This window comes from Amblyomma americanum, chromosome 1 (genome assembly GCF_052857255.1).
Source record: "Amblyomma americanum isolate KBUSLIRL-KWMA chromosome 1, ASM5285725v1, whole genome shotgun sequence".
Taxonomy (NCBI): Eukaryota; Metazoa; Arthropoda; class Arachnida; order Ixodida; family Ixodidae; genus Amblyomma; species Amblyomma americanum.
In genome coordinates, this window is record NC_135497.1 from 512,016,069 (window position 1) to 512,158,469 (window position 142,401).

The 142,401-nt window shown below is 47.1% G+C and overlaps 6 protein-coding genes and 1 long non-coding RNA gene across 12 annotated transcripts in view; 6 read left to right on the forward strand and 1 right to left on the reverse strand.

Annotated features, from left to right (window-relative positions):
• Positions 1 to 24,658: 24,658 nt before the first annotated feature.
• Positions 24,659 to 35,332, reverse strand: LOC144116168 (uncharacterized). The gene is made up of 3 exons (XR_013311766.1): positions 35,155 to 35,332; positions 32,256 to 32,363; positions 24,659 to 24,839 (listed from the first exon to the last, which is right to left on the reverse strand). It is a non-coding gene; the product is annotated as an uncharacterized LOC144116168 (long non-coding RNA).
• A 149-nt stretch (positions 35,333 to 35,481) lies between these two features.
• On the forward strand, positions 35,482 to 40,693 carry LOC144116169 (uncharacterized). Its single transcript, XM_077650874.1, has 5 exons — positions 35,482 to 35,626; positions 38,837 to 38,929; positions 39,407 to 39,492; positions 40,063 to 40,149; positions 40,587 to 40,693. Coding segments are annotated over exons 1-4 (315 nt in total). The 5' UTR covers positions 35,482 to 35,491; the 3' UTR covers positions 40,064 to 40,149; positions 40,587 to 40,693.
• Positions 40,694 to 43,137: 2,444 nt separating this feature from the next.
• LOC144116170 (uncharacterized) lies at positions 43,138 to 69,939 on the forward strand. 2 transcript variants are annotated; one of them, XR_013311767.1, is made up of 7 exons: positions 43,138 to 43,281; positions 50,759 to 50,948; positions 51,590 to 51,751; positions 53,597 to 53,735; positions 56,555 to 56,820; positions 67,421 to 67,549; positions 69,841 to 69,939. XR_013311767.1 is itself a non-coding variant. In XM_077650875.1 (6 exons), exons 1-5 carry the CDS (start codon positions 43,140 to 43,142, stop codon positions 56,783 to 56,785), a joined length of 864 nt encoding a protein of 287 aa, XP_077507001.1. In that variant the 5' UTR covers positions 43,138 to 43,139; the 3' UTR covers positions 56,786 to 56,820; positions 66,655 to 67,406. The 2 variants fall into 2 exon arrangements, 1 of the variants encoding a protein (XP_077507001.1); XM_077650875.1 differs by lacking the exons at positions 67,421 to 67,549; positions 69,841 to 69,939 and adding an exon at positions 66,655 to 67,406.
• Positions 69,940 to 71,595: 1,656 nt separating this feature from the next.
• On the forward strand, positions 71,596 to 94,379 carry LOC144116172 (HEAT repeat-containing protein 1-like). Of its 5 annotated transcripts, none has more exons than XM_077650876.1 (6): positions 71,596 to 71,735; positions 75,551 to 75,747; positions 78,777 to 78,905; positions 79,507 to 79,744; positions 89,758 to 89,803; positions 94,152 to 94,379. In XM_077650876.1, exons 1-6 carry the CDS (start codon positions 71,720 to 71,722, stop codon positions 94,192 to 94,194), a joined length of 669 nt encoding a protein of 222 aa, XP_077507002.1. In that variant the 5' UTR covers positions 71,596 to 71,719; the 3' UTR covers positions 94,195 to 94,379. The 5 variants fall into 5 exon arrangements, with proteins under 5 accessions (XP_077507002.1, XP_077507007.1, XP_077507006.1 ...); XM_077650881.1 differs by having other exon boundaries at positions 79,507 to 79,728; XM_077650880.1 differs by lacking the exon at positions 71,596 to 71,735 and adding an exon at positions 74,846 to 74,926.
• A 31,623-nt stretch (positions 94,380 to 126,002) lies between these two features.
• Positions 126,003 to 132,985, forward strand: LOC144106791 (uncharacterized). The gene is made up of 4 exons (XM_077639737.1): positions 126,003 to 126,210; positions 128,255 to 128,486; positions 130,517 to 130,748; positions 132,791 to 132,985. The coding sequence occupies exons 2-4, from the start codon at positions 128,363 to 128,365 to the stop codon at positions 132,936 to 132,938; spliced, it is 504 nt and encodes a 167-aa protein (XP_077495863.1). The 5' UTR covers positions 126,003 to 126,210; positions 128,255 to 128,362; the 3' UTR covers positions 132,939 to 132,985.
• A 2,156-nt stretch (positions 132,986 to 135,141) lies between these two features.
• LOC144106800 (uncharacterized) lies at positions 135,142 to 139,813 on the forward strand. The gene is made up of 3 exons (XM_077639747.1): positions 135,142 to 135,298; positions 137,343 to 137,574; positions 139,619 to 139,813. Exons 1-3 carry the CDS (start codon positions 135,175 to 135,177, stop codon positions 139,764 to 139,766), a joined length of 504 nt encoding a protein of 167 aa, XP_077495873.1. The 5' UTR covers positions 135,142 to 135,174; the 3' UTR covers positions 139,767 to 139,813.
• Positions 139,814 to 141,971: 2,158 nt separating this feature from the next.
• Positions 141,972 to 142,401, forward strand: part of LOC144106809 (uncharacterized) — a 9,216-nt gene continuing 8,786 nt past the window's right edge. The window contains exon 1 of the mRNA XM_077639755.1: positions 141,972 to 142,126. The gene's annotated coding sequence lies outside the window, so the exon portion shown is untranslated. The remainder of the gene's footprint in view (positions 142,127 to 142,401) is intronic.

The following is a 142,401-nucleotide window of genomic DNA, read 5'->3' on the forward strand; positions in this document are numbered from 1 at the left end:
CGATGGCAGTGAGATGATTTTAATGGCCACTCGCCTTTAACGCGACCTTTCCGTTCCTGTTCCCCCTGACAGCTTCGTCATCTTCGTGACAATATTGCCGCTTTCACATAGTTTTTCCGCAGTGCCACGAGGTACGCTTTAATGGGGTTTTGCTGTACCTGTGAGTACTAAGGTTGCTGAATTTGATGTGTCTAAATGTGAAATCTGAACCGATTCATACACCTCCTGCATTCATACGCCCATGAGGCAACTATAAAATTGAAGTTCTGATCTATTGAAGTTCTGATCGCTAATCTTAGTGATGCGTTCAGAACACGCGCTGCCCTTGGTGGTCTCACAGAAAACTTTGACCACAATGGCAACACAGGCATCAATGGTTGCCTGCAAACTATAGCTCTCCACCATTCATGGCACGTTTTCTGCTGTTCTACTGTCTTTTTCCTCAGTGGCCCACTCATAACTCACCTCAGTTCTGACTGCGGGGCCAATCCAGCAAACAAGCCTTACGCAGTGCTTTTCGGATGGACCTTATGGCCATGCCACTGCTCTAATTACACCCCACCACTTCCGCTCGGCCCCATCACGACGTTCCTAACAGAGTTGGGGGAAGGAGGAAGTTGGAACACCAAGAAAGCCAAATGTACAAGGACATAGTGCAGTGGCCGCCTCGCTCAATGCTCTTGCCCTGAGCTCAAACAGCACAGGTACTTCTGGTTGAGCTTACAACTTTGTCATGCCCGAGCTGACAGCTCACCAGCCACACACACCGAAACAAATTTTTAATTACACATGCCAACAATGCGACATCTATCAAGATACAGAAGATGGTGTTAAGCCATCTATGCTCTAACCAACCCAAAATTCTTACCACTGTCAAGTAGGTGACCTCGGTTCTCTTCGGCAATACATCGAGCTCATTACCGTTCACGGCTATGGTAAATTGTCATTTTGACCTCTCAGATTTTCTCATCAAGAGGCACAAGGGCAATTGATTAACTGTCTGGTTGTTGGGACCAAGTGACAATAAGCAATCACTAAAAGCTCTGGTCAAACACCCCCTGAAGGGGCCACCGAAAATCTTTCACCAAAGTTGCAAATTATACTGTTTGAATTGGGACTACTTTTTTATCTATTTTCAGCTCGAAGGCCCACAAAGGAGTATTACCTGAGGGGTGGGCTGACATGTATTAAAACCTCCTGCCGCAGATTTTTTCAGAAAAGGCAAACTCTAGAGCTAAAAACATAACAGAGTGGAAAATGGGGACTTCAAGGGTAGAAAACACAGGACAAGCGCTTGTCCTGCGTTTTCTACCCTTGAATTCCTGGTTTTCGGCGCTGTTAATTTTTTAAATATGTATCACCAACTCGCCCGCCTTGCTATCGTGTTAAAGAGCTAAACTATTCATCCACATCCTTGAGGCTTTTTTGCTCCCATAATTCCTACTGCACTAGAAGCCGTGTGTTGGTGCTTTAATCTGAATGCCACACACCCATATGCATGCAGCACACATCCTTTACCAGCATAGCACCACGTAAGATCATGTCAATGCCCCATTTTGGGGCAAGGGGTACAGGCACACAGAACAGTACGAACAGAACGCAAACACTTATGTTGTTTGAGTCACTCCTGTGCTCTGTCTTTTGGGCTGCATGTCTCAAGACGGAACAACCCCCTCCCCATTTTTCTCAAAAAGTGAAAATACAACATCTACTCCTAACTTGTGAAAATAAAACGACAAACATAGAAGGAAGACAATAAACATGCCTAGTCCTTGTCTTTCCATGTATTCTTCAATTATGGGAACTACTTCCTTGTTCAGCTACCTGTCCTACCTACATTCGCCTGTGACTTCTCGCCTCTCACCACTGCGTGTCTCTAGGGGCACAAACGTTGCAAGTTTCACAGCAGGAGGCCCACTTTCAAAATTATAATTTGCTAGATCCGAGATAGCCTAGCTGCTTTGTTCACTATACAGGCAGGCTTTGTTCATTTGGGGCCTGCAGGTGAAAGCTGTCGTCTTAATAGTGAATGTTCCCACGTTTCGTTTTTTTCTTCTTTCTATGTAATGGCTAAGACAAAAAACTCGCCCACCCAATGCAAAGGAAGTAGCCACATATTCATAAGGTCTCTTCCATTTGGCTGCACTTTCTGCACTAGTTCAAGAAGTGCAGCACGAGTTCTAGGCTGGCTTGCACTCGCCGAAATGGAAGCGCAACTGCGGTGCAGAAATATGGCGGTGCCCATGTGTAGGTCAAAGAAGCGGGGAAGGTATGGCACTAGTTATTTAAAGAAATGATGACAGTTCTTTGTTGAAAGGTTTATGGCTTATGGGGGTTTAACGTCCCAAAGTGACTCAGGTTATGAGGGATGCCATAGTGAAGGGCTCTGGAAATTTCGACCACCTGGGGTTCCTTGTCATGCACTGACATCACAGTACATGGGCCTCTAGAATTTTGATGGAGGCAAAATTCTAGGGGCCCATATACTGTGCGATGTCAGTGCACGTTAAGGGAGCATAGAGACTTAATTTTGGTGGCATATTTTCTTCTTTATAATAAAGCGGAAGACACTACAATGCATAAATCACCATGTAGCATTCGCCTACGGCCGCTAAATAATTTATAATCGAATTTTTCTGTCAAGCTGTTTCGGTTTAAACCGCCGAATGAGAACTGTGATGACTGAGAGGTTTTAGGTCATTAGAGGCATAGAAAAGCTGTGATATAATTGCTGCTTTATCGTTTTAATTTACTGCTCAGCTGAAGCCAGCCTTCCTCAAGAGGAGGAATGACAACAAATGTAGAAGCACCAAATATATTGCAGTTTTTCACGCTTCACATGACCTACAACCTCTCTTTAAGGTCGCAGTCATCGTTCGGCTGTTGAAACTGAACCTGAAACTGCACGATAAAGAAATTCAGTTATAAATTATTTAGCAGCCGTAGGAGCATACCACGTGGTAATCTGTGTATAATAATGCCTTGCACCTCATTAAAAAAAGACTGGTTTGGTTTATCGGGGTTTAACGTCCCAAAGCGACTCAGGCTATGAGGAACACTGTTGTAAAGTGCTCAGAAAATTTCGACCACCTGGTGTTCTTTAACGTGCACTGACATACATCGCACAGTACACGGGCCTCTAGAATTTCGCCTCCATCAAAATTCGACCCCCGCCGCCAGGATCGAACCCATGTCCTTCGGGTCAGCAGCTCCCTTAAAGAACAACAGGTGGTCAAAATTTCCGGAGCCCTTCAATACGGCGTCCCTCATAGCCTGAGCCGCTTTAGGACGTTAAACCCCCGTAAACCATAACCTTCCAGCAAATAACTGTCATCATTTCATTAAATAACACGTGCCACACCTTCTCTGCCTCTTCGACCTACACATGGAGGAGTTGAGAGACTGTTTGAGGCGTCATAATGAAAACCTAAGCGGTCAAGTCGGGTCGCATGGGCAGCATTTCAGCGATAATACGTAAGTCTCGTGTGTGTAGACATGCCACGATATTTTTTTTTCTCTGAAACAACGATTTCCTAGAGCAGGTTCACGGTAAGACTTCTTTGCGATTCTTCCAAGTGTTTCAGGATTTTGGCGGTCGTTGGTGTCGGCGGCGTGCAGTTGGCTGCAATTTCGTGACGGCAGCAAGGCCCTCAGACAATCGGGCCTGCACTCAACCATTCGTTTTGGAAGCGGCCAGCGCCAAGCTGCATTTGAACTCTCTGAGCTGACGCTGCACGCTGCCGGCACCACCGTGGAGCTTCGCAGAACTAGTGCAGAGAGTGCAGACAAATCAAAGAAAGCTATCATGGCCACAATCTTAACAAAGTGGTAGTTTGGGCTTGTTGGTATAGCATATTAGAAGACATCGCGCAGCCCAACGGGACAAAGAAAAGGAGCACACAGGACGAGCGCTTATCCTGTGTGCTCCTTTTCTTTGTCCCGTTGTGCTGTACTATGTCTTCTAATATCACCACAATGACCTGTCACACGCTGCAACAGTGCCTTGTGAGCTTTATGCACCTCACAAGCTTCAAAACAGTCAAAGGGCATCAAGCACATTGTCCGCAGTGTTCATCTCTTCAAGGCCTCTTTACAGCATCAGCTGTAAAAAGGTCTTAAGATTAGAGGTTTTAAAAGAACGCTTGCTTTTTCAGTTGCCTCATGCGCTCCATGCTACTTGGCCACCTAAGTCCAAACACCTTCCCCATGTAAAACCGATGTTCGGTGCAGGTGGCACAGCACTCATTTTAAAATTATCAAAATAGGTGGAGGGTTCACCTTGTGGTGTCTTAAAGCCTTTGCTGCCTCAGGATTTTAACGTCCTATTTGTTCAGCCTCTGCGCCAGCAAGTGAACGCCGGACTCGAAGCAGAATACCAGAAAACGGCCTGCCAGTTTTTCAAGTGCTGTTTTTGAAATAAATAGGAATTTAAAAGAACATGTTTCGCTCTGCATACACCAAAGCGTAATCGCTTAACTCGCCGCAATTTTTGCACCTGTTTTAGAAAGCGAATTGTAACATTAGCACACAATTGTGAAGTGCAATTAAGCCAACGCTCAACAGACTTTCCCAGCCGCGGGCCACAAAAAATCGGACCGCGTACAAAACCTATCGCACAAACGGTTAGTTCAACTCACGACCGGCTTTATTAGTAATAAAGCCGGTCGTGGTTCAACTGGACTGTTGTCAAAAGTTTCCCACCTTTTTTCGGGAGCACGCAAAAGCTGGTAATTATGCGTGTTTTACATGACCATGAGTTACGTTGGGCTTGGTTGACAAAAGATATAAAAACACGCTCAGCGCTTGCTCTTTTCCGTAGACCTGCACAGAGCTTTTGGGCAGAACTTACGATAAAACAGATGAGTCTTTCCCTCCGGGCCTTTGGGTCCACTGGCGGGCAAGCGGGCTCCGTGCTTGTCCTGGGTTATCTTCTAACACAAAATATTCGGGCGCAAGGAAGTTGACAACGGAATGCCGAGTGTCAGATACGAGGCAATCGCTCAGTATGTGCATATTAAAAGATAGAAAGAACGAATTACTCACTTGCAACACGATTTCACGCCCTACCCGCCGACCGGCCATAGTGGTACTGAAAGCAATGCTCAGCTCGACTCAAACATGGCTAAAACAGCAACAAAATTGCCGGACGGGACGTCTTTTCTTCAAACCGGATGCGACGTCATGAGCTGAAATAACGCTTGCGTTATTATTCTTCCCAACCACAGCGTTTCACGCGATTTGAAAACCGTTTCAGCTTCCCTTTAAGAAAGACAAAGATTGCAAACCTCCCCGCAAATGTGCTTCTAACCTTCCACCCCCCCCCCCCCACCCCCATCCCTCACCTCTTAGGATATCGCCTATACGTGACGTTTAACTCGTCCTCACACTGTTATTATCTTTTCCGTGTGTTCGCAAAGCGATTTATTTGTTCTGTGACCGCCTGTAATTGTGGGCATGTATTCTAGTGTCCAGGTCGAATACAGCGAATGTCTAGCGTTATGCAGATAGCCTCGCCGCGCCCGGTATTAAGACGCGCTTTAGGTGATAACCTACTGTTTCTCTCATCTTTATAAACACATGAGGACCTCATTCCATGACTTCAGTATTTTGCTTTCTAGTCTCTGCTAACTTAGGCAAGCCGGTGTTTTTCAGTTGGCTCATTTTTAAAAATAACACAGTAGTCTAGTGTTCATGGCCACTAAATACTTTAACGAAGTCATCTATGTATAACGTCTATATCTTGTTCATAGAAGCACGCTCCTCAACTGCACGTCAGACGTCAGTGCGCTACTCCTTGTTTCGTTTGAACTATAGTTTTAAATTCGGTAAGCCAAAAATAAAAAGGCAGAGAAAGAAGACCTCCGCTCTCTGATTTGAAAGCAGCAGAGAAACTTTCTTTAATTTCACGCTGCCGGTCCCAGGTTTCATCTGGCACCGGCTGTCCTTGCTCGGTATGGTGTCTTGCACTTGCTGCCATCTTGAGAACAGCTATTCGCCGCCAGGCTTCCTTTAAATCTTCTTCGAGCGCTTCACATTTTGCAGTGAGGTTCATTCGCTTGATTCTCTCGTCTGACATCTTCTCCATAATCGCTGCGAGAGGCATCCCCCACTCCCCACAGTCTTTTCTCACCTGTTGAGCCCTAATTTTTAGGTCTATGTACCACTTTGTTCGGCTATCAGTGGAATCAGCAGACTGTGGCTGAGTTCCATCACGGGTGCCGTCTGTGGCAGAAGCCTCATTCAGAGGCGGCACGGGCAAGTCTATGCTCGAAGTGATTTGTATGTGCTTGGAGCCCTCAAGATGCCGGTCGATTTGAACTTCTCTGTCGAAGAGCAGTGAGCCTGTCCTAATGCGGCCTCCAGCCTCGTCGACACCCATGTTAAGCAGCTCAGGGCCCTCGAACTCACGGGCAGAGCTCAGCCACGTTGGCGTTTGAGGGGAGGTGTCATTGAGATCCCTCTCGTTGACTTCTGTGTGCTGTTTGTCGCCCTCCTCTCGTGGGTCCCGACTCGCGTCCCCACGCTCACTCATTCTCGGCGAAAATGCTGAGCGCGGCTTGATGTCGTGTTCTCAAGAACGCGGGGCTGAGGTCAAGGAGGTCTGAGAGGGCACCGTGTCGACGGCGAAGAAAGGTTGACTTGTCGCCGTAGGTAGACGAAACACCAGCTTGTCTCTCGAAGCGGGCAACAATAGCAACATTAATGGTCACATGACGGATACTTGCTGTTATCGCTTCCCTTGAAAAGGCACACACCTACCGGGGAGCGGTAGCATATTATTTCACTTTTTCGTCGTTTGCATTCAATGCATCTGTTCAAAGTTATCAACTCCAACTATTTCATCACTAATGATCTCTTCATTCCAGCAACTTAAAAAACTTATCAAGGAAAAATATTGTTACTTCCTAATTCCATTTACTTAATTTTGACCCTTTCTGAATGTCTAAGAACAATAAAACTCGGGAAAAATACGCAGGCGCAGAGAGTAGTCAAGGGCAAAACTGACTGCCGTATTGTGGCAGCAGTGAGTTTAGGCTGTTTTGGCTCTGGAATTACATTTTGCATGTGTTTATCTATCTTTCAGCAATGTTTTGAATTTGTGAGGCAGGTAATTCTGATTGTCCCTCAGGGCAGCATCTTACGACCTCTTCTTTTTATCATATATAATAATGTTACTGGAGCGAAAAAAATATATTTACAAGCATTTACAGCAACAAAGATGACGGCACCCGAGATAGCTGCGAGCGGCGCCGAGCGCACCGGGAGACCTTCGTCGTCGTTGACGGAGCGAGTGGACGATTGCGAGGACACATGGAGAGCGATATCATAGCTGACGTTAGACTCTCTAGGCAGGTCACGGTTCGCCACAGAAGTCGGAAAGAAGACAGGCGGGAAACGGCGCAAAATAAACGAGGACGGGAAGAAGGTGACACAGAATCGCGCTGACTAACGGCTGATAATTGTTATTGGAGCACTTGGAAACAAATATCAGGATGGAAAGAAAGATGGCGCGAAAAATACATGACCGACACTAAGATCACATCACATAATGACGAGTTCTTGCCTGCATAACAGAGAGGCTGATTGTGACGAGTGAAATGAATAAAAACAAGACAAAGGACAGCATAAAGCACTCCTAGCCTCCAAGGTATTTCACTTTTTCTTTTCGGAGCGAAATAGTAGGTGCGCTGACGCAGGTTAGGTTAGGTTAGGTTAGGTTCTGGTGGGATTTTGATTTTAATGCGAAAGCTTTACTACACCAGCCAGCGAGCCATTTCGGCTCGTCGCGCCCTGTGCGGTGGCGGACGAACGACCTTGAGCCACCATCGCCTAGCAACGCTGCAGCCGCGCTCCAACAGATGGCGCCGCCGTCGACGATGCTGCCGTCGCCGCTCGCTCCACCAGGTGTGCTCCGCTGGGGTAGAGGGAGATGAGGTGTCGCCTCGCGGGGATTTTATATATATATATATATATATATATATATATATATATATATATATATATATATATATATATATATATATATATATATATATATATATATATATATATATATATATGCGCGCTTTCAGTGTATTGTAGCCGTTATGGAGAGCGCGAAAAAGACGCACCAACGACAGAATGAAGCGAGGAAGAGAGAACGCGCTCAAGAGATGCCAGAAGAACGCGCCGCGCGACTGAGAAGCGTCGTAACGAAGATGCGGCTAGAAGAAGTCGTGTCACGTCCCGGAGTGACTCTTCAATTGCGGGAGACCGGTTTGAGTTCTAGCATCGGAATGAGACGCTGTGTGGACGACGTGCAGAGGAAACGAAACTTCCGCAATTCAGCTAGGGTTAACCAGAGCTAAAGCACAGTCAAATTTTTGTTCCTTATGTCTGTTGGGAAACGTCTGTTTGTTCCTTATGTCTGTGAGCTGCACTCGAGGTTCGAAGCCTAACTTTTCTAGTATTTTTAGCCCCGAATGGCTACGCAGGAGTCCTTGTTTTTGTGCTACTCTGGTAGTCTAATGAGCTCGTCTAGTGTGTTTGAAATCCCCTTGTTAAGAATTTTCTGGGTGGATGTGTACGGTGCGAGGCCCAGGGCAGTTTTGATGCCTTTCGTTGGGCTCCGGACAAACTTCGACCACCTGGAGATCTTTAACGTGCACTGACAACGCATAGCCCCCGGCCGCGGCGGCCGCGTTTCGATGGAGTCGAAACGCAATGGAAACAAAATTGAAAATTGTTTTTTTTAGGAAAGAAAATGGCACAGTAACTGTCACCACTCCGCGGACGCCTTAACCGCTACGTAAGGAACGGGATAATGGAGGGACTGAAAGAAGAAAGGAAGCAAAAGGTGCCGTAGTGGAGGGCTCCGGAATAATTTCGACCACCCGAGGATCTTTAACGTGCACTGGCAACTCACAGCACCCGGCCGCGTTTGGATGGAGGCGAAACGCAAAGGGGAAAAAAATGAAAATTGGTTTTTGGGGAAAGGAAATGGCGCAGTATCTCTCACATCTCGGCGGACACCTGAACCGCACCTCAAGGGAACGGTTAAAGGAGAGGCTGAGAGAAGAAAGAGATGCCGTAGTGGAGGGCTCCGGAATAATTTCGACCATCTGGGGACCTTTAACGTGCACTGACTTCGCAGGACACACGGGCGCCTCTTGCGTTTCGCCTCCATAGAAACGCGGCCGCTACGGTCGGCGGGCAGTGGACGCCGCAATCGCACTTTGAGGTAGTACATTTATAGATTACTCAAAGGCTTTTTATTCCATTATTCTTCAGACAATGCTTGCTAAACTTAATTTCTATGGCTTCCGTGGCGTTTTTCTGTATATATTGAAGTCGTACCTATCATTTCGTAAACAACAAATCATAATGAACAATAAACTATCCGACATAAAATCCGCTCCAGCTGGAGTTCCACAGGGAAGTGTACTGGGACCATTACGTTTTATCGTCTACATGAATGAAATCGTTCTCATTGGCCTGCTACCAACTTTCTTAATACATGCTGATGACTCCAGCCTATATTCTCCTCTACCAGCAAAAACGCTTGACCGAAGAAGCCAACAGGTTCTTCAACCTTTTAAATACCTGTCCCATGCTAAACTCATCAACTGCCGACATAAACAAAACAAAAGAAATAAATTAGTGTGCGATACTGAGCTTTTACTTAAAATTGGGCCAGCGACTTTGGAAGTTGTCCCTGTTGTGAAAAGACTTGGAGTCTTTTTTGAAAAGCATTTATCGTGATTATCACATGTGGATAGGACTGCTGACAAGTTATCAAAAATATCTGGTATCTTAAGCAAAGTACGCTCTCTTCTGCAAAAGGTAAAACTAATTTTTTTTTTAAATTCAATGTTTGCTTCTGTCCTAAAATATTATTCTGCTATCTGGGGAAATACTTTACACCCTAAACTAAGCAGGCTGCATATAATACAAAAAAGAGCAAGATGAAGTATTGCTAACATTACACGAGAAGTCACAACTAGACCTTCTTTTAATCCCTTAGAAAAACTCCAATACCTCAACAATACAGTACCAGTCTAGTAAAGCGGTAAAAAAGCATTATCTACCAACATTTCCTTATGAATATGGTTCAGCCAGAACTTTGAGAACACACTCATATGCCATACGAATTCCCGAAGAATGGCTCATATGCCCTGGTATGTTTTTCCATCATTACTAAACTCATTTTCTTAATCTCATCAATTTTTATGTCTGAATATTGCTGTGCATTTTTCCTTTTCTTTTTCTGTAAACAGTGTCTAACTGATTATCTCCTCTAGTGAAATTAATTTTTTTATGTTGCCAATGTATATGCTAAGGCTAAGTACCAATACTTGAAACCTTGTACTGGGGGCAGGCGCACAATCAAGCTGCAGTTTGAGCTTTATGTCTACGCCCCTAACATCTGAATGATGTAAACAAAGATTTTAATTTGTTATGCATGATGAAAAAATGAAAGCAAAATGTGCCGGCACTGAAGATCGGAGAGAGCAATCGAATATCTAGTTTTTCGGGGAGCATAGTTTCTCATGACCGCTTTTGCTGTCTGCTTGGGCATGGCGAGTTTGACAGTTTAGATGCAGAGACTGACAGAGCACTCCGTTCACAAACTGAACCTTAGGGAGACAATAGCGAGCTACGTGACCGAAACGAATCAACATGTGATCATTGCAACGTTTGTTTGCTACAGTACGAACGATGACATTGAAATTCGGTTCTCTGCTGCTCGTGTAGGTCTGTTCACACTACGAGTGGCGTAAGCCAGTTCACTCAAAGCACCACGCATTCCTACTTACTTCACCCCCGCCAGTACTCACTGGTTTATTAATGCCAGAAAATGTGTAATTACACGAACTGATAGGTTGGTACGCTAATGAAATGCTATTACCACTTACTGGCAGGCAGGCCGAATTGCTGCATCTGCATTGAGAATTCCAACCTCAGTCGGAGAGGGGCACTCCTTAAGTCCTAGCGTTTGTTCTATCTCTGGCACAGTTATGCATCACTTAAATAAGTTGACTTTTTTACAGTGCATTGGAAGTGATTTCAGTGGTGCGATTTTCTACAATGCATGCCAAAGTTTACAGTCCCGTGCATGAGGTGCGTTCTTTCTTCTTACAGTGCTCTGGCTGCATCTTTGCTCGCTTTGCAGTTGGGTAAAAGTCTGTCTTGCCGCTTTAATTCGTGCCGTGCAAATAAGATTCGTATTTTTGTACTAACGGCATGTTTTTTTTCAGGTTGTGATGCCTACACGCTCCCAATATTGCTGAACCTGTGGGGTGGCGAAACAAAGTTGTGGCCAAATTTGTGAAGTCCTACACCGTGTGTTCCCCAATTAAAACAAATTTGCCAAAACAATTCAACAGCTTAATCTCTTAAAATTATTTGGAGAGTATAGTTTGTAAACCAGGTGCCGTGCTTCATTCCACATTGCAATTAAGCATAGGTAGTAGGCTTCTTTCTGTCTGCATTTCATTTACAAAGTGCGTTGACGCATAAGATTGTTGTTGGCGCAAGTATTTTCTGTTCACCAAATAAGCAAACTGCTAATGCAACTCGGAGCCGGCAATGAGGTGTAGAAATAGACATCGCAGACGCACTGAGACCTTCGCAGAACATGGTGTGCGTACATACCTGTGGCGTTTTTTTCTACTTTCGTCGACTACTGCCGCAACCGGCAATACAACATTGATGTCTAGAGGACGCTGGCATTGCGTACAATATTGCAGCTTGTGTTATGCAAACACAAACACGGACTTCAGCGGTGGCTAAGCAGCCGGACATTGTTCCACGCGCCGGGTTAACAGTCCAGGGGAGGGTGCCAACAGTGGAGTGTCGTGCAGTGCACGTGTGTGAGAGTATTTCACCCTCTCCTGCGTGCTCTTCGTAGAATGGTGTGTACGTCAGGTTGCATTTCATTGCGCACGTTCTTGCGGCGAGGCGGGTACACACGGGCGGCGACGAACCACCTTAATTCGTGTCGTTTGACGTGGCTTTTGTCCCATGTCTGTGACGTCTTTGCTCAAAACATAGGGTGTCTATGACGGAGCTCGTTGATAGCCTACAACGCGCTCAACAAGACATTGCCCCGCTAGCTGCAGATATGAAGAATGACTGCTCGTTAGCAGGAGTCAACCTCAGCTCACGGGCACAGGGAAGGAACATGCGAGCAGTGCTTTGTACAAGAGATGCTCTCCATGCGTCCATTGTACATGATGACAGTATATGTGAGGGAAAGTGCCTAACAGATGGGCCTTGAAGGTTGCGTTTCTTCGAAACTGAGTTTACTTGAGGTTGAAGCAACCTGCACCCATGGGAAAGCAAGAGCGTTCGCTAAGCTCGAGGGAGGAAAAAGAATCCTCTGAAATCTTGATGGTGAAGAGTGCACATACTTGTACAGTGCTTGTCGATATTACTTATCTTCTTTTCTCAATCATTGATTGGCTGTGTTTTCCTTTCCCCAATCGTTCACTGGTTATGTTTTCCTTTCCCCAATAATTTATTGGGTGGGCGTTTGTGAATTTACCTAAGTGGTTATTGTCCCCACCGAGGGTGGAGACACAAGGTTCAAAACCAGGTGTCTCGGTGGGAATACAGGGCAGGTTTCTTCAGGTAACACTACGAGTCAGTCGAATGAAACAACTTTTCTCCTTGCTTGCTTCTTTCTTTGTTTATTAATAAAATGTTAACCTTTCCAGAAGTGTGCTTGAGCAACGTGATTGAGCAATATCGAATCTGCAAGATGACAAGCCTCCTTTAACCATAATCATAAACTCTCTTTCCCTCTATACGATCGAGAGGGAAAACCAACTGCCACGGTCAAGACAGGATTTGCTACGTCTTTCTGCTCGAGACATCCGACGGAGAGCGGAAAGATTTCTTTGTACATCGGTTGTGGCGGTTCCTTTTGTTGTTTTTGTGTTTTGTCACGCCTATAAAGCTGCATTTCAGTGAATAAAAGTTCAGTTGATAGTCTGCGCTTGTGTTGTGTCTCCTCGTTCGCTGTTGTCCTCGGTTTTTTGCGCAGCCAAGTATGAATCCACACCAACTAGCCCAACTTTCTGTTCTTATTGACGCAGGAAAGCTTCGGAGAATGCTGGCCGAGATCAACCGGACGCAGGAGGCTCAAGTCAGCGAGCAGCTGAAGAAGACAGGTGACCTGTGAGTCGTGGAGGTGCTAAGTCAGTGAGCTACGGAAGGAACTAGGTGTCCAAGTTGAGGAGGTTAAAGACGAGAACCAAGCAACCAGCAAGTCAAAAGAGGCAGAAGTTAGCAAGCTGCTGAAGGAACCAGCCTGTTGCATCGAGAAAGTTCAAGTTAAAGAACTGCTGGAAGAACAAGGCGGCATCATCGGGGAGGTTCAAATGAGAGAGCTGCTGGGAGCCAGGGCTTAATTCACCCACATCGAGGAGCCTGTCGTTGTCACTCAGGACGGCGAGATCGCCATGGCGGAGGAGAGCAACCAGTGAGGTACGAGACCTGTCTGCTTTCTAAAATTCACCATGTCAGGGTAACAGTTACATGCTAGAAACAATAGCATGGAAAACGGAGATGACTGCCGCACGATGATCAGGAGGAAAGATTCGACGTGTAAAGATACAGCAGAAGGAGGCAGAAAAGCTGCTTGAAATCGAGAATTTGAATTTCCTAATTCAGCTGGAAAAGATAAAGCTTACACACATGCAACTGAAATTAAACCAGGGAACAAAAGCTGATGGCAAGATCCTGTTTGCGGCCGTTCAATGTTCTGACTGCATGAGATTTGGTCATTTGATGATTCAATGTCCGAACACAAAGCAAGCACGAGATGTTCCCATGATTGTCATTTTAAACATGGCAGGGCCAACAAGCTTGGCCATTCTTTGGCCAAAGACCACTAAGCATGCACCTTGCTACTGCTGCAGCCAAGTCCAGTTTATTCTAAGGGCACACGTTTGCCAAAGTAAACAATTTGTTCTTTAATGCATCTGCATGCCCCTTGACTTAATGCCATCTATGCTGTATGAAAATATCACTTGACAGAGTCGCCTTTGCCTTGTCTCTGAACTGCTTGATGTCGAAATGAAGACGGTGCATTAAGTTTTCATACTTTCCTAGCCTGCTATCGAGTAGCAACCACTTATGTAAGTGATCGCAAATATTGGGCTGTTTCCCCAGATTGTGCCAGCTACCCAGAGATGTTGCACAAATGCGGGTTTGATCCTGTGCCAGACTTCCTTCTGCCTGACAAGAAAGTGAGGTCCAAGACTAGACCTGATTGTTCCAGACTGGTCCAAGAAACAACTAGAAAGAAACCCCTTCACACAGAGCAAGCTTGCCTCTTGGTTGCATCTCTTTCTCATCCTTTGAAAACAAAGAAACTAACATTTACCAGGCATGGCTGGTGTGGCATAGACACCGCACCGCCAGACAGTGGCCACCGAGAAGTGGTAGTGGTGGTGCTTGCGGCTCCGGTAAATAACCATCGATCAGCCCTTGTGAGTGTGGCGTACTGCATCACAAGGATGACCACATGTAGGAGCTAGTGGCATTAGATAATGAGCCCCTTTACAACAGCCATTATTTTCGGGCTTTTACTGGAACTTTACTCTTGACAATGACTACAGAGCACACAGCCAGTACTACAGTGGCTTCTTAACGTTCCAAAGAAGCACATGAGAGGAAATCGCTAATGGTGATTGCTCAATAATAATAATAATAATAATAATAATAATAATAATAATAATAATAATAATAATAATAATAATAATAATAATAATAATAATAGGTTTTGGGGAAAGGAAATGGCGCAGTATCTGTCTTATACATGGTTGGACACCCGAACCGCGCCGTAAGGGAAGGGATAAAGGAGGGAGTGAAAGAAGAAATGAAGAAGAGGTGCCGTAGTAGAGGCCTCTGGAATAATTTCGACCACCTGGGGATCTTTAACGTGCACTGACATCGCACAGCACACGGGCGCCTTAGCGTTTTTCCTCCATAAAAACGCAGCCGCTGCGGTCGGGTTCGAACCCGGGAACTCCGGATGAGTAGTCGAGCGCCCTAACCACTATTGCTCAAGGCTTCAGGAGGCAGATTCAGTACAAACCACAGCCGAGGCGCCGCGGAAATGAAACTACTGTTGCACAGACACCATGCATAGTGCTTCATGCTGGTGGTTGTTGCGGTAAGGGTAAAACATTCTAGTGGCAGCCATTCTCACCTCCACTCTTTTCTTCACCAGAAGAAGGCACACTGCAGCAGCTGACACTTCTCAATTTAGTGAGCTCATTGCTGAAAAACTGCGAAGCCAGCACATAATCATTTCAATAATGATTGCAAGGCGCCTGACTGGCTTTTTTGTAAAAGACCTCACCATTTGCAAAAGAGTTAATTCAAAACTTCCAAGGTTAATAGTGCCGCACAATTTGTCTTTGACTGCTATTTACAAAGTACCATCCAACTCTAAGCATTCCTTAGGTTGGCAAACATTAAAAACGAAGAATGCACACAAGGTTAGAACTTCTCATGAAATCTACCTTAATTTTTCCAGTATTAACAAACTGTACCCTCTCTGCTAAAATTAACCAGGAAGCTGTGGCCATGGAAGCAGCTGGCTACCAGCGGATACTCCCTGCAACGGTCGTCAGCCCTTGGCATCTGCGAGGATAACCTGCGTGACGTGAACTTGTGCTGCCACTATTCTGCTCTCAATAAAACTAGCCTCCTGATAAAATGAGAGGTGGTAAAGACAGCTTGCTTACTTTGGGCAAAGAAGGTACATCCTAAAACTTCGCTTTGCCTCTGAGAAGAGTGGTTGTGCATTGAAGAATAATGCAAATCCGGGCAAGTTCCTTCTGCTTAGAGAACATAGCACAGAAGAAAAAGGGTAACACAAATTAAGGTAGAATGGGCGCTAACTTTTAGCAGAACGTTTACCCATAAGAGAAAGAAATATATTTAAACCTCGATTTATCAAAGTGGGTAAAACTGGCAGTTTACATCGTAGTACTGAAATTTCGCTACATCAAAATTAGTCACTTAGCATGCTAAGAATCTGCCAAAAACGCGCTGAGGATAGCTCGCGGGAAAACAACTATTTGTGATTAAAATGGTCCTTTATTTCTGCCATTTCTTCACCAGGAACAACAGCGTTATGCGCGTCTTGCTTATGTTGCGAGTTCCCAAGCCGTCTCAGCACGTCTATCTCGCCTACCATCGTAGCATGGACAAAGAGGGCGACGCACCCGTCTTGAGTTTTGGTTCTAAGCCAATAGCCTTTAGTGGCGCATACTGCGGTGACCGTCCGTCCATTACATCGCCACCTAGGCCACGTGACTTATTTGCTGTTACCGTTCGTTCGTTACATCGCCGCCTAGGTCACGTGAGAGAGCGCCAGCTGCTCATCTCCTCTGTCGTGAAATGAATTCAAGCACGGCAAATTCAAACCAGCGCGATGAGTCGCAAACAGCTTTCGCCTTCCCGCACTTAAGCTATATCTAAGTGCCTCCAACGAATTTTGCTCTTATCACCATCTTGTAAGTGCTCCGACCACACCACGGACACAGCGACGTCTTCAGTCGCTGCCGGTGACGGGAGCGTTGCGGCAGGCCAAGTCGTCTACCCCCACCGCTCCTTACTCTCCTTTTTATCTCCATGTCGCCAAGAGCGAGCAGAGTGTCCTTGAATCACCAACAATTGAAATAAAATCAGGCTGATCCTGCTCCTTATGTTTTCCTCCGTAACCGCGTGTGTGTGTCTTCTTGCACATACGCACATCGTGTGAGTGAGCAGCGAGGTTCGCAGGTGTGAAGCACACAACTGGCTTTACAGCTGACGGGTGTGCCAAGCACTAACCGTTCCAGTCCTTTTTCCCAAGCTTTGGGCATCTGTAAACGCGATAAACGCAGTGTGCTCCCATTGAGCACCGGCAGCGTTTTGTTGCATTCGGTGCCAGTTTTGGGCTGGAACATCGTAACTAGCGTTAAAAAATACAAAGGCAACGAAAAGATACTGATGGGGCACACGCTAGACATCAACGTGATGATAGAGTTGACGTCCAGCATGTCTCATTTTTATTTTTTTCTTGTCCCTTGCATTTTCTAGCGCTATTTACCATATTTCAGCCAGTGAATCAATAGCGCCAATTAGCCAGTCTTTCTTCTTTATTCAATTTTGGGTGAGACAGTGACGGCCACAGGCTGATCTGTCAGACTGCCGAGGTTGCGGAGATGCTCTGCCAGCCTTGCTCCGGCTACCCCAGATGCCGTGGCCAGCAGTGCGTCTGCCTATGCACTCTGTATGGGAAATCCGGGCAGGTCTCATATATTGCGTACACGCTCTGATGATGCGCGCTTCACCACAGGCTCCGCTCAACCACGAGCGCCTGCGATAATTTTTCGGCAGGTTCGTTTTCAGCCAGCAATGAAATTTCGTCACATTGAAAGTGCAGTACAATCTACATCGTTATACTGAATCTGAATATACATGACGTTCTATGAATGCGAAGTTAAGAAAACGAGAATATTTCGTTATATCGAGATTTAACAGTATATACAGGCTACAATGATGATGTCATATGTGGCTATATATGCTCATAAAATGCTCACCTAGGGCACAATCCCATGCTTCTGCAGCGCAATGGATAGCTCACTAATGCACGCGGTGTAAGCCTCATAAATATGAAAGGCTTCCACTAGTTCCCTTAAAGCGCTTACTGTGCCGGGAACACAAATGTAAACAGATCATCGTCATCCTTATTTATTATACCCTTAACTCGGGTGTGGTATTAGATAAAGAGGGGGAGGTTACGAATGAAAAGAACACAAAAATTGATGACCAAAATAGAAGCACAAAACTCAAAAGGCTCAAGTACAAAATCACACTTCGAATGATACAGGCGCTGCAATCAAAACGAAGAGGAAGCAACAATTTATGACTTCAGATGACACATCAGGCATTGTTTAAATCTAACAGGAACACGTTCGATTACAACATGTTCAGGAAACTCTTTCCATGTCCCAAATTCTCCTGGTAAAAAAAATATTTGTTAAATGCGTGTGTAGATCCATGTATGCGCCGGATGCTGATAAAGTTGAACAGACGAGATGATGTACGTGTGCACTGGTGGCACTAGTAAAGAATCACAGAGATTGGGGCAGTTGTGGTAAAGTTTATGAAACAGACAGAGGCAGGAAATTTGCATCTAAGGGCTAGTGGGCTGATACCGAGAGATGACTTAAATTAATACTGTTGATGCTGTAGCGAATGTCATAGTTTGAAGATTTAAAACAGACAGCGCGATTGTGGATGGATTCAATTTCGTTAATGAGGTGCGCCTGATTAGGAGACCACATTGCCAATGCGTATTGGAGCTTCGGGCGAATGAAAGTTTCGTACGCAAGTTTACCAATGGATGGCGGTGATTGTGAAAGTGACCTTCTTAGGAAGCCCGGCGTTCAAGTGTCAGCAGCTAGTTTTGTGACATGCTCATTCCATGTTAGTTTATTGACGATCAGGTCGCCTAGACTCAAGTTGTGATATGATAGCTGAGTTTAGTGAATATGCATAGGAAACGTTGGAACCTTTGCCTGAGACGTGCGTAAATTTTAATTTATAGTTACGTTCAGTTCCGTGATCCAATCTGAACACCAATTTTTAATTTTACGTAAGTTGTTCTCCAGGGTAGGCTGGTCATCGTGAAAAGAAATGCGACGGTACAACATGCAGTTAACGGCGAACAGACCAATGGATGATGCTATGCCCGAGGAGAGGTCATTTACGAAGATTAGAAAAAGCAACAGCCCGACGTTACTTCGTCAGTGGCGGAATGATACTCTCCGAAGACTGTGCATTGGAAGCGGTTTGTGGGGAAACAGTTAATCCAGGATAAGATTAGTGGATTAATACACAGGCATTTAAAGAATACGCAGGCAATTTAAACATTAGCCTTTAGTGGGAGACATCATCGAGTGTTTTCGAAAACTACAGAAAAATTACTTCGGTTTGGAAAGACGAGTCAAGGTTAAAGTTAAGGTCAGAAGTGAATTAACAAAGTTGGGTCTCGCATGAAAGGCCAGAGCGGAAACCATGCTGACTTGCAAAAAAAGAGTTATTTTCAAGGTGGTTTGCATCATTGGAGTAAACGACGTGTTCCATGATCTTACAGGCAGTTAATGAAATAGGGCGATGATTGGATGGATTCCCGATTTGAACACAGAAGCTACTCTGCTTAGTTTCCAGTAGTCCGGAATCGAATTGCTAACTAAGGACTGGATGAATATGATCTTTAAGATATTGCTGGAAATAATTTTAGTAGAGTGAAGTACCTTTGCAGGGATATTGTCGGGGCCGGGGCTACTTGAGAGTTAAGGCTGTCAATACGTTTTACGACTCCTTCGAAAGTGATATGAATGAAGGGCATCTGGACGAAGTTTAAAGGAGGCAGGGTAGGTCTGCTGAGTGCAGGTTCAGATGTGAAAATAGAAGAGAACTATGAATTCATAGCATCAGAAAGCTGATCGTCTGGTACAGGGAAGCTGTCATGATTAAATAAGGAAATGTTGTGGCTTTTCGTGAGGAGTAAGTATATTCCAAATCTTTAGGGGGTTGGTACGGAGGACGCAGAGTAGGTCCTGCTGATGAAACTTTTCCTTTGAGCGTCTTAAAAGTTTTGTGTACTGCCTCACGCAAGTATTTTTCCCATTTGGGCTTAGAATGTGATGTCCTGGCTGCAAGAAAAAAAGCGTTTTTTTCTTTCGGGATAGCTTTCTCAAAGCGTTCGAATACCAGGCTTTTCCTGTATTGCTATCAATAGAAGCGAGAGGGACGTACTTGTGAATCAGAGATAAAAGTTTGTGCTTGTATAACAAGCAGTTTTTGTTCACAAATTTTAGTGGCAGGTTCGCGAAAAGAATGAGAAATACTTCTAACTGTTAGTTGATACCAGAAATGTCTGCCCATTTGTAGTCGCGCATGTATTGTCGGACAGATGGTTGTCGGACAGGGTTGGGGAAGGATAAGTCAAATAACAGCATTTTGTGATCGCTCACACCACTGACACATTGCACTGACTGTACCAAATCTGGAGTGGTGGACAAGACTAGATCCAATGTGTTATTATTGCGAGTTAGCGTGCTGACTTTTCAGGAAATGTTAAATGTAAAAGCGGGGTAAAAAAATTCTTTGGACCGGCAGGGGGATGCAGATAAGCTGATCAATTTAATGTCAGGAAAGCTAAAATCGCCACAAAATATATAATTGTCGTGAGGAAAGCGAAAATTAAATTCAAGAAAGACCTAGTGCAGATCGTTGGTGAAAGAGGCATCAAAATTCGGTGGGCGGTAAGAGGCAATCAGTATATTTGTGCTTCCAGGAGGCGAAATATTTACACAGAGGACTTCACTGCGGTAGCCAATATCAACAAGTGAAGGAAGGTGAACCCGATTTTACCAGCACGAGAAACCCGCCGCCCCTACGACCAGCCCCATCGAGCCTATGAATGGCGAAAGATGACATGTCTTCAAGCAGTTCGTCATTACTGCTGTCCGGAGTCAGCCATGTTTCGGTGGATACCGCAATATCACTCTGTTTTTTAAAAGAGCTTCCACAGTTTCCTTCTTTGGGATGAAACCGCGAACGTCAGCGAGCACTACAGGCATTGTTCAAAAGATACGCGGACGCACTGATGGGAGCTTGGACTTGTGTATACAACGCCAGGACCGGGCGCCGGTTCGTTCGCGGTGACTGCTATGCTTTTAATTCTTGCACGAACTCGGAGACACCGTCATAAATGTACACCTTGTTGCCAATAACGAGCTTGTCAAAATGCATCTTGAAGTTGGGACACCTCTGCTGGTTGGCAGCTCTCAACGAGCGCTAAAAACGCGACGAACGCTTCGCGTCATCTGCCACTTCGCTTCGATGCGCGGCCGTGTCGGGCGCAGTGGCCCTCCAGAGAGCGCAACCATGCGCTCGCGTTACAAGAGAAGGTTGCTAGTGACACGTCGACAGGACCAGATGGTATTCCGATTATATTAATAAAAAAGCTTGGACCAAAACCCAAGCAAACATTAATAGAGGTAGTGAACAAAATGGTAGTGGATGGCAAAGCCCCCAATGAATGGCGATCAAGTAGAATGAACATGATATACAAGGGAAAAGGGGACAAAGCGGACGTATGCAAATACCGTTCTTCAGAAACGCACTGCGATGAGTCTCGGTTAGCCTGAGCAGCTGTCTGTGGAAGGAATTTAGCAATGAAAGGGGAGCATGCCTCTAGCGTGCGAAGATGCGGTAGCGCGCGCGCTTCTTCGCTGCTATCGCGGTGGCCTCATTAATCCCATAGAATCATCGCTATATTTGAATCTAGCAATTGTGTATTTTAAGGTGCAGGCGACAAGAATAAAGCGGATGGCAGAAACAAAATTGTTGGAGCGAACCCACGCAAGCGCATTTCGTACAGCGCTGTTTGTGCCGTCTGCCCCGGCATGGTTTCGTTTTTGTGCTATCGTTCGTGCAAGCGTCGATTTAACTCTGCCAACACACGCACAAAAAATCACGTGGTTTGTAAGTGTGTTGGCGTTGGCCTGGGTGCTTCCAGAAGTCGCCGAACGCAGCGGCGAACAAGTGCCTATATAGAGTACGTGTATAGTCTCGCTTTTTCTGGTCGGCGTCGCCATTACGCGCGCATTGAACGAATTCCAGGACGGTGTAAACTACCATCGTGAGATGACTTTCACGACGTACGACAAGGGAATTATGCAACAATTGCATTATGCAACATATATAGGCGATAGAGTTTCAGTTGTAGGGCTGGACTATCTGGCTCATATGAAAAAAAAAAAACGTACCGGGAAAACGGAGCAACCGCGAACGTAACAGCGGGTTCTACTGAATGTTTGTTCTGCAAAGGGAAAATTAATCCTGCCTCTTTTCATTGCGAGGGCTAGAAGCGCCAGATGCGGAATTCCATCTCATATCGATATCACTGTTTCGCTGTGCCGCATGCAAGCACTATGATCAGTGCATTTGGTGACAAATCCTTTTATGCGCGATCCTTCCTCGAACACACGCTCACACAGTGAATTCTCGTTGCTTCGTACTCGCTTTTATAGCTCAAACTTTCGGTCAGTCTATTAGAACTGCATTAAGAGCGCGAAGAGTGAGCGCGTGTGTACGGCGGTGGTTTTGTAGCCGTGCTCCCTTTGAGCAGTCTTATATATAAATTTGTCGTTATAATAAACTTTTGAGATTCGCGACAAGTATTTTGAAGATGAAGACAATATATCCAACGGTTATTACGTTTAGGGACAAATTGTGCGCGCGCAAAGGGTGGGAAATATATACACTATTGTGCGTTTTTATCGCTGACACTTTCAAAAATTTCCCCGCCTCAACCGGTGGCTCGTTTGCGGTGAAACTGCACACAGATCTTGCGTATTATGGTAACTTTTGTATCGTAGCAAGCTTGACAATGGTACTTACTTAATTGAGCCGTGCATGATGCGAAAACGTAATCGTCTACGTAGAGATCGGCAACCAAAACCCGCAAACGACGCTTTTTCGCTGAAGGGCGGCAGTGGCGCCATCTGTTTTGGGCACTGGAAGCCGTCACGACTAGGCCGCCGAGGCGAGCATTGCAAACAATATTCTTTAAAAGGTAAAGCCTCGTTAAATCATCTGTTCTGATATTTTTCTGCTTAATTAGTCGAAAATGTTGTAAGCGCTTCAGTAGAAGCAGACGAAACGACAGGAACGGCATATTCAAACGGCCCGCGCTCCTTGCAACGCTCTCCTCGACGGCCTTGTCGTGACGCTCTGCGCTACCGCAAACAGATGGCGCCACTGCCGCCCTTCAGCGAAAAAGCGTCGTCTGCGGGTTTTGGCTCGTCGATCTCTCGTAGACGCTTACGTTTTCGCATCATGTGCGCCTGAACTAAGTAATTACCATTGTCAAACTTGCTACGATACAAAAGTTACCATAATACGCAAGCTCTGTGTGCAGTTTCACCGCAAACGAGTCAGCGGTTGAGGCGGGGAAATTTTTGAAAGTGTCAGCGATAAAAACGCACAATACTGTATATGGCCACGTACCAATGCTCAGGTATGGGTTTGGTTTATGGGGGTTTAACGTCCCAAAGCGACTCAGGCTACGAGAGACGCCGTAGTGAAGGGCTCCGGGAATTTCGACCTGGGGTTATTTAATGTGCACTGACATCGCACAGTACACGGGCCTCTAGAATTTCGCCTCCATCGAAATTCAACCGCCGCGGCCGGGATGGCACCCGCGTCTTTCGGGCCAGCAGCCGAGCGCCATAACCACTCAGCCACCGCGGCGGCTCTGGTCAGGCATTCGACGTCTCGATACTTCAAACTATTAAGTGACCGAAAATTTGTTCAAACTATGCTGATTAGAAACAAAAGGTAAAGGGGCAGCTTTGTCGCACTGAAATACGCGATTTTGACGGAAGCGAGGTGCCAGTTTGTAAATACCGCAGATTGGAATTAAGAGATTTCCCTGTCTGTGTACAGTACACACCTTACATACCCCTCTGGCAATAATGGCCCTCAGCAGCTGAGATGTTAGAAGAAAAAAAATTAATCTGACATTAACAGGTGATGCAACTTCACTCAACCACATAGCTCAAGCCACTGTTCTGCTTGAGGAAAGATAGGACACAACAGTAAGAGAAGACTATAAATCTATAATAAGAGAAGACTATAATATAAAAAAAGACTATAAAAGCTTGATATTACCCAGTTTGTGCACCCGAAGCATAAATCATGAAAATCAGGTTAAGTCCAGTTCCTGCTCAAAAAGTGCCTTCAAGAGGATGTAATTTTCCAGTCCAACAGTCTGAAGCTACCGTATAGAAACTGGCAGACGTCTTGAACCTGAAGGCAATAGATTAACTGGCCGTGTGATGGTTTCCATGTCATGTTGCATGGCATGAATTACTGCGGAAGACATCGTTTTCTTTATGCTCTTTTACAGTGCAGTTTTGGGTAATGCCAATTTCACAAACTGCCAGCAAAGCCCAGCGCTACAGAATCCGCCTCGTTTGCAGAGAGTTGCAATCCCAGTACCACTGCTAGGGCTGTTATCTTTGTAAAATACCTACAATGAACATTCAATTCAAAGGGCCTAGATTATAATGTTCAGCAAGAGCTTCCCTAGCACTGTCATCGCTCAAGTGCTGAATGAGGTGGTGGTAGGGGTACAAGCATCCCACTCAGTGATGATGCAATTAGAAAAGTCACTACCCTCCTGTAATAAGGTTGAAACTGGCCCCTCCTATGCAATAAAAGTAGGCACATGCAGTGCCCACAATCATCCTGTTTATTCCCTGATTTACATTTTCAGTGGGCTTCAGCACCCGTTTAAGTTGTCTCAAAGCAGTATGTTAGTGAAATTTCTTTGTTTTCATTAGCTTTGTGGAGCATTTTCTGCTGCAATGGCATAAACAGGAAGGCACTATGCGGTTCTGCAGGAACACTTCAGACTGTGATGCGACACACGGCAAGCACTTACCTCAAATATGAGTAGGTTACTCAGAGGAAACAATGTGGTGGTTGGGTATAGTCTTCAAGAAAAAAAACTGCTTTGTAACACGGTTTTTCCATACGGCCAACGAAGTTGTTACTCATTTATTCATACACTTCATTAATTACTAACAAGGCGTGTCAGTAGGAGTACTTTATTTGGCAAGGAAGTCCTGGCCGACGTGGGCCTAATGCGACTGCCTGTACGCCAAGGTGCAGACTTGTGGGCACATTCTTGAGCCAGTAGCCTGGAACGGGGAATAGGAGCCTTGGACCAGAGAATGCCGCGCCATGCAAGGTCAGCTGCTGCAGTCCCTCCACTAGTATCAGTCATACACAGGGTTGGATGCCATGAAAAGAGAAAAAGTATGCAAGCTCAGAACAATAAAATGCAACTAATAAACCACTAAGAGAAACCCACAAACAAATACACAAATATTGGAATGCATATAAAGGAAAAAAGATAGACATCTCCCAACAGGCTACAGCAGCAGCCCACGCACTCCTGTAGTGGCTTTGCGTATGGACACTAGAAAGATCCCCCAAAAAAAGGATAAAAGGAACATTGTTCAAGATGTGCCAGAGAAATCACACACAAAAAGAAGTGTGTACAACGCAGAGACCAAGAATGAATAAAAATAATCAAGACAAACAATGAAAGAGTTTCTGAAAGGCTTCTGAAGCTGACACACAGGAGGTCACAAGCTCCATATGTTAAACCCAAAACCTTAAAGGGGCAGAGACATCAAATTTTTGGTTGGAGTGTTCTTAGTTTCAAACATTGCATACTCTTACCCGGCACGTGATACGTGCTCTGCAATTCAAATATGCACATTAAATATTATCGCATCATTTATACTGAGCGATTTCGGTTTCTGAGTGTCGGGGTGCATTATGACGTCACTCCCAAGGAAGAGCAGCAACCCTGGTCATGTGGGCTCCAAAAGTAGTGACACAGGAACCGCTGCATCGTCTGGTCTCGTACACATGCTGTGCATATCAGGGCCTTTCGAAATGCCGGCCAGTACTGCGATATGCTTTATTTTCGACTAGTTCAAATTATAAAACAGATATTTGAAATTACAACACAAACATGTTTCCACAAAATGCAGTGATGAAAAGAAACATGTCATTCCTCTTCATAATTTATCGCATCCTAAAGCTAATTGAGCATCTCAATGAATGAGGGATAATCATGTAGAATGGTACAATTAGTCTGAGCCATAACTGTGTTCAGGAAAAAACATGACAGCTTGACTTTTTAAGCTGCCGAACGACAATCTTTCGGCTTTTCATTTCTCGGCCTTTTGGCGAAGATCATAGCACCGAAGCGCGGCCTTGTGGTAGAGCATCCGCCTCACATTCGGGAGGTGCTGTGTTTGATTCCCAGTGCCGCCGGGTACCCACCGGTTGCAAGATTTCGCCGCCATGGTGCTCAGCTCATCTAGGGTGAGATGCTTGGGAGAAGGGTCTTCGACCAAACCGTTGCCTTGACGGATCAGAGATAAGTTCCGGCGTCAAACAACCCTAAATCCATCCGGTGAGGTAGAAGTCCCATCTTTTTTTTTTAAACCAGTCATGCACACCTGCCGATGCGTGTGAGCCAGCCACAACGGTAGCAAGAAAATACCGCTGCACTTTGCTCGAAGGAGGTTTGTGAGCGGAGAGAGCTATGGCACATCTCTCTTGAGGCTAGAGAAGTGAATGTTAAGTTTTGTAACTGGCACAAGGTGAGAGTTTTGGACTGTGGGTTTTAACCACGTGGTGACATTTTTGTGTCCGCATTTGACGGGAATTTTGAGGCGCAGGCTATCCTTCCCACGCAGTGCACCCCTGCAGAGCCGAGCACTAGGCCGGGGGACCGCCTGTTCCCATTGGATTAATTGGCTGGTGGACCGGAGGCCGCGGGAATCGTACCCACGACCTCCCGTAGTCGAGGCGAGCACTCAAGCACGAGCCCACGGCTGCGGTGGAGATGCTCTTGTCACAGTTCAGACACTGAAAAGGCGTATGACGTGATGTGGCATTGTTGAGAAACATTAATGACACAAAAAATCGATGAACAGCAGCTTAAAGGGACACTGAGCAGAAATTGAAGTTGGCTTGTATCGATAGAATACCAGCTCCTGTTCCCAAGAACGCCACTCTTACTGAAAACAAAGCTCTTGTAAGGTATAAAATAGCAAGAACCAAAATACAGGTATCGCTGCCACAGGCTGATCTCGCAAGTACAAGCGTGCTCATTGTACTGCTCATTGTACTGCAAAAGAATACTTCAGGCTTTCAAGAAGGGACCCTTGAACAAGAGGGCTGAAAGGTTGGTTTGCTCATCACTGAGAAGCACTGCCTTTTACTGCCTTTCCAATGAAGGCACACTCTGGCATCCCTTTCGATAGCAGCAATGCCACAGGACAAGCATCAAGCGATTTCCACAAAAAGTAACAGCTTTTTACGACCTCGTCATCACAGCTCGAACCGCAGAGAAACTAGCCTCTATTTGTTTCTGCAACAGCCTACAAGATTGACGGGCCCTGAGAGCAAGATTTACAGATCGATTTTGATGCCACACTGGAGTGGCGTGGCACCTCGCATCAGTATACTGAAAGTGCATGAATTCTGCACATTACTATGACTACGGCTTATTCCAGAGAAAATACTTTTGAATGTAGCTGTGTCTATTCATATACACCAGACCAAATTTAATGAGCAGTGTGGCAACCTGTACACAGCCAACCAGTATACACGATGCTCACTTAATTGAAGACAAGAAAAAGACAGCTAGAACAGACAGGCTGCCATGCCTAATACTCATTAGAAGCAAAAATATGTCATGCCAATAAGAACGGACCGTGTGCTGGACACTCGCAGTATCGTTAAAACTCGCAGCAGACCTCTGCGTTAATTTCAGCCTGTCCTTTTCCGAGACTTGACCACTTTCTTGATGGTATCCCTCACAACTCGCCGATTTTTCCAGGTAAACGAAATTCCTCTTGACAATTCTAGGTTGCCAGACACCCTTTAAAACCGTCACAGCCCTTCAAAGAAATACAGTAGAACCTTGCTGTTCTGTTCTTGGTTCGTGTAATCTGCAGTATCACAAAACGAAAAATTATGCGTGTTGTGCTATTTTTATTCACAATACAAATTCTGGATAACTTTTTGAAGCGATTCCCTGGTATACATGTCCATAATTTTGCCAAATTGTGAACATAGGATGCATTCAGAGACCAAGAGAAAATACCAGCCAAGCTAGTCATCATTTTTGGATGCTTTGCCCACACGCACCTGAGCACTGCGGAAGACGCCGCTGCTGCCCTGCACAAAGGCAAGGACACAAAGCATCTTAAGAGCAGCTGCGGCTCTTCCACAATGCTCAAGTGTAAGGGGACAAAGTATCTGAGAACGGTAAGAAATAGTTGACGGACTGGACATGCCACGAAACTTCACCCCCATGGAAAACAAAAATATGGAAACAACTTGCAAACGCTAGAAAAGGAACTTTTCAAAATTTGTTCCAGCACATTCACAAAAGTTTTCATGAAGTGAAAGTGCCAATAAATGCCAGGGACTAGGAAATGGTGCAAAAACCTGAACATAGAGCCAGTCACGTGCAGACCAGCAAAAAAATTTTTCATAGGGGCTAATTCAAGCTTGTTGCTAAAACATTGCATTCATAACATCTAAAAAAAAATGAAGGGGGACAGGGGGGGGGGAACAAAAAAATAGAAGGGAAGGTGGCACAAACCTTTGCCTTAAAAATGCAAAAGGTCTTGTTGCGTACCATTTGCACAAGCTATCATGTCAGGATTTCGCATTCATTGAAAAGCAGTGTGTAATCACCTTGAAATCAGTGTGAGGCAGACTAGCCAGTAATTAAATTACTGTACTATAATTACAGTAATTAAATTACTTTTCTCACTAATTTCTAATGTAATTCATTACTTTTGTGGCCTGGTAATTTATTAATGTAATGAACTACTTTCAAGCAGTAATTTCACGAAAAGTAATTAATTACTAGCGATATTACTTTTGCTGCATACTGAGTCCATGCTTCTCCTCGTGTCTGCCATCCTTTGGCCTCGCGTTTGTGGAGATGAGCATATACAAAGCACAGACGCAGTTTATGGGGGCTTAACGTCCCAAAGCAATCGACTAAGGCTATGAGGGACGGCATAGTGAAGGGCTCCGGGAATTTTGACCACCTGGGCTACTTTAACGTGCACTGACATCGCACAGTACACGGGCCTATAGCATTTTGCCTCCACTGAAATGAGACGCCACAGACGGGATCAAACCAGAGTCTTTTGGGCCAGCAGCCGAGCACCATATAACCAATGAGCCACCGCGGCGACTCCCAAAGCAAGAATAAATTACGGGGGCACTTGAGACTACTTCGATGCTTTGAAGGCAAAAAACATTCATTTTTTAATTTATATTGTTTCCTTCCTTTCTAATGACACACCTACTCATTAGCATACAGTCATTAGGTAACACATACATTAAATGAATCATTATTTGCCAAGAAGCAACGCAGTTTTGTGGCCCATGGGTTGCGCGATCGCCTCGCAATCTGAAGGCCCTCAATTGGTTCAATTCTCTACACCTTAGGAAGAAATTTTTCCCTCTGCTCACGACATCATTGGGGGTTGTGGACCACGTTTCCTGGAAATCGACGACGACGCCAGGTATCAATGTCAATGTGTCATATAAGGCGTTCCCCTTAAAAGTGCACAACCAGTAATGGCCAGCACTCCAGGGAAGCGGAGCACGTGGACGAGAGGTGACGTGCGCATAGGCGTCAGCACTGCCTTGGTGAAGAGTCTGCATATCAGTCACAGGACTGGCACGCATCTTCCTGCACTGCACACGATCTCATACACAAACACACTGCGAGCGCTTGAGCAAGTACTTTGACGTCGCCGCACTGACAAGAAGTCTCAACTGACACGTCTAAGAAAGTTGTTCGTGAGTTTTCGGGTTTTTGTGGCCTCATTTGAGGCCCTATTTCTAACTGAAGGGCAACATAGGCAACAGCGTCTCAGCAACATGCAATGTATTTCCACCAACTTGCCTCCAGAACAAATCAATTGAACAGCAGAATTGGCAGCTTCTCGCGCCCCTGCGCACTTCTGGGATGATGCGTGGATAAGCAGTCAATGCACTCCCGCTGTTTACGCGGATGACAAATTCTTCAAAATCAGGATGGTGGGACCATATTACACATTGAACGACGTACTTCTGATTGAAGACTGATATGACAAAGAACTCATCTACATCAGCAAAGCGGCTGCTCAAATTGACTAAAGAGGGGCAAAATTTCTGACGCCCATTTTCAAGCTCAGTGGCGGTGCAAAAAAAAAAAACTAGAAATTTTGCATAAACTATGACCAATGCGCAACATTTTAGCACCGAAACTAAGTAATTTTCATTACTTAAGGCAGGTAATTGTAATGTAATATCATTACTTTTTGAGACCAGCAATTTGTAATATAATTTAATTACTTCTGTGATTTCTAGGAAAGTAATTAGTAATGGAATTTAATCACTTTTCAAAAGTAATTTTGCCATGTATGGTGTGGTGTCGGCGGCTGCCTAGGGAACTTCTCAGCGTCCTTAAGTTCTTACGCAAAAAATGACACACCACCCAGTTCCCTACATGTGACAATGTCCATGAGAAAAAGGAATATTGTGACAAAGACCACGAAGCTGGCTGTGGTGCGTTACAGAGCACTCGCGCTAGGCCAACGACCATTAAATTATATCTCTGCCGTCGTTCACCGCGCCTCGCTCTTTGGACGGCAACCACACAACAATATTATACACCACACAGCATTTGCATTGGAGGGAATGGCCAAGAGCATTTTCCATTTGGCTTTCTGCGTGCTAAAGGAATATAGACACGTAATTTTGGTGGCATGTTTTCTTCTCTACAACGATGCAGAAAATACTACTACCCATGAATCACCATGTGATATTTGCCCATCCCCGCTAAATAATTTATAATTGAATTTTTTCTGTCACACTGTTTCAGTTTCAAGAGCCGAACAATTGCTGTGACATCAAAGAGTGCTTTTGTGTCATGTGAGGCATGGAAAAACGCCCATATAATCTCTGCTTCATCGTTATGATTTACTGCAGTGCTGAAGCCAGCCTTCCTCAAGAGCCGGAATGACAACTAATGTGGAAGCAGCGATTATATTGCAGTTTTTCACGTCTCATGACCTACAACCTCTCTTTAAGGTCAGTCATCGTTAAGCTAGTGAAACTGAAACAGCACAAGAAAGAAATTCAGTTATATATTTTTTGGCAGCCATAGGAGCATACCACGCGGTAATCCGTGTATAATAATGCCTTACACCTCATTACAAAAAAAGATCGGTTTGGTTTAGGGGGGGTTAACGTCCCAAAGTGAATCAGGCTACGAGGGACACTAGTGAAGGGCTCTGGAAATTTCGACCACCTGGGGTTCTTTAACGTGCACTGACATCACACAGTACATGGGCCTCTAGAATTTCGCCTCCATCAAAATTCGACCCCTGCAGCCGGCATCAAACACACGTCTTTCGGGTCAGCAGCCAAGCCCCATAACCACTGAGCCACCACAGTGGCGTCATTACATTAAAAAGAAGAAACCACACACCCAAAAGTTAGGTGTGTATGCTCCCTTAAAGAACACCAGGTGCTCAGAATTTCCGGAGCCCTTCATTACGGCGCCCCTCATAGCCTGATTCGATTTAGGACAAACCCCCGTAAGCCATAACCTTTCAGCAAATAACTGTCACCATTTCATTAAATAACTCGTGCCATACCTTCTCTGCTTCTTCGACCTACACATAGAGGAGGTGAGTGATTGAGGCGTCATAATGAAAACCTAAGCAGTCAAGTCGAGTCGCATGGGCAGCATTTCAGCACTAATTCGTAAGTCGCCTGTGTGTATACATGCCACGATTTTTTTTCTTTCCGTGAAACGACCATTTCCTAGAGCAGGTTCATAGTAAAACCTCATTGCGATTTGATGCTTGAAAATTCTTCCAAGTGTTTCAGGATTTTGGTGGTTGTTGGTGTCGGCGGCACGCAGGTGGATGCAATTTCGTGACGACAGCAAGGCTATTGGACAATCGGACCTGCACTCGACCATTCGTTTTGGAAGCGGCCAGTGCCAAGCTGCATTTGAACTGCCTGAGCTGACGTTGCACGGTGCCGGCACCACCGCGGAACTTCACAGAACTAGTGCAGAGTGTGCAGCCAAATCAAAGAAACCTATCATGACCAATCTTAAAGCTGTAGTTTGGGCTTGTTCGTATAGCATATTAGAAGACATAGCGCAGCAAAACGGGACAGAGAAAAGGAGCGCACAGGACGAGCGCTTATCCTGTGTGCTCCTTTTCTCTGTCCCATTGTGCTGCACTACGTCTTTTTCTAATATAACCACAATGACCTGTCACACACTGCAACAGTGCCTTGTGAGCTTTATGCACCTCACAAGCTTCCAAACAGTCAAAGGACACCAAGCACATTGCCCACAATGTTCATCTCTTTAAGGGCTCTTTACACCATCAGCTGTAAAAAGGTCTTAAGCTTAGAGGCCTTAAAATTAAGCTTGCCTCTCCAGTTGCCTCATGCGCTCCATTCTAGTTGGCTGCCTGGGTTCAAGCACCTTTCCCACGTAAAACCGATGCTCGGCGAAAGTGGCACAGCACTCATTTTAAAATTCTCACAGAAGGTCGAGGGCTCACTTTGTGGCGCCTTAGAGCCTTTGCTGCCTCAGCATTTTAACGTCCCATTTGTTCAGCCTCTGCGCCAGCAAGCCAACGCCGGACTCGAAGCAGGAATCGGGAAGGTCCCTGCATACCACAAAACTGCCAGTCAGTTTTTAAAGTCGTTTTCTGAAATAAATATGAATTTAAAAGAACATGTTTCGCGGTGCAGACGCCAAAGCGTAATTGCTTATCTCACCGCAATTTTTGCACCTGTTTCAGAAAGCGGATTGTAACAGCACCCCACAATTGTAAAGTGCAGCATTAAGTCAACACTCTACAGGCTTTCCCAGTCGCGGAGCCACAAAAAATCGGACCGCGTACAAAACTCATCGCACAAACGGTAAGTTCAACTGGACTGTTGTCAAAAGTTTCCCGCCTTTTTTCGGGAGCACGCAAAAGCTGGTAATTATGCGTGTTTTACATGACCATGAGCTATGTTGGGTTGGGTTGACAAAAGATATAAAACACGCTCAGCGCAAGCTCTTTTCTGTTGAACTGCACAGAGCTTTTGAGCAGAACTTACGAAAAAACAGATGAGTCTTTCCCTCCGGGCCCTTGGGTCCACTGCCGGGAAAGCGGGCTCAGCGCTTTATCTGCTAACACAAAATATTCGCGCGCAAGGAAGTTGACAACGAATGCCGAGTGTCAGATAACGGGCAGCACTCAGTAATAGAGATGGGTCGCTCAGGAGTGAGCCGGATCTTCTGAGCCGCTCTTTTAAAAGAGCGGGTGAGCCGTGGCTCAGTAAAAGTGAGCGGCGGTTCTTTTGGAGATCCGGCTCACTGATCCATAGGACCGTAGTCCAGCGTAGTGATCCGTGCCGAACGGCGAACTGTCTGTTCCGTCAGAGCTGTGTCGCTGGGTTTTCTGCCGGGTGCGATTTTCGCGCCATCTGTTAGCAGTGCGAGAAAGCTGGTTTGTCGTTCAGTTAGCCGTGTCGAACCGTCCGTCAGAGCTGCTGGGTGCGATTTGCGCGCCATCTATTAGCAGTGCGAGAAAGCTGGTTGAGTGAACGGGTCGCCCGCTCTCTGAACGAGGGATCCGGATCTTTTGAAGAGCCGGTTCTTCGGCTCAGTGAGCCGAATGGCTCCTTTGGAGATCCGGATCTTTTGAAGAGCCGGGTCTTTGGCTCAGTGAGCCATTTGGCTCCTTTGGAGATCCGGATCTTTTGAAGAGCCGGGTCTTTGGCTCAGTGAGTCGTTTGGCTCTTTTGGAGAGCCGCTTTTCTGGTGAACCGATTCTCTCGTTCAGTGAGCCATTTGGCTCTTTTGGAGAGTTGCTCTTTTGGTGAACTGCTTCTCTCGTGCAGTGAGCCGTGCGGCTCTTTTGGAGATCCGCTTCTCTCTCGTTCAGTGAGCCGTGCGGCTGTTTTGAAGGGGCGCTTCTCTCTCGTTCAGTGAGCCGTTCCAAGAACCGTTCAATCAGAGCCGGGTCTTCTGGCAAAGTGCATATTTCTGGGCGAGTTGGTTGAGATACATTCCGAGCAAAAGAGCGCTCGCAGAGCTTGTCTTCGCTTTGTGTTGTCCTGCGGTGTTGTGTCTTCCTTGTCGTCCGTTGTCTGCGAGCGCTGTTTCGCTCAGAACGTGTCTTCTGGCAAATCATTGGCAAAGGATGGCGCTGTTCGTTGACAGCTGTTGTTCGAGCGATGTCTCACGACTCCCACCGATCTTGCATCGTGAGCTGGTGCAACATTTCGAAGGTATTAGTAAAAATACCTATAACACGGTTATTCTACTAATGCACATATCGTTTTTTTTTAAAGCCAAATAACTAAACTCTATAGCAGAGGTTACAGTGTAACCTGCTAGTTATTTGGCTTTCATGAAAACAAAACAATATATGCATCCGTAAAATAGCCGTGTAGTAAATTCAGGCATGGTCTCTTCCTTTTCTTTAGAGAGGAACAGGGCCTCTCCAGGCAGTGTTTGAAGATGGGGACGATTGTCAAATGCAGATGATGAAGAGAGGAAATATATCTACATAAATGTACAAAGGCAAACTGAGTTACAGAAGCAGATCTCATACAGACGGCCGAACTAACTCTAACTAAAAAAAAGGTAATTCTCACACAGAGAACATACACTACAAGACCTTACTTATCGACCCACGTGTTAAAGCCTAGGTATATTTGCAGAATTACAAGCCACTGCACGGAGCCTCTAGCTAAACTAGGCAATACCGACTTGTGATTTGTAATGCATTTGCTTGCGTTTTTGTAAGTTTTATAAACAAAGAAGTTAGGGCGGCCGTATTTCGAGGCCCGTCCTAAGTTTCGATAACCAATGAAGGTAGCCACCTACAGCCCTGAAGTTTGACACAACCTCGAGCCCAGGGCTTGGATAAAAGAAAAACACAACGAAAATTTCCGAAAAACCTATTATTACGGGAGCCCTTACCCTTATTCCGTGCTCTTTCCCTTCCCCGCCCCATCTGCGCGTCGCCTGCGTCGCCTCTCGAAGGATGACAAGTTTTCTTTCTTTTTTTTCTCAGCTAACTGGCGGTGCCACTAACCCACTGGCTCGTCCCAGAAATATCAGATAGCGGAGGCCCGCGACGCCTCGGCGCCATCAAGAATAGAGACGCGCTTGAAGGAGCCGGTAACATGCGGAAGGAAAAAAAAAAGTGATGGTCCCTGCGCCGCACTTGTGGAGAGAGGGAGTGGAAAGGAAAGAACCACGGCTCACTCGTTCTTTAAAGGAGTTGCTAAAAAGACCCGGCTCTTTCCTGAGCGACCCAAGTGAGCGGGTGAGCCGTTCAAATGATCCGGCTCACTTCAGTGAGCGGAGCCGTTCTGAGCCGCTCACTGAAGTGAGCCGTTTTGCCCATCTCTACTCAGTATGTGCATACCAACAGATAGCAAGAACAAATTACTCACGTGCAACACGATCGCACACTCCTCCCGCCGACCGGCCGTAGTGCTACTGAAAGCAATGCTCGGCTCGGCTCAAACATGAACAGGAAAAAAAAAAAGCCGATGTGAAGTTTTTTGATCAAACCAGATTCGACGTCATGGGTTGAAATAATGCTTGCGTTATTTCGACCTAGTTGTAAGCGAGGCAGGATTGGCTGTGAGCGCCCGTACGTCATGTTCGGCGATGTGTCGCGTTTGTAAGAAAACTTAGTGAATGTTGCAGATTATTGTTACAAGTAATGTTTTCTACGAGAAAAAAATAATTCCGAAGCACAGACATTGAAGTACAGCACTTGTTGTCATGACAACGGTGGGACGCCAGCACAGGCGCCTGCTTGCAAATGGTGCCTCTTTGCCAAGGTTCAATGCGCGCCGCTCAGTTGACTTGCACCTTGTGCACGGTCTTTTTACTTCGCTAGCTCGGCAGACACAAACGGTAAGTGCAGTTCCATTCATAAGGTCTGTGGCGCGCTCCTTTTCTTTCGCGAGGAGGGAACGGTGCATTGGAAAGGTGTTTAGTGAAAGTTGCACGACTCAGGATGCCGTTTCGCAGGTTGCTCGTTCACCACGAGAGGCCACAAGAGAATAGGTTCGAGAGCCCAATTATCCCTGCCCGCAGGAAGCACGGTCGCTCATCGCGCCGAGAGTAGTTCTCATCTAAGAACAAAAGGCCTGATCCGAGGATTATGTAAAGCACGCGCAATACAGCAGCATAGCACTAAGGTGGGTTAATTTCTGTACATTTTGTTCCATGCCTATGTATGCATAGTAAGCTGATTCTTGGATGCACGCTGGCTTCGGCAGTGTGGTCACTAGGGTGCACGGCCAAGATTTAAAGTTGTCTCTTTGAGGCATAACCCTCTTGATTGCGCTATGCGAAATGCATCGAAATATAGCGAAATGTAGTAGCAGGTCTGAGCATAGCTAGAAAAAGGTGGGGGGGGGTGGATATGGCAGAAATGTATGACAATAAACCTGTATGTATATTGTGTGGCATCTGTCGCCGTCCATTCTGTGATGTGCGACGTTATAGGAAGTTTACGCTTAGTCAGGCATGTTATTGTCTTTTCGTCAACTTCCTTGACAACTATTTTGAAAATAAAAACTCAACTTCGGCTTCGCGTGTGCCTTCTTCACGCGACACCACTGCTCTATGGTGAAGCCACCCTACCAAGTTATAAAGCCATCATGTTGCAGCGTCAAGAAAATGTTTCTGAAATTTTGAAAGAGGTCAAAAGTGCCCGTTTTTGTAGCGTCCGTATGTGGGATATAGGTGCGCCGGACCGTGGACCACCACTGTCCACACCGGTTCGTAAACATAGGCCCTGAAGTTTAATTTCATAACAAAAATGAGTATGGCTGCAAAAACAAAAATCTGCTTGGATTTGGAAAGTTGCATGCACACCTTTGCAGAAGAACTGAGGATTGGGCGAGTTGGTGGTTATCCATCGCATTAAAAACCAGCGTTAAAACACACACAAGAGGACGAGACGAGAGACACAGAAGGCGCTGAACTTACAACTGAATTTTATTCGACAGTAAGAAGTCAATTTATACAATACACACACACACACATGTAAGATTGTCCCGTCAAACACAGATGTACTGTAATCACCCAAATGTGATAAACCACCGGCCCTCAAAAAAAACATTAAACAAATTTCCAAGGCAGATGCACTATCATCAACCCTGCTACCCACAATGAAGACACCAAAAAAAACATTAAACAAATTTCTGAGACACGTGCGCTATCATCAATCCCGCTACCCACAATGAAGACACTTCATTCTGGGTAGCGGGGTATATATGTAGCCTTCAGCATCTGTTATAATGTGTTTCGGTATATATATGACGAAGCGTGCCTGGAATTGTTAGGATGCTCAAATACCCGAGGTGCAGTGTGTGCAGTGCAATAGTCTCTGCTTTAATGCCTGTAATGACTTGACCCGAGTTTATTTGGTTCTGTATGAGTCCGACAATTTCTTGCATTTATTCTTTGCTGTGAAATTCTTTGTTCAGAGTCTAACCATGCGGAATACCCTTCAAACCGGTCTTGGTTGCTTCGGTTGTGTCTTTGCATTGTTGTTTTATCATTTCTCAGGGCAAAGTTCTCAACAGGCTTCTTGAGTGAGGCACTGCGCTCCAGTTGCTCCACACCCAAGGCATCTTACATTCTTAATGACTTCATCATTAAATGCTGTAATGCTTCTGTGTCGCCAATGAACAGAATGGTTGCTAGCCATAGCAGGCGAGTTGTGATCATTTAGAGCAAGTTCTTTTCTCCTAGACTGCTCATTAACTAGGTCAGGTGCACTGTGGTCATTTTCTTCAGTAAAGGAAAGACTCCTCATATCTCCTGCTTTTCCAGAGCAGTAGCTTTTTTATGACTTTTGATAGAGCTTCATTGCTATGTATTGAAGCTTCATACTGATCCCAGGAGCTATAGTCATGAGCATAGTTCCATCAAACCTGCTGATTTCTGGTCTAAAAAGTTTGCCTATTGGCCTCGCTTCTCTCTGATGCGTCCTGAGAGCTTAAATAGCGAACTGATGCACGTGGATTTTAGTTGGTAGCATGTTGCAGTTCCGTATTCCTTCGCATCACATTAATCTATAACAGATGGAGGCGCAGCTTCCAGCTGCTTTTGGAGCTTGGCTCCTAGCTTCCAGTCATCAGGCGCTTTTTGGTTTCTTTTTCAGCATTGGGTGGGGATGCCTCTATCAAAAGAATGGTCAGATTAACATGCAGCTCAACTACGGGTTTGGATGGGGAGGATGGCGGGTTGCCAAGATTTCAATTACTGTTGCAATGCCAGCTGAGTGCCGTGCACGACAAAGCTTTTCAAGTTGAAGAGAAAAGTGCACAGGTAATGCTGGTACGAAATACCGTCGGTGCTCGGTGTTTCTGTCGCTCTAGTGCAGAAACTGGTTGTCTTCTTCTTCAAGGACGTCGGGTCCTGGCTGCTGGCAGTGTAAAGTTCTACACTTTCAGTGTTCTCGGTAGCAGCTTCTGTAGTAGTCTTCAGCTCTCCATTCATGCCTGCAGAGTTCTGGATTTTTGGTGCCATCCTTCTGGGAAGTGACCATAGTTCAAGACCCACAAGGGACACCAAGGCAGAGCTATTAACTGGAACCTTAAATGGCTACTGAAGAAAGATGATAGGGTACGTTGGAAGTGCTAGCTGCAACGAGAGCTTCACCTCTTCTGTGATGTTCAGTTCATCGGTACCAATTTCCAACTAAGCTCTCTGCAGTGAGTGCCTTTGCAACTGGGGCCATATGATGTACCATTTTCTGCCTTGTCGGCGCCGTGCCCACCTCTCTTCCTCTCTCGGTGCTTCTCTGTTCTCTCCAACAATTGTTTCTTTTGTAAATTAAATTAGTCTGCACAGATCCTTCGATTTGTCAGCAAAGTTTTCCCCTCTTGGCTGGACCAAGCTTACCTGCCAGCTGGTACATCTGGTCATATTTGGCATAACCATGGATCCAGATTGTTCAGGGTTATGAACCAACCCCATTACAAGTCTTGGGGGAATGTATAGTATGTGGATAAAAATGTCCACTATTTGTTTGAGCTAGCATGATGGGTGCATTTCGAGCACATTTGATTATTGTGGTTGGCTCAGAATTATGCCTTTACTGTGCAGGACGTGGATGAAAAATTTGCTCGGGATTCTCTCCAAATTCGGCTAGCTGGCGCCGAACCAGAGCTGGTGCAAGCAGTGCTTGCACTTGGCAAGGTGAGTGCACTGTGTCAGCTATGTTACATGCATTGCATTAAATAGTTGTCACTGATTTCACTTTGAATTGTTGCCACTGTTTGCCTACTCACCTTTGCTTTGCTGTGGCTGCATAAAAGCATTACAGAAAACATGCTAACAGCAGTTTATTATGAATGACATACGCACTGGGAGTAGTGTGAGGGATAAGTGTGACAGCAGTGGGCAAAACAGTAAAAAAAGAAATGTTTCTCTAATTCAAGTCCGGCTTTATTTTTATTTGTTTGTGCCTTTTCCCCTACTTCATACTGTGTTGTAGCCCCTCGGTTCAGGTTCTTTGATTTTGGCTGCATGGTGGTAGAACTAGCCAGGAAAGAGAATTACAACCCATCTGTAAATTTTCATCCTTTGGGTAATGTTTCAGTCGTGACTGCATGCCAGTTGACCTCTGGGATCCTTTTGGAGTTTCTTTCAATCTGCAGTGGTTCCTTGTTTCAGGATCTGTGCAAGTTTCTGGAGCAAGGAGTTGTCCTTGGCACCTTGAGGCACCTCCTGTTTTATCCCACAGAGCAGAGCAAGAAATGGTGTGTGCAGAATGTCCCCTCTCTGCTCCTAGCATGCGTGTATTCTTATAATTGTCCTGCATTTGATCGACGCATGGCCTTTGCTGGTTTGCATATTTTTCTTTTTCTCTGGTTTCTTTCACATTTTTTTTCTTTTCCATGATTCCATGAGGAGTTGTCAGAATGGCATCATACACATTCATTCGATTGTGGTTGGTTGTGATTGAGCCTTAGCGTAAGGCATAACTTATGTCAGCTTAAGAAGTTTTTTCACAGGCTTTGTCTTGTGATGTGTTTGATGCCTGAGGTCTGCACGTAGGTGGAGTTTCAACTATGATACATTCACCCCACTTCTTCATGACTGGGGGAGAAGGAGATTGAAAGAAAGCAAGGAGAAAGTTAATCGAAGTGGCTCACATAACTGACGAGTCAGAGCCCATTTTTTGAAGTAGCCATTCTTTTTTTCAACAACTGCCATCGTACTTGTTGTAGGTTTGACCTGCGCACTGGTGTTTGTGTGTGATGACCTGTGCTCGTCACTGGGCGAGGGGCAAGTTCTCACAATGGTGCGTCCATTCTTGATGCCGACAGACGCCTCGGAGGTGTCTCTTGCTCGACTGGCGTACGCAAGCACGGCCTTGCAGCGGTTGCCAGAGCTCAGCAACGTCACTGCTGACAGTGAGTGCAAGTGCTTTACTTTGCCACGGTTACGAACCTGCGAGGTCTTGATTATCACCTGCAGTAGTTGTTGATGTGCTTAACGAAGGGCTCCAAGAACTGGGGTAAAACTTTTGAGGTTTCTTGGTTCTTGGCAGTGCTTCCATCTTCCCATGACGCGGACACTGTGTGATGCCTTGCTGCATTTGCCGAGCTGTTATGCTTCTGCTTGTGCATTTTGTTGAGTGCAACATGTTTGGCTCATTTTTGGCACCTAGCACAGTCTACTAATGTGCCAAACTGAACGACTTCGAACATAGTACTTAACAGGAGGCAACAGAAGGAAGGAAATGCCCTCTGTTTTGCAGTGCAAGCTCATGAACATTGTTCCTTCATTCAGAGAAGGATCTGTTCCAAGGAAGCTGCACCTGCCATTTCATTTCTGACTCTTGTTGCAGAAAAGATAACGGCCGCTTTGGAGACTGAGGATGTGGACACCATTGCGGAGTTGCTTCTTGCTTATCTTGGGGAGGCTGCTGGAAAGATTGACCAACCTCTTACTGTGGTGAGCTAACAATTTTTTTTCCCAAGTACAGTAAAAGCTCATTGCTTTGGCCTCCGTTAATTCGGAAATCCGGATGATTCAAACTGACGGCTCTGTCCCAGCGAGTGTCGGATGCTCGCTAATTCAGACGCAATGGATCGCACACCGGTTATATCAAATGGACTTCCGAATGGAGGCTGTGTTCAGGTATGAATGGTGCGGCAGGAGATCGTCGAAATAGCTTTACTCAAACCTGAATTTCATTCTGCATAGTCGCTTGCTTACTTCTGACTGCGTGCAATGGCAGGCAGGACGACGAACGGGTGGCCTCATATCGGAGAACACTTTGACAGCATAAGTTCTCTTGGATTTGGCTGCACTAGTTTCATGGAGTTCTGCAATGTTGCCGCCAGCATGCAGCATCAGCTCCAAGTGTAGCTTGCCACTGGCTGCTTCCAGAACGAGTGATAGAGTGCAGGCCTGGTTGTCTGGTAGCCTCGGTGTTGCCTTCAAATTACAGCCAGCTGCAAGCTGGCAACATCAACGGTCACCGTAATCTCATACCACATGACGAATTTTCAAGCGGCAAAACACAGTGCAGTGTTGCATGTAACCAGGCCCAGGAAATCTTCGTTTTAAAAAAGTTGTTGAATGTACAGTCGAGCCCACATATAACGGCCCCACTTAACGAACTTTCGGTTGTAACGAACTAGACCTGCGCAACCGTCAAAATATACATTATTTCAATGGCACAAAATCACACGTATAACAAACGTCATTAAGTCCTGCTGATCGGTTACAGCGAACGGACGGTGTAAACCCGGCGCTGCAATGCGAGATAACCTGCCTCCAACCCTTTTGTGCGCTTGGCGTGCGGTATGCTTTCCCAAGCCTCATCACGAGCGAACTGCCCGCCCTGTTTCGTGCCGCACTTGAGCGAGCTACCCTTTCGTTGCCGACGCGACTTCCAAGATCGCCCTCCCGCCCCTCCTCGCAACTACACTCCTTTATCCTCACCCTCTTCCAAATCCACCCGTGGCCTCTGCAAACAACGCCGCCGCCGCCAGTATCGATCGCGGAGGCCGCGCACTGTGAAGCAGGCTTTCCGTGGGAGCCAAGAGGTGGCTGCACTGACACTCACGGACGCCCCTTATTGGTCTCTCCGATGGCGCTGTGCGTGTGTATCCTTAGCTTGATTGGCTTGATTGCCACCTGTGCATGCTGCACGCCCACCCCATCACGCGCTTTTGTCACTCTTGTTGCGGTGCGGACGTTTCGTTGGCTTAGTTCAAATCTTGGGCCCAGGTTGTAATTCGGGATGGCGGACGGGAACACCGAGCCCACTTCCATTGTGTTCAGCTGTAGAGATTATGAAAGCGGCCTGTGCTGTGGTGACGGCCACTGGCTAGCAAAACTGCTTCCGCAAGGGCGGCTTCGTCGACACAGTGTCTGATGCCGAGCCTGATTCTTCGGAAGATGACCAGCCCAGCGCCAATTTGTGGTGGCGTGTCACCAACTCCGACATGGGGGTCATGACATTGGTTGGAATGATTTTATTTCTGTTGATGACGCCGACACCACGGAACAGTGCACAAACGAGGGCATCGTTTCTGAAGTGCGGAACGAGAGTGACGCAGAGGAATCAGATGAGGATGAAGCTTCGGAGCCAGCACCCATAAGCGTGCCTGTAGCAATGAGCTACATAGATAGCCTCAGACAACTCGTCTATGCCAAGGGCCTCGGCGATAGCACGCTTCTGCTTAAAATAATCTGGAAACCTCAATCATCGGATCTGCGCTGCAAAAAGAGACGATCTTCGCGGACTTTTCCGCAAAGAAAAATTTTTTTGTTTGACAAGCAGCTGTCTTTAAAGCTCTGGTCCACTTACTACGAACTTCGGGATATAACTAGCGGACGCCGTGTGACGCTCATGTTTGTTATAAGTGGTCTCGACTGCATAGCACAGATGATTTACAAGATGCGCTGAAATGCTACCCATGGGACTTGACTTGACCGCCTAGGTTTACAGTTCTGATGCCACTAACAGCTACTTGCCTCCTGCTTTCTAGACAGAACTGTCATTAATTCACTAATGACATAAGCCGTCCTTTGTTGTCATTAAAGTTGCCACAGTGGCTCAGTGGTTGTGGTGCTCAGCTGCTGACCCAAAAGGTGTGGGTTCGATCCCAGCTGCCGCTGTTGAATTTCGATGGAGGCAGAATGCTTGAGGGCTGTGTACCGTGGGATGCCAGTGCACATTAAAGAACCGCAGATGGTCAAAATTATCTGAAGCCCTCTGTTACGGTGTCCTTTATTGTCCGAGTCACTTTGGCAAGTGATCGAAAACAAGCATACTGCTTCACAGCTGCTGCCTCTGCTTTGATGTGCAAGTGTTTGTTTGTTACTGTTAAGTTTTGTGTATCACTTGTGCTGCACCATTTTTATTTGAAACCTTGCAGAAAGCCCCATGTGGATTCTAAGGCAACAAAACGATGCCATCTGCGCTACTTTGGACCTTCTTGCCAACATATTTGGTACAGTTGTGGAGCACTCGGTCAGCAAGGGCAGCAGCCGATCAATTTCGGCAGCTGATGCAGAAGTTGTTCAAGGTGCATTCCTAGCCTTCTTCCTTGCATGTGTGCAAGCGTGCATGCTTGTGTGTATGTGTCCTCATTTTACATAAAAATACACTCATGAGATGAAATGCCAGTGTTCAATTACTTAGGGTTTCAGTGGCTGCTTTAGCCAGTTTTGGGAACTGTGGGTACATAAAGCCTAATACAGGGTCATGTGTGGCACTTCGCACAAATGAAAGAATGGAGGCGTTGCAGAATAAAAAAAGCGCACAATGTGCAGTTAGTGACCTGTGTGTCATCCCATAGGAAACATGTTAGTCTGGTCATCTAAACCGTTGTTAACGAGTTTGATTTAAACAAATTCTTTAAGTTTTGTAGTTCAAATAGGATTCAGAATTCGCCTTCATGATTGCTGGGGCGACGTGCAGGTGAGCATGAAGGCATTCCGAAAAGTCAAGCAGCAAGTTGTGGCGCATGTGAAATTTCAGTCACAATTTACTGCAATGTCTCACAGAGGTACAGAGAAGTCAGAAAAATCAAATGCATTCCAATCTTAAGGTCTGAAGAATTGGTTAACAGTTGTATTGCAGAATAAGCTTTCAAGTTAGTTTCGTTTTGCGAATGCTTCTTTGAAGCAGAACCCGCATTTCAGAACTCGTTCATTTGTGGGAAAATTTGTTGCATTATATTGTACAGTATCCTGAGAGGGTGTTGGAAGTATTGTATATATATGTGGGTAAGGACCACATTTTTTTCCACCATTTTGGCAGATTTCGGCCTTTACCTGAAAGCAGAATTTTACTGTTTCGTCATCTGACTATAGTCTGGGGTCCTATAAGAAGTTTGTTTTAGCAGATGTGCCACTATAAAAGGCATATGTGAGAATGCTAAGTGTATCCAAATATATGTTATATGAAAGATTGAATAAAGTGGCCATGCAATGAGAGGACAATTGCAAATGGAACATTTATTGTGGTTCCCCAGGGCTGCCGGGTACCCACCGGAGATAAAATGAGTACAAGTTTTCTGCTGGTCTGGTGCTCAGCTTATTTAGGGTGAAATGCTTGGGAAATGGGTCTTTGACCCCACCGTGAGTAAAAGAAAAATAAAACCTTGTTCCATGGCACTCGGCCACAGCTGCCCTTGCGCCATAAAAATTCATTCATGTGTGAAGAAGAAGGGCATCCTATATTTACTGAGGAAAAGAAGAGGTAGCCGCACTGCCATCGCTCAGACCGACTGCCTGCTGACCTGAATAGACCAGAGACTCGGTCACCGCCGTGGTTTCGCCGCCGCCTCAGCATTAACCTAAGCCCCCGTTACATTCGGTGGAGGTTCGGTTTAGCATCCTCGTACCACCCTGGACCTGTGCAACCGCACGCTACCGACCCCCGCTATGCCCGCTATGCCTGAAGCCGCCCACCACCAAGCCGTGCAGGTTGGCTCACTAGGCCTCTGTTCCGGCTCCCTCCGGCAGCGGGACCCGGCACTCTTCAGCGGTACTCACAATCATGACGCTGAAGACTGGCTCACATCATACGAGCGGGTGAGCACATATAACAATTGGGACGATACCACCAAGTTGAACAATGCCTTCTTTTATTTGACTGGCGTTGCCAACCTGTGGTTTCGAAACCACGAAGCAGACTTCTCCACGTGGACTGCTTTTAAGGCGAACCTCACCGAAGTGTTCGGAGGTCCTGCTGTGCGCAAGCTACGCGCCGAACACCGCTTGCGCGAGCGCTCTCAGCAGTCGGGTGAGACGTTCGCCAGCTACATTGAAGACGTGGTCAACCTATGCTCGCGTGTCAACCCCCAGATGTCCGAGGCGGACAAGATCAAGCATATTCTGAAAATCATCGAGGATGATGACTTTCAGATGCTGCTGTCGCGAGATCTCCGCACCGTTGCCGAAGTCGTCAGTCTCTGCCAGAGCTACGACGAGCTGCGCAAGCAGAGGCTCATCACTCGCCAGCACGCAGCAGCGGCTGTCCAGTCGCTTGCCGGCCTGTCGGCTGCACCTGACCGCTCGCAACTGTTGGCGCACATCAAAAATTTTGTGCGTGAGGAAGTTGCAGGTCAGCTGTTGCTTCTGCCATCCCCCTCCGTGCAATCTCCATTCCTGGCGCCCGACCTTCCCACTGCCATCAGCGAACAAGTGCCTGAGGCCCTTCCACCGGCCCCTCCGCCCGCACCAGCACAGCCGCCCGCACCTGTCGCTGCACCCCTGACCTACGCTGCCGCCGTCGCACGGCCGCCTAACTACCGCCCAACCTACGCTCCACCTCAAGCGTCTGTGCCTCAAGTTCCTCACGCTCCGACGCCTTTTTTGCGACCGCTTCGGCAATTTGGCTATCTCTGGCGTACTATTGACAATCGGCCTATTTGTTACTCTTGCGGACTGCCTGGTCATGTGGCCCGGCTTTGCCGTCGTCGTGCGCTGATCTCCCCAGTTGCCGGTTACTGGCCTCCTCCCAGTGACTACTCACCGCCAGCCGAGACGCCACAGAGTCGCCCGCTTTCCCGTGATCGCACCACCTTCTCCACCCGGCGGTCACCTTCTCCTCGTCGCCGCTCCCTTTCTCCCATGTGTCGGCACCCGAATCTTTCGCAAGAGGAAAACTAGACGCCGCAGTTCTTGAGGCGAGAACTGCGCCACCAGCGAAATGTCCAAGGCCTCAGTTATGTCCCGCCAATCTGATCGCCGTTTCCGTAGAGGGTGTTTCTGTTCTGGCGCTTGTGGACACCGGCTGCCATGGCCGCCTCCTTTTGCCGCTCCTTGGGAAAAGTGACGACCCCACTTTCTGGATTCTCGCTGCGCACCGCAAGCGCGCAGGCTATTGCGCCGTTAGTGGCGTGTACGCCTCGCGTCGTCATTCAGGAAATTCTCTACGTGTTTGAATTCGTCATTTTACCAACCTGCTCTCTTGAGATCATCTTGGGTTGAGACTTCCTGTCCCGCCATAACGCAGTCATTGATTGTGCTCGTGCTGAACTTGAGTTCTTTGCGCTCAGCGGTTCCACGCCGCTCGATGCCCCTTCTGCTACTCCTGCCAAAGCCGTCGTTGCTGAAGACACTGAACTGCCTGCCTGTTCTTCTGTTCTTGTGCCCCTCACTTCTGACCTTGTTCGCGACGGCAACATACTTTTTACACCATCGCCCCTCTTTCTGTGCCGCAAGTACCGCTCCATACCTTATGCCGACCTCACTCTGTCAGCTCGCCTTAGCGCGTTGTTCGTGACCAATCCGTTTACATATGCTTCCGCTGTGCATCGCGGTGAGTGCCTGGGTACCATGCAAATCATTCACTTCATTCTCTACCGCGATGAAAATGACAATTCCCCATCCCTTGACGTCAATGCCGTCAGCCCGCCGGTTCCTGCACCCGACACTTCGTCTCCAGACGTTTTCCTTCCCTCCATCGACGCCTCTCTTCCTGCACCTCAACGAACTCAACTTCTCGCTCTGCTTCATCAATTTCGTTCCTCCTTCGATTCACACCAACCCGCTTTGACCCGCATGTCGACTGTCGCCCACCATATCGACACCGGTGACCACGCCCCTCTGCGTCAGTGCCCATATCGTGTCTCAGCCACTGAGCGCCAAGTTATTAAAGACCAAGTTGACACCATGCTTCAGAGTGGCGTGATCCAGGCCTCACACAGTCCCTGGGCTTCTCCCGTGGTCCTCGTGAAAAAGAAAGATGGCTCTATTCGTTTTTGCGTTGATTACAGCCGCCTGAATAAGGTCACATGAAACTCTTTCGCGCATTGATGATGCTCTGGACTGCCTTCAAGGAGCGGAACTCTTCTCTTCTCTCGACTTATGCTCTGGGTACTGGCAGTCCCCATGGCAGCTGACGACCGCCCTAAAACCGCATTCGTCACCCCTGATGGCCTGTATGAAATTACCGTCATGCCTTTTGGCCTCTGTAATGCTCCGGCTACTTTTGAGCGCATGATGGACAGTATTCTGCGTGGCCTGAAATGGAAGTCGTGCCTGTGTTATCTCGATGACATCATGATATTTTCGCCCGACTTTGCCACTCATCTATCCCGGCTGAAGCACGTCTTAACATTCCTTACGGACGCTGGCCTTCAACTGAACTTAAGAAAGTGTTGATTTGCTGCTCCTGAGCTGATAATTTTAGGCCACGTTGTGTCAAAAGAGGGCGGCCGCCCCGACACCGCCAAACTTCGTGCTGTGACTGCGTTTCCAAAACCTACTTGCATTAAGGAACTGCGCAGCTTCCTAGGCCTCTGTTCCTATTTTCAACGTTTTATTCGCAACTTTGCGGCCATTGCTGCCCCTTTAACTGAGCTTCTCAGCAGCAATGTGGATTGTTCGAGTTGGTCGCCTGCCTGCGACGATGCCTAAAACACCTTGCGCAGTCTCCTCACAGCACCACCTATCTTGCGTCACTTCGACCTGCAAGCCCCAAGTGAAGTACACACGGATGCCAGTGGCATTGGCCTCGGGGCTGTGCTCGCCCAACGCAAGTCTGGATTTGAGGAATATGTGGTTGCTTATGCCAGCCGCACCCTCACGAAATCTGAATCCATCTACTCCGTGACGGAAAAAAAGAGCTTGGCCATTGTCTGGGCCCTTGGAAAGTTTTGACCTTATCTCTATAGCCTTACGCTGTAAGCAACTGCCTCATCACTCTGCTGGACAGTTGCAGCCACTGCAGTGTCCTCCTCTGCCATACACCGCTGCTGGCAACCGCTGGGTCATTGTTGCCATTGACCACCTGACCCGGTATGCAGTAACTGCCGCGCTCCCAGCTGCTACAGCTTGTGAAGTGGCGTGCTTCATTTTGCAGCGCTTTATACTTCGCCACGGTGCTCCTCGTGAACTCTTCAGTGACAGAGGATGCGTATTCTTGTCTGATATCGTTAAACATCTACTCGCCGAGTGCAATATCATTCATCGGACGTGTACAGCCTACCATCCGCAAACAAACGGTCTAACTGAACGATTTAATCGCACTCTGAGCGATATGCTAGCGATGTACGTTGCTGCCAACCACACGAACTGGGACCTCGTTCTACCCTATATTACGTACGCCTAGAACACTGCTACTCAGTCCACTACCGGTTTCTCCCCATTTTTTCTGCTCTACGGCCGACATCCATCCGCTCGCGTCGACACAGTTCTTCCATACCGCCCTGCCTCATCTGAGTGTACAACTATTTCTGAAGCTGCCCAGATTGCCCAGATTGCACGGCCAGATTGCACGGTCGCTTACGGCAGACACTCAGGGGCGCCAGAAACACCGCCATGACGACGGTCAGCTTGATCCGGATTTCCCACCTGGTTCACTTGTCTGGCTGTGGATTCCTTCCACTGCTCCCGGCCTATCAAAGAAACTTCTTTCACAATACCATGGCCCCTACCACGTCCTGGAGCGCACATCCTCCGTGAACTACCTTATTGAGCCCCTCACACCGTCTTCCGATCTTCGCCGACGTGGTTGCGAGACTGGGCATGTCCAACGACTGAAGCCATACTATGACCCGGTTGTGTTGTCACCACCCTGAGTCGCCAGGATGGCACCTTTTCTTCCCGGGGCCATTGTGAAGAAGAAGGGCATCATCCTATATTTACTTAGGAAAAGAAGCAGATTCTTGGCCGATCCCCCAGTGGGGGTATGTGCCATCTTTTGATAGGCTAACAACAACAACAGCAACAACAAGAGGTAGCCGCACTGCCATCGCTCAGACCGAGCGCCTGCTGACCTGAACAGATGAGAGACTCGGTCGCCGCCGCCTCAGCATTAACCTAAGCCCCCGTTACACATGCAACATTTATTGTGGGATCAAGTGAGCAGATGAGTGAGGGCATGAAATAAGCTCTGATAATTGTGCTTGAAAACGGCACCAGTCTAGTTTTATTTTTGCGGCATCTCTTCCTCTCTCTTCCGCAGCGACTGATATTTTGTCCTTTTTTGTTTTTGCTTTCCCCCTAGCTCTGAGCAATCAAAAGCACAACTGCATGACTAGGCATGCACATGTGTCTCACATCTCAATCCTTCCCTAGTTGTACAGCTAATTTTATGAGCAGCTGCACCACATGCCTTTCCGTCTTGCTCAGGCAATGCCCCGGTGATGCGGATAGTATTTGGCCGCCTCAGCACCTTGATAGTGTGTGTTGTGGCATCGTATCAGTTGAAAAATTCACCTCTCAACTGTTTCAGCCCTGAATCAATGAGCAGCTCCACTTCGTACCTACACGCCTTTTAGTCAGCAGGAGGGCAGCTTGCGTCATGTGGCTTGTGCGATGCCGAGCTCTGGCCGTATCAGATCCCTGCGCCGTGCTCAGCCAGGAGTGAAGGTACTACACAGAAGCTACTTTGTAGAGTTGCGCTTTATGGCATGGAAACATTTTTTTTTTTCGCTCCTAGGAGGTTTTGCGCGGGCATTCTGTAAGTACTGTTGTGCAGAATCGCTGTGTGTCCGCCGCGGTGGCTGAGTGGGTATGGCGCTCGGCTGCTGGCCCGAGAGACGCGGGTTCAATCCCGGCCTCGGCGTCGAATTTCGATGGAGGCGAAATTCTAGAGGCCCGTGTGCTGTGCGATGTCAGTGCGCGTTAAAGAACCCCAGGTGGTCGAAATTTCCGCAGTCCTTCACTACGGTGTCTCTCATAGCCTGAGTCACTTTGGGACGTTAAACCCCCATAAACCAAACCAGAATCGCTGTGGTTCACAGTTGCTGTGAAACTATTTTTTATTTAACTGAAGGATATGCACAATAGTTCGTCTTATGCGGATTTCTTTTGCATTGGATCCTATGGGAAACCAACCAAATGATATCACACATTGTTCACCTCATCTGAGAATTCATCTCAACTGAGTTTGTTTCAAGAGGAGTTAACTGTAGTTCATTGAACCGAGAATTTTGCTGTTTCAGTGTTGGCAATGCTCCTTGTAATATGATGCAATTAGGTCATTCTGATGCCTTTGCTTTTCTCCCTCTGTTTTTTTGCAAATTGGGGGTAGGGCATTTTGTGCCGTAAGCACAACTGGGTTCACCACTCATGGTGTGTAGGTTCTGCATACAATTGCAGTGCCCCTATTTTTTGCACTTAGAAAGTTTTCTCCAAGAAAAGAAAAAGGAAAAACACCATCCTTCCACACAGGTTTGCACTGACAGGTTTACACCAACAGACTTCTGATAAGGGAAGTGGAGTACTTATGATGTATTCCATTTTCCTCTGTAATGCCCTACGTCCCTGAGGGTAAATAAATAAACAGATAAAAAATACATATGTAAATGTTTACTTTAAATGAATAATCGAACAAAGAAACAGGTGTGTTGCTTAAAGGCCACGCTGGCATTCGTGATTGTTCTGAGTTGAAAGCAGATATACTATATCTCTAAATGCTGAACTGAGTAATTTAGTTTGCCATTATTATTTGACTTCCGTTTGCTTGAACTGAGAACATATTAGCACTCCTCTGCCATTTCTGGCTAAGCCCGTTGTTCTGTTTCAATTTCCTGCTTTCCCCAGGTGCACTTCCTGGGTGGCCTGTGGCTGTTGCACCTGGATGCCAGCTGTTGTGCCGTCGCCAGCAGCGGTCACCAGGGGGCGTCACTCTCCCTTCCAAAGGAGAAGCTTCAGTCTCTGGCTGTCGTTGTTTCGGCCCAGCTGCTGCAGACAGTCGAGGACATCAAGTGGATCTTGGTCGAACAGAATCTTGGTGGGTATGGTGGCCTGTACAGCAAAGAAAAATAAAGGAAGCATGTTTGAATCGTGAAAAGGGATGGGAATCATGGGAGTGTTTAAGGGATACACTCGGTGGTTGGAGGAGCTTCTTGTAATCTAGGTGGTTTGTTTGTGACTGAAAAAAAGAATGTTGTGCACAGTAAAATGTTTACAGAGAAAGGAAAAAGTGGTGGCTGGTTGCAGTGCACACCTTTTAACTCCCGTGATGCGCAGGGCCAAACAGCGAAAGTCATTGATCGGTATTTTTGCAAGAAGTTACATAGTGAGGGTGTCAGAAGCAGTGCATTGTATGGTGCACAAGAAGTCTGGCAAAAATATTCTGCAAAAAAGGAAGACATTGGTAGTCAACTCTGCTGAAATAAAATATAATCAAGAATTGTGGATAAGTATGGAGAACACAGAATGCAGAGGCTTATTCTCTGCGTGTGTAGGTCACTATTGCTGCTTCTTCATTTATTTACTATTTTTTTCGATTTTTGAAGCTAAAAATGTTTGATGCCATCCTGTGTTCCCACACCATGTGACCTTATCTAGCACAGAATGGCAGCCGAATATAGTAGACTACGAGCACCATTAGCGAGAGTTACAACTCTGTTTTTTTGTCCGCATGTGCAGTGCCATCGTGCTGTCACTACTGTCGCCAGTACAAGGGATCCAAGAGCTGGCTGTCAGCCTGGCACAGGCGGCATTGAACTCGTCTCACAAGGGGTGCAGCAGGCCCCATCTTCTTTTCAAGGAGATCGACCAGCATGCTGCAGAAGTGGCCGCTGACACGGAGTACGTGCTTGCTAACCCGAATGCTGGTGTTTCAGGTTCAGTGATGACAACAAGGGGAGGTCAGGGGTGGTGCTCGCCACCCCAAACAAGTAATTGGTTGCTTGCTCCATTACCCGACAAGAATTTGGTAGAATTTTTTACATTAAATTGCAGCTAGTAAAGGGACATTGCCCTCACAACGTGTTCTTTTCATTTTATTGTTATGAGGAGCAATGCTACGTAAGCATCATGCCTACCCCAAGTTGAGTTAAATTGATGAAGTTGGGGAAATGTTCTTATTGGCAGGGACGGTTTAACCAGCACATTTTTGTGAAGTAGCATTTGTTGTTTTTTTTTTCCTAATTTGGCACTTGCCTTTGATGTGAATTTTTTTTCTGGTCTGTGGACGATTGTTCCTATGCAGAGTGACAAATTTCTTAGAATGATGATCCACAAATATATACCTTATAATCTCATGTAAGGGCTGCACCCATGTATGGACCACACCCTCGGTTTTGAGCTATATAATTGAGAAAAAAAATGTGGCTGTACTTTTTTTTTAATTCCTGTATGAGCCGCATCTACAAAATTCACTCCCAAATTTAAATAAAAAGTGCGGCCCTTACACAAGTTTCTTATACGGTAGCTTGTTACAATGCTTGTCTTTAGGGTCCCTGCAGGTGCATTGTGCTGAAGTATGATCAAACTGAAATTCAAAGAAGGTGCCAGAATGAAAAGAAACTGAAAAGGTAAAGAGTACCGTGGGCATTCGTGTAAGGACTGCTCTTTATCTTTGCGATTTTGACGGTGTGCAGCCATTACATGGAACCCGTGCCCTGTTTATGGGGTGGCACGTTTTTTTATGACGTATTAGCACTTCTGTGGTGAATCTTTTAAGTACATAATGCATTAATTAAAGGTATGGACGGTACAGTGCACAGTGACATGCTGTATTGCTTGATAGCCAGCACGAGCCACCTAAAATAAGAAGCTGGTAGGCCACTTTTTTGGCCAAAGTTCCCTTCCCTTCCTTGGCAGAGGTATGTGCATACAACTGTTGGGCCATAGTACCTTACTGAGAGTAATGATGGTTTGGCCAAAGGTTCGATACAATGCTTAGCTTGTGCGATCTGGAGCCATTGGTGCGAGCTGGCCTTACCTGGGTTGCTTTTCTGATCGCTTTACTGGCAAAGGCATGAAAAACGTCAGTGGTACCTTCATTTTAATGTCAGAGTATTGTGTTGTGCTTAACTGGTAGCATGGTTATGCCTTTTATGATAAACGGCGACTAGTTTCAAAGCATCTTTGCTGCGACTTCTATGCGAAGCATGCCCAACCGCCAGCGTCTGAGCCAGGCGGGCAGCATGTCATTGCAGGGAAGTACGGCACTAGCATGGGTGCACCCTGTTCCGACTTTTGTGCAGCTGGAGATAATACCAATAACGTTCTGCCTTTTTTGGTGTAACACCCTGCTCACAAGTAGAAAGTGACGCAGTCTGACGAAACAACACGTCATCAGCATGATCGCACTGGTTGTACAGAGTGTCGTAGGCAGGTTTCACCATCTGTTGGCTCCGGGTGGAATGCACCATGTGTTTAAACGACACATACGTGAAGTGGAATTCTTTTGGCTGACTTTATTTCTTTCTAAATTATTGGCTGCCAAGCCGTGGTTGCGGCCCTTGCACTAACACAGTCCTTACACAAGTATATATGTCAAATGAGCAAGGCATTGATTAGTGCCAGGACAGCACAGTGTTCCGCAGTCCCCGACTGGAGCTGCTTGAAAAATTGGTCATCATTTATGAACAGTAGTGGTTGATGAAGTGTCTGAAAAGCCTTGCTCTGTGTCGTGCCTGCATGCAGGGAGCTGCTGGAGCTGATAGTCACATGGAGTCATGGCCTGAAGAAGCAGAACACACTCCTGGTGCTTTTGAACCACCCTCAGGTTCCTGTGGCGATGCAGAATGGCATACTCCAACTGGTGACGCACGTTGACTCCAAGGTGTGTGGACTATTGATGATGACGACGGGGGGCTTTGATTTCGGTGGCAGAAAGCCACTGCGACAAAGATGCACAGTGGCTGTCATGTTTTTGGTCTGCACGATGTGGGAGTCAAAGACTAGGTTTTTTTTCCCTAAGATTTCACCCCAGAGAAAGCTGAGCACCAGGCCAAGGAGAAACTTGTATCTGCTAGAAAACTGATGGGTAGTGACACTGGGTATCGAACCCTGCACCTCCTCCGTACTAAGCAGATGGTCAAGGCCATCACTGCAGTGTTTTTTTTTTACCTATTTTGCTTCGAGGGCTTTTGGTTGTGCCACGTGTGTTAAGGCTGATGTAATGTCTTTTGTGTGGCAAAGTGTTTCAGAATGGAAAGTAAGAGAGCTTTGCTTTGACAGCTTTCTTTTGAGATTGGTTGAGTTGCTCATTGCGTTACTTCCTTGTCTCAAAAGTAGTTTTCATTGGTTGCGTTGAGATAAGGGTTCAGATAGTAGTTTACAAGACATAGGTGTGAGTTGCCTTCCATTCATATCGCCAGTAAAAGCAAATGGCATGCCTCCTTTTGCAGTTTAACTGTACAAATCAATTGTATGCAGCAAGGTGCAGTAAATGCCACTTGGAAGTGTCGCAGTGTTTGAACATTTAGAATGTGCAGGCAAAGTCATTTCGATATCAGATTTTTTTGTCAATTTTTATCTGTGTGCCTGAGCTGCCTGTTTTGCGTATTTCTGGCCTGGTGAGAGTAGGTAATGTCCTGAAGCTCCACCCGAGCACTGAGAAGCACTGCAGTGTAGAACTCCGGATAAATTTTGACTACCTGGAGATTCCTTAGCTGGTGCTGACATTACACAGTATACTTCAGCAGAAGTGAGGCACTCGGGTATCTGTGCTTGTGGTGAATAGATACCTTCACATTTAAGGGTATAATTTAGCATTTTTATTTTATTTCTCAGCTTTAGGTTGTTGCAAAACACTGGGAAGCTGCTTTGTATTGACATTTTTTCTGCTACAAAGCTCGCTGTAAAAGCTTTCGCCATTCTCACCACCACTGACAGTGGCATTGGTTGCAGCTTACAAGATGTGGGTGCAGGTTGCCTTTGGTTCATTTTGGTGGTCAGAACAAATGACTTGCCTCCTTGTGTTGGTTAATTTAGTGAATTAAAGCTGTATAGACAGCTAATTTTTGGATGTGTGTTTTCTTCTTTCTAATGATGCGCAAGGTATTGGTATACGTGGAGTACCACATGGCATTCACCTACAACTGCTGAATAATTTAAAGTCTCATTTCTCTCTCATGCTGTTTTAGTTTCACTTTCAGTGGCCAAACGCTGACAACTTGCAGTTTCAGTTCACACAAGGCATCACAAAAAATGCGATGTAATCACTGCTTCATCATTTTAATTCAATATGTTAAAGCCAGTCTACCTCAAGGGCTGGAATGACAACGCATGAAGCAGCAGCAGTTATCTTGCATTTTTTTTATGCCTTACGCATGCGAAACTGACATCACAGAGCGGCCGAAACTCAAACCAAAAGAGCATGGGAGGAAAATTATATTATAAATTATTTAGCTGTGGTAAGGAAATACCATGTGGTGATCCACCTATAGTAATGTCCTACACATCACTGCGAAGAAGACAACATGCCACCAAAATGCGTTGTCTATACTCTTTTAATGGACGTGACAGCTGCGAGATGCTTTAAATGCCGCAGCATTTGGCTACAAGGTGGGACGAACAGGGATATTTTTAATTTTGAAATGTATTGAAGCTTCGAATACTTAGAAATGTTGAAGGGCTGTGTGAATTGAGTTAAATGGCAAATGCAGTTCAGGAACTATTCAGAAAGCAGCATTGTCTACCTTTACTTGGCAGTTTATTAACCTAGTGGAAAAAGAGTTCATTGTTCTCTGTAAGAAAATCATTAGTGGATACTTTGGTCTGTTTTGAGCATGCTTGAAGTGGGTGTAGCATATGTATGGTACTGACACAGTGAGGTTGTCATTGAGCAACTCTGTGTGTTTGTGTACATCTGTATTGCTTGTTGTCAAGATGGCTACTAGTCTTCTTTTCCCGCTAAATGGACTTTTTTTGACGTGATGCAACTTCTGAAGAGGGGACTTATTGACGGGGGAGAATGGACTAGCGCACAAAGCAGTTAAGGCAGTGTAGGCAGGAACCACCGACGTATGCCAGCAGCCTAAGCTTGAGTCTCGTGCGGAGGCGACCAGCGATGGTGATGAAATGTGGCTTGGCTGCATGGTCTTCATCATCTTCCTTGCATTCCCATGACATTGGAGAGTAAACTTTCAACAAGCTATGCTTATGGAGCATATGAACAAACATTGTATTTTTTTCTTTATGAGTGCTTACTGCCTGAAGACACAAAAAGGAGAGTGATTATATAAATGGGAACAGGCTTGCTGATCTAACAAGTAAGTTTTACAATTATTTGTTATTGGTGCCCAGGTATGCTATTTTGTGGACTTATTGTGTGGGCCCAAACTAGCAACTGGCTAAGGGTCCAGATGCTTTTGTTGCCCACTTTTGTAAATGTGTATGTTTCAAGGTAAATAAAATTGAATTGAAGGTACTGATCACGGAGCCCCTGTGTTCAAGTAGAGTATGGCACTGCTACATCACAAGTGACAGTGACCCTGCTTTGGGGTAGGGTGCATCACATTCTTCTTGCCAGAAGCACCTGCCTCCTTTCACTGTTTGCTTCATAGGTGCATGACTGACTGCCACCTTGCCACCCTCAGTGGGCGTGGGAGCAGCTACGTGATGCGGCTCTTCAATTTCGTCCGTTTCTTTGCCCAGGTTACTTCATGTCTCCAGCTTGGCGCCTTGTATACTTCGGAAGCACGGGAATGCAACGACTCGCCAACAAGTTTCGTCAGCTTTCACGGTGAAGACTTTGACCACGACTGGCAACCCTGCTGGACCGCTTCCTCGTGGATCAAGGCATCCGGATCAACTATGTCATCAACACTCGTCGTCGATAAGAACTGCTGGCGTGTCCCGGAACTGTTCAGTGGTGCGGCTACGTGATGCGGCTCTTAAATTTCGTCTGTTTCTTTGCCCAGGTCAGTCATGGCTCTTGTCTTTACGCAAGTAAATCGGACAATGCCTGCTTCTTGCTGCTCCCACGCCCGGGAATACTTTTGTCTTTGTTATGTGAGTGCGTTGTTTTTAAAGAGCTGCTTCTGCTGTCCGGTGATGTGGAAGAAAGCCCAGGACCGCGATGCAATACCGGTTCCCATGATGCAGGAGATGACGACGATGCACAGCAGAGGCAGCTAAGTGATATGTTTGGGTTGCTACAAGATATGAATATTTGAACCAACAAAATGGAGAAAGACCAAGTCTACTTAAGGGGGGACACCCCTCTTAGAACTTTTGTTCCTTATTTATAAGTGGATCTGGTTGAAGCTTGCACCTTGTGTGTAGTTTTGCATGCTGATTTCAAATATCTGATTAGTTTTCTTGTAGATGAAATAGTTTTCAAAATTCCACCTAATTCATGTTGCTCATTTAGAGGTGGGCTAATTAGTAAACACTCTATGGCATGATGAGAATAGACCTGCCAGAGTGATCTAGAAGGATCATAGAGTGCAACAAGACAAGAATTAATATGCTAGAAAAATTTCAGCCAAAGTTACACCTAGTCAAACCTTAGTGACAAAAAGCCCAGGTTGGCACCCAAGATTGATAATTAATTTTGTAAATGTCGCCTTGTAATAACTGAACATATTTTAGTCTTAATGCACTGTCCAAGAGTTTTTCTTTCTAACAGAACAAGCAGTTTTGAAAAGCAGTTTGAAAATTGCAGTTTTGAGAAAACGAGAAAAAACATCTCACAGTATCTACATGTAAATTATGCCAATGCTTGATATGTCAACATGATCAGAACTAGTGGAAAGTGAACTAAAGCAAAAATTAATGGCTTATGCCAATTTCAGCCTAAGTTATGCAATAGGAAACTTTTGAAAGGAAAGGTCCATTTGGGTACCCTAGACAGATAACCTTCTCAATAAATTTGTTCTTGTGGTCATTGCATTTACCTTGGTGTCATGTGACTCACGAGGTTTCCTTTCTAGCAAATAAAAAAATTATAGCAATAGCAAGAACAGGACCGGAGATACCGTAAAAACCGGAATATAGGTCGAACTTTTTTTCAAAAAACCAAGGTGAAAAGTCGACCCCCGTCTTATATACCGGTCATTGGCGGAAAAAATACGGAAGTCTTGCAACAATGGGTGGCTGAAGTCAACAGCCTCCATCACCATCGCCATCAGCAGCAGTGCCGCCATTTTGCGTTTCAGTAGATGCAAAGCGGAAGCTAGCGGCAATTTACCGTCGCCTTCAAGAAAAACACGATTGAGTACGAGGAAGCTCATGGGAACCTGGCGGCACAGCGCGAATTTGGAGTATCCGAAAAGAGCATTCAGTACTGGCGGAGGCAGAAGCTGCGTATTACAACTTGCAGCAACCAGAAGAAAACATCATTTCGTGGGCAGACCGTAGTGTATCGAGAATAGGAAGGAAACGTTGCGCTGCGAACAAGATCGCTGCCTGTGACTGCCGAATGCATCCGCGTGAAAGCGGCAGAGATCGCGCGTGCCTTTAGACTCACGAGGGCGCAATTCAAAGGCTCGCCATCCTGGTTGCGGCGATTCATGAAGAGGAGGGCTTTGCTCTACGGCGCCGTACTTGCCTGTGCCAGAAACAAACATGCGGGCTGATTGGTGCGCGATATTGTCAAAAAATTTGCCGGGTGTACATACAAGCAGCATTTAAATGAAATTAAATACTGTCACCATTGTGCAACACCTCGAGTCGCATTTGTTTCAAAGTAAGGATGTCTTTCGGTACTTTTCCCATTGAAAAATCTTTTTCATTTTTAGAATTGGTTAGTTAGGGGGTCGACCTATATTCCGGTCCGACCTATAGTTCGGTTTTTACGGTATTAATCTTTCAAAAATGCAACACCACCAAAATTGTGGGATTGTGAGAAGCACTCAAGCCTCACAGCGTATTTAATCAGGAAAGGAAACCCCAAGGACCTTTGCATGCTTTCAAAATGCACAAGGAGTATAGTCAGGGTGCATGCTGTCGCGGTGCTTCTTTTTTTCCGCTTTAGCAAAGCCAAGCGAAGCCGCCCGCTTCTTCGCAGAACGCGCCGCGTTACGGCGCAAGTCCTTTCCTTTAGCTCTCCTGGAGACAGTTGCTGGCACGTTCGTGTTGCATTCTTGCAGAATTGCTGTTGCTGTATGCTTGCAGCCGGCATTGAAGCGCAGCACAGCTTCTGCTATGGCTGCTTCCACAGCAAACAGTGACGAATGCCGCTCTTTGTGGATCAAGGTCCAGATGATCGAGTGGAAGCTCTCGTTTGAATTCTGGGTCTTCCCCCGAATGCACCTCTGCAGCAGGCTCTTGTCTGATAAGCGACTGTACACGGGCGAAAGAGCTTCAGCCACATCGCTTGGCAGACTGTACTTATGCTTCTATTCGGGCTCCTCTTTTGCTTTTGCAGCGTTGTGGCGGCACCAAGACTGCTCACCAGTGGGACACAAAGTGTGATTGGGGCAGTCATCAGTAGACGTGATGTGGTAATATGTTGCCATCACGGCGCTCATGGCATCCACATTACCTACATTTGACCTTAGCGCTTGGCCATAATATATAGCTAGCTTGTCAACTAGATCAACTGTGAGCCTTCCTCTGCCACCAAGACTTTGTTTTCCTGCACCCTTGTGCCTCTGCAAGAGGTTGCGCAAAGCTGCTCCCATACGCTTGTGCACATGGTTTATGCAATCCTCCTTGACTACTTCAATGTAGCCATAGATTTTAGCATCTTGAAGGGCATTAAACGTGCGACTGTCCCCATCGCATAACATCATTGTGTAGCGCATGTTGTTGCGCTGTAGAGACCTCTCAAATAGAATTTTGCCTGCCTCTACCTCCATTTGGCCAGCCTTGCAGTTGGTGTTCTTTTGGCACTCGTGGCGCGATCTCCAGAGTTCATAGCCGTCAGTGTTCGGATTTGGGCCAGTTTCGCTGCCCAAACAAAAGTTTGACAGCAGCACATAATCGAGCACATAACCAGTAAAGAGTTCCACTACGGCACCGACGCCTATATGTGACGAGTGCCTGCGCATCATCCATGTGCCGTCGTAACACATGGCAATGTTCCCCCTGTGTCTAAAACACAAGTCGTCATATACCTTCGCCACTGCCTGTGCCATAGCTGCTGCGGCTGCTTGAGTAGCAGCAGGTTGCAGTGTGTTTTTCAAGTGCCGTTGAAACGTCTTGTTGTGCATGCCACGCCGCGACAATCCCATCGCCGAAAAGATATCGTTCATTGCTGTCTGGGCGTTACCGGTGGACAGCATTGCTTGACTAGCAAGAATATTGAGCTCGAAAGGATTGCACTTTTTCTCATCGTCAACCCTCCGCAAGTTCCACTCGGCCGCAATCTCACCACAGTTGTCACATAGCACGATCAGTTTCATGGCGAGGCCATAGCTCTGATCGCTGGTAATCAACCGCACACATCCGCGACACGTTTTGCACCGCACGGCATCCAAGAGGACGTTCGCAACGCTGAGGTCAATTATTGCATAGGAGGCTATTCCGTCTGCGTCTGATCCTGCGGACGCACCACTTGCATCAGCGAACAGCGCGGTCTTTCGTGCCGTTGCCGGCGTTGATTCCAGTCGATCAAGTGTAGACTGCTCACGGGCACTCGCTTGAGTTATGTCACTGTTAGTTACAGGCTCGGTATCAATTCGTACGCGACTACAATCGGCACCAAGAACACCGCCGTTATCCAGCAGAGACGGAGAAGCGTCGCCGTCCACAACGTGGCCGTCACGCAATCCCGTACCACTGGCGCTTGCTTGTTGCACAGTATGCAACAATGTCGCGTCATTAACACGTTTTTTTTCCTTTTGCACGCTTTTGCCCGAACTTGTGCACAGAGCGGTACTTCTTCGCGCCTCCTGGCATGGTTCTCGCGTTGCACTAGTGTGGTCGGCAGAAAGACAAAATGGCGTCGCCGGGCGTCTGCTTTTCATGGCTAGCTTGCCGGAACCAACCAGACGACGTCATTTTGATTACGTGCCTAAACCGGCCAATAGCAGCGCGCGCCGCTATTTATTTTTTATTTCGTTTTTTTGGCGAAGGCGGCATGTACAGGGTTGCTGCTCGAAAGAAAAACTAAGCCGAAAGCCCGCGCTTTCGAACGAGACCAAAATGGCCGCGGTAGAGCACGTAGTTTCGATGCGCCGGGCGATCGAAATTGGGTGTCGTTTGTCCACAATTTAAAGGGCAGTGGGTGTGGTACTGCATTTTTAAATTGCTGTAACTTCTTAATTACGTGAGGTATAATGATGAAAATTTGCATACAGATGCGTAACGGTGCGAGGAACACGAAAATTAAAAGATTGAAAATCTGATTTTTGGGCCGATTTTCGGTGCCAAAGAGCCGTGTCCCCCCTTAATCAGTACTGCCAATGAAATCAAGAGAAGTCAGGAGGCAATTCAGAATCGTTTATCTGATATTTATAGTAGGCTAACTGTGGTCGAAGGCAAACCTGCTACCAGTGGATCTTTGCAGAAGGAGTGCCAACGATTACGATGTATTGCTGATAGCCTAGCTAGTGAAAATTCGAAACTGAGGGCTAATCAGGCGGAACTTGAAGATAGGCAGTGCCGTGATAATCTTCAGTTTTATGGCCTTTCTGATGCCAATTTTGAGTCCTGGGATGAGACTGAAAAAAAAAAACTAGTGAATGTACTTTCATCAGCCTTGAATTTGCCACCGTCGGAACTATCGATTGAACGGGCTAATAGACTTGGAGCTTTTTCTGAAGATAAAAGCAGGCCAGTTATTGCGAAGTTCTCATCTTTTAAAACAAGGCAAAAAATTTTCTTCTCAAGTTCTAAACTGAAAGATAATGACATTAGTGTAGGTGAAGATTATTCTCTCATGACTCGGCATGCGTCGAAAAAACTTTGAATTTGGTATCGCTCAAAAGTCTAAATTCAAACTGCGCTATAATAAGCTTTACATGAACGGTAGGTGTTACTGTTACGATCAGCTTAACGACAGCGTTTCTGAAGTTCACGGTGTTGGATGCCTTTCATCCAAATCGCCCGCAGATTAACGATGCGTGAGGCGTAGTGGGCACCCGTCACTGTCCAATCGCTCATTGTCATTTCTGTATAGTACTATTATTAGTAGTGTTCTGCCTAAACGTGATGAGCTTTGTGCGACTATCGACGCATGTGATGCCGACATCGTTTGCCTTACTGAAATGTGGCTTTCAGCTAAAGTTGATAGCTCGGAAATATTCCATTGCCGCAAGTATTTTACCACTTATCGGTATGACAGGGGCGACAGAAACGGTGGTGGTGTTTTGTTAGCTGTTGCTGACACACTTTTTTCTTCTCCTGTTCATGTTGTTACCAGATTAGAACTTCTTTGGGTTGAACTGCGCACGCGCGTGAAAAAATTGATTTTGGGCGTTTGCTATCGCCCTCCCTCGTACAGTGCCACTTTCATTGAAGAACTTCATGACACTGTTTGCACGATTACCGTTCGCTTTCCAAATGTTCCTATTCTTTTGGTTGGAGACTTCAAATTTCCAACTATTATTTGGTCCAATGTACGTTGTTATGCCGACCCTTTTTCCACGGAGTGCGATGGTGTTTTGCGCTTATGTGCTGACTTTAATCTCTCCCAACTTGTTACTAAGCCTACCCGCATTACATCTTCATCGTCCAACTTGTTAGACCTTGTTCTTACCACGTTGCCTGATATTGTTGCTCTAATATCTTGTTTGCCGGGCTTAAGTGATCATTGTATGCTTCATTTTTCATTGAACGTCGTGTCACCACGCCAAAATAACGATTCTAAATACATCCGTGACTACAAAAATGCCAACTTTAAGGCCCCAAATCGTGAACTCGCTGGTTTTATCGATGTGTACTTACCGTCTTTTCACGAGCGTCCAAACGAAATTAAATGGAACCTGTTTAATTAACTAACAAATGTTTGCCCTGGTTTAGTTCTTCACTGAAAACGCTGTCAAACAAAAAGAAACGTCTGTTTTGTTCCGCCAAACTGTCCAATTCTGTGCTCTGGTTGGATGCTTATCACTCCGCTGCATCTGAATATAAGTCAGGACTAAAACTAGCTAAATAGTCATTTTTAGTCATACTCTCCCGTCGATGCTATTAAATAATCCCAAACAATTTTGGAACGTGGTTAAGAAAACTGATCCATTTACAATTAATCTTAAAACTTTAGACGATCAAGTAATTCCCAGTGAAATGTGTGCTGATGTTCTTAATGATGTGTTTACAGCTTCTTTTCCTAACGATTTAATTACCACAATTCCTCTTTACCCACTCCACGAATTCTTGTCTATGAACCCCATTATAATGGATGCTGTTGGCATCGAAAAAATAATTGATCAGCTGAAGACGTCATCATCATGCGGAGTGGATAGCATAAACTCGAAAATTTTGAAAAATACCAAAGTGTACAGTGCTATTATTCTTGCTGAACTCTTTCAACAATCTCTTGTGTCTGGCTGTATTCCTAGCGACTGGAAGGTGGGCAAGGTGGTTCCCGTGCACAAGGCTGGTGTCAAACATTCTCTTAATAATTATCGGCCCATTTCACTTCTTAGCATCCCTTGTAAGATCATGGAACATGTCATTTGCGCTCACCTTGCCAATTTTCTTGAGTCAAATTCTTTTTTTCAGTCATTGCCAACACGGGTTTCGTAAATTATTCTCATGCGAGACGCATGACGACGCGAGACGCATGCGAGACGCGAGACGCAACTGTGCAAGACGCACAGGATCTTCATTTCATTCTTGACCGGGGTTTCATAGCTGACGGGTAATTCGGACTCCAATAATTCGGACTTGTAGGATATTTCGGACTTCGATGAGGCACCGTCAGTTGCCCCATAGAAGCGCATACATATTTGCAACGGATATTTCGGACTTCAAAAGTTCGAAGGTTTGATTTTTCGGACTAATTTCAGTTGCCTGCGGGCCAAAATCGGCCATCTTATCGGCTTTTTCGCCGGCGCAAAAGGTGCCATCTTGGGTTGAGGCGGATTTATGCTGAGGTTGGCTTGGCTTGACACACATTCGCAACCTCATTGTTGCCAATAGAGGTCCCTGCGATCTCTGACACTTCGAGGTGGCAGCCGGATTGTCATCGCCGCCAACTTGCTTTTGTCGCCGACGTCGTCGCGGGCAGTTATCGCTTGTCCCATATGTTGAAAATTGGTTGTTGAGGGGAAGGAAATTGTGCCGGAGCTATCTCACATCTTAGCGGGAAGGGATAAAGGAGGGACTGAGAGAAGAAAGGAAGAAAGAGGTGCCGTAATGGAGGGCTCCGGAATAATTTCGACCACCTGGGGATCTTTAATGTGCACTGACATTGCACAGCAGACGGGCGCCTTTGCGTTTCGCCTCCATCGAAACACGGCCACTGCGGTCGGGTTCCAACCCGGGTACTCCAGATCAGTAGCCGAACGCCTTAACCACTGAGCCACCGCGGCGGGACTCATGCGTTCGCCATTTGCCGTTTCGTCAATTGGGTTTCTCTGACCGCGTTGACCGAGTGGCGCTCAGTCTTCACGAAGTTACATCTGTTCGCCGTTTTGTGATTGCGTCCGGCGGTTCCGCAGCTTTGAAAGAAAAGTGCCTTATCTTTGCGTGTGTTTAAAGGGACACTGAGGAGAAATTGAAGTTGGCTTGTATCGATAGAATAGCAGCTCCTGATCACAAAAACGCCACTCTTACTGAAAACAAAGCTCTTGTAATGTAGAAAATAGCAAGAACCAAAATACAGGTGTTGCCGCCACAGGCCAATCTCGCAAGTACAAGCGTGATGACTTCCTAGGACGAGGCGCCACCTTGGAGGAATTTTCCTTACTTCATGGAAGCCACGAATCTCTGAGGCTGGCAAAGGAAGGTTGCGCACTGCACCGCTAGCCGTCAGAAATCACGGAGTCTGTGTGTACGTCACGTATTACGTCACTCCGTTCTGTGATGTCATAAGAGTTCTCCGTGTCGTCATAAGAGTTCTCGAGTTTGAATCAGAGCGGCGGGAAAAACTTTCTCAACTTAGAATCCAAATTTCTTTGAAATAAATGCATCTTTCGCGCCCGGACAAGCGGCAACAAAGCCATGAAATGCCGAAGTATCAGATTTTGCTAACAAAAAAAAATGATAGAGTTCTCCTCAGTGTCCCTTTAACGAGCGGTGTGGTGCACACTCGGGTTGTGGACAACATGGTCCCGCCGGGTCAGTCAAAGAAGCGTGGGAAGTATTCCAACTAAATGCGGTGACCTTGCTGCCTAGCATGTACAGTGAAAGCACAACCTTGGCGCAAATTGTTGCCAGCAAGAGAAATTTTCCGCAAGGTAAAATCAGTGACATTTTTAAGGTGATTTCATCTCAATAAAGTGATTTTTTGTACTTCACGGATTTTTCGGACTGTTCGATTATTCGGAACATTTTTCGGGTCCCTTTGAGTCCAAAAAATCGGTCGGCGACTGTATTCTTCGATTTCTCCAAAGCCTTTGACAAAGTCTCTCACCAATTACTACTTTTCAAATTAAATAATCTCAATCTCGACCCTAACATCGTCTCGTGGCTTCAGTCATTCCTTACTAATCGTTCTCAATACGCGACTGCTAATAAATCCAACTCTCGTACTCTCCAGTGGGCTCATGCGTTCCCCAGGGTTCTGTCCTAGGGCCCCTATTTTTTCTCATTTATATTAATGACTTGCCTAACAACATTGCTTCTTCCGTATATCTTTTTGCCGACGATTGCGTTATTTACCGTGAAATTAACACTGACTCTGACACTTCTGTCCTTCAACCAAGTTTCAGAATGGTGCAAATTATGGCACATGGAACTTAACAATAATAAGTGTAAACATTTGCGTCTTTCTCGACGTAACACTGGAATAGCCACTTACGACCTTAATAATATCCCTCTTGAAACTGTGTCGTCGTATAAGTACCTTGGTGTGCACATAACTTTTAATCTTTCTTGGAATCTGCACGTGGAATTTATTGCTAACAATGCTAACCGCATGTTGGGGTACCTGCGCAGAAATTTCTCCCTTTCTTCTACTTCAATAATATTTCTCCTATATAAAACACTTGTTCGGCCTAAATTGGAATATGCAGCATCTATCTGGGACCCTGACCTGTCATCATTAGCTACTGAAATCGAATCTGTACAAAACCGTGCGTCACGTTTCATACTTTCCAATTATCACCATATCTCCAGTGTTACTGCTATGAAAACTACTTTATCATTGCCACCTCTTTCACTCCGCAGAAAAATTTCGCGCTCATGCCTATTTCATAAGATCTATTACTACAAAACCCTTCCTTAAGAGCTGGCTACTAACTACCCCTACATATGTCTCAGGCCGCATTGATCATCTTCGCAAAGTAGGTGTTCCGTCATGCCATACTAAACAAGCTTTTTCTTCTTTTGTCCCTGAAACTTCTGACAGTTGGAACCACCTTCCCAGGCACATTGTCGATATTTCTAATCCAAGTTCTTTTAAGACTGCCCTATGTAATCTTTATTTGTAGATTTTAGTCAGTATTGTTTTGCGTTCGTTTTCGTTGTCTTTTTGCTGTCTGCCGGAAATGTTCTCTTTTTTTGGGAATTGCTGTTTTTCCCCCTTTGCCTTCTCTTGCCTTATTTTGTGTTATGTTTTGTTCATTTTTTGTTGCATTTTCGTTTCTTCTATTGTGCTTTTCTGCTGCACTGTATCGGACCCAATGTATGTCCTTCCCACTCCCCTCTTTAATGCCTTCGGGACCTGAGGGTATTTGAGTATATAAATAAATTAATTCCAGGCTGCCTTGTAAGCAGCTGTGAAGTTGTTCTCGACAACCCTTGGTCCAGAAGACCGTGACGTCGCACTTGCGACACCGCTGCCCCCCAGTCAGGCGCTACTGCTGAGGGCTTGCTGTGCCAAGTACAACACTCCCGGGTAACCCGGCTGGCCGATGCGGAGGGAGCAGTGGAGGTGCTGGAAAAGGCGCTGCATCGGTAGCCACCGTGGTGCTTCAAGCATTGAATCTTGCCTATTGCTAAACACCTGCTCATCTTTGAGCAGGTTTTTTTTTTGCGCTTGTGGGTTCTTTATTTTAGTCAGAAGACACGAGCCTGCAGCATGGCTCCTTAGAATGGTTCCTGCAGAACCTTTTGGTTCCTTGGAGTGCTTTTTTAGGTTCCGTGAGCACCTGAATCTATGCATGTTTCAGCCCCTTTCTTTTACATATTTCGTTTTGAGGACTGATTATACTCTTAAGTGCTCCACACCAGGAGCACCTATAAATTCATGCGTGCCTACAAGTACTCACAGCAGGTTCTAGCATTCGGCAGCTAGCCAGTATGTTCGTTTTGACGGGTCATGCATCTACATGCCCTTTTTTGCATGCATCTTAGGCACGAAGAGATCTAAGCCAAGAAACAAGGGTTTATTAGCATCTTTTGGAATCTGGAGTTCTGAGAGGTTAAAATGATTAGGTATCCCTGAATGCTACTCTTATATAAAAAACGACTAGTTTGTTAAGTGCTTCTGCACGCAGTGAGACTTCTGCATTCCACAATGTGCAGGTCCGCAAGGATTTGGTGAAGAAGCTGCCCGAAGAAAACCAGGCCATGCTTCTGGACACCTTGGTCGACTTGGCCCTTGACACCCCACCTTCTGTTCAGCACTCAGCTGTCAGCGGAGCACTGTGAAAGGTATGCAAGATCTGCTGAGCTGCACTAAATTTCCTTGCTTTCGTGGTTCTCTTTGCTGTGTAACCATGCCACACAGGCACAGAAGTATACATTGAAACCTCGATAAATCAGTGTCGGCTGATTCGAGATCCCGGATAATTAAAAACGTTTCTAAGGTTCATTAGATTGTAATGTAAGTTCTACCAAATAATTTGAGCCTGCATCTTGCTCTGGCTCAGTTAATTCAATGGCTGGTGCTATGTGGGAACCACCAAGTTTGCCGTCACCCAGACCTGGTAACACCTGAGTTCTGCTAGTAACACAATGTCATACCGCTTATTTTAGAGCGCAAGGCTACATTAAGTAGCGCGATGTCTAATATTGTACTTTTCACTGCTTCCCACACCATTGTGCAGGTAGTGGCAGCACTGGTGCGCAGCACGGTGACATTGTGCTGGTCATGGCGACCCTTTGTGGTTCACCGGTGCCTGATCAGCATTTGGTGGCATTAGGTGCCGGCACCAATAAAGAATATAGTTTTCATCTCTTGCACCTCGTGTGGTGCACCGAGTTCATCGAAACAAAATACGCTGTGCTGTGCAGTGCCTGGATAGTCGAGATAGACTGCATACACACTCTTCTTGTTGCTTCTCTTTAACCAACAGTTGCTGTTTTGCGCATACACCTTAGTTAAAGCTGCTCTGCACCATTAACCTGACGTATCTGACCTTGGCCGCTGCCCTCAAGTGCGCTGGTAACATCGAAAATATCCCTCAGATATCGAAACCAGCCTGACCAAATTTTGGGCAACCGGCAGTGATGTGGCAACCATAATGAGTCCAAATGAGCTGCCGGTGTAGGAAGAGTTGTTCGTTTAACTTCAGCCGCAGCTTTACTGTGTGCAGTCATAGCGACTCTTAACAGTGCCACAAGCGGTTAGACAACATTTTGTACTTGCCTCCTTTGTTTACCTTCAGGTTTCGACGATTCTTAAACCCACCTAATTAGAATATGTTGCATTCTGACGGGCTTCATGTTAACAAGGTTCTACAGCAGCATTATAGTGGACTCTGGGTAATTCAAACTCGTGTACTCGAGAAAGTAAAAAAACTATTTTTCGAATATTCGGCTCTTATGATAACTGTCCTCCTAAAAAAGATTTTCACGAACTACATATAATATTAAGAAACTTTTGGTCCTCTTAGAGGGTTCAGATTATCAGCAGTTGACTCTAGCCCTCTCATGCCCTTAGCTGTAAAGCCCTTCGTTGTCAGGTTGCGTGAGCAAGCTCAATGACATTTGGCATGAGGTATCTACAGTTTGATAAATTTATCTCGGCTCTTTCGCTTATGGAATGAGTACTGTTCTGCAGTTGCAGTCTCTTACATGCAGTAGCATATTATTTAATTTCCAGCAGCATCTTATCAAGCAGCTAAAATTTTATTCATAACTGTCAAATGAGGCATCTCCACAGCACACTTGATGATATAGACACCGTTTCTGCTTGCATGTCCGACTGGTACTGTTTTGCTAGTGCACTGGCTTAAAACTAGTTTTCCAGGTTAAAAAGAATTTTATTCTGTGCAAGGCGATTTTAGTATTGCAGTAGTGATGTGAATGGATTCAAGCTTATGAGTAGCTTTCATTCTGATAAATGGTATTAATTTGGGATGTGTAATGCAGGCTTGGAAAATAAACATCATTTCTTGCACATGTTAGTCACAGGTATCCAATGTATGACATTAGCTGTATGGACGCCTCATAGAAGTTCCTAATTTGACTGGGGCTAGAGTCAAATGCTTCATGAAAATCTGCTTGCTCATTCGGCACCTCTGCTTAAGTTTTTGTGAAATACATTTTTTTTTACTTCACTTCTCTTTAGCTCCTGATCTGGAGTGAAATTTAGTGGATAGCTGCTTTCCTGTAGAGTGCTGAAATCAGCTTTGGTTCAATCTGCGTTGATTTGGCGTATCCGTAAGCTGATGTTTGGTGGTTGATAAATGTATCATTAGCTCCATTACAGGTAAAGAATATTCTTGCTGAAATTGGCCTTTGGGCTTCCTGGTGTTTTGCTTATTGAATCTAGACAGCATTGCTGCTGCGGGATAGTTGGGAGGTACAGTAGGGGGTAGTTGCTCATAGAGGAGAAGCACAGAAAACAATGCAGATGAAGGGGAGAATGAGATGACACCTACATCTTGTGTCAGTCACGATGCTGCAGTCGAGCGGCAACATTTGTTTTACAGCACAGAGAGTTCGTCTTTGCCTCGTAGCACTCATGACATTCAAGCGTTTCCTGTGTGTTCTTGCAGGTGTGTTTCTTCAGAAGTCTTCTCGTGGAACCTCCGCAGCGTACTGGTGTGTCACAGCAGAGTCCAGCCCGGACGGTTCGGGAGGCCAAGAAAATGAGGTGACTAGGCTGGTTTCTTGGTTGGCTTTGAGGTTCATTGCTTCGGTACCAGCGCTTCTGTTTGTGAATTGAATTGGCGATTTTGAATTAAACTGATGCTTGTGTTAATGTAAATGAGCTTGCCGTACTGGTGAAACGTAGTTGCATGCAAGTTCCTGCCCACTAGCCACTTAGTAATGAAGATAATACAGACTGCCAAGCAAGCTTTTTGGACGCCAGAAATTTGAGGTTGCAGAAGTTTCACACTTTTACATGCAAACAGTTGCTTTTTCTTAGAGCCGACATGTGTTCAAGGCAAACCTTGTGAACAAAAAGGAGGTTCCAAGGTTCAGTTTCTTGTTTTCTAGCTGGCATACTTTACTTAGAACAGGTAGTGACTGCTGATCAGGACCATTAGAGGGAAATAATTAGAAGAATAAGAATGAGGTGGAGCGTATGTGGCTAGTTCTCTCAGATCATATATGGCAGTTCACCAATATCCCTCAAGAGAAAAGTATGCAATAGCTGTGTCTTATCGGTATTCACCTATATGGGGCAGAAACGTGGAGGTTAACAAAAAGTATTCAGGTCAAGTTAAGGACATTGCAGTGAGCTATGGAAAGAAAAATGATAGGTGTAACGTTGAGAGACTGGAAGCGAGCAGAGTGGGTGAAGGAACAAATGCGGGTTAATGACATCTTAGTCGAAATCATGAGGAAGAAGTGGGCCTGGGCAGGGCATGTACTGCGAAGGCAAGATAACCTCTGGTCCTTGAGGGTAACGGAGTGGATTCCAAGAGGAGGCAAGGGTAGCAGGGGGCGGCAGAAAGTTAGATGGGCGGATGAGATTAAGAAGATTGCGGGGATACGGTGGCTGTGGATGGCAAAGGACAGGGTTAATTGGGGAGACATGGGAGAGGCCTTTGCCTTGCAGTGGGCGTATTCAAGTTGGTTGTGATGATGATGATGGTGGTGGTGATATTTTAGGCATTCCTTGCAGGGCACGGCAGTAGCTATGTTGGCTTTTCTGCTGGCCAGCTATTAGCCTTAGAAGGCTTTCACTCTGCTAGGGGTTGTGGCCTCACTTCCTTTTACAGCGGTGGCTGTAAAATAGCTACCAAGAAATGGGAAAAAAAAAATTGGAAAGGAGGCTCTGGAAAGGGAGATCGCAAGGAGAGGTATGTGGCAGGGATAGGTGCCGGAGCAGAGAACGACAATTCTGTATATGAAGGGGCCGCAACAGAAGCGACTGAGCGGCACATGTAGAGGGCGCCGCTGTGCATAAGTAAATCCTATGCCCCGACATGGCAGAGAGGCCCAGAGTGTTGACGTTGTACTTGAGTCATGATAGCAGGAGTGCCATAGATAAAGAGGAACCACACCGTGTGGAAGTTTGGGCTTGTGGTGCATTGTGTAAGCTTCCTTGTTTTGCCCTAACAGTATTGTAGCCATGGTTGTTTGTTTGGTTCAGCAAAGACTCAGTGTAATTAGAGAAGCATATTTTGACACTAGCATCACTCTCACTAGTAATAAGCGAATGTTCATTATAACTGCGGCCATTGTATGTGGGCTCGACTGTCTTGCTTATCTTGAAACTTCCATCTAGCAACTTCGTAGTGTTTGAATCCCATCTGCTTTCGCAAAAATCTGTGTTCCTGCTTTCGCCTGCTGGCAGGCTCATGGATGCTTCAGAAGAACAGGACCCAGCAGAGTCTCCACAGTGGAAGCGCGTCATCATCCTGCTGGAGATGATCCAGAGCCGAAAGTCGATCGAAGAGGTCATGCTGCTGGTTGGGCCACTTTATGCGCTGCTCAAGAGGTAGAGTCATTGCATATCCTTGTTCACTTGCTGCATTACATTGGCATTGACAACACTTTTAAGTGACACGGATCTTGTCTCACGTTTGTGATGTTAGAAAGTGTGCATTTTTAATACATTTTTTCATCTGCCTCCTCTTATCATCATCACCCCCCATCGTGACCCTTTTTTTTCTCTTCTTCCCGTTCCCCAGTGCAGAGTAGCAGGCCAGATATCTTTCAGGCCAACCTCTCTGCCTTTCAAGTCAATAAACCCTCACTCTCTTGGCATTGATAGAGAACTGCTTTGTTAACACCCTTTGTGTCCTGAAACCATGTAGCTTGGAGGAGTTCTTGTGCAATGGACACATTGGGAAACTTTTTAAGAGGTCTCTGCTTCTGTGCTTAGTGATTTGACGATGATGGATTTTTTATGGCGCCAGGGCATCTGTGGCCAAAGAGCGCCATGGCACAAGGTATTTTCCTTCTACTCAAGGTGGGATCAAAGGCCCATTTCCCAAGCATTTCACCCTAAAGAACCTGAGCACCAGGCCTGGGGAAAGCTTGTATCCATTGCATCACCGGTGTTACGTTTCGCCTACGACGCGCGGTATAGCCGGCGCGGATGCAACGGACGCCGGGGCTTCGTTCAAAGTGGAGGTCATTTTGACCCGTTCATCGCTGCCGCAACGCCTCCCGCCAAGCGCGTCCAGTCAGGATTTAATGCCACGTGTCTTCGTGTGTGCGTGTGCATGTTGGTGCCCAAGCTTGTCAAAGCGCGGCAGCCGGGGAGAGGAGCTCCCCAACTGGGAGGCGAGGAGGTCTGACCGGCGCCGGCCCGGCGGACGCGCACGTCACGTCGGAACATGTCCGAGCGTCGCCGTATCGGGCGCCTCATCCTGAGCCGTTCCTTCTTGCCCTCGACTCCGAGGGTATAAAGGCAGCTGCCCCGGACGCCAAAGAGAGACTTCGATTTCTTTCGTCGAGTAACGTGGTCGCCCTGACCGGCTGCTCTTTTGCGATGCCAGAATAAACAAGTTGTTCTGTTGGCAGTCGACTCGTCCTTTGCCAGGACCTTCGGATGTTTCCAGCTGTGCCCCAGGCCGCCAGGCCAACGCTACCCTTGGGGCTTGCAACCCATTTGCAACACCGGTGGGCACCCTGCGGCGCTGGGGATCTGTCAATGTTTTGAGAAAGAAATAACTGGCATACAGTTGCGCTATGCTATATAACGCGAGAACCCAACAATACCCGTCATGCTGTGCTATATCCCGTATTTACTCGAATGTAACACGTCCACGATTGTAACGTGAGGGTCAACTTTTAGGGTGTGAAAAGGGGAAAAAGAAAACTATGATTGTAGCGCGAGGGTAGACTTCGGGCGTGCGACAGAAAAACCGAAAGAGCCTGAATGTGACGCGAGGAACCGACATCGCACAGTTCTGAGGGTCAAAGACAACATTATTGAAATACAAGCCAAACAGGCATTCTATACACCGTCATCCTCACGGCAGTTGTCGCCGTCACTGTCATCATCACAGCTTGACTCTACTTTGTCACTAGCTGCCTCCCACAGCAGGTCGTCCTTGCTTCCGTGTAGAGCATTTGAAATTGAGCATTTCTTAAATGCGCGGTAGCCCAAATCATGAGGCAGCCCTTACCAGGCTGCTGAAACCCAGCGGGCAACGGTACATGCGCTTGGGCATTTAAGCCTGCCTGCAGGTGTTGTTGTTGATCCGCTTTCAATCCACTCCCAGTATAACTGTCGCAAGCGATCCTTCAAGGGCTTGTTCTTGCAAACATCCAGAGGCTGGAGAATGGAGGTCATGCCACCCAGTATAACAACGAGATGCGTTTGGTCACGCTGTAGCTTTTGTTTGACGCCGGGTGTCAGGTGACCTCGGAAAGAGTCCAGAACCAATATTGCTTCCGGATGCAGCAATGCGCCTGGCCTTCGGTCCCACACCCTTTGAATCCAATCTATGACAAGATTCGAGTCCATCCAACCTTTTTCGTGACAGCGCACAATAACGTCTTTCGGGAAAGTTTCCTTCAGGATCGTCTTCCGGCGAAAAATGATGAATGGAGGGAGCTTGCGGCCGTCAGGCAAACATGCCAGCATAACGGTAATCCGATCTTTTTTTGTTGCCTGTGCTTCTAAGGCGAACTTCATGCTCGCCAGACTTGTGCACTGTTCTGGACATAGGCATGTCCAGATACATGGGGTCTGGTCGGCATTGCCGATATGTCCAAGTGGCATGTTGGTAGAGCGACGAAGATCGAGGACGTAGCGCTGGAACTCTCGGAAGTTTTGATTCGAAGTCCCCGGGCAGCTTCTGGTAAATAGAAGTTGTGCGTCGAAGGGAGAACCCGGCCCTTCGCATAAACTTCTGCACCTAGCCTCGTGATGCCTTAAACTGGTTTTGGGCCAAAACCGTGTCCCGCGCAAGCTCCTGTGCTTTGCACTGAAGCATTTCAATGCTTACTCCAACTAGTCGGGAACGTTGCTCGCTAAAGAACTCTGCATGGCGATGCTCCAACTCCGGGAAGCGGCCTTTCTTGGGCCTCGGAAAGCCTTTTCGCAGGCTGTTGCAGTTAAACAATTCCTCGCGATGTTTCCTCCATCCCCTGAACGTTGATTCGTTGACGTCCAGACGTCTTGGAGCCGCTGAATTTCCCACTTTCTCAGCAAGCAGAATAGCGTTGCGCTTGAAGTTAGCTGTATACTGAGCACGTGAGCACGCCATTCCGCTTGAAGACAACTCTACCGTTTGATGGCCTAAGACTCAAAGCACAAACGCACAACTACACGCACTGGCACCAAACACTAGAAAGAGCGAACAAAGCGCGCTGCTCCATGCCCTGCTGCCTGTCAGTCACGTGGCCACCCTTCTGCATCAGTTGCAAGGATTAACAGACAGATGGCGGTGGGATCGCTCGCTCCTTTGCTGGTGTCTTGGCGGTGATTGCGAGCGCTCGGTGCCTCCGAGATGGCTGTTTCATTTTGCGGTCATGGAGGCCACACAACCTCGTTACAGGTTGCAAGCATTCGTCATGAGGTGGCGCCCTCTCATCGCGCCAGTGCCTCTAGCTGGCATTGACTCTTGTTGGCTTGTTCTCACTGGTCATTTTTTTTGCGTTTGCGATTAGGTTGCCACTTTGTCCTAGTAGTTGTGACCTGTGGTTCGCGTACTGGTTGACCGGCGAATTGGAGTGCGTGATTTCGAATGACCAGTACGATCAACGCACACGTTTGACACATGAAATGATTTTAATAGTGTGTGTTTGGTGCTCTTCATAGCATTTTTGGTGCTCTTCATAGCATTTTTAAACCTGGTATTCGATTGTAATGCAGGGGGTGACATTTCCTTTCTACTTTCGGTAAAAAAACTCGCGTTACATTCGAGTAAATATGGTAACTGCTCCATGCCTGTCTTCACTCTGTGCTGCGAGTGCAGTGCTGTCTTGTGTTATGCCTTGGGGACTCATACCCTCCCTCCATGCCATGTTGTTGCTGTCAACCTCTGCATTATGCCGCTGAGCAGCTTCCAGGTGCCTTACTTTCTGCGCTGTGCCTCTGCAGTGCAGTGCTTCCCTCTCGCTCTTGCTATGCAGCAGCTGCAATTTCCTTCTTCCTTTTTTCCTACCTTGTTGTGGGAATGTCTACGCCAACATTGCGGATTTGGAGGGTCCTCTCATTAACAGCTATCGCTGTGAAACAACGAGTGAATAACAGGCTGTTGCTATCACATCTTACAAATCTTGTGAGCACTACAGCTGGTAGCAACGGGCGATGGGGTAATTAATGTTTCCTCTCCCTTCTTCCCTGTGGTGCAGAAGCCTGGAGCTGGGCATGTCCCCCCATGTCGAGTACATACCTGCACCAGTGCGTGCTGACGGCCCTGCAGGCGCATGGCCTGTTGGCGCCCCGCCACGAACTTGCTTCCCTGGTCAAGTGCCTGCGCATCTCCCAGAGTGCCCAGGCCCAGCAGCTTGTCCTGGGCTTGCTCAGCCTTGCCGCCCTCCACTACCCCGTGAGTGAAATGCAGTGCCACTGCCGCCGCTCCTTCTTGCTGTCTTGACAGTTTTGTGCAGTACAGGGTTTCCAGTGGCTACATTCCACAGTGGCTGTTTGTGACGGCAGCAGAGGTTGCATGCACTTGTTGGGCATAGCAGTGGAACCCTGTGTGTTGACAAATACAGTCGCCTACCGATTTTTTGGACTCGAAGGGACCTGAAAAATGGTCTGAATAATTGAATACAGTGAATGCTCGTTAATTCACAACTCGTTGATTCGAAATTTTGGATAATTCGAAATAGTCATCGTGGTCCGGTCTGCAGTGCATAGAAGTCTATGTGCGTAACAGCTTGTTAATTCACTCAAAAATTGGCGCCGCCACCCATAATTTGAACTGCGCGCCGCCAAGCGCCGCTGTTGAAAACCATCGTTGGAAGCTTTCACGGCAGAACCATAGATGGCACAACCATCGGGGCGCTGCTAGGGTGCTGGAACAAGTACTAACCAGTCTTTCCTGCCGCGACTGCTTCAAGGAACGACGTTTTAGTGTTTTAGCCCTCGTTTTGCACGCCGCTTGCTGTGAGCTTGTGTCCGCGAGATGTGTTGGAGAAAGTGGCGATTTTACGCAAGGTGGGCGAACGGAAGGCCAGCAAAGTGTAAATCGCGAAAAAGCACGGGATTCCACCAAGCACGTTGTCGACATACGTCCGAAATAGGAAGGCCATCGAGGATGCCTACGAAGCCGAAGATTTCGCCAGCAACAGAAAAAGGCTCCGATTAGCCAAGTATCCGGAAATTGAGACCGCTGTGATCACGTGGGTGAAGGAAATGAGAAGCGCAGACATTCCACTGAGCGGCCCAATTATCATGGCGAAGGCGGCCGATTTCGCCCTGCGCATGAATGTGGAAGATTTTGTCGCCTCCGAAGGATGGTTTCACCGCTTTCGAGACAGAAATAATTTTGTCTTCTAGAAGACCGAGTGACTACGGTAGCCCTCGAAGAGAAAAAGCAAAAGATAACAGATTGTTTTGCTAAATAAATATATTTCGTGCCCTCCGGGCATCAAACGCGTCCATTTTTGCTCACTTTCATTAGTTCGAATTTTGGTTAATTCGAACTGGCCTGGCGGCCCCGTGGAATTCGATTTAACGAGCTTTTACTGTAGTCCAAAAAATCCGTGAAGTACAAAAAAATCACTTTATTGAGATGAAATCGGCTTTAAAATGTCGCTGATTTTACCTTGCGGAAAATTTCTCTTGCTGGCGACGATTTGCGCCCGTATTTGCGCCAAGGTTGTGCTTTCACAGTACTCGCTAGACAGCAAGGTCACCGCATTTAGTTGGAATACTTCCCACACTTCTTTGACGGACCTGGCGGGGCCATGTTGTCCACAATCCGAGTGTGCACCACATCGCTCGTTAAACACACGCAAAGATAAGGCACTTTTCTTTCAAAGCGGCGGAACCGCCGGACGCAATCAGAAAACGGTGAACAGATGTAACTTCGTGAAGACTGAGCGTCACTCGGTCAACGCGGTCAGAGAAACCCAAGTGATGAAACGGCGAATGGTGAACGTATGAGACGCGCCGCGGTAGCTCAGTGGTTAGGGCGCTCGGCTACTGATCCGGGGGTGGGTTGGAACCCGACCGTGGTGGGCACGTTTCAATGAAGGCGAAACGCAAAGGCGCTCGTGTGCTGTGGGATGTCAGTCCACGTTCAAGATCCCCAGGTGGTCGAAATTATTCCGGAGCCCTCCATTATGGCACCTTTTTTTTTCCTTTCTTCTCTCAGTCCCTCCTTTACCCTTTCCTACCGATATGTGAGATAGCTCCTGCACAATTTCCTTCCCAACAACCAATTTTCAATGTATCGGACAAGCGATAACTGCCCGCGACGACGTCGGTGACAAACGCAAGTAGGCGGCGATGACAATCCGGCTGCCACCTCGAAGTGTCAGAGATCGCAGGGACCTCTACTGGCAACAATGAGGTACCGAAAGTGTGTCAAGCCAAGCCAACTGCAGCATAAATCCACCTCAATCTAAGATGGCGCCTTTTGAGCCGCCGAAAAGTTGATAAGATGGCTGACTTTTGCCCGCAGGCGACTGAAATTAGTCCGAAAAATCGAACTTTTGGACTTTTGAAGTCCGAAATATCCATCGCGAATATGTATGCGCTTCTATGGGGCAACTGACGGTGCCTCATCGAAGTCCGAAATATCCTACAAGTCCGAATTACCCGTCGGCTACTGTATACAGTCAGCTATGGAACCCCGGTCAAGAATGAAATGAAGATCATGTGTAAAGCATAGAAGTTGCGTCTCGCATGAGAATAATTTACGAAACCCGCTCGAAGACTTGACCTCAATGAGTCAACCATCCGCGGAGGTCGGCTGCAGCGGGAGGGGCTTTTTAAATGTGAGCCCAAGTGCAAAGGATTTCGTGGGCCTCACCATGGCCATCACGTCGAGCTAGAGAAAAAAGTGGCGTACTTTATTAGCCAGCAGCGCAGCTGTCTCATGGGGTCAGTGTTGAGCTGATCAGTTGAAAAGTTAATGTTGCTCGGGAAATGGGAGGTTCAGAGCATCTCTTGGGTGGGCCCAAACATTCATGAAGAGGAATGGATTCTCTCTTGCGGTGAATAACATCGATAAGGCAGAAGTTACCAGGAGACATCAATAGCGAAAAGGAGGACTCTGTTTCCGAGAACTCGCCCTCCGAAAGCAAGGAATATGAATAAACATGTTGGCCACGATGTTTGTTAAAGGTACTTTGCTTTGCGTCATTAAGCCTGGCGTTACATTCGTGGTTTCATTTTTTCCTGCTGAGCAGCTTGTAAAGTCACCCCCGCGTTACATTTGCTGTCGCGTAACATTCGAGTTAATACGGTATTACTTTTCTTAAAATTTTTTCGCGCTGAAAAATTTGCTATATTTAAAGACTTTTTCTTCTTCTATTTGTGTTTGATTCATAAAAAGAAATTAGTATTTGCATGCCCCTGGTTATGATGTCTGAGCAATGATATGCCTTGCTGGTGCGCCCACAGAAGGAGGTTCTGCACAACGTGACCTCAGTGTTCACCTACAAGGGGGCCAGCCTTCTGTGGCAGGTCGACAACTGCAGCTTCCAGATGGTCATGCCGACCGTCAAGACTGTCGTGCCCGCCCTGCTGCAAGTAGGTCATCGCTCACCACTTGGGACTCTCTGGCTTGAAACAGCTGATTCGTGCGAATAGGTTGATTAGTCCCGAAATGGATGCACTTGATGCTTTCAGTCAACTGTGCTCTTGTCGACACTGCTTGCATAGCATATGAATAACCTTACTTCACTTTTAATTTGTTCAGGCATGTTGGGCTTTAGTAACCTTGGTCTGCAGCTAGTGAAGTCGAATGCTGTAGTAAGAAAATTTGTGTGGACATTGTGGTGTCTTATGTGGGACTATGCTCGTCGGCAGAAACTAAAGTGGCCTCTGTGTTAAAGTTTGATGTGAGGCCAAAGTTGTGCTAATGATTGTCCTATAGGGATGAAGGCCTAACTCATTTGTTTATAGACACTTCCACTTCAGAGCATTTAACAATCTCTGTAATAGCAATGTCAGCTTTTGCACTGATATACACCGTGTCATGAAATCATTTTTAAAACATGCCATAACACACAACTCACTTCAAGTAGATCTGCATATGAATGAGGTGGTGCCTGCGTCGAGTATTTTACTGTGGCAGGTAGCTCTACCTTGTGAGTATTTATGTAATCATTGTGCCATCTTGCCTGTGCAGGCCTGCACTGGAGAGAGCAAGTCAGCTGAGGCCGCAGAGAGCGCAGTGGCATCGGTGACGCGAGTGTTTGTGGGCCCATTTCCGGACATTCCTGAGCACTGGTGGCTGTCACTGTTTGCCCAGCTAGCCACAACCCTTGGCGCTGGGGATCACCTCTGGATCCTAGCTGCCCAGATGGCAGAGCACCAAGTCACCAAGATGGGTGGCACGGACGTGGACGAGGTGACTTTTGTCAGATGTTGGTACTTCTCGGCACCTTAAGTTTTCCTCATGCTGTCATGCCTTTGCCTGCTCAACACCTTAATTAACGGGGTCTCAGTTCTGGCAGTCTTGATGCCATACGTAAAAGGACTGGTGGGGTCAATGCCGTCGGTGTGCTGATCAGCTGGAAAACCTGTCTTGCGCTTCCCACCTGGATAACTCGCTTTCCACTTAGACAATGTGCGTATGTGCAAAAAAAAGACACATGTACTCGTTCAATATTCGCACCTGTAGTGGAAAAGTGACGCAGCTTGGGTTGGGCCTGGTTTCATTTCTTTAAGGGCTTAAAAATGTGAAGACACTCTTCTCCCTCTCACCGAAATCTGTCTTGTCTGTCATGTCTGCTTAAAGAAAATATTCAGAAGCTGCCTAACATTAGAACTGTCAGCAAAAACATGAGGGGGTGCAGAGTTTAGAGTCATAATCAATGTTTCTGAAAATGTTTACTTGAGCACTTGCAAGCGTCTTTGATGTACAGTAGCCGACGGGTAATTCGGGCTTCAATACAGTCGAGCCCGCTTATAACAAACATGAGCGCCACGCGGCGTCCGTTCGTTATATCCCGAAGTTCGTAGTAAGTGGACCACAGCTTTAAAGACAGTTGCTTGTCAAAACAGTAAATTTTTGCTTTGCGAAGAAGTCCGTGATGGACGTCTGTTTCTGCAGAGCAGATCCGATGAGGGAGGTTTCCTGATTATTCAATGGGGAGACTGCTCTTAAAGAAAAAATTTTTGTTTCTGCACTAAAGTTTATGAACTGAAACACCCTTGACTAGTTTTTCGTGCTGATTCCAAAAATGTCATTGGTATCAGGATAGGCTGATTAGTTCCTGAGGTACACTGAATTAACATGCTCTCATTAATAAGAATATTTAAGAGAAAAAGCACATTATAAACGTTCATAAATAGCACTTGGTTAGGTTCTAGAAACAAAAAGGGATGAAATGCTGGAAACAGTTTTTAATTTTACCATCATAGATAGTTTTAAAAGACATTGAAACTCAAACTACAAGAAATGCCTAACTTGCAGTCAAAAACTTGAGCAAATTAAAAAATTTCTGAACAATAATTACAAATTCTGCTCCCAACATTGCCTAGTCTACACATATGGCTATGTGCTAAAAAAGGAATTGTGGTTCTATCTGCCATAGACGCCGAGATATGTTAGTTTAGGAAGTTCAGGATTTGCTATCAGTCCAAAATTTTCATTTTGAGAAAAACAGCAAAATCACACGAAGTGTTGTTTATGGCAAAGTACTTCAATTTTATTCACAAACTGGCACTAGCAGACACGTAATAGCCTCCTGGGATGTAGTCTGTCTGACCAGAGTGATTAAAATGGCGCTTTTTCAGTGTACACTGCAGATTTTCTGCAGATTCAACTCCATGTGAACTTCTCGAACTGATCGCGCACATTCGGAAGTCAATTTGAGCCGCATGGTCCACCACGGGCGTCAACTTTCTTGACGTATTTCTGCCAAGTTTTTGAATGCAGACCGCAGTGGGATATATTCATCACCGAAAATATGTCATTCAACGCGGCACGCTGGTTCCCCGTTGACTGCATTGCAGGCGCAGCGAGGATGTTCACCACGAACGGGCTCACTGTCCGGTCGGTCTCCACACGCGGCGAACTCCATTGCGATGAGATTTCGCCACAGTTCCCACATGTCAGGGTCGGTTTGGTGGCGAGGCCGTACTCTCTGTCGGATTTTTCAGTCGTCACGTCGCCATTGCATACTTTGCACTTCACTGATGCCAGCATCTCGTTCACCAAACGCAACCTGACGATGGAGAAGCTGTCGCCGAGTGGGGCAGTTGCGGAGTCTCCCATTCCACTGAAGAGCTGCCTTGCGCTCTGTTGCTGCTGCTGATGCATCGTCTGCTGAAGTTTCTCCTGAGCTTTCTTGCCCTTTTCTTCAATCTCACAAGGTTGCAGCATTGGGGTATCATGACGAACACGACCACTGCCCGATGAGGCTTCCGCGACCGGCGCCGCAGTTAGGCCTAGCTCGGTCAGCACCTCCCGATCCGCTGGCGGAGGCGTATCCATGGCGCTTGCGGTGTCCGCGATGCTCGAGATGACCGTGGCGCTCTTCTTCAGGTTGCTAACGAGTGATTTTTTTCCTCTTTTTCCCATCTTTGTGAGTTGTGCCAAACTTTGTCGCCAGCGTTGACATCGTTGCGAGACGCACTAGCGAACACACCTTGACAAGATGGCTACCGCTTGCGCTCAACGGGCACTTCCAGCATACGATACGAAGCCCTTCAGCCAATTAGAGAGCAGCCTTCTGTCACGTGCACCGACTAGCGAATAGCATTGCGCGTTGCAACTGGTTTTTGGGGGCATTTTCTCCCTCATCCAATAAGCATAAAAGAGAGCAACTGCGCGAAATTTAAAACGAAAAGCAGCTCTTCGAAATGAGACCAAGATGGCACCGATCACTGCAGTGAAACGATAAAGCATATCGTGGAAGAACCCCTGTAGTTCAGCGAAAATTGGCCGAGAGAGAGCTCGGATCCAAGTTTTCTACTCATTTTACAGCTCAAATATTGGCTCTGGAGATTGTAAAATTCACAGGCTGGTAAATAAACAGCTGCAGATTTTGAAAATTCTATTTTTGAAAAATCGATTTTTTTTCGAGATTTTTTTTGCCTACAAGAGCCGTCTCCCCCTTAAATCGTGATGCAGGATGCTAAGTGTCTCATACCACAGCAGAACAGCTGATTTATTATTGCCTAATGCCCCTTTATTGTCAGTTTCTCGTTTTAGTGGAGAACAATGCTTTTCGTTGACATAATAAAAGCAGATGAATTCTTGCTGTGTGATGTGCTCAACAGCTGTAAGGGTATTTAGCCTTCCTTCACAACTGTATACAAACACAACGCAAGAAGTGAATAAGAGGTTGCCCACCAGGAAAGGGACGCATAGCTGTAATCCACATCTGTCACCAGCACGCTCATTGAAATCACGGCCTCGTCATCATTGTCCAGGACAGCGCATCCCAGCACCACACGGCAGGCATGTAGCCAGAAATTTTTTTGTGTATGGTACAGTGTAGCTAATCCGACTTGGCATGTGCATTGGGCACAGCTATTGTAAACATTTGATATTTATTTACAGTCATGCTCAGTTATAACTGCTCAGATATAATGAGCGCCTGCTTATTACAAACAAGTGCATTGCTACTGTGAAAATATGCATTAGGACAGTGGCAGTTCGTCTCAGATACAGTCGAACCTCGTTATAACAAAGTAACATCAGGACCGTAAATTAGTTCATTATGTCCGATATTCGTTGTAACAGTATACATTAATATCGCCTCTGACAAATCTACAATTTGGCTCGCGCAAATATTCTAAATACTAAAATGCATTATTCTGGGCTTCGAACCCTCTATAAACAAGGTAATCCTTACCTCCCTCCTTGTGGATTGTGGCATTTCAAACAAAATAGACCGAAGTATGGGAAAGTCGAATTACAAAAAAACAAAGTTTGTTCGGCAAAACGGGTATGCGTTCGTTTATTTGAAGAAGGATCTGGTCTTCGTCTGGTGGCTTTTCACTTCAAAGCACTGAGCAGAATAAAGTTTTCTGCAGTGTCCATGCACAAGAGGGCCTTTTCTACTTCAGCAGTTTTGGTTGCCCGCAGTTTTTCTAAATAGCCTTTCAGCCTCCTGGCCATGTCCATGGCATCAGCACTGCTTATCGGTGGTCCATCACGTTCACTGTCACCTTCGCTATCGCTGCTGCTGTTATCCGCGTGGACCACGACGCGATCCACAATTTCTTGATTCGTCAGCTCAGGTGCCACGGCCAAGCTCTCATCCGCCGAAACGAAATCGTCAAATGCGATGCCTGGAAGTCCCAGTTGATTCCAAGTTCTGTCCAGCTCTACCAGGTTTTTAGGCTGAACTTTGTCTTCTATGGCAGGCACAAAACTGGCATCCGCGAAACAGTTCCTTATTGTTGACTGCCTCACCTCATTCTGTGATCCGTACAACATTTAAAGTGTCGACTTGATGTTGATGGTTGTTGATCAGCATCGATCGATATCAAAAACCATTTGCATCACCAAACGCTTCCGGTAATTGCACTTGAGCAAACGGATAATGCCCTTGTCCATTGGTTGCAAAGCAGAAGTTGCGTTTGGTGGCAGGAACACCAAATGAACTGCCTTCAGCACGATCGAGACTTTGTGCTCCGAAGAATTGTCCAAGAGCAACAGGACCTTCCTGTGCTGCCTCTCCATGTCCTGGTTGAAAGCTGTGAACCAGTCTTCGAAAAGCTTGGCCGTCATCCAGGCTTTTTTGTTAGACAAGTAAGCAACCTGCAAATTACAGGCGCCCTTCAGGCACCTCGGACGTGCAGGCTTGCCGATAACGGTGAGCCGTCTTTTGTCTGAGCTGTCCATGTTCATTGCAACGACAACCGTCACCCGGTCTTTGTTATTTTTGCCTCCATGGCAGGTTTCGTTTTTTACTGCCAGTGACCGCTCTGGCAACAACGTGAAAAACACGCCGGTTTCGTCGACGTTGTACACGTTGCACTCGTCGTATTCCTGGAGCAGAGGCGGGAAGTTCTCTAGCCACTTTTCACATGTCTCCACATCGAGAGCAGACCCTTCGCCAGACATCTGGCATGCGATCTCGTGTCTGTCTTTAAAACGTTGCAGCCAACCGCTGCTTGCATGGAAATCGTCATGCCCTAGTGCTCAGGCCACGCTGTTGGCCTTCGTTTGAAGAAGTGCTCGTAACACTGGCAAGTTTCGTGCCCTTATGTCTTTAAGCGATGAAAGCAAAGCCACATCCACGTCCGGGTGATGGCAAGGCCTAACTCGCTTACGGTGTTGCCTTCAATCTTCTTTCTTACGGCCAAAATGGTGGATAAGGTACTTAGGGGAACGCTGAACTCCATGGCAACACCCTTTTTCTTGCGGACACTGTCCACAGCTCTCAATATCTGCAGTTTTTTCTCAAGCGAGACCACCTTCCGCTTCGTTGCCAGTATTGCTGGGCTTGCCTTCACCGCTGGACAAGTGGCGCCGCCCTTCGGCCCTTTGTCGTCATATGAGCTATAAGAGTTTTTGCGCTCTTTTCATAGGTGGCGCGACCAGTAAAACGTGCAATTTATATGCCAGGCCGCCAAACTTTCTGCAACCTTTTGAAATGATAAAAAAAGTGTACTTGTGAATTGCCTTCCAATATTTGTTTTGCTTTTTTTATGCTACCTTTATCGTTTTGAGCCTCGCGTAAACCAAATATTTCTTTGTCACCGCCAATATCACGGCGCATCTCGCTTTTTCAGTTTCGTTATAAAACAGTAAATGTCGTAAAAATGAAGCATGGCCAACCAAAGTTCGAATTTAGTTCGCTATAGCCGATAATTCGCTATATCAGTGTTTCTTATAACGATGTTCAACTGTACAATGAACAACTTTGGCCTTATCGCTCGTTGTTGTGAACTCTCCTCCCCGAAGTTGAGGGCGCACTTCCAGCAAGCACAGAGATCGAAGAAGATCTCTCATCTCTCGACAGTGCCTCAGAAAGAGCATGTCGGCCCAAAAAAGCAATAAAAAGAAGCCATTGGTAGAGCAAGTAACCGTCATCCAAGCTCGCACCAACAGCCTACAAGGGCAACCATTGCTTGCGTTCATGATTAAACTGCACGGAAGAATGGGGACAGACAAAAAAAACATGTACACACACAGAGTGCAGACTTCCAGCTTTGTGTGTGTACGTGTTTCTTGTGTCTGTCCCCGTTCTTTCATGCAGTTTAATCATGACCAAGAAGCACCAACTAGCCCGCCAGAAAACCCTTCTTGCTAGCATGTTTGCTGGATGGGCAAAGCATCTCAAGTAGAAGCGAGAGCACGGTGAACGCGAGACAAAGGAATTGTTGCAAGTGAAGCTACTGCCCATGGCCGCGGATCAACTAACCGCACCGATTTCAGAAGTTTGAATGCCTTGCTGGCCATGCTGGTCACATGGTATGCATCTCCTGCCCAGTCAGCTCCATTTCTTATGCTGTTGCTACGTGCAGGCAGCGTCAGACAGTGGACAATGTAGCTGATACATTGTGTGCCACGAACGCTGCACTACTTCCGTCACTGCATGGACCTAGGAAGGATGGATGAAGAGCTCAAAAACACTTATGCTCAGATGCATGTAGATTTGTGGCAATGCGTTGTTGATGTATAGCTGGCCTCATGTTTCCATGGATGACTGCATTCCTGCAGGCAACATCATCGCAGAGCTGTATACTTTGACGAAGCTTCTGAATGTCTGTAGTACGAGCACTCCTCTACCACTAGGATTCTGGTAAATCTGGCTCATCTGCCACCAGCTGCCATGGGTGCTTCAACCACGAATATAATATGGCACACAAGCCGAAGGTGTCTGGAGTGCACATATTTATTAAGAGGACTCGTTCAGCCAGGAGGGAGCGCAGCCACCGGCAAGCGGAGAAGATGCAGCGCCGAGATCCGATCTGCGCGCGCCTGTCGGGCATACTGGGTTATGTCGTCTTCTGGAGCCGGGCACAACGCTGCATGCTACAAGGCCCCACCCCCCCTAGCGAGGAAGTCGTGAGGGAGACGAGCGATATGGTAGTGGGACAGCGAGGTGGTATGCATGGTGGAACGGGATGTAAGTTAAAGTTCGATGGCAAAGCGAGAACGAGGCCGGGTGGAGCTGCCGGTAAAGGCCTGGGGGCGGGCGGCCAAGGCTGCATCGTGATGGCCAAGGAAGAGGCGGTGAGGTCAAAGGCAGACGCACTTGATGCCGGGTGTCCGAGTGTGAGTGGAAAGGAGCAGAAGAGCCACCGCGGAGACAAAGGGCATCGGAAGGGTGCTATGGACAGGTGACGTGCCAGTGCAACAATAGCGCAGCGAAAGCGGCCTGTAGTGTGCCGGCCGTGGCCCAGACAGGGTCACTGTAGTGCATGCGTCCTATACTGTTGGACAGACCAGGTGGGGGCCAGTAAAGGTGACAAGCCGCAGCATGGTGGTTGTGGTAAGCAGAGAGGATGCTGCGGAAGCCGCACCGTCTTCGCAGGTCGTGACATTTGGGAGCAGTGGAAGGGAACCAACGGTGCAAGGCGGACGAGAAGACAGGGCTGTCACCGCCACTTAGTCTGTATGCGACGTCAGCGCAAGGGCAGCATGAAAATGTTCACCAGGTGGTGAGGGAGATGGAATAGGTATGTGTGCTTTGGCATAGGGGCTTGAATCAGTAGTAGGTGGGTCGTGCGGCGCCGCTACAGTGGGAGCGGCAGAAGATGAAGGCGTCACAGCCAGTGAGAAGGCTTGGGATGGTGAGAAGACAGGAGGCAGGAGTGGTGGAACAGGTAACGGAGTTGTGGTCACAGTGGGTGGAGTCGTTACTTGCGGTGTACAGTGGGATTGGAAACGCAGTTAAGTCGGAGCAGTGGAAGCCTTCTGGCCTGCCTCTGTGCTGGCCATGAAGAGGTCGTCCGGGGCTGTCGACAGCGGCACATCCCAAGCACGGTGGTTGCTTGAGAAATTGCAGTAGTGCGCATGGGATGAGCGGCGGCGATGAGACCAGGGAGACCGGTCTTCCCTGCGGAGTGCCTCTTAGTGCCCAGACTGGGATAAGCCGCCAGCGTGATGGGCCCGTAGGACAGCACTGTCAGAAGGCAGCGTGTCAATCTCGCAGCTCAGCGCAGCAATGCGGCGGTTAGCCGGTTTAAGCAGTCGTCGGTGGCTGATCGAGACGATGAGACAGGAGCCGAGGAACACTGAACTGCAGGCAAGACGTCCATGAGCTGGTCAGCCATTTGGGCCAGTGAAGAGATGTCTGCTGTTGACACACTAAGGATCTCGCGCACACGCTCAGGAAGGCGTTGCAGGAACAGTTCCCGCAGCAGCGATGCGTCTACAGACGGGGAATGGTTAACAGCCAAGTGCATCATGCAACGCAGGAGGTCGGTGGGCTTGCTGGCGGTTCTTCCGCCTGAAGCACGTGTTGCAGGCGATGTTGCTCTGATCAAAAAATGCGCCACATGAGCGCCGCTCGTAGATGGTCGCAAGGGCGATGAGCAGGTGGTGAGCGCGTGATGTCTCGGACGACCGTAGCAGTGACAAGAGGGAGAGCACCGATGACATGATCATACATGTCTTTCTGAGACGTGATGCACTTAGGTGAAACTTGGACTCAGTAGTCAGGAACCAGAGTTCCGAGTCCAAGGACCAGAATTCGGGCAGTTCGAGTGTGGAGACGTGCTCATGCAGGGCCGGTGGCGAGGACGACAGAAGCGACGAGGCAGTGAGGCTGTTGCCATCGGTGTCAGGCGTTGAAGGCAGCCAAGGTCTCAAAATCCGTGCATCAGTAGGCGTAGGCTGATGCAGGCGCAGTCTGTTAACAGAGGCGGGGCAGCTAGAAGTCCGGAGTCACCAGTTTGTGGCAGGCGCGTCACAGATGCAAGCCGAAGGTGTCTGGTGCCCGCAAATTTATTAAGTAGACTCGTTTAGCCAGGAGGGAGCGGAGCCACAGAAGGCACAGCGCCGAGATTCAATCGCATAGCCATTGAATTATGATTTGCGCGCGACGACCGGGCATGCTGGGGTATGTCGTCGTCTTCTGAAACCGAGCACAACGCTGCACACTACAAAATGCTGTCCCTAGAGCTGATTGCTGGCAGCAATGGTCTAGGCGAGGAGAAGATGACCACCCTGGAGAGCCTGGAAAGGGTTGCTGAAGGAACTGCTTTGAACAAGTAGGCGCGCATAACGCAGTTTTTTAAAAAGAACTGCTGCTTTTGGCAGACTAATTATTCTTGGCTGTTATACGGAAAGTCCACTTACTGCGAACATGGGATCTAAAGAACGGAATGCGCATGACCGTCAGCTCTGTTATAAGTGGGCTCGACTGTATTTCTACATATTGTCGGTTCAATCCAAACCAACATAGTAGTGGGTTCAAGCATCAAATTGAGCTAAACGCAGGCCGATACAATAAAACAATCAGTACAATCAACACAGTCAATAAAATAATGCAATCTAAATGCACTACTGCTTCAAATATTATCACAGCGTGGTGTCAGCAACCAAGTTCACCTTTGCACCGAATCTTTTCACGGTTTTTCAGAAATAACCATCCAAAAAGAAAGAATGGGGGCCGGTGATGTCTACAGCACTGTTGAATATTTCCGTATATGCTCCTTAAATTTCACAGTAATCTTCCTTACTCCTTTTTTCTCGTTTATTTCTTCTGTTGCTTTGCTCTCTCCACAGGCACCCCTTTGCATTAAACTGTTCTGCATGCTGTTACTTTTTAAATCCACAAATGCCCACACACTTTCCTGGCACATGTGAGTGGTGTTCTTGGTTGAGAAAGCTTATTTCTGAGCTTGTAGTGTGCTCAGTCAGGAGTTTGTGCCTTTAAGAGCGCTGTGATACCTGTACAAAATCTGCAGTTGGTTTTATATTGATGGATATCTTACTGAATAGGTTTACCTAATGTTGCAATAGCTTGTGTTGGTGGAAAGGAAAACTGTTGTAACGATTGCTCTCTGGGTGCTACGGTGGTGGTGGCAACTTTCGGGATATGAGCTGCGGCCAAAACGACATTGGTTACTGAAACGGTGGTAAGAACTCTCGTATGTGCATAAATGGCACATAGCAAGGACCACAAAAGCTGCTGTGTCTGTCTCTCTGTATTAGTATAAGCTTCCTTGCTGAAATTCACAACGCATTTGTGAACGCATTATCCTTCTTCACAAGATTATCAACCAGGAAATTTATTTCTCCCGTGTTCTTTTGCCATTGCAGTTTAATTACACAACAATTTTGATGGCATGCTACATCAACTGCTTGGCAATTAGTTTGTGTGAGAATTACCTAATCGTGTACATACTCTCTTATGTTTATGTTGTGTTTTATGTCAAAATTTCTGTACCCACTCCCGCAATGTCCCCATTTCATGAGATATCAGGATTTGTTACTAAATAAAAAATAAATGTTCTCTTGCAGATATGAGTGGAAGAATGAAATTCAGACTGACCCTGAGGTGCTCATGGTAAGGTGCTGCTTTATCTGTCTTTCAAAGTTTCATAGAAATTCGTAATCTCTTTCTGATGGGTTTGTTGGTGTACCAGTGAATCTTTAGTTTTCAGCATTGATTTATTGCTTATGGGTTCAGAGGTTATGACTTGAAGGGTACATCAGACGATACAAGAGTTTTATCGTTTTGTGTTGTGATTGTAAGCATGCTTGGCACGGCTTGTTATTCTGGAATGTAGTCTGCTAGCATAGTTTTTCTTTTTGTGTGGTCTGTTTGCAACGTCAGCAGTTCCATCTTGCACTTTTCATTATGTTAATCTAATCTTGCTCATATGTAAAGTGATCGGTAGTGGTTGTACCTAGTTATGTATGTGTACACGGGTATTAAGCACATTTTTGCAGCATGGCAGTGCATTTCATGTCCTAATGCTACTTTGGGGCTTTTGGTACAAGTCATTAGATGTTGGAGTTTGGTGTCTCTTCACTGGCTGCTGATGCTTGCCTGGGACACGAAAAAACAGCGCAAGGAAAGAAAGGATGCAGCAACAAAACGGCACAGGGAAAAAACAGCATGGCGACAAAGCAGCTCTGGGAAAATACAGCACGCATCAAAATAGCTTGCCAGACAAAACGGCACAGTGACAATACAGCAAACCGAAAAAACAGCATGACGACAGAAGAGTGCGGGGAAAAACAGCACAATGACCAAACAGCACATCGGAGTACTGTGCAGCTGCTGGAGTGGTGAACTATCGTAGCCTTAACAGCAAGTGGTAAATCACAACTCATGCAGCACCGACCTTTGGTGTTAGCGAGAGCTCATTTTGCTGGTTCAGTAAGAAACAGCGCAGGCTCATTCATTGAGTAACAGCGTTGCTTATTTATTTATTTCTAACACTAAAGTTGCTGCATGGAACAGCTTTGGGCACTGGTCGGCAACAGCATTGTGTGAAAAGTGAATTTAGCAGAAGTAGTAGTTAAATAGTCCTTGCTTGATTGGTTACAACTATCTAGTTTCTTTCTGTATTATATGTAAGAAGAATCTGGGAAACTGAGAGATAAAATGGCTCAAGCATCTGTTCTGCGGGCAAATGCCCCGGGTTGTTTATCTCAGTGCACTTGCTGTTTCCATGGGGTTTCATGATGCTGGCTGTATATTGCTTGCTTATGTAATGTGTTTAGAGAAGTCCGTGCATATTCGGTGAAAGAATATTCAACGGCATTGCTTTGATTTGAACACATAACGGCATTATAGTAAGAAGTCATGTTCTTATAGTAGTTTAAACGATGATGTCAGTAACGCCTCAGGTCAGTATTTTAGTTCGGGCAGCTTTTTTTATTGGTAATTTTTAAATACCCTGAAAAGAAGCCCTGCAGTTGGCAGCTCTTCTCTTTTTACGAGTATCTACAAGAAATATGCTCAGCCTGTAGCTCTTGGCTGAATAAATGCCTCACACTGCTACTACTACTACTGTCAGAGCTGGAGTCATCCCATCGGTATAATTATGACCAGCTTTCCTTGCTGTTTATAATAAAGCAAACTTGCATATTACCAATTCGTTATTTTTGTTATTTTTTCTGCTGGACACTCCCACTCTTCAAGCCCGATTTGGCAATAAACATTTTGTGAAACGAAATCCTTGCGTTCATTTTACAACTCTGCTTCAGTAGACTCCCACCTGTGTTTGTTAGGTTAGGTGTGTGGTGTTAGGAGTTTCTTGTGGTTCCTGTGCAGAAGAGCCAAGTTTGGCGAAAATTGATGTCTTAATAAGGTTGGCTTTCAAGCGAAAAAAGTAGCTGTGGTCAAATGTGGCGAAAATTGATGCTTCGAGATAATTCTCTTGGAAGTGGAAAAAGGGCCTCAGTATAAAATTAGACTCAACAAATGCACGCTGATGCATGAATTTTCTGGTAAGCAGTGTAGCCCATTTCGTAAAGTAAAGTAACCGCTGGTCAGCCTCGTACAACCAGTAGGCAGCGTCCTGGTTAGACACCAAGCAACCTGAAAATGTTGGCTCGGGCAATCCTGCTTTCTTTAAAACTAAACATCGCATGCCGAATATTTTGAGTGTATGAAGGTCCTGTAGCTCACTGTAAACAAAATTGCTGAAGATTCAATTGACAACACCGAAAATTTTGATGAATGAGAACTTCTGGTACACCCAGAGCCCTGTGTCGGGCATATTTGCCAGAATTCAGTGCCAAGATGGTCAACCCGCAGAATCGGTGCATCCAGAACAACTTAAACGTTATTCATTCCATTACGCACCATAAAAAAGCTAATATTTGAGATCGCAATTATTACCCTACTGCGTTCCTAATCAATTCTGTGAAATGAGCACTCGCTAACTCTGAAGGCCGCTGCCGCATGTGTTGTGATTTGCAGTTTGCGGTTATGGCTATGATAGTTCACCTGTACAGCAGTGCTGCACTGTACTCCTACGTGCTGTTTTGTCGTCGGGCTGTTTTTCCCCTCGAAGTGTCAGAGATCGCAGGGACCTCCACTGGCAACAATGAGGTACCGAAAGTATGTCAAGCTAATCCAACTGCAGCGTAAATCCACCTCAATCCATGATGGCACCTTTTTCGCCGCCGAAAACCCAATAAGATTGCCGATTTGGGCAGCAGGTGACTGAAATTAGTCCGAATAATCGAACTTTCGGACTTTTGAAGTCCGAAATGTCCGTCGCGAATATGTACGCGCTTCTGTGGGGTGACTGACGGTGCCTCGTCGAGGTCCGAAATAACCTACAAGTCCGAATTATTGGAGTCCGAATTACCCGTCGGCTACTGTATAGGTGTGCCAAAAGTGAAACACAAGTTGAGCAGGCTATTGCCGAGAGAAAGGGTTGTACAGCACCTTGCTCCTTAAGCCCCCTTGAAGGCAGCTGATGTCTGCCAGAAGGTAACTTGCGTAAAGGGGCCCTTTTTTCCTTTCCACACACTAGTAGTAGTAGTAAAAAAAGAATGAGGGCCGTCTATGGACGTAACATTTTGGCCGCTTTCATTTGTGAATTAATTCTGGCGATGAATCTGACTCGTGAAGCTGGCACTAAAAGGTGAAACTGGGAGAGTGTTTTGAGACCCCTGATCAAGAACGTCTTGGAGCAACAGACATGCAACGGCATAATCTCAAGGTTAACAGTCGGCTGCAGTGCAGTGGGGCTCTTTGGGGGCTTAACCATCATTCTCAGGATTGCAAGCAGAAGCCAACTTTTGAAGGCCTTGAGGCCATGAGGAAATGCATGTGCTGTGCACAGAAAAAGAAAAGCTAGCTATGAATGTGGAGAAAGCTGCTGAGAAGGGGAAGGCAGCAATTGAGCAGTGAACGGAAAGGAAAAAAGGGGGTGAACAGTAGCAGCACTGGACAGCGTGAAGCACAAAGCAGCAGTAGGGGAGGGGGGTTTTGCTGCGCACGCTTAATTATTGCCTCTTAAATGACACTGAGGCCGTGGAAGACAATGCCGTGTTCACGCAGCGCTTTCGTTTTCATATGGAATCAGACTTCCCCTTCATATACTCGTGGCTGGGTCTATGTGTGCAGATGCAGTAAATCTACAACTTGGATTAAACCGAAAATTGTGCTAACATGAAATGTGATACTTTAAAATAAACAATTAGCACTTAACTCATATATGCCAAAACTTCAGAAATTTGAAAGAATTAAAATATTTTTCGATATAAAGTGATTATTTCACGTCTACAATTCAGAATCTTTTTATCGGCGATAGTATTTTTCTCAACACTGACTTTTGAGCCATTCTGCAATGTAGGATACTAGGCAAATTCGCCACCTGTTACTTGTGGTAAAGCTTCAAAAATTTGACACCGACTTTAAAATCACATTTCTCGTCACGCGTGGTGCTTTTCTTATGGCAGCGCCCAAAAATTATTTGTTTTTCTTGCAGAAATATAATGTATATGGGATCAAATTTCAGAAATGGCACAAGAAAAGTTTAGATGCTCTTGAACGTACGTTAGCCGAGGCAAGCTTTTTAATTTTTAGAGCTACTGCACAAAAAAACAGTGTGCTACATGTAGGACGTATATTGGTTAATATATAGGTTAAGGTAATGTAGTGCATGTATAGGTTAATTGGATGAGTAGAGCAGGATGGAAGGTATTTCCAAGTTCCATTTTGGAAAAATAGTGCAAAAAGGATGGCGATGAAAGAAAGGGGGCACAAACGAGTGCTTTCTCTCAACTGCATTTTATTGGGATCGCTACAGAATGTAAAATAGAAACAGGCGACAAAAAACATAAAAAGGAAGAAGAATCTATTACCTTGACAAAAAATGAGATTGCTTATCTTGAGTCATTTGTCAAGCATTAATGCTTGCTTACACGTTTTGTGTGTTTTTCAGCTGTAGAACGTTATCGGGAGAAGACGTACCGCCTGCGGGTTGAGGCTTCGTGGGAAGGACCGTTCTCCTGCATCTCGTCCCGTCCGGCCTTGGAGAATACCGTGCCCTAGCGCGGGTAAACATTTGCTCGTAACCTTGGTGGTGAATTTAACGACCTCGATTCATTAGCGTATTTTGTTGCTGGCTGGCGTTATTGTTGCTGTAGCAATAAATGCCTGCTTGTGTCAACCAGTGTGTCGATCCTTTGTTCCCTCAGAGCAAGGCCTGCCGTGGTCGGCGTGCGCGATCACGGGGTCCGGCCGGGGGTCCGGCAGTTTTGAACTGTGTCAGCCGTGGATAAATGGGCGGGAAAGCGTGCTTATCTTCCCTATTAAAACCACACAGATTTTACCTCGAGTCCCTTTATTTCAGTATAATTGGAGACACTTATTTTTGTTTCTCGGTTCCTCAATGTGGAATTACGATTTTATCCTGTGCTGATGACTTTGCCCACTTCTGTTCTGATAAAGAGAATGTGCTTGCCACTTTTCATTTACCTGCACAATTCTGCAAGGTTTGGTGTGGCTCTTAACTTTGATATTTCAAAGGGGTATTGTTTAGGTCACTGGGGTACGAACCCAATTCGTACTAGTGGGATAAGTTGGGAGTTCAGAAATGCTGCATTGCCTCAGGGTTCCCCTACACTCGGTAAGCAATAGGAGGCTCTAAATGTTGGTCAAACACTTAAGGGCCGTATGACTATGCTTGGGTGGATGCCAGTGAGTAATTATTCCCTTATTACAAGCTTACAACGTGTTTTTTTGTTGCTAGGCCTATAAAGTTATTGCAACTGCTCTTTTTTACAAGAAATAAATAGTAGCGCTGAATATAATTTTTGCAAGCCTAGTATGCAGGTCACAAATGGAGCCTAAGAGAGGAGGCAATTTGTTTTGATATCTGTTTCAACCCCTTTTTCGATTCCTAAACCGGTGCAGCTGCCCTTCTGTGCTTCTCTGTCCACGAGAATTTTTCACAGTTTTTGTTTTCGAGAAAAGGAAACAACCTTTTCTTGCTAGCTGTGCTTCAGAGCCAAACAAGACATCATCGGCCTTCTCCGTTTGCATAGATTGGACATGTTCCCTAGGGAGGTTTGTTGGGATTTCTTGATGGAGTTTCTCACTATTCCACACAGCCTCTTTAGAAGGCACATGACATAACATTCTTTTCCAGTATTTGCAAACCCATCACAAATGAATAATCCTAGGCTAGAGTGCTAACATAGATTTATGTTGTCAGGCCAAATACGAATTAGGTGCGCTAGCTGATCTTAATTAGCAGTTAGGCGTTCTAGAAGCGTGCTAGAAATCAACAGCCACAGGAACCAAGGATCATAGGGAATACTTACACACATACACACACACACGCGCACACACACACATATATATTACCGTATTTAAACGCTTGTAAGTCGACAAGAATGTAAGTCGACCCCCAAATCACATTTCCGAAAAATAAAAAAAAATTTGCGAGGTTGTTTAAGCTTGGCCTTTATAGTTGAACGCGATAGCATTATCCAGTGGCCGCTGTTTATCACCAGCCGCTATCGGCTGGCGCGCGTGGGCATGCCCGTGGACACATTTCAAAGCGAAAATGTATTAGTTACTACTGGTCCACACTTGCGCTATCGTCCTCACTAGCGCTGCTGTCGTGATCGCTGCTGCGGCTCAGAGCACGTCGTTCTAACGTCGTCATCCAGCGAAATCCCGCACTTAGCAAACAGCCACATCACGGCATCACATGGTACTGCTGAAAATATTCCTCGCAGCAGCTGCCTCTCCTGTATCACCCGTTGCGAATGTCAAACTTGCGGCCCAGCACACGGCTGGCAGTAGTCAAATGTGCCAGAGCCAAAGAAACTACGCGTGAATGGCACCGGCTCTTCCATCAGCTATCAACACTCCCGGCACCGCTGCCGTTCCGAGTGGGGGTGCCACCTCAATTGAAAGTGCGGGTCTTTTATCAACTATCAACGCTCCCTTGAGCGCCGAGCGCACATTTGAAAGTAAAAAGAGGACTTGGACGCTTGAGCTTCCCGTAGAATGCGATTGCGTTATCGGGCCACCGCTGCTCATCAGCAACCGCAGTCAGCGGCGAGGGTATGCTGGTTCTACGCGTTGACATAGCAGTTGCTCAAGGCCAGCACCAAGAGCGATGTGACGGAGCCGCACAGCAAAAATGCAACCATGCTGGAGGATGCCCGATATCTCGTTTGTCTCGCCTCTACTTATAGTGCGATGTTTTCCTTTTGACTGTACGTCGACCCCCACTTCGGATTTTCAAATTAAAAAAAATATGTCGACTTACAATATATATATATATATATATATATATATATATATATATATATATATATATATATATATATATATATATATATTTATATATATATATGTATACACAAACGCTTCATTTAAGTAGAGTCGACGTTTTATAGAGAGCCTGTCTTTTCTCAAGACTGAAGTTACACGGTTCCTGCTTCTCTTAGGCGTTGGCATCCCTATCTAAATGAAGGGTTTGCCACCATCGCATATATGTATTACGGGCTTGAAGAGCTAGGATGGGAAAGATGGAGAAAAGAAGAGAAAGATGAGGTGTTTTGGCCTACTTTTCTATGCATCCTTATATTTTGGCTTAATCCTTTTTTTTACATCCAAACTCATCCCTTTTCATTCCATGCTCCTCTTTTTGCAATCACGCATGCTTTTCTTTTGCCTTTATTCAGTACAGCTGAATAGCAACCTCTGCCTCTCGTTTCTTGGCCGATCCCCCAGTGTGGGTATGTGCCATCTTTTGGAAGACGAACAACAACAGGCCAGTTCGACTGTGCTTCCCACTCGCGAATTGTCCCTGGCCTGTTGAACCGGATAGAACGCTTCTATTGGGAGATTACAGCCGTAACATTGTGGTGGAGCTGCTGGGTAACGATCGCAGCTGCAAACAGTGCAGGTGCAACTGGCACCTCGCCGGAGTCGTCTTTCCAGCCTTGAATCGCTGACCAGCACCATGCAACCGGCCGAAGGGCCATCCGCAGCACGACATGATGCTGCAATCCAAGGTGCAGACTGGCCTGTGGGCACAGTGACCGGTTCCTTGCAGCCCTATCAGGAGCCTCGCCGTTTCGCAGGAGCAGCAGGCGAGGACGTCGATGAGGGGTTGGCCCATTATCAAAGGGTGAGCCGCTATAACCGGTGGGACATCACCTCTCATCTTGCCAACGTGGTTTTTTTTCTGACACATACTGCTTTGGTCTGGTTTGACAACCACGAGGACTCGCTTACCACCTCAGACAGCTTCGTTTACAGATTGCGACTGTTTTGGCGACTGCCTCGAGCGACGCAATCGGGCCAAACTAACGCTTGCTCGCAGGGCTCAGTTACCGGCAGAGACTTCCACATAGAGGACGTTCTCAAGTTATGCAGAATAACGAATACCATATATGACTGAGAACGATAAAGTAGGACATCATCTGAAGGGCTTGGCAGAAGACGTTTACAATTTTCTGATCGCAAAAGATGACCTGGGAGCTGTCTCAGATGTATTTCAGCATGTCCGCACAATCAAGACATTGAAGACTCGTCGTATTACGCCCAAATTTGGGTGGAAGGCCAAAGGCCTGTAGCCAACATTGAAGAGCGCTTTATGGATCTGTCATCGACAACCCGACAGATCGTTCGCAAAGAACTCGTGCGGTTTGAGCCTCATGCACGGTGTCCACCATCCGTGCCGTCTGACGTTTCCATTTCTCAAGGGTCTTCCTGCATAGTCTCCTCGATGCCCGGTCTAAGTTCAGTAAATGTTGGACACATTGGCGCTTGCCCCGATGGCCTAATGTCTAGGTTTGCTGGCCCTGGTCGTGCCTCTCATGCCACTCATGCGGCTGGCTTCGAATTGCACTACGATCTGGATTACGAACACCTGCCTGTTCTTTCCGGCGCCCAGCCAGAAGGCCTGATGACGCGTGTGGGTAATCAGTGCTGCCTGCCTCGTCGGAGTCTTCTAGGGAACAATGTCTTGCTCGCGTGACACCTGTGTGCCACCGCTGCGGCATCGAGGGGCACATCGCTCGCTACTGCTGCCACCGTCCATCGCCTCGATACGAGCGTCCCGTCTATCCTGCTTCTCCAAATAGCCGTTCTTACGACTCTCCTTGGCAACAGCCCTCGACCTCGAGTGATTATCCCCTGCCCGACGGACAATGCAGCCACTCTCCTGTTTCCGACTGAAGTTTCTCACCACCACCTTCCTCCTCTGCGCTCCATCCTTCGTCACCATGGCGACGTTCCTCACTGCCTTCACCAGAAAACTAGTCAGCGCAGCCCCTAGAGGTGAGGCCGCTGAAGACTGCACTTTGTGCAATGATTCTTCCATCGGTGATGTTGAAGAATATGGTTCATGTGCGTGTGGATGGTGTGCCCGCAATGGCCTTAATTTATACGGGTGCAGCTGTCTCTATTATAAGTTGGTCGTTTAAGAACCTGCTAAGACTGCAAATTTATCTTTCTCTGGGACCGCATTGTGGACTTTCATGGCGCGGGCGGTGAGTTGTGCACGTGGGGGGTATGCAGAGCTGGCAGAACGGTTTTTACGGTGGAGTACGCAGTGCTTTGGAGATTCACGCATGATGTTATCTTAGGTAGTGACTTTTTTCGAATGAGTGGTGCAGCGGCAAACTGTCACTCTCGGGAACTCTACGTTGACGGTTCGCTTTCGTCTGGACTATTAGAGGAGCCGCCGGCTCGAGATGTGTTTTTGCGCATCCGAGGATACCAATGTGCCCCTGCTTTTTATAATGTGCGTGACAGATTCATGCCACAGTTATGTTTCCAATACCATCGATGCCACAGTGGTGCCTCTCTCTTTTAAGTGCGCCAAGATACTCATTCTGGTTTCTCATTGCCTGTCACGGTGTTCCAGGGCAGTGCACAATTGTGGGCCATCAACTGTTCTTCGCAACCTGTGGTTTTGCCTGTTCACATGAAGATCGCCTTATATAACCAAGATTGCCCTGCTTCGGGGGCTCTATTTGCTCTCGCACCTGATAAAGTTGCTGCTGCTCCAGCCAGTGACTCACGACTGCGTCGGATGATTAGTAAATCTCTGAGCAGTGCCGAGCGTGATGCCTTGGAAGCCTTGCTCGTCAAATACTCATCCAATACACCTCGGCTGTGAGAGTACATCAGTAATAATATATATATGTATATTTGGTAGAGCACTATAGAGAGTGGGTACATGTAGTTGGTAGCTTAGCTTATAGAGTGCCGGACGTGTAATTCAGAGGTCTTGGGTTTCCCACCGGTGGCATGTGGTTGTTATTTCTTCTGCTTTTCTAATAAATTACTTTTAAGTGATAAAATATTGCTAACAATCTCCATTGATCATTGCCACAAATTAAAAATGCTATGCTCCTTGTTTTCTGTGGCTGTTGGCTTCCATCATATGGATAACGAGCCCCTCATGTTTGGTTCTCTTGTCTGCTTAATGGCTTAACGAGGGCCTCAGTTTTGGCAGCCTTGATGCCCTAGGATGCATAAGAGGGTCCTCGCATAGCTTCCGTCCTCGCCGTTCGAAGACGTTCCTACGTCAGCCACTTATGGATGAGGGTGACGCTGATGAGCACTCAAGGCTAGGTCACACGTGAACTTAAATACCCATGAAAGCAGGATGGCCGAAGCTGGCAAAGAACAGGTATAATTGGAGAGACTACACCCCAGCAGTGGGTGTAGTCAGGCTGATGATGACGGTGATGATGAAAGCAAAACGTCTGGCAGCTGTCGACATAGCTCTGTTGGTCGAGCACCGGACGCGTAAAACGGAGGGCGTGAGTTCCGTTCCCACCGGCAGCATGTGGTCCCTTTTCTTCTGCTTTTCTAGTCACTTTTAAGTAATAAAATATTCACTAATAATCTCCATTGATCCACAGAAGAAAAACAAAACAAATGAGCGTGTGCCGAAAGTGGTGCCACTTGAGGTCGCCATTGGTGACAAAATTGTGGCTCACCCATTTGGCGCAGAGGGTTTGGAGCGATTTCAAATAAACTGCGCGAGTCTGCGCACAAAGTTTTTAGTCGAGTTGAACCCTGACTTGTGTGAGGAATTCGTACCGACGACCATTGGTCCTTGAAACCGTAATGGTTTGGACCTCGAAACCATAGATAGGGTCGTGGCGGGCGAACCAGTGGTTGCAGAGAAATGCGGGTGGTACCAAACGAATTGCCGTTTCGTGATGTACAGTACTCACGGATTGAAATAGGACATTCGGAGCGCGTGGCCGTCGCTTCATGGAGCGCCGCCCGTAGACGCTCATGGAACCAAGGTGGTGCATTGTGGTATGGCGCGAGAGGGAGAACATCTACAAAGCAGAATTGTTCCTTCCAGTAGCCAATGAGCCGGCCTGTGGTTTACCACATGCCTGCGTGGCACTGCAAGGCTAGCGCTCCGAATGTCCTATTTCAATCCGTGAGTACTGTACATGTTGGTATCCGAATTTGTCGAAAGCATGGGTGAGAACTTTGCTAACGCTCTTCGTTTGGGTTCGCCTTCGCGAATATTTTTTTAATATTAGCCATGGATACCCAGCCGTCCTGTTGCGACTGTGTATCAGCGGCGCCGGGTCGAGCCTGACGATCCCAAAGGCTTTGCTGGTCATGCAAGGTATATGGAATAGGATATCGAACGCCTGACAAGTAAAACCACAGCCTAAACAAGCTTTCGCTCGTATAGCATAGCAAAAACACAACTAAGTTATTTTTAATTTTTTGTATTGTTGGAGAATATTGGTAAATATTTTATCGCTTAAAGGTACCTCATTAGAAAAGCAGAATTATTAAAATATTTATTATTGATCTCCATTGGTCAATGCCACAAAAAAAGCTATGCTCCTTGGTTTCTGTGGGTATTATATGCCTGGGCAGGTTGCCCACGACTTGGATGGTAGGTAAGCAGCCTGCCACAAAACTGGCTGCAAACAAACGGACGAACGGACAGACTGACAACGGCTAAATGCGGGGAATGGCCGATAAAAATGCTAGCTCACTAAAAAGCAAAACAACAGGGATTTTCCAAAAAATGATGGTCGATTTGTGTCGTTAGACCAAAGGTAAATAAGTGCGCTAGCAGTTCGGTTTTACTTTGGCTCCGGTAATCAGATGCAGTGTTGACGGATGGCGACAATGTGTTAATGCCCATACATGCGAAAATGGTAGTTCTCTTCATACATGGATCAGTCGGAGTGTTCCTACCCGTGCTGGCGCAGTGTGCAGTGAATGCGGCACTCTCATTCTATGGCAGGTGCTGCCATCGGTGGGACTTGGGTTGCGATCCAGGTTGCTCTTCCCAGGCAGCCTTTCGCGATTAATTGAGCGGCCGCCTGACATGGTGGGCAGGTTACGGCTCCTTACCTTCCCACCCAAAATACGCAGGCAGGTAAGCAGCCTGCCATGAAGCCGTATTCAGACAGACAGCGGCTAAATGCAGGAAATGGCCAGTGTAAGTGCTAGCAAACAAAATAATGCATGCACTTGTGCTCAGCGTCTGTGTTAAGCAAAATGTTCCCCGCAAGGAGCAGGTGACAGGAAAAAACGTGGTGCATGATCGGGGACTATGGTAACGAATATTGCTTGCGGCAGTGACATTCGGTGAGCTTGTCTCGGCATGCTGAGGCTATGATGCCCGGTTTTCTTGAGCAATAGTGACTCGTTCAACGTTCCTACATGACACAACCACCTTGATGCCCGGCCGCTTGACACTGCCGTGTGTGGTGTCAGTCGAACGCTGAACCGCCAAACACACGCAAAAGATTTATGATTTATGAGGGTTTAACGTCTCAAAGCTGCTCAGGCTATGGGGACGCTGTATTGAAGCGCTCCAAAAATTTCGACCACCTGAGGTTCTTTAACGCGCACTGACATCCCACAGTACAGCTCATGAATTTGAATATGCTGCCGGCTGGCTGGGACAATGCGGTGGCGTCCGTGTCTTTCACCTTGGAAAGCACACGTGCACCTCGGCTGATTATATGTTTATACGCAGATACAGCTTTCTATGGCTATGGAGTGGAAGCTGCGAGCGCGAGACGCCACCTTCCACAAGCGCGCTCTTTGCACACGCGACCCGCCGCGGTTTCTCAGCGGTTTGGGCGCTCGGCTACTGATACGGAGTACCCGGGTTCGAACCCGACCGCGGCGGCCGCGTTTCGATAGAGGCGAAACGCTAAGGCGCCCGAGTACTGTGCGATGTCAGTGCATGTTAAAGATCCCCAAGTGGTCGAAGTTATTCCGGAGCCCTCCACTACTGCACCTCTTTCTTCCTTTCTTCTCTCAGTCCCTCCTTTATTCTGCCCTTATGGCAGGGTTCAGGTGTCCGCCTATATGTGAGAGAGTTACTGCACCAATTCCTTTCCCCAAAAACCAATTTCCAATTTTCTTTTCGCACGCGCTGGCGAGCCAAAGACGCCGGCCTGTTACCTAACGGCACGCGTTCCCAACTTCCCATCACACAGTCACAGAAAGCTGTCCCCGTTTTCAGTACCTGTCCCCGCCACCCCCCCCCCCCTCAGAGAATCGTCTTGGTAGCGTCCAAGCCTCTCGCAAGCCACCCCTCAGAGAATCGTCTTGGTAGCGCCCAATCCTCGGCCCACGTGCGGACGCGCTTTCTTAAGCAGTCGGATCGTTCGCCTGGAAATTAACAATTTCCATAATAATTAATAGTTCAGCATCGCGTGCGCTGCATCACTTCACGACTAGCGTGACAAAGGACAAAGTCAACAGTGACGGTGAGATGTCAGCGTTTCGCTTCGGTGGATTTCTTGTCATTTTTGCTGTTCGACATGGACACCAAAGAGAGCTTTGAGTGCAAGCCTGAAGAAACAAACGTCGAGGAGGATTGCCCTCCAACGGCAACAAATGGTAAGTCCGCTCCTGTTCCACTAGTTTTTTCCATGCGTTTGTTGTTCAGTAGTACTGCTCAGGGATACAAGAAGGCGTGATTGTATAACTACTTACACCATGCATGTAATTGCGCGCTGGCTCCACCGGGAACCTCATTTTTTTCTTGGAACGTAGGTGAACGCGGGTTGCAGACCAGCCGCACCAAAATGCGATACCTAAGCGTTCTGCGGATAGCGCAAAAAGCGCGTTTCAGTTGTGCAGTCTGCCTTCAGGCAGGCTATAGGCAGACTCCATCGCTAGATTACACGGAAGGAAATTTTTTTAATTAGTTTTTTGGGTAAAATACGACCAGTGCTAACCCCTGAAGCGACAAATGTGAGCGCTAGTTATTTTTGTACACTGTTTTTGCCTGTGTTTGCGAAATGCCTAATGGATTTTATTGCATTACCTTTGTGTGATGGAACCTTGGGATGTTCAGGCATTTCCCATCTATGCTTTGTGTCAAGCGCGAACGGGCCTATAGAATTTCGCCTCAATCTAAATGCGGCATTAAATTGTAGACTCGTAGTGTGCGATATCAGTACAAGTTAAAGAACTGCAGGGGGTTGAAATTTTTTCCGGAGCCCTCCACTACAGCGTCCCTCATAGCCTGGCTCGCTTTGGGACGTTAAACCCCCATAAACCAAACCAGCTTGGAGGTCCTGGCGTGCGTGCTTCCTATCGGCGTCGAGCTGTTTGCTCGCTTCGAACGCTACAACAAGAACGCAGTGAAGGACGCCCTATTAACGACCCCTCTTCCCTGTCGCAGAGCCGCAGGCTTGCGTGTTGCTTATGCGTCGCTAGCGGAGGTACTTGCACGGGGATGCTGCGCTTTAAGTGCTTGGATCGCGAATGTCCTGGCAAGTCGATGGACTCCGTCTGGATTAGGTTGCGCGTCTCTATGGTCGTCCTCAGTTGCAAGGGTTTGAATCTCCACTGTCAAAAAAATGAAAATTGGTTGTTGGGGAAAGGAAACGGCGCAGTAACTGTCTCACATACCTCGGCGGACACCCGAACCGCGCCGTAAGGAAACGGATAAAGGAGAGAGTGAAAGAAGAAAGGAAGAGGTGCCGTAGTGGAGGGTTCCGGAATAATTTCGACCACCTGGATATATTTAACGTGCACTGCAGTGCGATGTCACGGTGCACACGTGCGACGTCAGTGCACGTTAACGATGCTCACGTGGTCGAAATTATTCCGGAGCTCTCCACTACGCTGTCTCCCTTTGCGCGGTGTGTACAAGTGCAGGAGGAGGAATCACGAGCGAATGCAAGCATCGTGGAGGGAAAGCAGGAGGAAGGGTGAAGGCTAGAGAACGGCTGTCTCCGAACGCGGACTACACTCGCTTGACCTTAGCGGTCACAGACAACAGCGAACGCGTCGGCGATACTCGCAGTCTTGTTCTTTGGTTTCGTTTGCCTTATTGAGGGGGGCTGGGTTTAATGTCCCGACGCAACTCAAGCTATGAGGGACGCCGTAGAGAACGGCTCCGGAAATTTCGACCACCTGGGGTTCTTTAATGTGCACTGACATCGCATATTGCATGTGCGTCTTGAATTTCGCCTCCGTCGAAATTCCTTGGTTTAATCCGGACATTGGGCGCGGAAGTATATCATCTCGTTTCCATGTCCCGGGTCCCGTCACTATCACTCTGCCTAGGCTCGCTTGGCCCTTACTGATTTATTTTTGGGTACATTCACCCAGCCTGTTTCATTTTTTTTGTGCGGGATTAGTTTAAATTTCCACGTTAAAACTTTGCAAACTGTGTGTTGGATTGTTTCTTTACGGTCAATGTGGTGTGAAATGCTATGCCCAGGAAAAACCACGCCGAGGCAGTAAACACTTGAAAAAAAACTCATTTGTGTTCACGGCGGGTGCACGTGAATACAAACAATGATGATTACAGCTATGGTCGAGCAGATGAGTGCTTGCTTGTCAGCATTGCTTTTGAACTTGCTGTATTTTATTTTAATGGTGCTGTCTGACATGATTGGGTGACAATTGCTTTGTCGCTCTGGCGGAGTTAAGAGCGCTTTGTAGGGTGAAAAATGCAGTGGAACGGACTTGAGCATATTATCGTGCGGTGCCTTTACCTCGATCGTGCGCCCTCATCGAGAGAGGAACGGACATAGAAAAGCTGTACTGAGGCGCTCGTGAGGTGTCCGCTTGCTTTGATCGAGCACAAACTTGGCGGTGCCATAAGCATGCGCTAGTATATTGACTGCCCACCGAATCATTCATTGCTTCTCCGACAGGTTAGTGTCGGAAAGAGCAGCTTGCCAATAGCGTTTGGCTTTTGTTCGACCTGCCGCGCGTTTCAAGGCCGAACCACAAGGCAGGGTTTCTTCTGCGTCGCATCAGCGTTTCGGCTACTGGAGTCGCCAGAGGCGTAATCCCGGCGCTTGGAGCAAGCCGACGCAGGGAGTCGCAGATATCTGGCTAAGCCTAGGGTGCCTTGATGGGCCAGCGCCGCTTTCAGGATGCAGACACCGCTTTCGGCGGGGGCATGTTGGGTCCCACTCTCCCGTTCAGCTGCACTGGGCGCAACGCGGCGGCGCGCCGTTTCGCAGTGAAAACTGCAGCTGCCGCGTGGAATTCAGGAAAAGTGGTGTTCTGCTGAGACAGAGTGGTACCAGAGATTGTTTTAACAGTGAATCAGAGGTAGTTACTCTAAAGTATACTATTTTTTGCAGCTAATCTGCCGAGAAAGTCGACGCCATGGGAATAGTCGGTGCACTCAAGCGTGTTGGTTCTCTTCTGCAGCGTTCATTTTGCACCGTATTCCTTCACAGTAGCATTCTTACAACTTGCGTAGCATATTCTACTGCAATCTATTGACCGGGATACTCTACATTTCAATTACTTTTCTAAAATTTAGGTGTATTTATTTCGAGCCATGAAATTAATTCGAGAAGGTGCGTTTTATGAGTGCTAATTTTAATAATTAGGATGCAAAGATAAGTTGTGCATTACGCCTCCGTCCCCCGCAGAAATTGTTCTGGAAAACAAGAATTTCGCATGCCTTACCTCTCCTACTTTGGTGTTAACTGTTGGTCAGGCAGTCTGGTTTCACCTGCGACTGGCAATTTTTTCGGCGCGCGCTGTCACGGGCAAAGCCAAATAGCCAGTGCAGTTTAATAGTGTAGGCAGAATACACGGGAACACAACAGTCCCTCATAACTTGGTCTCTAACTGCTGCATCACACACACTACGAGCTTACTTCGAGCAAAGGGGTCTGGCCCGTTTTCGCCTCGGTTTGGCAAGTTTCGTGCGTTCTTCGCCGCATTTCTTCTTCCGATTGAGGCACCTCGTTGTCGTTACGCGTCGCGGCCTTTCTTCTCCCGATTACAGCTGTCTCGGTACGCATCGCACGTTCTGCACCACGCTGTCAGGAGTCGCATGTTTTGCCCACCAGACCACAAGCGCTTGCACTAGGCCATGAAGGGTGAAAGGCGAGTGTTGAAACCTGCCCGGCTACATCAAAATTTGCCGAGTGGCTTCTTCACAGCCTGATCACAAAGGCGTTCCCCAATAAGGCAGCCGTATTATTTGGGCGCTTTTGCGGGTAAGCGTATGTGAAGTTATCATCGCAGCGTTTTGTTTAGTTTATTATTTGTTTGATATTAATGCTCGATGTCATTATTACCCGTCCCCTTTCTCTACATCTTTGCGCCAGCTCGCTACGAATATCCTGGCGCCAAAGCTATCTTTTGTGCGTCAGTAAGCAAAGAAGGCGCGGCTGCGTGACGAGAAAGAAAAGCGGCCTTTTCCCCCAGTAATGGTTTATTTTGCTTCCTTTTCGTATCGCTTTTAAAGAAATCACAACAGGCGAAAAAAGTCTATTTTCATTGCCGTCACGCAGCCACGTCAGTAAAATTCGCCACGAGTGTTTCTGGGCAACCGTATCTTATATATTACTTTTTTTTCTCTCTTGATGGTTGTTGCAGCGTTGGTGAAAGCTTTTCGGTCTCGTTCACCAGCCCGCGTCTTCCTGCGCGCTGTACCTCAAACGTGGTTTTCCAGCTAGCCCAGACTCATTCCTTAATGTGAAATCTATTGCTTTGCCTGACGACTATCGAGTGAGACAGCAAGCAAGCGTCTCTAAGCAACTGGAGCACGCGGTTCCGCCGAAGCGAGTAAGGGGTTCGATCCCGACCGAGGTGGCTTGCGTTCTTTCGGCGGAGGCAAAACGCAAAGGCGCATGTGTGCTGTGCGATGCCAGTGCAGGTTAAATATCCTCATGTGGTCGAAATTATTCCGGAGCCCGCCACTACGGCGCCTATTTCTCTCTTTCCTCTTTTAGTTTAACCTTCCTTCCTTCACTTACTCCGCGGTTCGGGTGTCCATCGAGACTGCGAGACAATTACTGCGTCATTTCCTTTCCCCAAAAAATAATTTTCTGTTTTTTTTCCTGTGTTGCTGCGGCACCTCTTTCTTAGTTTATTCTGGCAGAGACGATGAGATTGAAAATAAGTGGTTATCAGGGGCTGATTTCTGTGAGGCCTCCTTGTGAGCCAGTTGCTTTTGACGATTTTGCTTCATGTTTTGAAAGGAAATATAAACTATAAGTTAAATTTTCCCTCGAATAAAGCGACTTAGTCACTACGAATTAGGAAGACGTCGCCGGAATTAGGAAGACGTCATCGCATCGCATCATCAGTCTACGTGTAGTCAACACCATTCAAAAGGAAACGCAGAGAATTGAATTATTTTGTTGCGGCACAAGCCACTCAGGGAAGCAGTTCAGAAAATACGACCATTTGGTTTCAGACGTTTCCTCAGCTTTTCACTCCAGACCAGTGATGCGACAGATTACTTGGAAGAGAAATTTGACATTATTACGTGAAATTTTTCACATACGGTGCAGCAACAAGATATTCACTTCAAAGAATGTTGGAAAAGTGGACGTTGACTACGCAAAAATATTATTGGCAGGTCATGCATGCTCTGTGCTACTTGTATACAAGAGAAACTTGGGGCCTTGTGAGCAGTATGTGCGTTCAAAACAACAAAAACAGCATAATTCATGGAATTCGAGGACCCTAATAAAGTCCATATTATCACTATCAAGGAACACAAATAACTGCTGTCCTTTTAAAGTGCAGCCGTTGACATTGAAAAGCAGCTGTCCGTCATAATAATAATAATAATAATAATAATAATAATAATAATAATAATAATAATAATAATAAATTGTATTGACGTAACGAAAATGGCGCAGTATGTGTCTCATATATTGTTGGACACCTTAACCTCGCCGTAAGGGAAGGGATAAATGAGGGAGTGAAAGAACAAAGGAAGAAAGAGGTACCCGTAGTGGAGGGCTCCGGAATAATTTCCACCACCTGGGTATCTCTAACGTGCACTGACATCGCACAGCACACGGCCGACTTTTTGCCTCCATAAAAACGCAGCCGCCGAGGTCGGGTTCGAACCCAGGAATCCGGATCAGTAGCCGAGCGCCCTAACCACTGAGCCACCGCGGCGGGTTGCAGTCCGTCATAACTTTTCGATTATCGTGTAGTCGGAGCGAGTGCATCATGCATAAATACTCTCAAAACTGCAAACACACTGCTGCCACGAGTGAAACAAGTATGTGCTGTCTATTTCCAGGTCAGTAGAATTATTAGTCTGCACGCGACCGCACAGATACGGTGCCATACGCATAGCGTACTGCACGCAACTGACGCGTGGGACCCAACATGCCGCTGCGTAGAACGCAGGGCCAAGAGAACCGAGGCTCTAGAGCTGAGGTTCGGCAATATGGAGAAAGCGGACGTAGGGTATGTTGATGCGGCGGGTGGCTGGACGGTCGTCAACGGCCAAGGGGCCCCAGTCTCCTGGGCTGCCATCCGGGGGCGCAACAGAGGCTGCGGAGGAAGTTCCTATAGCGCTCGTCTGCGTAGAAGCGAAAGCAAAATTCTTAGTAAGCATCAGTAGAACTGCCATTCAAAATTTTTTGAAGAGGCAGGATCTCACCGGAAGCGGCCAAGATCCTTAGGAAAATTCATTTAATTTGGACACCCGCTCACGCCGCCGTCCCCGGTAACGAGGCGGCACACGAGCTATAGCCCGAGTTCTCTATTTCCGGGTAGCCGTAGAACTCCCCGAGCACTGGGGAAAGAGGAGCGCCTGCAGAATTACGGGGAAATTGTTGACCATTACAAACTGGGACGCAGGCTGGTACCCCCATCAGATCCAAAAAATAAATAATTGAGAAGCTGTCGCGTGGAGGCGGCTACAAACCAATACATACAATTATGAACTCAGTATGGGCTTACCACTTGTTCCCAGAGAGGAGTTCGCACGGTCGATGCACAGCGGGGCGAGAGGGACCCTCAACCACATAGTTTGGGAGTGCCCAAATTCTCCCGGGACGGGCAAAAATATTTTGATAGTAGAGAAGCCTGAGAGACGCTGCTAAGGAAGCCCAGACCCTGAGCTCCAGCGCAACACCATCCACCTGGCGGGAGAGGCCGCTACCAGTCAAGGACTGCCAGCCAGCATCTAACCGCGGACGCGGAACTCCCCGTCTCCCAGGCCTGCGTGCCGGGGGTGGGGAGAAACGTCTTTTCTGGTTTAAATTAAAGTTCAGTCAATCAATGCCGCTACAAGGGGAAACGGCGGCGCAGGGTAGTACAAAGGGTGTCCCCACCCTGAAAGCCGAGACGAGCGGGCATCCAGGCACCCTACTTAGAAGGGATGTTTCCAGGAAATAAATATCCACGGATGTTTCCATTTGGTCTTCTCCATGTTTACTGAGCACACCGATGTAAACACTTGAAGCTGCCGTATTTAACACACTTAAGTCGAACACCGAGGCTGTATTGGCGAAATAAATTTGTTTTCGAAGAAAAGTAATCATAGAGTAACTGACTCGCAGATCGGTGGACACCTAAACCGCGCCTTATGGGAAGCTGCAAAGGAGGGAGAGAAAAAAGAAGGGAAGAAAGAGCTGCCGTAGTGGACGTCCCCAGCAAAAATTTCGGCCGCCTGGGGATCTTTCACGTAAAATGATAAAAATCGCTTTTTTTTGGCGAAACGAAGTGTAGTAATTGTCTCATACTTCGGTGGACACCGGAACCGAGCCGCAAGGGAAGGGAGGAAGGACCTTTAACGTGCAGTGACATCACACAGCACACAGGTGCTTTTACATGCGTTTCGCCTCCATCGAAACTCAGCCGCCGCGGTCGGCTTTGATCCCGGGTACTCCGGCTCAGCAGACGAGCGCCTTAACCACTGAGCCACCGCGGCAGGTCTCTTTGACGTGCAGTGAATTCACACAGCACACCGCTTTTGTTTTACATGGTAAAATATTTTTGCGCAAAAACAACAAACACAAGAAAGGCGACGACACTTCAGGCAACACTCAATGCCACAGTTGCCTGTATCAATGATATGCGTCTATCCATATCATCCGGAAAAAAAAATTGGCTGGGGCTTAGCTAAGGTTAAGCCTGGATATCTCAAAGCGAAAAGGTTCGGTGATGCTTATGGTTTAACTTATGGTTATGCTTTATGATTTAGCCTATGATTAAGCTTACGGTTTAACTTATGGATATGCTTTGGTTACCTTATGGTTATGCTATACGTCTGCCTAGTGTAGTTATGCAAATTGCTTATCAATTTAAATTCTTCCTTCGCAACTGCTCAGCAATTCCCGAACTTTCACCATCTTGGCTACTCTCAGCTGACATGGCCGAACATCGCTGTTCAGCTTCGTTTTCACGCCGTTTAGTGAGACGTGCCTGTCGTACTTCTGGCGTTTCAGACTCGGCTTTGCTGCGTCGTTTAGCGAGATGATGGTCTCGTTTTTCAGGTGTCTCGGACGCTTGTTGAGATTTCAGCCGTTCATTTCTTCGCTCCTTTTCAGCCAACTCCCGTGGTAGCACTTCTGTATCGGTAGTATCACTCTCTTCTCCTTCCATGTTGAATGCGCACGCCTATTCTCTGCCAAGCGCTTATATAGTCGGCCTCCGCGATAAACACGCGCTTGCGGCGAACGTCAAACGATGACGCATAGAGCGCGGCAGTGGCCACCTGCGCCGCGCGTGACGTCACGCGCGGCAGCGGCGAAAGGTCAGGCGACGGAATCGGCGGCGGCCGCCTGCACCGTGCGTGACGTTACTTGTGCTCCGACATACGCCAGCTCGCGCGAAGCGCGCCTCCTTGCTCGAGGCGAGGGAAGTTATCTATCTCCCTCGCCGCTTATATGAGGTGAGTTTTCATATATAATAGTGAGTCTAAAATAAAATTATGAAGGAAAGAGGTGTGAAGAAGACGAAGAGGTTGGCGGTAAGGAAGACGTGGATTAATCGAATAAAGAAGACGAAAAAGTTCGGTGAGGTGGAGAGAGGTGATTGGTGGAGAAGAGGAGACGACGACAAGGCTTACGTGGACTAACGCCAAGACTGTAAAAGGGCGAGGGAGAGCGAGGCACGAGGGGAAGACCAGAGAAGCGGAGGCTCTGGCGGGTCAGGGACGCTTCGGCGGGAAGAGAGCGACGCCGGCTACTGCTCCAGTGAGCTCGCGTTCTACGGCTTCGCATCGTGGACTTCCTGCCGTTCCTTAGCCTGTTCCGGGGAGTTAACTGAGCACGCTACCACCTGCTACTCCAGGGGTGTTCCAGTGCTGTTGCCACCCACCCGGGTGGTGCTAGTGTGTGTGTGTGACGTAGGGTGTATTAAACGTGCGTCTGTGTGGGTACACCTGTCGCCTAGTCCTTTCTTTCGGTCCGAGTGTTCTCCGGGGAGATCCGTGACATGAGTGCTTCAGCCAGTATCGTGTGTGCGCTCCTGCTAATAAAGTTTCGCCCACAACTCTGGCGCCAGCTTGACCCCAGATAACTACATACAGCCTACAGACATCTCAAATACGGCACTTGGTGGACAGTGTGTATGTCCAGTAGATATCCAGATTTAGACACATAACATTCAGGGGATATATAGTGGATTATCAGAAATGCATCCGTACCTCTAAAATAGGATGTTGTACAGATGTCACGGCTGGACATTTGTACTTCTAGTAGATGTGCACAGAGGGAGAGTTTCACGTCTAAAGTACTTCCAATGCATTGGTATTGATGTCTCTGGAAAGAACCTGCTTAAAACTTTGCTCGAAACGGGTCAGCAATATTGAGAACAATGAGCACAAATTACGTTAGGTAATCGGGGCCGTGCGTTTCGAGGACCTTCAGATGGGCATTACGACCGAACTGCTTATCGCGGGGGTTCTGGATGGTGTCAAGCGATTCGGCATGTTGTGATGCACACGTTTATAAAAATTATTAGCTGATATAATGGGGAAATATGCCGGATATAGCGATGGTGGCTGCAAGTCGCAATAGGAGTGCAAAATACATAAGGTAGATGGCGCTCCTTGTGACTTAGAAGTAGGGTGCCTCGATGGGGGCATCCATGCACCCTAGCTAAGCCGGGTGTCAGCGACGGCGCCGGAAAAAAAGCCTGCTTATTTATGTGCAGGAATGCGAAAGAACGCAGGTTTTCACACGACGGCAGTACGCGTTGTAATTTTTTTCTGTTCTTTTGTAGTGAAAGCTACTCTACCCTAGCCGGAGTGATTTCACCCGTTTTGGCCATCTGATTCTACTGCGCAAGCGTGCGTTTTGCCACAGGATGGATGAATGGATGGATGGAAAAAACTTTATTGGCGGAAGATTTAGTGTTCTTCACCCTTACGTGTCACTGGGCGCCGTGGTCGATCCTCGGTACAGGATGCGGCACTTGACAGCTGCCAGCGTGGCTCGGCGTACGAGAAATCGTTGCGTTTCCTCGTCCTGGCTGGCCACCAAGTGCTCCCACTACGTCACACTCGGGTGGTCCATTTTAGGCTCTAAGTCTGCCTTAGGGCTGGTCCATCTGACATGCTGTAATGTAGGTTTACCCTAGTACCACGGACATTCGTTTACATATTGTGTAGGGAAAATCTTGTGTAGTTTGTGCAGGTGCGGGTAGGTACCGGTACATGAGAGCAGCGGCTAAACGGCGCCATGTAAACGCTGCACGTCGCCAGAGTTAGAGACATAATGTGCAATAATCGAGTCTGTTATCTTGCTACTTTCAGCTGGGCCGTTGCGTCCACTGACGATGGATTTTGTTGGCCCTTTGTCCACCACCAATGCAAATGCCTCCGCTAAGTGCAAGAACTTTGCATGCGATTTTCTCTAACCACATGTTGTTAGATGTCCGTGAAGCGGTCAGGCAGGGTTCAGTAATGCAGCGAGCATCACTAAAAACGTCATCTGCACGCCTGCACTTTGCGTGGTAGTGCGGGAATATGTGAAGAGGTAGCAGGTCTAATATGGTTTTGTCAAGCCATTATCTCGAAGCCTCCGAGGCTGGCACATGTGCGAGCCACGAATTACAAACGTGCGTAGCCACGATATTACGAAATCCGGTGTATGCGTTAATTCGGGAAACGTTGACGAAGAGCTACCCACTTGTGTGGCACTTGAGCACTCGAGATGAAAATGCGAGCCGGTTCCACGATCAAAATAGGCGCATGGCGATGGCGCCACTCCACCAAATTGATTGGCTTCTATCAGTCATACTGCATGCCACCGCGATATTTCAGCGCGGCCTCAATGATAGATGCCGCTAACGTGACAAAACAGAAAACCAACGACGTAGCATCGGGCTGCACCTGCCCTTCTTGCATGGCCGAGCAGCATTGGCACGCGGCTTCGTTCGGTCGGTGTTGTGGTTGCTACGGTGGGTACCGGCCGTCAACAATCGTGTGTGGGAGCTTCGCGTGAGCCAAAGTCCCCAAACCAGCCACCACCACACGTATGCAGTTAGGCACCGCTGCGGCGCACGCAACCTCCGCAGGGAGAAGAGCGGCAGAGCGGGCTCGCAGCAAGGAAACATGTTTACATGTCCTCAAAGGAGACGTTTGTTCCCGAATGCTGTGATCGTACCTGCATGTTGTCATAGCACAGTAAATTAATGCTAAACGTATTGCTATGGCCACGCAGTTTGATCGACTGTTTAAAACACACTGTCGTGCTTTAGTCATTGGCTCTTATTTCGTTATACGCAGCAATCCATATTGAAATTGAAAATTGGTTTTCGGTGAAAGCAAACGGCATCGTTTCCAATCAAGCGTTCAAAATGCCGATCCGTATTTGACGCATAATAACTGGTTTTTGGGGAAAGGAAATGGCGCAGTATCTGTCTCATATATCGTTGGACGCCTGAACCGGGCCGCAAGGAAAGGGATAAAGGAGAGAGTGACAGAAGAAAGAGCTGCCGTAGTGGAGGGCTCCGGAAGTATTTCGACCACCTGGGGATCTTTTAACGTGCACTGGCATCGCACAGCACACGGGCGCTTTAGCGTTTTGCCTCCATAAAAACGTAGCCGCCGCGGTCGGGTGGAGGCAGGTCCGCATTTTTAACGCCTAGTTGGAAAAGATGCAGGCTGAACACTCCGCAGCGGCAGAGATCTCGACACACGTCGCGCACATCGCAGACAGCGCTCCACAACCCAACTGCTGGTTTTCGTCGTTAGTACATACGTAGCCAACGCAGTCGTGCCCAGACGACTTGTACTTTCAGGGGGATGACACGCACATGTTTAAGCACTACAAAGCCTGCTTGTAGTGCATGGCGCAAAAGTGGTTTGACAGCCAGGGGAAAGATGGCCCCTGATGCCGCAGAGTACGCGTGAGGCTGTCCTGGTGCGAGAGTGTAGTACTCTCGTCTATACTTTGTTCAGGTGCACGCGGTGAAAGTTACGGAAGAAGACGCCATGACACTGAAGGAAGGCGTGTTACTTCGCGTTTTTGTTCTGGTCGAGTGGTCTAAGGCACGAGAAAGCGACAGCGTGTCGTCGGCAATAAAATATTATTTATTATAATGCTCATAGCCAATTAGTTTGAGGAAAGCAAAGGCGCACTAACAGTACAACTTCCCGGTGGGCAACTCAACCTCGCCAAATGGAAAGGAACTTAGGTGGGAGTGAAAGAGGAAGGAGATGAGTGCAATCAAGAGTGCTACATTTGGCAGCGTTGCACCGTGTGTGTGAAATGTATAGCTGCTCTTTCGCGGTTATCCCAAGTGGATGATGCAGAGCTTCATCTCTGCCACCATGTGTTACGATAGGCAGACATTGGGCGGCCAGCAAACAGCGGCGCTGAAAATCAAGAGTTCGCTAAATAAGTACTCCGCACCTCATTTTAATGAGAAAACATTGCTACTAGTATCATTACGATAAATGGCGGTGACGTGTGTGTGCAAAATCCGAGCGATGACAAGAATATGTGGGTGACGTCATCAGCGACCGTAAGACGCACTCAGCCAGCCGGGAACCACTGGCTGAGTGCGTATATATATATATATATATATATATATATATATATATATATATATATATATATATATATATATATATATATATATATATATATATATATACACTCTCGCCTCTGGTCGACCTCCATAAGGCGCTAGTTTTGCTGCGATTCGTACCCAAATTGTGACACAACCTTTTGTCGTACAACGTTTCCAAAGGTGTCATATGATTTCTCTTTACATTTGGCTTGCATGTGCTGATCAATTCGGAGGCTAGCTTGCAATAGGGATTTGAAGCGACGATAAAATAACCTTCCATTGTACGCCTTCCCAGACTGTCGTATCAGAATTGTGGTGCTGTACCGCTCGCCGTGCAGAGTTCCGGGGGTGTCTTATACCACAGCGACCCCTAATTACATAGTGCTAGTAATGCAATGGCATTAGAAGGAGGCTAATGATGCCTTTATTGGCAGTCGCGTATTTCCACTCAGGGGACGTCACTTCTCTTCTGCCAGTCTGTATATCTGGTCCGGTGACATCACTTTCCTCCAGCCAATCAGCGAATTTTATGACCGAAATCATATATTTTTCGACAAGGCCTCTAATATTATCGCCTTCAGAAATGCCCCAGTAAGGCACCCTTAGGCAACTAACAAATCCTGCCGTAAAGGCCGCGATATAGGAATGACAGATTATGCCCCGTAAATTTTCAACGACTTGGACCCAATAAGAGATGGTGGTGCGCTGGACGCGTGCATAACACGAAGGACCGAATATTATCATTAGCTGACAAATGTGCGGGGTGTGTTTTGCAAAGCGGCTCTGCGTAAACATCCCACATTTAGAATTTGCGCCTGCGGTTTTCGCCACATCTTATTCATGTCCTCATGCATTTTGTCCCAGGCGTTCCCACTAGAGAAGAGGAACCTATTGTTGTCGAGCCCAGTGAGGTGAGGACAACATTCCTCATTCACACGTCCTTTTCCCTTGATGTGCGTTGCATGGTCAAACCTGATGGCCCCGGTTGGTGTTAATGCTCAATATATTTGGTGTTATTTCGGTTCTATTGGTGTTTAACGTCCCAAAGCGGCTGAGGCTATTGAGGGACGCTATGTTGAAGGGCTCCGGAAATTTTTACCACTTGGGGTTCTTTAACGCGCACTGACATCGCACAGTACACGGCCCTCTAGAATTTCACCTTCATAGAAATGCGACCGCCGCGGCCGTGATCGAACTCGCGTCTTTCTGGTCAGCAGCCCAGCGCCATAAACACTGAGCCACCGTGGCGCACGTTTAATATATTGTGTGAGGCAAACCCACACCATCAGGTCTGAAGACGTCCAGTTTGAACCTCCGGTTTAAATCCATCGATATCCATCGGCAAGTGTTTGCTGCTGCACCTGCACTTCTGCGCACTGATATCCAATGACCATGGACTCTATTCGATGGTCAGTGTGACTGGCGTGGCCGCGACCTTCTTCAGACTAACCGGCGTTCCGGCCAGCGTATTTGTGTGCAACGGAAAACTCGTGCAAAAATTAAATGTGCCGGTCGACAATGCGGGCGAGAGGAGAGACTACGCTCACTACCGAATGTTCGCTGGTAAACTAAGTGATATAGAAAACGTTTTTTTTTAGATACAGCGATCGCTTTTAAGTGGTCATGCCAGCGACGTATACGTACATCATGAAACGAGCGCGATAAATTAACATCTTGCGTTTTAAACTAAAATTTCCTCATATATTTAAGTTTACGATGTGGTTCATAGCTGTAATTGGCATTTTTTAGGGCAGCCTCGGTGCATCGAACATTTCTCATTAGTAGCGGCGCGCGAATATCCAAAATCTTTAGATAGCGGATCGGATACATTTGCACTCGATTCGCTGAGCGAATGAAGTAGTACATGTTGAAAATTTTTCAAACGAATTCGACTTCGCTCTCAGGTTTTCGAGTAGTTTTGGAATATTTGGCACCAAGTTCAATTTGAGGCGCCGTAGTTGTTTTTTTCCAATGCAGTTCTTTTAAAAAAAATTAGATCTGCACTTGTTGGCTTAGCACATTAATCAGCGAAAGCTGATTTGCCGCGATGCCTCAGTGGTTAGGTGCTCGGCTACTGATCCGGAGTACTCGGGTTCGAACCCGACCGCGGCGGCCGCGTTTCGTTGGAGGCGAAACGGTAAGGCGCCCGTGTGCTGTGCGATATCAGTGCACGACAAAGATCCCCAGGTGGTCGAAATTATTCCGGGGCCCTCCACTGCGGCACCTCTTTTTTCCTTTCTTCTTTCACACCATTTCCTTACGGCGCTGTTCAGGTGTCCGTAGATATGCGAGACAGATACTGCCCCATTTCGTTTTCCCTAAAACCAGTTCTCAATTTTCTTCATTCGAATTAGTGGCCGGGAGTTAGCGGCACGCCGATTTTGACGTTTCACGGGCGACTGCCCGGTGGGGTTATCACAGGCACCTTTTGTCGTCGATACGCTCATGTGCATACTCGAGCTTCTTCCATTCGCGGTCTTCGGTTCGATGGCGTTTCCGAAGCGCATCGGAACGGACACGTTGCTTACCTCATGGTCATCGCTTCAGCTCAGTAAAGCTCTTCCGCAAGAAGGGTTTACATTTTGCCTATTATATCTCATATTCGATGTACTGTCACTAGATAGAAATTTCTAATTACAGGCAAAAACATATACCTAAAAAGGTTATGACGAGGGTTGTATATTACTCTACGAATAAAGTCATGACTTGTTTTATGACAGCCATGAACGCCGCCATTGTGATCATGAGGGAATAATCAGTTTATTGTGAAGTCTGAATGTTACTTGGTCTTTTCGCGAACACCGTGCATAAACTTCGGTTTTTTTTCTATCTGAGAAACATAGGTAACTTCCGGTGCAGGCCGTCGAAGCTGCTCTTTTTTTAACGCAGATGTTAACAGAAATGGCAAGGAGGGGTTTAGTAGTTGCATGTAAACTTATACAGAGTACTCTACTCGACGTGTAAGTGGGTACATGACAGCTTGGCGCAATTACTTTCTCATTCTCGCCAGTATTGCCGTGGTAGGGGGAAGGAACTCTTTGTGCCCCCTTACTACTCTCGGTGCTCTACAGAATGATGTGAACAGACTTAATCCTCACTTAGAAGCCTCCAGGACAGGCACATCCCGGACATTCTTCGAACATGAGGTTCCATAGCTCAAAACTACGAAAAGACAGGACACAAATGGGGAGGGGGGTGCTTGCGTCTTGTCCCTTCATGGTTGTGCACTATGGAACCTCATGTGAATTATTTTTATTCTTACAGTTATCATTGTCATTTAGCCACACGGCTATAAAGCTCAGTGTCGATCTCCTGTGTGCGTTATGCATTTCCAGTTTCATTTCGCTGTTCCTTTGTGCTTACTTCTTCCTTCCTCAGCATTTATTTTATTTTCGTCCAGGAAATATGAATCTGAAAAACTCTCTGTGCCCCCAAATTCTTGGGCAATCTCCCCATGTGGGCATGTGCCATTGTATGAGGGTAACAACAAAAACAACAGCAATTAAAAACTGTTCGAACTTCAATGCTGTTGCATATGGTTCTTCCTCGCCTCAGATCCGACAGATTTGGCGACCCGGCTTCGAACACGCAACCCCAACCTCCTACATGGATTTCCCTGGCTCTTCCGCCCTTCCTACCGCCGGTGACCCGTCCCAGAACGCTCAGGCTCTTGGTGCTTCTGTGGCCGCGTTCCAGCTAGTCAGCCTGCCACCATTTTGGCCCAATAGCCGCCGCGCCTGGCTCCTGCAGGTTGAGGTTCATTTCCAGCTGCGACGTATCACCAGCCAGAAGACCATGTTCCTCCACCTCGTGTCGTCCCTGCCTCCTGACGTCGCTGAGGACTTCACGGACATAATCAGCTTGCCGGACTCTGCTCGACCTTTCGACACGTTGAAGGCGGCTATCATCGACCGCAAGTCAGCGTCCGAGGGCAGCAAACTCCTGCAGCTCCTCAGCGCTACAGAGTTTGGTGACAGCCGCCCTTCGCTGCTCCTCGGTTGCATGCGCCAGCTTCTTGGAGGCTCCGCTTCCTAGCACGACCCCCTTCTGCGTGAGTTGTTCCTTCAGTATCTTCCCCAGCAAATGGTTCTTCCCCAAATGGGTATAAAACTTACTTGCAGCAATAAAGTTTTTCTCTCTGTCTCTGTCTGTCTGTCTGTCCATCCGTCCGTCCGTCCCCAACACATGGTCCCCATCCTCGCAGCTGAGGGTGATGTTTCATTAGACAAGCTCGCTGAACTCGCTGACCGTGTTGCGGACTACTCACGGCTCCCTAACGTCAGCTCTGTGCCCAGTCCGCCTCCAACTACTACCGCAGACTCCCAGCTTGCCAGCATTGAATGTCGACTTGATGCTCTTGCCAGCAGGCTCGATGTCCTCGCGCCCTTCTCACGCCGTTCGTCGCCAAATTTCCGGTCACTCCACTGCTCCCCGCCACCTTCGCATTCTTCAGAGCCCCAACCATCTGACGCGCGGCCCGACACCTTCCCTCGGCTGTATGCTGGTACCACCGTACCTTCGGTCTGCTCGCTAGTGCACCCACCCGTGGAAACGCTGCGACCGGCCACTGAAAGCGGCAAGTGGTGCAGGTGGACGGGCATGAAGCTTATTTTATGCATAAGACAAGACCACTGGCGCTCGCGTCGTGGCCGACACGGGAGCACAGACTTCCTCAGCTTCTTCAACATAGAAGCCGACATGCAAGCTCATCACCCCATAGATGTCAGCAGGAACCTTTTCGTCAACGGCGTACTCTCCACCGCTGCGGCGACGGGGCTTGGCGCTCTCGTCCCTGTTTCTCCGTATGCGAAAGTTCTAGCTGATTTTCCCAACCTGACAAAGCCGCACACCAGAGGGTCACCAGTGAAGCACTCGATCACCCACCACATTGTGATTTCGGGGCCTCCGGTGTTTGCTCGCCGTCGCTGTTTGTCGAGAGAACGCCTCCCTATCGCTCGCCGTGAGTTCCAACACACTTGATCTCGGCATAGTACGCGCTTTCTTAAGCAACTGGGCATCGCCACTTCACATCATGCCAAAGAAAGATCCGAACGACTTGAGACCATGTGGAGATTACCGCGCCCTCAGTGCTCACACTTCACCAGACCGCTATCCACTTCCTCACATACAGGACTTCACATCAAATCTGGCTGGGTACACGATCTTCTCTAAAATAGACTTATTGAAGGCTTATCATCAAATTACCGTGGAGCCCGCTGATATTCCTAAGATGGCCATTACCGCATCATTCGGCCTCTGAGTGTGTGCGGATGCCTTTTGGCTTACGCAGCGCCGCACAGACTTTTCAGCGAACTATCAACGAGGTTACGCGAGGCCTCGACTTCATGTTCGCTTACATCGATGATCTTCGCGTCGCAAGTTCATCAAGTTCTGAGCACGAAGCTGATCTGCGCGCCCTTTCCAACCGACGTGATGAATATGGGCTCGTTATCAACCCGAACTAGTGTCCCTTTGGTGTAGCTACAATAAGGTTCCTCGGCCACCTCGTCACTCCACAAGGTACTCGGCCTCTCGACAGCAAAGTCAAAGCCATTCAAGATTTTCCAACCCCCACGTCACTTAAAAAGCTCAGAGAATTCTCGGGCCTCCTAAACTTTCATCACCGCTTCCCCCGAAGTGCACCTCTTTCCAGAAGCCTCTGACAGATCTTTTTGGCGACTAAAAAAAGGTTCTGCTGCGCCACTTTAGCAGACTGAAGACGCTGCAACTGCATTTTCTGCTGCCAAGAAGGCGCTCGCAGATACCACTTTGCTCATACCGCCAGTTCCTGATGCTCCACTGCGCCTCGTCACCAACGCCTCTTGCATTGCTGTTGGCGCACTCGAGCAGCATGCCTCTAGTCGGCAGCCTCTCAGTTTTTTCTTCCAAAATCTGAAGCCACCTGAGACTAAATACAGCACCTTCGGTCGAGAACTGCTCGCTGTGCACTTCGCCATCAAGCATTTTTGCCACTTCCTGGAGGGCCGGGACTTTCACATCATCACGGACCATAAGCCCTTGGAGTTCGCCTTCCAAAGAAACCACAGCATTTAGACTGCGCGCGAGGTTCGCCAACTGTGTTTTATCTCAGAGTTTACACTGCATGTCCGTCACGTCCATGGCCCGGAGAATGCCGCTGCTGATGCACTTACTCGTGTCGGTGTCATGTCGTCCGAATCACCAGTGGACATGGCGGAGCTAGCGGCAGCACAGCGCAACGATCCAGAGCTGCATCGCGTTCGCTCCTGTCCATGTCCCTGTCCTCCGTCGAATGTCCACTGCCGTTTTCCTCCCATATCATTACGTGCGAGACGTCCACTAGCGTCTTGAGCCCCTGCCTACCTTTGGCTTTCCGTCGCACCATTTTTGATTAAGTGCACCGCATGAGCCACCCTGGCATTCGTGCGACGCAGAAGCTGATCCCACCTTGTTTCCTTTGGCCAAGCATCAATGCCGACATCCGCCACTGAGCACGAACCTGCCTTCACTGGCAGCGCGTCAAAAATCACCGGCGTACCGTCACGCCTGCGTCTCCTTTTCGGCCGCCCGACGCACGGTTTTCCCACGTTCACGAAGACATTGTTGGACCCCTCCCACTATCACGTGGGGCCTGTTATCGGCTTACGTGTGTGGATGGTTTCACCTGCTGGTATGAGGCGTTGCCCATTGCTGCCACAACTGCCGAGACCGTTGCTTCGGCCTTCATGGCCGGTTGGGTCTCGCTTCGACTGCCCGTCTGTCGTCACCACTGACCGCGGCCGCCAATTTCAATGGGCCGTTTTTTTACTGCCTTGGCCAATATTCTGGGCGTCCGCCACCTCCATACGACCGCCTATCACCCTTCGGCCAATAGCATGGTGGAACGTCTGCATCGACTACTGAAGGCTGCCCTTACCACTGATCAGCCAAAGCAGCGCTGGTCCGACCACCTTCCCCACGTCCTCTTGGGCATTCGCTCGGCACTGAAGGCTGACCTCGGCAGCTGTTCTGCTGAGCTAGTCTGCGGTGTTTCCTCGTCTCCCTGATGAATTCTTTTCTCCTTTCACCCTACATTAATCCATGACGCTTCCACGAGACCTACGCAGCACATTTCGCCACATAACTCCTGTCACCGCTGCAGCCCGTCATCCTAAGTCCGTGTTCGTCAGCTAGGACCTGGCCTCGTGCACCCATGTCTTCATCCGCCGTGACCATGTCAGTCCACCCCTCACGCCTGCCTACGAAGGACCGTTCCGCATGCTCCATCGTGCGCAGAAGAGCTTCACGTCTGACGTCAACGGCTGTGAAGACGTCGTGGCTGCTGACCGACTCAAACCAGCCTACGTGGCCACTCCTCTGCCCGCCGGCTCTCCACTCACTCTCGCTTCGGCTGCGCCATCATTGTGCGCACCTTCCTCCAAGCACATCCGCTGGGCGCATCCTGTGGCTTCCGCTCTACTGGGGGGGGGGGGCGCTGTAGCGCTCTTCGCGCCGCGCTCGGCTTGCAGGCCATGGCACGCGGCGCCGGACAAGAAAGAGCAAGTTGGGCGATGCAGCCGCAGCGCTAGCAGCGCAATTAAAAACAGTTGGAACCTCAACGCTGTCGGAGCTGGTTCTTCCTCGCCTTAGCTGAGACAATGTAAATCGGATCAATAAAAAAACGTAGAGCATATTTGAAAAACGTTGCGATACCCGCTTGAACGCGATACTAAATTCAAAAATGCATCACCCCATGTGCATTCCAAATCACCCGCCAAATCATACGGTCCACCCATTTATGTGCTATATACTGCTTATTAACCAGGCCGTGTACACGTTTTCGTCCATTTTTGGTGGTCACAAGCTTTGGCCGGTTCTATCTGCACTACACTTCACAAACAGCAACTTCACTCTTCTGGCGGGCTGCACGAGTCAACGTGCTTTTACGCGAACGTTTCTTTTGGGGGGGGGAGGGGGTGGTTACGGGTACTTAATCGCAAACACGCGCCGGGATGACGACCGCGATTACGGCGCGAAACACGGCAATCCTAGCACTAACAGCCAGCGCCATAATATTTAACCTGTATGCCCGAGCCCCCAGTTTGCAGTACAGCGGCTGCTGAACGCGACAGAATAATACTCCTATACGCAGGTGCAGTCGCAAGACGCCACTTCACTTTGAAGGCGCTGCCCAAGGGACTGCACTTCGGCCCGTATCACGGAGTCAAGGTGGACAGCATCGAAAATTACGGCTGCACCTGGCCGGTGAGCTTGTCCGGCCGGTGTGTAGAATACTCAGACTCAGGTTGTAAATGCTCTTATAGACAGCGTTCGGAACACCTGGGTTGCAATTGCACTACGCTGCTCGCATTGTGACTCTGTCCCATACATGCAAGGGCATTCGAGGGGAGTTTTTCGCGGGGATAGATTATTCTGGAATACGTGTCATTGTTGTGTGAGAGGGAAAGATTGCAGCGGATGATTACAATTGCAAACCGCATATCGAGGAAGCAATGAGCATGCGGACTTTCCAACGTCATTGTATAATACTGTACGGCTGCACTTAAAGGCCTATAGTTATTATATTCTTAGAGAAAAAAGAGAAAAAAATGTGTAACGAGGCTCACGTATGGTTGTCAGTGCCTCACCATTTTGCTAAGCATTTTTGGCACGCAAAACATGAGACAAAACCATGGGACATCGCTGCATGAGTCACCAGATTCATTATTAGGGGCCCTTTCATTTTCCTTGCAAATGTTCGCGAAATCTCAGGTATGGCTACCGGTGCGGGTGCACGCTAAACCGTCCCGCTCACCGTACAAGCGTCGCACTCACAGGCCAAGCTGGAAGCTTGATCGTAAGCTGAAGGCTATGCAAAAAGGTTAAAAACAAAATATTTATTCGTTAGGTGAATATTAATTACTCTTGAAATGAACTCCATGTTCTTGGACAAGCTGAATGTAGTAGCATTCATGCACTTTTAACGAAGCTGGTGTTGGTTGTTTTATATCGCCGAGAATGGCACTATTATGCACGTCGCAGTGTTTGGTAGCCCGGGCTGTCCTTTTTTTTCCGCAAAATAAGTTGTCAGTAGACCAAAATACCTTGTTCCACGGCGCTCTTCGGCCTCAGAAACCTTTGCGCCATGAAAATTTACTATAATCATCATCATCATCTAAATAAGTTGTATATTTTTAGTTCCACTTTTTCAAAATTGATACTGTCCGGGTTTTATTCTCCTACGCGCTGCTGCGAGCAATCGCGCCCGAGAGTGCACACGGCCACTGCTGGGATACCCTCAAAATCTCCAGGAAGATCTGCGCTGCTCCATTGACTCGTACCGGGAGGCCGCGCGCAGCCAATGCACACGCGCAAAACATCCTAACGGCACCAGATGGCACCAGGTACCCGGCAGGCTGCGCGTGTGCCTGCAGCGTCCGGCCCAATCAGCGCGATCAGCACGTAACACTTCGAAAGAGCCTAAATTTGTTAGGCCACAGTGGCGAGGGTAGCCGTTTTTTTCATTATTATTAAAACTGATATGGATATTACGGTGGACTACACACCTTTGAATGATTAATGAGCCTAACCGCAACAGTCAATGTGTTAACCATTCAATAATAGTTAACCATTCGGCTAGTTAGCACGTCTTAGCTGTATTCTGACGTACTGCATCGCTGACAATGTTACGCCAAAAAAAATCATTCTAACTCAAAAAGCCTATATTTAAAAACGGTGTAGAATTTTAGGTGAAAATGTGCACAACAAAAGTACGCAGTAGACGTACGTGCAGTTACAACAGTATTGCATCCGTACACGAGAACGTCACCACGTGGACTAATTGATATACTCTCTTGGTCCGCGTAGCATGGTAGTCTACACCGCTGCATATAAAATTGGGAACTTTGCGGTGTAGCGGAGAAGTTTTGTAAATACGCCGCCAGTGGACGCTGACTGTCAATTGTTCCAAGATTTAGTGTACAGGCTCCTATATTTGGGCGTTTGTTTTCCCTGCACCGCTCACAACTGTATTGGCTAAACACGATCACCTGATTGAAAAGCATCCATGTGCAGTCCATTCGTGCAGCTAGTGTTCTGGTGCTTTGAGGCATTTTATGTTGACCGAGTGCTCATGTTCAGTGAAAAGAATTTTTTCTTGTCAATAACGCGCAATTCCCCCATCACAAGTGTTCGCTATTTCTTGAAAAAAAATTGTGAATTGTGGCGTTTGCAACAGATGACGCCACTCATACACTTGGCGAGTATTTTGTGCGTATCTCATCTAGACTAGCCTTGGTGCAGCCTACGCATTGCTAGCAAGCTCTGTTGTTCAGCGAAACAGTAATCTGTTTAGACTAAAGCAAGTTCGACAGCCAGAATCAATCGCATAGAAAGTGCACTCGCTCTAACCACTGTACCATGTCCGCCTCCTGCCTGAGGGTTTGAGGGCTTCCCTGATGGTTTCGAAGCTTGGGAGAGAAAATATGTTTGACCGACGCGCAAATTCTAGGAACCTCTACATTACCTCCACCTGTTCCTACTTGTTCCTGTTCTGCAGGGTTCGGAGTCAAGGCCCAGCAGCAGGCTCTCATCATCCAGCCAGTCTTTGTTGGTGCATACTCCATTGCCATCGTTCATTGGCAGCCCGGGAAGGCAGCTGGGTCACATGGAACCGCAGCTGCAGCCTCTGGTGGAATGGGAGCTGAAAACAGAACGCTTCGCCGCGCCACCTTCGCCTTCGATGTACCTGAATACGGAGCAGCAGAGGATTCCGAAACCTGTGTATTCGTGTGAGTGTCCGTGATGGGAGTTACCCGCCTGCACTTAAACTCTATGCACGATTACGTCTGTGGGGGAGTAAAAAAGAAGTAAGCTGTCCTCTAAGGCTCTCCCTTTACAAAAGAGAGTGCGTTGAGGGCAGCTTATTATTTTTTTAATCATTTCGTATTTAGAGTGATAGCCGAAGAAACCCATCACGTTCGTTGAGTGGCTTTGGCGTTCCGCTGCTCATCCCAAGGTAACGGGAAAGAATCCCTACCACGACGCATCCGCATGCCGATGGAGGTGAGATGCAACAACAATCGAAAGCATCCGATGTGTTATACAATTTATGTGCGCCTTAAGGAATCCGAGGTTGTCTCTAATAATTCGTCGCCATCCACTACGCCGTCCCCTCCCTCATAGCCCGTGTGTCTATGACGCGCGTTGAGCTCCACATACTGCTAGCGAATCTGCGCCACAATTATTCCTGCCGGCTTTATACCGAGTGTTCCAAAAATTTTCAAAAATTGGTTTTTGGAGGAAAAATATGCCTTTTGCGGCATAGTAATAACAATGTTGGCGGTACCAGAAAATCTGGGAGTCGTCTTATGTACTAAGGTGGTTAAATAAATTTTATAATCAACTTTTTAACTGTCAGAGTTAGGAGCCCAATTGGAATTTGAGATCTGTAGCTGGTCGTTAGTTATAGCCATTTCATATTATGGAATTTATACAGTGCTATTAGCCTTGGCGCTGTGGCTCGAAAATGTTTTGCTTTTTCGACTAGTTACGTGCACTGGAGAAGGTGCACTGAAAACGTCTATGACGTTTTTCGCATACATCTAATATATTTTTTTGCAAGCAGAGATGTATTAGCGGAGATGTATAACTGTTTACCGAGGCCTCCTGCGCAAGCGCGGTGGCCCCTCCTGGCCGCATGAATGTTACTGCGCGAGAAGTATCCGGTCAACCTGTATACGTCCCCGCTAATAAGTATCCGGAACGCGAAAAACGTCTATTCTCGAGTCGCACCGCAACGCAGGCAACTTATACGGGCTCGCCGATGATGCATACCACGCGCCGCTGCTGCGCCAAAGGTCATAGCTTTGGCTGTGCCATCAGCCAAAGACTTCCAGTAGTTCTTGCAAGAATGATCGGGACTTGTGTGGTACACACTGTGTAAAAGCGTGAGTGACGAGGGCCTCTCTCCTAACTATATATACAGATAGCGGTTGGTCATATTCTTCGCGTTTCTCTACCGTATGATTTATAGTGTGAATATGTTCTACAGTCGAGTATCCTTTACAAAAACCTGCCTGATGATTATGGTGGTTGAAGTGCAAGGTTGTCCGGATTCTATTAGCGATTACCTTAGTAAATAGCTTGCAAGCAACGCAGAGCAAGCTGATCGGTCTGTAATTTTTCAAGTCCTTGGCGTCTTTTCTTATCAGTTACGATAATGTTAGAGCTCTTACAAACTTCTGGCCATAAAACTTCGAGGTCATTAGGCACTGCGTATACAGAGTGACTAGTTCTTCTACCACAATCTTTCCTTCGTCCTTTTGGCCTGCCATACAGGTGGGCGCAGATCTGCATTGCTGAGGTGGCGCGTTTCACGACTTTTGGTGGCGGCAAAGGTTCGCATGTGCGCAGGCTAAGCGCAGGCACCCAGGTATAGAGAAGGGGCATTTGAACTTAGTTCAAATCGGTTGCCAAGATGCAAGTTTTGCGTACGAACTTTAAACGAGAGCCATCAAGCACAATTAGCGCCTTAAGCAACTGATGCCGTATAAAGGGAAGCTGGCGGAAGTAACTCAAGATTACCTGTGTAAAGCGTGAGCTTTGGTCCAATGTAAAAACTTTAGATTGGACTTAAGACTACTGCAGTGCTTTGAATGCGTAAGGATTTGTCTCTCATTGTGTGCTACTATAGTTGATTTTTGTTTCCTGTCGAGTAAGCAGTACAAATACCTCAAAGGCTTTTTTTGGGAGAGAAAATATGTTTGACCTACGCGCAAATTCTAGGAACCTCTACATTAACTCCACCTGTTCCTACTTGTTCCTGTTCTGCAGGGTTCGGAGTCAAGGCCCAGCAGCAGGCTCTCATCATCCAGCCAGTCTTTGTTGGTGCATACTCCATTGCCATCGTTCATTGGCAGCCCGGGAAGGCAGCTGGGTCACATGGAACCGCAGCTGCAGCCTCTGGTGGAATGGGAGCTGAAAACAGAACGCTTCGCCGCGCCACCTTCGCCTTCGATGTACCTGAATACGGAGCAGCAGAGGATTCCGAAACCTGTGTATTCGTGTGAGTGTCCGTGATGGGAGTTACCCGCCTGCACTTAAACTCTATGCACGATTACGTCTGTGGGGGAGTAAAAAAGAAGTAAGCTGTCCTCTAAGGCTCTCCCTTTACAAAAGAGAGTGCGTTGAGGGCAGCTTATTGTTTTTTTAATCATTTCGTATTTAGAGTGATAGCCGAAGAAACCCATCACGTTCGTTGAGTGGCTTTGGCGTTCCGCTGCTCATCCCAAGGTAACGGGAAAGAATCCCTACCACGACGCATCCGCATGCCGATGGAGGTGAGATGCAACAACAATCGAAAGCATCCGATGTGTTATACAATTTATGTGCGCCTTAAGGAATCCGAGGTTGTCTCTAATAATTCGTCGCCATCCACTACGCCGTCCCCTCCCTCATAGCCCGTGTGTCTATGACGCGCGTTGAGCTCCACATACTGCTAGCGAATCTGCGCCACAATTATTCCTGCCGGCTTTATACCGAGTGTTCCAAAAAGTTTCAAAAATTGGTTTTTGGAGCAAAAATATGCCTTTTGCGGCATAGTAATAACAATGTTGGCGGTACCAGAAAATCTGGGAGTCGTCTTATGTACTAAGGTGGTTAAATAAATTTTATAATCAACTTTTTAACTGTCAGAGTTAGGAGCCCAATTGGAATTTGAGATCTGTAGCTGGTCGTTAGTTATAGCCATTTCATATTATGGAATTTATACAGTGCTATTAGCCTTGGCGCTGTGGCTCGAAAATGTTTTGCTTTTTCGACTAGTTACGTGCACTGAAAACGTCTATGACGTTTTTCGCATACATCTAATATATTTTTTTGCAAGCAGAGATGTATTAGCGGAGATGTATAACAGTTTACCGAGGCCTCCTGCGCAAGCGCGGTGGCCCCTCCTGGCCGCATGAATGTTACTGCGCGAGAAGTATCCGGTCAACCTGTATACGTCCCCGCTAATAAGTATCCGGAACGCGAAAAACGTCTATTCTCGAGTCGCACCGCAACGCAGGCAACTTATACGGGCTCGCCGATGATGCATACCACGCGCCGCTGCTGCGCCAAAGGTCATAGCTTTGGCTGTGCCATCAGCCAAAGACTTCCAGTAGTTCTTGCAAGAATGATCGGGACTTGTGTGGTACACACTGTGTAAAAGCGTGAGTGACGAGGGCCTCTCTCCTAACTATATATACAGATAGCGGTTGGTCATATTCTTCGCGTTTCTCTACCGTATGATTTATAGTGTGAATATGTTCTACAGTCGAGTATCCTTTACAAAAACCTGCCTGATGATTATGGTGGTTGAAGTGCAAGGTTGTCCGGATTCTATTAGCGATTACCTTAGTAAATAGCTTGCAAGCAACGCAGAGCAAGCTGATCGGTCTGTAATTTTTCAAGTCCTTGGCGTCTTTTCTTATCAGTTACGATAATGTTAGAGCTCTTACAAACTTCTGGCCATAAAACTTCGAGGTCATTAGGCACTGCGTATACAGAGTGACTAGTTCTTCTACCACAATCTTTCCTTCGTCCTTTTGGCCTGCCATACAGGTGGGCGCAGATCTGCATTGCTGAGGTGGCGCGTTTCACGACTTTTGGTGGCGGCAAAGGTTCGCATGTGCGCAGGCTAAGCGCAGGCACCCAGGTATAGAGAAGGGGCATTTGAACTTAGTTCAAATCAGTTGCCAAGATGCAAGTTTTGCGTACGAACTTTAAACGAGAGCCATCAAGCACAATTAGCGCCTTAAGCAACTGATGCCGTATAAAGGGAAGCTGGCGGAAGTAACTCAAGATTACCTGTGTAAAGCGTGAGCTTTGGTCCAATGTAAAAACTTTAGATTGGACTTAAGACTACTGCAGTGCTTTGAATGCGTAAGGATTTGTCTCTCATTGTGTGCTACTATAGTTGATTTTTGTTTCCTGTCGAGTAAGCAGTACAAATACCTCAAAGGCTTTTTTTGGGAGAGAAAATATGTTTGACCTACGCGCAAATTCTAGGAACCTCTACATTAACTCCACCTGTTCCTACTTGTTCCTGTTCTGCAGGGTTCGGAGTCAAGGCCCAGCAGCAGGCTCTCATCATCCAGCCAGTCTTTGTTGGTGCATACTCCATTGCCATCGTTCATTGGCAGCCCGGGAAGGCAGCTGGGTCACATGGAACCGCAGCTGCAGCCTCTGGTGGAATGGGAGCTGAAAACAGAACGCTTCGCCGCGCCACCTTCGCCTTCGATGTACCTGAATACGGAGCAGCAGAGGATTCCGAAACCTGTGTATTCGTGTGAGTGTCCGTGATGGGAGTTACCCGCCTGCACTTAAACTCTATGCACGATTACGTCTGTGGGGGAGTAAAAAAGAAGTAAGCTGTCCTCTAAGGCTCTTTTTAGAAAAGAGAGTGCGTTGAGGGCAGCTTATTGTTTTTTTAATCATTTCGTATTTAGAGTGATAGCCGAAGAAACCCATCACGTTCGTTGAGTGGCTTTGGCGTTCCGCTGCTCATCCCAAGGTAACGGGAAAGAATCCCTACCACGACGCATCCGCATGCCGATGGAGGTGAGATGCAACAACAATCGAAAGCATCCGATGTGTTATACAATTTATGTGCGCCTTAAGGAATCCGAGGTTGTCTCTAATAATTCGTCGCCATCCACTACGCCGTCCCCTCCCTCATAGCCCGTGTGTCTATGACGCGCGTTGAGCTCCACATACTGCTAGCGAATCTGCGCCACAATTATTCCTGCCGGCTTTATACCGAGTGTTCCAAAAATTTTCAAAAATTGGTTTTTGGAGGAAAAATATGCCTTTTGCGGCATAGTAATAACAATGTTGGCGGTACCAGAAAATCTGGGAGTCGTCTTATGTACTAAGGTGGTTAAATAAATTTTATAATCAACTTTTTAACTGTCAGAGTTAGGAGCCCAATTGGAATTTGAGATCTGTAGCTGGTCGTTAGTTATAGCCATTTCAGATTATGGAATTTATACAGTGCTATTAGCCTTGGCGCTGTGGCTCGAAAATGTTTTGCTTTTTCGACTAGTTACGTGCACTGGAGAAGGTGCACTGAAAACGTCTATGACGTTTTTCGCATACATCTAATATATTTTTTTGCAAGCAGAGATGTATTAGCGGAGATGTATAACAGTTTACCGAGGCCTCCTGCGCAAGCGCGGTGGCCCCTCCTGGCCGCATGAATGTTACTGTGCGAGAAGTATCCGGTCAACCTGTATACGTCCCCGCTAATAAGTATCCGGAACGCGAAAAACGTCTATTCTCGAGTGGCACCGCAACGCAGGCAACTTATACGGGCTCGCCGATGATGCATACCACGCGCCGCTGCTGCGCCAAAGGTCATAGCTTTGGCTGTGCCATCAGCCAAAGACTTCCAGTAGTTCTTGCAAGAATGATCGGGACTTGTGTGGTACACACTGTGTAGAAGCGTGAGTGACGAGGGCCTCTCTCCTAACTATATATACAGATAGCGGTTGGTCATATTCTTCGCGTTTCTCTACCGTATGATTTATAGTGTGAATATGTTCTACAGTCGAGTATCCTTTACAAAAACCTGCCTGATGATTATGGTGGTTGAAGTGCAAGGTTGTCCGGATTCTATTAGCGATTACCTTAGTAAATAGCTTGCAAGCAACGCAGAGCAAGCTGATCGGTCTGTAATTTTTCAAGTCCTTGGCGTCTTTTCTTATCAGTTACGATAATGTTAGAGCTCTTACAAACTTCTGGCCATAAAACTTCGAGGTCATTAGGCACTGCGTATACAGAGTGACTAGTTCTTCTACCACAATCTTTCCTTCGTCCTTTTGGCCTGCCATACAGGTGGGCGCAGATCTGCATTGCTGAGGTGGCGCGTTTCACGACTTTTGGTGGCGGCAAAGGTTCGCATGTGCGCAGGCTAAGCGCAGGCACCCAGGTATAGAGAAGGGGCATTTGAACTTAGTTCAAATCGGTTGCCAAGATGCAAGTTTTGCGTACGAACTTTAAACGAGAGCCATCAAGCACAATTAGCGCCTTAAGCAACTGATGCCGTATAAAGGGAAGCTGGCGGAAGTAACTCAAGATTACCTGTGTAAAGCGTGAGCTTTGGTCCAATGTAAAAACTTTAGATTGGACTTAAGACTACTGCAGTGCTTTGAATGCGTAAGGATTTGTCTCTCATTGTGTGCTACTATAGTTGATTTTTGTTTCCTGTCGAGTAAGCAGTACAAATACCTCAAAGGCTTTTTTTGGGAGAGAAAATATGTTTGACCTACGCGCAAATTCTAGGAACCTCTACATTAACTCCACCTGTTCCTACTTGTTCCTGTTCTGCAGGGTTCGGAGTCAAGGCCCAGCAGCAGGCTCTCATCATCCAGCCAGTCTTTGTTGGTGCATACTCCATTGCCATCGTTCATTGGCAGCCCGGGAAGGCAGCTGGGTCACATGGAACCGCAGCTGCAGCCTCTGGTGGAATGGGAGCTGAAAACAGAACGCTTCGCCGCGCCACCTTCGCCTTCGATGTACCTGAATACGGAGCAGCAGAGGATTCCGAAACCTGTGTATTCGTGTGAGTGTCCGTGATGGGAGTTACCCGCCTGCACTTAAACTCTATGCACGATTACGTCTGTGGGGGAGTAAAAAAGAAGTAAGCTGTCCTCTAAGGCTCTCTTTTTAGAAAAGAGAGTGCGTTGAGGGCAGCTTATTGTTTTTTTAATCATTTCGTATTTAGAGTGATAGCCGAAGAAACCCATCACGTTCGTTTAGTGGCTTTGGCGTTCCGCTGCTCATCCCAAGGTAACGGGAAAGAATCCCTACCACGACGCATCCGCATGCCGATGGAGGTGAGATGCAACAACAATCGAAAGCATCCGATGTGTTATACAATTTATGTGCGCCTTAAGGAATCCGAGGTCGTCTCTAATAATTCGTCGCCATCCACTACGCCGTCCCCTCCCTCATAGCCCGTGTGTCTATGACGCGCGTTGAGCTCCACATACTGCTAGCGAATCTGCGCCACAATTATTCCTGCCGGCTTTATACCGAGTGTTCCAAAAATTTTCAAAAATTGGTTTTTGGAGGAAAAATATGCCTTTTGCGGCATAGTAATAACAATGTTGGCGGTACCAGAAAATCTGGGAGTCGTCTTATGTAGTAAGGTGGTTAAATAAATTTTATAATCAACTTTTTAACTGTCAGAGTTAGGAGCCCAATTGGAATTTGAGATCTGTAGCTGGTCGTTAGTTATAGCCATTTCAGATTATGGAATTTATACAGTGCTATTAGCCTTGGCGCTGTGGCTCGAAAATGTTTTGCTTTTTCGACTAGTTACGTGCACTGGAGAAGGTGCACTGAAAACGTCTATGACGTTTTTCGCATACATCTAATATATTTTTTTGCAAGCAGAGATGTATTAGCGGAGATGTATAACAGTTTACCGAGGCCTCCTGCGCAAGCGCGGTGGCCCCTCCTGGCCGCATGAATGTTACTGCGCGAGAAGTATCCGGTCAACCTGTATACGTCCCCGCTAATAAGTATCCGGAACGCGAAAAACGTCTATTCTCGAGTCGCACCGCAACGCAGGCAACTTATACGGGCTCGCCGATGATGCATACCACGCGCCGCTGCTGCGCCAAAGGTCATAGCTTTGGCTGTGCCATCAGCCAAAGACTTCCAGTAGTTCTTGCAAGAATGATCGGGACTTGTGTGGTACACACTGTGTAAAAGCGTGAGTGACGAGGGCCTCTCTCCTAACTATATATACAGATAGCGGTTGGTCATATTCTTCGCGTTTCTCTACCGTATGATTTATAGTGTGAATATGTTCTACAGTCGAGTATCCTTTACAAAAACCTGCCTGATGATTATGGTGGTTGAAGTGCAAGGTTGTCCGGATTCTATTAGCGATTACCTTAGTAAATAGCTTGCAAGCAACGCAGAGCAAGCTGATCGGTCTGTAATTTTTCAAGTCCTTGGCGTCTTTTCTTATCAGTTACGATAATGTTAGAGCTCTTACAAACTTCTGGCCATAAAACTTCGAGGTCATTAGGCACTGCGTATACAGAGTGACTAGTTCTTCTACCACAATCTTTCCTTCGTCCTTTTGGCCTGCCATACAGGTGGGCGCAGATCTGCATTGCTGAGGTGGCGCGTTTCACGACTTTTGGTGGCGGCAAAGGTTCGCATGTGCGCAGGCTAAGCGCAGGCACCCAGGTATAGAGAAGGGGCATTTGAACTTAGTTCAAATCGGTTGCCAAGATGCAAGTTTTGCGTACGAACTTTAAACGAGAGCCATCAAGCACAATTAGCGCCTTAAGCAACTGATGCCGTATAAAGGGAAGCTGGCGGAAGTAACTCAAGATTACCTGTGTAAAGCGTGAGCTTTGGTCCAATGTAAAAACTTTAGATTGGACTTAAGACTACTGCAGTGCTTTGAATGCGTAAGGATTTGTCTCTCATTGTGTGCTACTATAGTTGATTTTTGTTTCCTGTCGAGTAAGCAGTACAAATACCTCAAAGGCTTTTTTTGGGAGAGAAAATATGTTTGACCTACGCGCAAATTCTAGGAACCTCTACATTAACTCCACCTGTTCCTACTTGTTCCTGTTCTGCAGGGTTCGGAGTCAAAGCCCAGCAGCAGGCTCTCATCATCCAGCCAGTCTTTGTTGGTGCATACTCCATTGCCATCGTTCATTGGCAGCCCGGGAAGGCAGCTGGGTCACATGGAACCGCAGCTGCAGCCTCTGGTGGAATGGGAGCTGAAAACAGAACGCTTCGCCGCGCCACCTTCGCCTTCGATGTACCTGAATACGGAGCAGCAGAGGATTCCGAAACCTGTGTATTCGTGTGAGTGTCCGTGATGGGAGTTACCCGCCTGCACTTAAACTCTATGCACGATTACGTCTGTGGGGGAGTAAAAAAGAAGTAAGCTGTCCTCTAAGGCTCTCCCTTTACAAAAGAGAGTGCGTTGAGGGCAGCTTATTGTTTTTTTAATCATTTCGTATTTAGAGTGATAGCCGAAGAAACCCATCACGTTCGTTGAGTGGCTTTGGCGTTCCGCTGCTCATCCCAAGGTAACGGGAAAGAATCCCTACCACGACGCATCCGCATGCCGATGGAGGTGAGATGCAACAACAATCGAAAGCATCCGATGTGTTATACAATTTATGTGCGCCTTAAGGAATCCGAGGTTGTCTCTAATAATTCGTCGCCATCCACTACGCCGTCCCCTCCCTCATAGCCCGTGTGTCTATGACGCGCGTTGAGCTCCACATACTGCTAGCGAATCTGCGCCACAATTATTCCTGCCGGCTTTATACCGAGTGTTCCAAAAATTTTCAAAAATTGGTTTTTGGAGGAAAAATATGCCTTTTGCGGCATAGTAATAACAATGTTGGCGGTATCAGAAAATCTGGGAGTCGTCTTATGTACTAAGGTGGTTAAATAAATTTTATAATCAACTTTTTAACTGTCAGAGTTAGGAGCCCAATTGGAATTTGAGATCTGTAGCTGGTCGTTAGTTATAGCCATTTCAGATTATGGAATTTATACAGTGCTATTAGCCTTGGCGCTGTGGCTCGAAAATGTTTTGCTTTTTCGACTAGTTACGTGCACTGGAGAAGGTGCACTGAAAACGTCTATGACGTTTTTCGCATACATCAAATATATTTTTTTGCGAGCAGAGATGTATTAGCGGAGATGTATAACAGTTTACCGAGGCCTCCTGCGCAAGCGCGGTGGCCCCTCCTGGCCGCATGAATGTTACTGCGCGAGAAGTATCCGGTCAACCTGTATACGTCCCCGCTAATAAGTATCCGGAACGCGAAAAACGTCTATTCTCGAGTGGCACCGCAACGCAGGCAACTTATACGGGCTCGCCGATGATGCATACCACGCGCCGCTGCTGCGCCAAAGGTCATAGCTTTGGCTGTGCCATCAGCCAAAGACTTCCAGTAGTTCTTGCAAGAATGATCGGGACTTGTGTGGTACACACTGTGTAAAAGCGTGAGTGACGAGGGCCTCTCTCCTAACTATATATACAGATAGCGGTTGGTCATATTCTTCGCGTTTCTCTACCGTATGATTTATAGTGTGAATATGTTCTACAGTCGAGTATCCTTTACAAAAACCTGCCTGATGATTATGGTGGTTGAAGTGCAAGGTTGTCCGGATTCTATTAGCGATTACCTTAGTAAATAGCTTGCAAGCAACGCAGAGCAAGCTGATCGGTCTGTAATTTTTCAAGTCCTTGGCGTCTTTTCTTATCAGTTACGATAATGTTAGAGCTCTTACAAACTTCTGGCCATAAAACTTCGAGGTCATTAGGCACTGCGTATACAGAGTGACTAGTTCTTCTACCACAATCTTTCCTTCGTCCTTTTGGCCTGCCATACAGGTGGGCGCAGATCTGCATTGCTGAGGTGGCGCGTTTCACGACTTTTGGTGGCGGCAAAGGTTCGCATGTGCGCAGGCTAAGCGCAGGCACCCAGGTATAGAGAAGGGGCATTTGAACTTAGTTCAAATCGGTTGCCAAGATGCAAGTTTTGCGTACGAACTTTAAACGAGAGCCATCAAGCACAATTAGCGCCTTAAGCAACTGATGCCGTATAAAGGGAAGCTGGCGGAAGTAACTCAAGATTACCTGTGTAAAGCGTGAGCTTTGGTCCAATGTAAAAACTTTAGATTGGACTTAAGACTACTGCAGTGCTTTGAATGCGTAAGGATTTGTCTCTCATTGTGTGCTACTATAGTTGATTTTTGTTTCCTGTCGAGTAAGCAGTACAAATACCTCAAAGGCTTTTTTTGGGAGAGAAAATATGTTTGACCTACGCGCAAATTCTAGGAACCTCTACATTAACTCCACCTGTTCCTACTTGTTCCTGTTCTGCAGGGTTCGGAGTCAAGGCCCAGCAGCAGGCTCTCATCATCCAGCCAGTCTTTGTTGGTGCATACTCCATTGCCATCGTTCATTGGCAGCCCGGGAAGGCAGCTGGGTCACATGGAACCGCAGCTGCAGCCTCTGGTGGAATGGGAGCTGAAAACAGAACGCTTCGCCGCGCCACCTTCGCCTTCGATGTACCTGAATACGGAGCAGCAGAGGATTCCGAAACCTGTGTATTCGTGTGAGTGTCCGTGATGGGAGTTACCCGCCTGCACTTAAACTCTATGCACGATTACGTCTGTGGGGGAGTAAAAAAGAAGTAAGCTGTCCTCTAAGGCTCTCCCTTTACAAAAGAGAGTGCGTTGAGGGCAGCTTATTGTTTTTTTAATCATTTCGTATTTAGAGTGATAGCCGAAGAAACCCATCACGTTCGTTGAGTGGCTTTGGCGTTCCGCTGCTCATCCCAAGGTAACGGGAAAGAATCCCTACCACGACGCATCCGCATGCCGATGGAGGTGAGATGCAACAACAATCGAAAGCATCCGATGTGTTATACAATTTATGTGCGCCTTAAGGAATCCGAGGTCGTCTCTAATAATTCGTCGCCATCCACTACGCCGTCCCCTCCCTCATAGCCCGTGTGTCTATGACGCGCGTTGAGCTCCACATACTGCTAGCGAATCTGCGCCACAATTATTCCTGCCGGCTTTATACCGAGTGTTCCAAAAATTTTCAAAAATTGGTTTTTGGAGGAAAAATATGCCTTTTGCGGCATAGTAATAACAATGTTGGCGGTACCAGAAAATCTGGGAGTCGTCTTATGTAGTAAGGTGGTTAAATAAATTTTATAATCAACTTTTTAACTATCAGAGTTAGGAGCCCAATTGGAATTTGAGATCTGTAGCTGGTCGTTAGTTATAGCCATTTCAGATTATGGAATTTATACAGTGCTATTAGCCTTGGCGCTGTGGCTCGAAAATGTTTTGCTTTTTCGACTAGTTACGTGCACTGGAGAAGGTGCACTGAAAACGTCTATGACGTTTTTCGCATACATCTAATATATTTTTTTGCAAGCAGAGATGTATTAGCGGAGATGTATAACAGTTTACCGAGGCCTCCTGCGCAAGCGCGGTGGCCCCTCCTGGCCGCATGAATGTTACTGCGCGAGAAGTATCCGGTCAACCTGTATACGTCCCCGCTAATAAGTATCCGGAACGCGAAAAACGTCTATTCTCGAGTCGCACCGCAACGCAGGCAACTTATACGGGCTCGCCGATGATGCATACCACGCGCCGCTGCTGCGCCAAAGGTCATAGCTTTGGCTGTGCCATCAGCCAAAGACTTCCAGTAGTTCTTGCAAGAATGATCGGGACTTGTGTGGTACACACTGTGTAAAAGCGTGAGTGACGAGGGCCTCTCTCCTAACTATATATACAGATAGCGGTTGGTCATATTCTTCGCGTTTCTCTACCGTATGATTTATAGTGTGAATATGTTCTACAGTCGAGTATCCTTTACAAAAACCTGCCTGATGATTATGGTGGTTGAAGTGCAAGGTTGTCCGGATTCTATTAGCGATTACCTTAGTAAATAGCTTGCAAGCAACGCAGAGCAAGCTGATCGGTCTGTAATTTTTCAAGTCCTTGGCGTCTTTTCTTATCAGTTACGATAATGTTAGAGCTCTTACAAACTTCTGGCCATAAAACTTCGAGGTCATTAGGCACTGCGTATACAGAGTGACTAGTTCTTCTACCACAATCTTTCCTTCGTCCTTTTGGCCTGCCATACAGGTGGGCGCAGATCTGCATTGCTGAGGTGGCGCGTTTCACGACTTTTGGTGGCGGCAAAGGTTCGCATGTGCGCAGGCTAAGCGCAGGCACCCAGGTATAGAGAAGGGGCATTTGAACTTAGTTCAAATCGGTTGCCAAGATGCAAGTTTTGCGTACGAACTTTAAACGAGAGCCATCAAGCACAATTAGCGCCTTAAGCAACTGATGCCGTATAAAGGGAAGCTGGCGAAAGTAACTCAAGATCACCTGTGTAAAGCGTGAGCTTTGGTCCAATGTAAAAACTTTAGATTGGACTTAAGACTACTGCAGTGCTTTGAATGCGTAAGGATTTGTCTCTCATTGTGTGCTACTATAGTTGATTTTTGTTTCCTGTCGAGTAAGCAGTACAAATACCTCAAAGGCTTTTTTTGGGAGAGAAAATATGTTTGACCTACGCGCAAATTCTAGGAACCTCTACATTAACTCCACCTGTTCCTACTTGTTCCTGTTCTGCAGGGTTCGGAGTCAAGGCCCAGCAGCAGGCTCTCATCATCCAGCCAGTCTTTGTTGGTGCATACTCCATTGCCATCGTTCATTGGCAGCCCGGGAAGGCAGCTGGGTCACATGGAACCGCAGCTGCAGCCTCTGGTGGAATGGGAGCTGAAAACAGAACGCTTCGCCGCGCCACCTTCGCCTTCGATGTACCTGAATACGGAGCAGCAGAGGATTCCGAAACCTGTGTATTCGTGTGAGTGTCCGTGATGGGAGTTACCCGCCTGCACTTAAACTCTATGCACGATTACGTCTGTGGGGGAGTAAAAAAGAAGTAAGCTGTCCTCTAAGGCTCTCCCTTTACAAAAGAGAGTGCGTTGAGGGCAGCTTATTGTTTTTTTAATCATTTCGTATTTAGAGTGATAGCCGAAGAAACCCGTCACGTTCGTTGAGTGGCTTTGGCGTTCCGCTGCTCATCCCAAGGTAACGGGAAAGAATCCCTACCACGACGCATCCGCATGCCGATGGAGGTGAGATGCAACAACAATCGAAAGCATCCGATGTGTTATACAATTTATGTGCGCCTTAAGGAATCCGAGGTTGTCTCTAATAATTCGTCGCCATCCACTACGCCGTCCCCTCCCTCATAGCCCGTGTGTCTATGACGCGCGTTGAGCTCCACATACTGCTAGCGAATCTGCGCCACAATTATTCCTGCCGGCTTTATACCGAGTGTTCCAAAAATTTTCAAAAATTGGTTTTTGGAGGAAAAATATGCCTTTTGCGGCATAGTAATAACAATGTTGGCGGTATCAGAAAATCTGGGAGTCGTCTTATGTACTAAGGTGGTTAAATAAATTTTATAATCAACTTTTTAACTGTCAGAGTTAGGAGCCCAATTGGAATTTGACATCTGTAGCTGGTCGTTAGTTATAGCCATTTCAGATTATGGAATTTATACAGTGCTATTAGCCTTGGCGCTGTGGCTCGAAAATGTTTTGCTTTTTCGACTAGTTACGTGCACTGGAGAAGGTGCACTGAAAACGTCTATGACGTTTTTCGCATACATCTAATATATTTTTTTGCGAGCAGAGATGTATTAGCGGAGATGTATAACAGTTTACCGAGGCCTCCTGCGCAAGCGCGGTGGCCCCTCCTGGCCGCATGAATGTTACTGCGCGAGAAGTATCCGGTCAACCTGTATACGTCCCCGCTAATAAGTATCCGGAACGCGAAAAACGTCTATTCTCGAGTCGCACCGCAACGCAGGCAACTTATACGGGCTCGCCGATGATGCATACCACGCGCCGCTGCTGCGCCAAAGGTCATAGCTTTGGCTGTGCCATCAGCCAAAGACTTCCAGTAGTTCTTGCAAGAATGATCGGGACTTGTGTGGTACACACTGTGTAAAAGCGTGAGTGACGAGGGCCTCTCTCCTAACTATATATACAGATAGCGGTTGGTCATATTCTTCGCGTTTCTCTACCGTATGATTTATAGTGTGAATATGTTCTACAGTCGAGTATCCTTTACAAAAACCTGCCTGATGATTATGGTGGTTGAAGTGCAAGGTTGTCCGGATTCTATTAGCGATTACCTTAGTAAATAGCTTGCAAGCAACGCAGAGCAAGCTGATCGGTCTGTAATTTTTCAAGTCCTTGGCGTCTTTTCTTATCAGTTACGATAATGTTAGAGCTCTTACAAACTTCTGGCCATAAAACTTCGAGGTCATTAGGCACTGCGTATACAGAGTGACTAGTTCTTCTACCACAATCTTTCCTTCGTCCTTTTGGCCTGCCATACAGGTGGGCGCAGATCTGCATTGCTGAGGTGGCGCGTTTCACGACTTTTGGTGGCGGCAAAGGTTCGCATGTGCGCAGGCTAAGCGCAGGCACCCAGGTATAGAGAAGGGGCATTTGAACTTAGTTCAAATCGGTTGCCAAGATGCAAGTTTTGCGTACGAACTTTAAACGAGAGCCATCAAGCACAATTAGCGCCTTAAGCAACTGATGCCGTGTAAAGGGAAGCTGGCGGAAGTAACTCAAGATTACCTGTGTAAAGCGTGAGCTTTGGTCCAATGTAAAAACTTTAGATTGGACTTAAGACTACTGCAGTGCTTTGAATGCGTAAGGATTTGTCTCTCATTGTGTGCTACTATAGTTGATTTTTGTTTCCTGTCGAGTAAGCAGTACAAATACCTCAAAGGCTTTTTTTGGGAGAGAAAATATGTTTGACCTACGCGCAAATTCTAGGAACCTCTACATTAACTCCACCTGTTCCTACTTGTTCCTGTTCTGCAGGGTTCGGAGTCAAAGCCCTGCAGCAGGCTCTCATCATCCAGCCAGTCTTTGTTGGTGCATACTCCATTGCCATCGTTCATTGGCAGCCCGGGAAGGCAGCTGGGTCACATGGAACCGCAGCTGCAGCCTCTGGTGGAATGGGAGCTGAAAACAGAACGCTTCGCCGCGCCACCTTCGCCTTCGATGTACCTGAATACGGAGCAGCAGAGGATTCCGAAACCTGTGTATTCGTGTGAGTGTCCGTGATGGGAGTTACCCGCCTGCACTTAAACTCTATGCACGATTACGTCTGTGGGGGAGTAAAAAAGAAGTAAGCTGTCCTCTAAGGCTCTCCCTTTACAAAAGAGAGTGCGTTGAGGGCAGCTTATTGTTTTTTTAATCATTTCGTATTTAGAGTGATAGCCGAAGAAACCCATCACGTTCGTTGAGTGGCTTTGGCGTTCCGCTGCTCATCCCAAGGTAACGGGAAAGAATCCCTACCACGACGCATCCGCATGCCGATGGAGG

Coding starts and splice junctions, on each gene's coding strand:
- LOC144106791 (XM_077639737.1), top strand. CDS start 128,363: ATGGAACCGCAGCTGCAGCCTCTGGTGGAATGGGAGCTGAAAACAGAA. Junction 128,487..130,516: donor TCCGAAACCTGTGTATTCGT/GTGAGTGTCCGT, acceptor CCTGTTCTGCAG/GGTTCGGAGTCAAGGCCCAG. Junction 130,749..132,790: donor TCCGAAACCTGTGTATTCGT/GTGAGTGTCCGT, acceptor CCTGTTCTGCAG/GGTTCGGAGTCAAGGCCCAG.
- LOC144116172 (XM_077650876.1), top strand. Junction 78,906..79,506: donor TCGTGCCCGCCCTGCTGCAA/GTAGGTCATCGC, acceptor TTGCCTGTGCAG/GCCTGCACTGGAGAGAGCAA. Junction 79,745..89,757: donor CGAGGTGACTTTTGTCAGAT/GTTGGTACTTCT, acceptor GTTCTCTTGCAG/ATATGAGTGGAAGAATGAAA.
- LOC144116170 (XM_077650875.1), top strand. CDS start 43,140: ATGTGGATTCTAAGGCAACAAAACGATGCCATCTGCGCTACTTTGGAC. Junction 43,282..50,758: donor TGATGCAGAAGTTGTTCAAG/GTGCATTCCTAG, acceptor TGCTTTCCCCAG/GTGCACTTCCTGGGTGGCCT. Junction 53,736..56,554: donor TGACGCACGTTGACTCCAAG/GTGTGTGGACTA, acceptor TTCTTTGCCCAG/GTTACTTCATGTCTCCAGCT.
- LOC144106800 (XM_077639747.1), top strand. CDS start 135,175: ATGGAACCGCAGCTGCAGCCTCTGGTGGAATGGGAGCTGAAAACAGAA. Junction 135,299..137,342: donor TCCGAAACCTGTGTATTCGT/GTGAGTGTCCGT, acceptor CCTGTTCTGCAG/GGTTCGGAGTCAAGGCCCAG. Junction 137,575..139,618: donor TCCGAAACCTGTGTATTCGT/GTGAGTGTCCGT, acceptor CCTGTTCTGCAG/GGTTCGGAGTCAAGGCCCAG.
- LOC144116169 (XM_077650874.1), top strand. CDS start 35,492: ATGACAACGGTGGGACGCCAGCACAGGCGCCTGCTTGCAAATGGTGCC. Junction 35,627..38,836: donor TAGCTCGGCAGACACAAACG/GTAAGTGCAGTT, acceptor TTTACTGTGCAG/GACGTGGATGAAAAATTTGC. Junction 38,930..39,406: donor CAGTGCTTGCACTTGGCAAG/GTGAGTGCACTG, acceptor TCCTTGTTTCAG/GATCTGTGCAAGTTTCTGGA.